General features: G+C 45.4%; 2 long non-coding RNA genes across 2 annotated transcripts; both read right to left on the bottom strand.

Annotated features, from left to right (window-relative positions):
* Positions 1 to 36597: 36597 nt before the first annotated feature.
* LOC122458554 lies at positions 36598 to 94117 on the bottom strand. Its single transcript, XR_006278599.1, has 3 exons — positions 94030 to 94117; positions 93496 to 93574; positions 36598 to 36673 (listed from the first exon to the last, which is right to left on the bottom strand). It is a non-coding gene; the product is annotated as an uncharacterized LOC122458554 (long non-coding RNA).
* A 21644-nt stretch (positions 94118 to 115761) lies between these two features.
* On the bottom strand, positions 115762 to 135680 carry LOC122458553. Its single transcript, XR_006278598.1, has 3 exons — positions 135551 to 135680; positions 128240 to 128243; positions 115762 to 115773 (listed from the first exon to the last, which is right to left on the bottom strand). It is a non-coding gene; the product is annotated as an uncharacterized LOC122458553 (long non-coding RNA).
* Between the last annotated feature and the right edge of the window lie 8499 nt (positions 135681 to 144179).

Genomic DNA, 144179 nt, shown 5'->3' with positions numbered 1-144179 from the left:
AGCTTTCTCAGCCCTTTATAGAACACAATCCCCTTCCCAGCTAGGACTGAAAGGAATAGGGTCGGCTGACTGGCTGGCATCAGGCCCTCTGCCCCGCAAAGGAGCGACACTCTGTTAGTGAAACAATGTGTGTGGTGCGTGTCTTGTTGTGTGTTTCAAAAGACAAGCTGGTTTCATGATGCTTTAGGGCAGGGGCTCTCAATCTTTTTCTTTCTGACATGCTGTAAAAACTCCATGGCCCACATGTGCCACAAGAACTGTTTTGTGCAGGGCAACTGCCCATGGCCCCATGCCACAGGGTGCCCCACAAAGCTAAGTTGCTCAGGCTTCTGCTTCAGCCCCAGATGGTGAGCTTAAGGCCCAGGTTTCAGCCCTGTGCAGCAGAGCTTAGGCTTTATGCCTTGGGCCCCAGCGAGTCTACCACTGGTCCTGCTTGGCAGACACCTTGAAACCTGCTTGTGTCCTAGTTCTCTGGTTGAGAACCACTGCCATAGGGCATTATGTTAGCTGCATTATGCACTGAAAGTGTTCTCAAAGGAAAGTAACACCCAGTGTACATATCCTCATGAAAGCTGGAGGCACGGTGGAAAAAAAAGAAGATCAAAGGACATCATCATACCCTGTTACCAATGAAGAGACAGTGTGTCAAAGGACTGGGTTGTAGGCAGTCAGGCCTAGTGGTCAGAGCAGGAATCAGGCCTAGTGGTCAGAGTCCGAATGCAAGAGCCCCAAAGTCAAAGCAGAGTCAGAGCTGGGGATTGGAGCCAAAGGTTAGAGTCCAAATGCCAGATCAAGGGTTTGAGACAGAATCAGAGCCAGGAATCAATTGAGGATCCAAACTGCATTATTTGGCTGGTTCCAAGGCAGGAGCAAGACTGGGATAGGACTCGAACAAGGCTGGGTACAGGGCACTGCTCCCTCCAAGCTTTGCGCATGCACACAGATCCTAAACCCCGTGCACACAGCGAAACACTGTGAGCACAACAATTTGCACAGAAGCACAACAATTTGCACAGAAGAAGTTTTTTGCACACACGGCCTGTCAAAAATTAGAAGGAATATTGGTGCAGGGCAGGGGCTAGGCTGTAGCGAGGCTGAGTGCAGGGCATGGGGCTAGGCTGGAGCAGTGGAGGAGCTAAACAGGAGCAGGACTTGGAGTGAAGTGAGCACAGGGAGGCAGACGTTCTGCAGGCCTATGCATTGACCAGTCAGCAAACTGCTGCTTCTACTAGGTTTAAGAACCAGTCTGCTCGCTTCCTCAGCCAACGAGGCAGGGTAGTCCGTCAGGTGGCCTAGATTGTTAGGCTGCCAGGAGACTGAGCAGGTGCAGGGCTTTACTTCTGACAATGCCTCCACTCAGGCCTGGTTTCTCAAGGTGGTCTCTGTGAAATACCCACACAGATTGCGGCATGGCTGTGATTCACCAGTTCCCAGGACCATTCATCCAGGCTGTAACCTTCCTAGTCCACTAAGTATTGCAATTATCCTCTAACTTGTCAGGAGTTGAGGATTTGACAAACCATATACTCATCATGCCCTTGGACCATTACAGGTGGAGGTAGAGGGCTGGAGTGGGGCAGGAAGGGGTTCCCTGTATTTAGTTTCAGAAGGGACACGTGAAATACAGGATGGATCTTCAGGGACTCAAGTAATCACAAGTTGAATGTTACTGGGTTGATGCATACCTCGATCTCAAAAAGGCCCCAATTCTGGGGGTCTCTTTTGGCCCAGGTGCCTCACAATGCTTTGCTGCTGTAGCTCCCAACCTGGACTACTCACAAACAGCGCAATGGCATGCAGGCCACACCCTGAGTGTCTGTATATAGCTGCAGTCCTGGTCTGGCAACTCTGATCCTAGCAGCCTGTCAGCAACACACCAGCCACACTCTGGATTCCAGAAGTCTTGGTTACTACCTGCAGGGTGACCCCAACATACCCCCAGGCCTAAATTTTCCTCAAAACATGTTTTCTGCACTGTCCAGCCCTCTCCTGGAGAGTTCAGATATTAGAGGTCCATTGCCGCTGTAAGGGTCAATATGCAACAGTTTGCTACTTTAACTGGAGTTACCCAAACAGTTCAGTTTAAACACAGCAGTGGATTAGTTTTGATTAAAGAATAAAACAAGTTTATTTAACTACGAAGAGATATACTTGTACTCACTCAAAATCTAAGGTATTAAAGTCAGGAATGGTTACAAGAGAAATAAAGATAAAACACTTTCTAGTGGTTAAACTACTTGTTTCAAGATAAAATCCTTACCACATGTTCCCAGCATCAGGGCTAACCAAATTCTCAGGCCAGGATGCCCCCTCGAAGTTAAAGGGCTGATTTCTTTGTCATCTTAGGTGAAAGAGAGCAAGAGAAAGCGCAAGAGACACTGGGGTGTTTTTGACCCTCATTTTTGTAGTCCAGTCACCCTTTGAAAGGCATTTTCCTGAGGTTACCCCTAGATAAAGTTCCTTCTTGTTGTGAGGATGGAGACATGGAGTCTCATGGTGAGAGGTTCCATGTGGTTACTTGCTAAAAGGCAGATCGAGATCTGTTCCTGCCCCACTTCCTTGCCAAAGAATGGCCACTTGACATTGCCCATCAGCTTTGATGACAGCTGGCTAGAGGCATCAGCTTATCCTTTGACTTTGAGGAACCGGATTACCATCCCCAAGCTGGTCTGATAAACACATTTCAGTCATAATTTCAGCTTATGTTCATAACTTTACACAGAATGTTGCTGGCCACATTTCACATGATATTATTGACCAGTGAGGTATTAGTTTTCAAATGATAACTCACAAGGCATATTTGTACAAAGATAATTACAATAATGTGTAGGATGTGAATACAGGGGTGCTTTTGGTCACAGCTTGGGGAAGATAGGTAGCTAAATCTGTGACAATGGGTACTGGGGAGTTTATAGGGACATCCAAATGAAAGCAGGGTGGAAACCACAGTTGGCAAAAAAATTTAAAAAAAATAAAAGGGCTTTGCTGGGTAGAGGTCTGTGTGGTATTATTGTCAGCAAACTCAGCATCTGGGAGTAGACAACAACCGATCATCCTAGTTGAACTTTTTGGGCTGCGCATATACATGTTGTTGGTGAAGTCCTAACACATCCCTGAAAATATTGTTTATGAAGTGCTGGACTGTCTCTAAGGCATTGCATAGGCTGAACAGCATGACCAGGTACTCAAAGTGTAGGTACTGTGGATGGAAGGCAATCTTCTATTCATTGCCCTTTCTAATCCAGACCAAGTTATAGGCCCCTCAAAGATCCAGTTTAGTAAACACCTTAGTGGAGCAAAGTCTTTCAAAAAGCTCATTCATGACAGGGAGTTATCGATTTTGAATTGGAACCCTGTTTAATGCCTGATAGTCAATACTAGGCCTTAGAAATCCATCTTTTTTTCTTTACAAAGAAAATTGGAGTCCAAGCCAGAGACATGGAAGGCTGGATAAACCCTTTTGTAGATTTGCTTGGAGGTAGTCATGGGGAGCTTGAAGTTCCAACTCCAAAAGAAAGTAGATACAGCCAAAAGGGACTTCTGCTCTGGGCTGGAGGTTGATGGGACAGTCGTAGCTGTGATAGAGTGGCAGAGTGTGTGTGTTCATTTTGCTGAACACATCAGCAAAATCCTTGTATTTAAGGGGTAACATGAGGCAGTGGGCTGGACTGCAGAGGGTAACATGATTCCCTGGGGATTAACCTGCTCAGACTCAAGATCTTGAGGAAGGCAAGCTGAACCATAAAGGGCTCTCAGCCTATGGTCCCAATAGTCAGGTTTCAAAAGATAAAATTGTCAGCCATGTGGGAAGCTGAGCTGTACAGTGCCCACCTGCCAATGAATGCATGGGTTGTGGGTGGTGAGCCAGGGCATGCTGAAGACTACTGGAGCATGTAGTGCTCAGATAAATCTAAACTGGAGGGTCTTTTGATGACCCTAGAGAGTAAAAACCTCCAAGGATATGGTCTGGTGGGTAACCAGGCCTGATGATAGAAGTGAGCTGTCAATAAACTCCACCAAGTCCAGAGAGTCCTTGCGTTGGGTGGGGATCTTATGTACTCATGCAAAGTCTATTAAGTGCCTGAGGCTCCTGAGTCTACCAACACCTCAAGGTGGACCTCGGCCACGGTGGGGTGTCGGACTTGCAGAGGGAGCTGGAGATACATCAGGACCCACTCCTCACCAAGGTACCAGCAGATAGGTACCAATGCTGGGTACCAGTAAGAGGAGGAGAGTGCCACTCCAACCTGGGCCCCCTATCAGTGGCTGGGGTTTGGTGTTCCCAAACAAGGGTGCAGATCGGACCTTGGAAGGGCAGCATGATGCGAAGTCTCCTGGTTCTCCACAGTACAGGCATATCCCCGATGTCCAATATTATTTAGGAAAACAAGGGGGCATCTGGAAACCCAAGGATGAAACCCATGGGGAAGAGAAAAGATCCACTAAATATAGAAGAGTTGGAAAATACTAGACAGGAGAACAGAAGCCAGACAGAAAGTAAAGAAAGAAGAGTACCCCAAGAGAGGGAGAGGGAAGGAAAAAAAAACAAGGACACATTCTCAAGGGATAAAGATAACATGTGCTTATTAACAGTGGTTGAGTGGTTATTGAAACTCCTACCCCCAGATAGCGAAGGGAGGGATCCCACAGGTAACCAGAAGCAGAAGGAATACCAGCAGACCCCTCCACAAAGCAAAGAGGGTGAGAACAAGGAGAGTGGCCCCCCAGACTCTCCCTGGTGTGAGGACCTGTGGGCCGAAGTGGAATTATGGGGGCAGACACTACCCACACATGTGACTTTTTGTGGGTGGAGAATGGACAGACCCTATCAATGGATCCTAGATGACCACCCTAGGCACAAAGAGAGGCTGAAGTTGAGCAGTGCCCCCGACAAGGTGGGAGAGCGTGGGGAAAGAAATGCCTTTCCAGCAGGCAAAGCACGTGATAGAGTGCTGGGAATCAGCAGCTGAACCAGCACTCTGGTTACTGTTTAATCAGTTCGGCCCCCAGAGAGTGCCTGATTAAGGAGAGGAGTTGCCGATGACCAGATCAGCTTGAAGAGGGATAGCTAATAAGCTAATTAACCCATTGACAAGGAGACAGGATAAAAGAGCATGGGAAGCAGAAGAAAGAGAAACCGCTAGCTGGGGCTGATAAAGGGAGGTCACACAGAGAGAGACCATCCTCACCCCAAACCCCCGGGAGAAGGGGCAGTGAAGCTGAATGACTCTGTAAATAGTATGGCAGCGTGAGTATGTAAAAGGTGGTGAGGTGAAGCACTGTAAATAAACTACACAGTGGTATCTACAAAAGGAAGGTCTCTGAGTGGGATGTGTGAGGGCAAAGAAGACGGGAGCAGAGGGTGCTCTGTCACACAGCCACACTGAAGTCAGTAGGACTATTCACATGCTTAGAGCTTTGCTGGATAAGGGCCATGATCAGTAAAGTGGGATTACATAATAGTATGATTACACCACAGAAAGAGATTTTAATTAATACTCACAGCGCCCTTCATCTTATTCCATCTTCACTATAAACAAACACTAGTAAAAATGCCCAAATACTTTTTGCAAAGAGTGCTGTATCTATTAGACATTTGGAAAGTCTCTTGTCAACACCAGAAGGGCCAGAAAGGGAGCTTGATGGAATCTATTTACTGAAGACACCACAGCCCATACCAGACATTTTAACTGATTTAAAGCTTAAGGGGAGATTTCACCTCGATTAAGAACAAGGAAGCTGGGAAACAGACGTTTATGGTTCTCACCAATCACAGCTAATGCTACTGTTCAGAGCAGCACACAGAGGATGAGTATTAAATGTCCCATATTAAACACTGAAGATCTCTGTGACTTGAAATCAAATAATGTAGAATGAATTTCACCAGCAAGACAACACTGGCATCTATTTCATTTCATAGCCCCAATACTTGTGACCCATTATAAATAATTAGATACTAAGCCATTTTAGTAATTTTCTATGAATGAATGGATAAGGGGGGGGGGGACAACACACCTCTGTTTCAGGTTTACAGCCCATGTAAGAATAGTATCACAGAGAATCAACCACAGTGTTGGTTAAGAACTGTGCATATTCATCAGAGTTGTTGTTGTCACATATTATTTTCATCTTTTTTATCTTTCAAAAGCAGGAAGCACAATCTCAAACTCACAGTTTATCAGCATCACTAAGCAAGGTAAGAAACCATCTCTTCTACTTTATTGCATGAAGAGGATGACGGTCTACCAAGAGATAAGTTTAAAGTTGTGAGTAAGGGCCAACATTTTCAGATCAGGGAGCTTAAAGCTGAGCTCCTAAATCCATATTTAGAAACGTAAATGAATTACAGTGTATAAGTTTCTTCATCGGGAGCAAATAGCAGATATTAAAGGGCTCTTTAATTTAGCAGAAAAAAGGGCTAACAAGAACCAATGGCTGGAAGTTAAAGCCAGACCAATTTAAATTAGAAATAAGGCATACATTTTTAACTGAGGGTAATTAACCATTGGAACAAACTACCAGGGGAAGTGGTGGATTCTCCATCTCTTGATGTCAAGACTGGATTACCTTTCTGGAAGACATGCTTTAGTTAAACAAGTTATTGGGCTCAATACAGGGGAAACTGGGTGAAATTCTATGGCCTGCATTATACAGGTCAGACTGGATCATCTAATGATCTCTTCTGGCCTTAACATCTATGAATCTGTGAAACTAGAGCTTGACTTCAATAGAAGCTGCAGGTGTACAGGAGCTCTGATAGAAAATCAGGCCACATGTAGCTTAGGTGGTTACATTTGGATTTAGGAGCCTAACCTTAAAAGCCCAAGTTTGAAAATGTTGGTAACTAGTCTAATACAATGTCACAGCATCTTCAGCTCAGGAATTTCCCCTTTGCTTTAAGCAATGTAGCCAGATTTAACAAACATTTCAGCTTGAGATGAAAACTCCCAGTGCAACATACACACACAGTTTTGTAGCCTGATAGGCTATACAACCCCTGCTGGAGATGACTGCACCACATGGGTGCTTACGTCTAGTCAATATCAAAGCAAGAGAAAAGACAGGAAAGAGAGTTTGGGAAACAAATTATTGTGCCTGGTCCTGCAGCCCTTACTCACATGACTAGTGCCACTGATGCCCCACGGACTCACTGCTTGCATGAGTGAGGCCTATAGAACCAGGTGCAATGAACAGATGTTGCCATCCATTGCTGATCTCCCCTTAGAGAGCATTTCTGCTCCTACATACAAGTCTAATTTAGGGCCCAGTCCTTCTTTAATTGAAATTAATGGGAAAACCCCTATTGCTTTCAAAAGGATCAGAGTCCACCCATTAGATTAGAAGCCCCTGAGGGCAGGGACCATGTCCTCCTATTAGGATAGGCCTGAGCTCGCTCCAGAATTTAAATCAAGATTGAAATCCAGGTATAAGTGGGTTATTTTGAACCTGGCTGTCAGGTTTGGCCAATGGTAGAGGTGTTAATATGGAGCTGTGTAGTTCTGATGCAGGTCCTGATCCAGGTCTGAGCCTACCTAAAACTCAAGGGATGCATGGATTTGGGACTTTGTCTTGATTTCATCTCAATTCCCTGTAAGTTGGTGGAGCATCAGACACAACTATAGCACCACATGAATAACAACAATATACACATAGTAAAAAATATAAATAAAATACTACCAATAAAGTACAGCAACTTCCACAATGTTTTTGCCATTTCCCCATGCTCTGCCTACCCCCATATATCATTGCTTGGTACCGCCTACCTCCATAAGTGAAGAACTGTCGGCAGAGTGGAAATCAGCATTCAGTGTACATCTTCTAACTGGAGCTGCCTAAACCATATCCAATCTGACCTTCTACTTAGGTCTGACCTACAAAGAACACAGCTAAATTATGTATAATGGTTTTGTGATGAAAAGCAATGCCAATTACAGGGAACATGATGAGGCCATAAAGATACGCACATAAAAATTAGAGAACAAACTTAAATCCCAGTCTCAGGACCAAAAGATTAGTGCTTTAACCACTGACTGTTGTCAGAGCTTCCTTCAGGAAATGAAGGTTAACGTTCTCCTTGTGTTCCCACTGTGTGGTTAAGAGAGTAATTTAAATGCTCTCAGTAATGCAGAGGATAGGCTTTTCATCCTTTTTCTTTGGGAGGTTTTCTCCTTTTAACACAGTATTTTTCTATCAGCATACAGGCAGTTTACTTGTAAAGCTAAAAATGGATAATGACTTTTCGGTCAATTGCTTTTGACTGTCAATATGAAGCCTGCGTTACCATTCCACAATATCATTAAACAATCGATAGCAATTAGTGTCTAGTCAAGCCTGTTGTTTTAATCATTTAAATCAAAATGCTCACAATTTATTGTATGTAAATATTTGAAGATGTTTATACTGGGGTGAATTTAATCCAACTAATCAAGGGATCTAGAGGAATTAGTGACTAAAAACAGAGATTTGGGGTCTGATTCTTAGTTAATCTGTCTCTATGCTTGAGGCAGAGCTGGAAGGGCAAAGGTGACTTTAAGCCATCTGTGTACTTCCTGGGTGAAATGCTGCCCCATTAAAGACAATGGGAGTTTTGTCATGGACTTCAATTGGGCGAGGATTTCACCCCCTGTATTCTACAGCTATGCTTTGACCTGCATAGCCCCTGGTGTAATTAGAGCAGCCTTTGCTTCACATGCCCACATTGGACCCTGAGAAACAGAGAATAGCCATAGCACAGTGTATTCTGACTATGCCCTCAGTTTGCCCTCTATGTTAGGGCCTGGGAGTAGGGCTCACACATAGCCTTGGTCTACACTAGGAGTGAGGTCGAATTTAGCAGTGTTAAATAACATTTACACCCCACCAGTTACATTAACCCTGCACAGTAACGACGAAGCCTTTTTTTTGACTTAAGGGCTCTTAAAATATTTCCTTACTCCACCCCCTACAAGGGGATTAGCGCTGAAATAGGCCTTGCCAGGTTGCATTTGGGGTACTGTGGACACAATTAGACAGTATTGGCCTCCGGGAGCTATCCCAGAGTGCTCCATTGTGACTGCTCTGGACAGCACTCTCAACTCAGATGCACTGGCCAGGTAGACAGGAAAAGGCCCGCGAACTTTTGAATTTCAATTTCTTGTTTGGCCAGTGTGGCAAGCTGCAGGTGACCATGCAGAGCTCATCAGCAGAGGTGACCATGCAGAGCTCATCAGCAGAGGTGACCATGATGGAGTCCCAGAATCGCAAAAGAGCTCCAGCATGGACCGAACAGGAGGTACGGGATCTGATCGCTGTATGGGGAGAGGAATCTGTGCTATCAGAACTATGTTCCAGTTTTCCAAATGCCAAGACATTTGTCAAAATCTCCCAGAGCATGAAGGACAGAGGCCATAACAGGGGCCCGAAGCAGTGCTGCGTGAAACTTAAGGAGCTGAGGCAAGCCTCCCAGAAAACCAGAGAGGCGAACGGCCACTCCGGGTCAGAGCCCCAAACATGCCGCTTCTATGATGAGCTGCATGCCATTTTAGGGGGTTCAGCCACCACTACCCCAGCCGTGTTGTTTGACTCCTTCAATGGAGATGGAGGCAACACAGAAGCAGGTTTTGGGGACGAGGAAGATGATGATGATGAGGTTGTAGATAGCTCACAGCAAGCAAGCAAAGAAACCGGTTTTCCTGACAGCCAGGAACTGTTTCTCACCCTGGACCTGGAGCCAGTACCCCCCGAACCCACCCAAGGCTGCCTCCCGGACCCGCCAGGTGGAGAAGGGACCTCTGGTGAGTGTACCTTTTAAAATACTATACATGGTTTAAAAGCAAGCATGTTTAATGAATTTGTCCTCGCATTCACGACTCTCCTGAATGTACTCCCAAAGCCTTTGCAAAAGGTTTCTGGGGAGGGCAGCCTTATTCCATCCACCATGGTAGGACACTTTCCCACTCCAGGCCAGTAGCACGTACCCGGGAATCATTGTAGAACAAAGCATTGCAGTGTATGTTTGCTGGCGTTCAAACAACATCCGTTCTTTATCTCTCTGTGTTATCCTCAGGAGAGTGATATCATTCATGGTCACCTGGTTGAAATAGGGTGCTTTTCTTAAGGGGACATTCAGAGGTGCCCGTTCCTGCTGGGCTGTTCGTCTGTAGCTGAACAGAAATGTTCCCGCTGTTAGCCACGGGGATGGGGGAGGGATGAGGGGCTAGCCACGCGCTGGGAGGAGGCAAATGCGACCTTGGAACAAAAGCACATGTGCTATGTATGTAATGTTAACAGCAAGGTTTACCGTGAAAGAGTGTACCCATTGTTCTATAAAATGTCTTTTTAAATACCACTGTCCCTTTTTGTTCCTCCACCAGCTGCATGTGTTTCAAGGATCACAGGATCTTCTCCTTCCCAGAGGCTAGTGAAGATTAGAAGGCGAAAAAAATGCACTCACGATGAAATGTTCTCTGAGCTCATGCTGTCCTCCCACACTGACACAGCACAAATGAATGCGTGGAGGCAGACAATGCCAGAGTGCAGAAAAGCACAAAATGACCGGGAGGAGAGGTGGCGGGCTGAAGAGAATAAGTGGCGGGCTGAAGAGAGGGCTGAAGCTGAAAGGTGGCAGCAGCATGATGAGAGGAGGCAGGATTCAATGCTGAGGCTGCTAGAGGATCAAACTAAAATGCTCCAGCGTATAGTTCAGCTGCAGGAAAGGCAGCAGGAGCACAGACCGCCGCTACAGCCCCTGTGTAACCAACCGCCCTCCTCCCCAAGTTCCATAGCCTCCTCACCCAGATGCCCAAGAACGCGGTAGGGGAGCCTCCGGCCACCCAGCCATTCCACCCCAGAGGATTGCCCAAGCAACAGAAGGCTGGCATTCAATAAGTTTTAAAGTTTTAAACTTTTAAAGTGCTGTGTGGCCTTGTCCTTCCCTCCTCCACCACCCCTCCTGGGCTACCTTGGTAGTTATCCCCTATTGTGTGATGAATTAATTAAGAATGCATGAATGTGAAGCAACAGTGACTTTATTGCCTCTGCAAGCGGTGATCGAAGAGAGGAGAGGAGGGTGGTTAGCTTACAGGGAAGTAGAGTGAACCAAGGGGCGGAGGGTTTCATCAAGGAGAAACAAACAGAACTTTCACACGGTAGCCTGGCCAGTCATGAAACTGGTTTTCAAAGCTTCTCTGATGCGCACCACACCCTCCTGTGCTCTTCTAACCACCCTGGTGTCTGGCTGTGCGTAACCAACAGCCAGGCGATTTGCCTCAACCTCCCACCCACCATAAATGTCTCCATCTTACTCTCACAGATATTGTGGAGCGCACAGCAAGCAGTCATAACAGTGGGAATATTGTTTTTGCTGAGGTCTAACTGAGTCAGTAAACTGCACCAGCATGCTTTTAAACATCCAAATGCACATTCAACCACCATTCTGCACTTGCTCAGCCTGTAGTTGAACAGCTCCTGACTACTGTCCAGGCTGCCTGTGTATGGCTTAATGAGCCATGTCATTAAGGGGTATGCTGGGTCCCCAAGGATAACTATAGGCATTTCAACATCCCCAACAATTATTTTCTGGTCTGGGAATAAAGTCTCTTCCTGCAGCTTTTGAAACAGACCAGAGTTCCTGAAGATGCGAGCGTCATGTACCTTTCCCGGCCATCCCACGTTGATGTTGGTGAAACATCCCTTGTGATCCACCAGTGCTTTCAGCACTATTGAAAAGTACCCCTTGCGGTTTATGTACTCACCAGCTTGGTGCTCCAGTGCCAAGATAGGGATATGGGTTCCGTCTATGGCCCCACCACAGTTAGGGAATCCCATTGCAGCAAAGCCATCCACTATGACCTGCACATTTCCCAGGGTCACTACTCTTGATATCAGCAGATCTTTGATTGAGTTGGCTACTTGCATCACAGCAGCCCCCACAGTAGATTTGCCCACTCCAAATTGATTCCCAACTGACTGGTAGCTGTCTAGCATTGCAAGCTTCCACAGGGCTATTGCCACTCACTTCTCAACTGTGAGGGCTGCTCTCATCTTGATATTCTTGCGCCTCAGGGCAGGGAAAAGCAAGTCACAAAGTTCCATGAAAGTGCCCTTACGCATGCGAAAGTTTCGCAGCCACTGGGAATTGTCCCAGACCTGCAACACTATGCGGTCCCACCAGTCTGAGCTTGTTTCCCGAGCCCAGAATTGGTGTTCCATCGCATGAACCTGCCCCATTAGCACCATGATGCCCACATTGCCAGGGCCCATGCTTTGAGAGAAGTCTGTGTCCATGTCCTCATCACTCTCGTCACCGCGCTGACGTCGCCTACTCGCCCGGTTTCGCTTTGCAGGTTCTAGTGCTGCATATACTGCTGGATAATGTGTGTGGTGTTTAATGTGCTCCTAATTGCCAAAGTGATCTGAGCAGGCTCCATGCTTGCCCTGGTATGGAGTCTGCACAGAAAAAAATGCATGGAACAATTGTCTGCCATTACCCTGACGGAGGGAGGGGTGACTGACGACATGGCTTACAGGATTGGCTTACAGGGAATTAAAATCAACAAAAGGGGTAACTTTGTGAGTAACAGAATGGCCCCCTCAAGGATAGAACTCAAAACCTCAAGGATAGAACTCAAAACTGGGTTTAGCAGGCCGTTGATTTCATGGAGGGAGGGAGGAGAAAATGAATACAAAACAAATCTGGTCTATTTCTTGTTTTGAGCCACTTCATCTATCTTTATACATCTTGCTGGCAGCAGACTGTGCAGTACAACTGCTAGCCATCGTCATCTCCTGGGTGCTCAGCAGAAGATGGTGCAGTATGACTGCACCATAAATGTATAGCAACAGTACCGTGTCTGCCAGCACACAGGAGACATACGGTGACGGTTAGCTGAGCAGGCTCCATGCTTGCTGTGGTATGGCGTCTGCACAGGTAACAAGAAAAAAGGCGCAAAACGATTGTCTGCCCTTGCTTTCACAGAAGGAAGAGGGGAAGGGGGGCCTGACGATATGTACCCAGAACCACCCGCGACAATGTTTTAGCCCCATCAGGCACTGGGATTTCTACCCAGAATTCAAATGGGTGGCGGAGACTGCGGGAATTGTGGGATAGCTACCCACAGTGCAACACTCCAGAAGTCGACAGTTGCCTCAGTACTGTGGACACATTCCACTGACTACATGCACTTAGACCATTTGTGTGGGGACACACACAATCGACTGTATAAAAACGCTTTCTACAAAACCGACTTCTATAAATTTGACCTAATTTCATAGTGTATAGTCCTTATAGCCCTGCAGTGGCCAAGAGGGTCCCCAGTGCAGAGAGTAATCACAGGGGGGCATTTCTGCCCAGTTTAAGGCTCCTTGAGGCCTTTGTGTACCTGGAAATCAGGTCTTCAGATTGTGGAACATTTAGCATCATAATTTACCCTAGGACATTTTCTGTATTCATGTGCCAGTACATACAATAGTATTTTTGCAAGACCAGGATTTATATCCAGGGACATTTTGCTGATCAGTGCTTTGTAACTTGCTTCTAGTTATGACAGTGATCACCATGTAAATGAAATGTGTCTTCTTACTGGCTTTCTGTTGAACCAGATTATTCAAGAGGTCCCTACTGGCTAACTGTTAGAGCCAAATTCAACCCTGGTATAAGACTACTGAAGTCAGTCCAGGGATGAATTTGTCCTGTTGTGAACATACCAAAAATCATACAAAGTTGCATAATTTGTGTTGCTTTTTAAAGATAACAGGGCAGTTCCTTCTACTCAGATGCAAGGAAGCAAATAATGTATTCAATAATTATCAATGTCACCAATACAAATATACCCTTTGGATCTGATCCAACACCCACTGAAGTCAATGGAAAGACTCCCAAGTGACTGCAGTGGACTTTGGATCAGGTCATTTTAAACTCCAGATTTGGGCAAGAGGTCTTCTCAATAGCTAGTTGTGGATATGTGCAAAGCTTCTGTGTCCCATTTCTAAAGCCATGTGGGAAACAGCAGCAGGAGAAGATGCCTGGAGTTGCCGCAGTTAATAGTCTCAGACAGGTTAAAAAGGCATTAGGAGGGTATTAGAGCACTAAATGGGATATTAGCTGTACAAAGAAGTTTGGAAGAGAGATAAAAGTGCCATAATACTTATGTTTAAGGTGGGTCACAGGAAAGACAACAGCGTATCGTTCAATTAACAGATTGAGCCAAAGGAGAAGACTTTTGGAAACGTGTAAAGATTACAGGGTCTTTTTGTGTGGTTAAAAAAACAAACAAACTACCATGTTAAAAGGGTGAGGCATTAGGCATAATTACAATGAAACCAATACAAAGCATTATAGTAAACATATACAACCAGCCAGCCCAGTATTACAGCTAACCCTAACCAAAGGATATGGTATAAGGGGAAACCCAGTAGCCTATAGGCAATGCTCCTCAGCAGATGAAAAAACAATTTCCAATTAATACAAGGGATGGGGACTAAAAGGGTGTAGAAATGTAAAAAAACCCATAGCATAGTGTTCAGTTATCAGCTTCAGAATGACGACAAGCTGAATCAATTTAATTGGGATTCAGTTCTAGGGAGTCTAAATATTTCAGGTCTGCTACTTAGATCACTAAGCCACCTGCTCCAGTTTATTGCCTGCATTGCTAATTTAGGTCTCAATCCTGCAAAGATTTAAGCACATGAGTAGTCTCAATTAAGTCAATGTGATTGCTTGCATGCCTATGTCTTTGCAGGATTGGAGCCTTAGATGCTTCCAACATTTTCTCTGAAACTAAAAATACATATATTTCAAACAGAATTTTTTCTTCATTGTCAACAAGAAGCAACATGAGTGTTAACATATGTGGTAACATAAATACCACATTTGATTATCTTCTTGCGCATACATCAGTCTTCAGTCTAAAACAAAAATGGTACCCAAGCTGCACACTGAATCCAATTCCCCTCAATATTGGGATTTTGACAGCAGTATCTACACTCACAGGTTGGGCCCATCTCCAACCCAAAATACTGAACATGCCAAAGAAGCCACAGCACAGTACAGCTCTGTCCAAAGCTCAGAAATGAGTAGGAAAAAGAAATGTTATTCTCCAGGCCCAAACCATTAACTCTTAGGTCCTAAAATATCTTGTGAAAACCTCAGTCTAACTACAAAGGGAAACTTCCTCCTTCTTTTCTCTTTCATTACTCCACCATATGCTTAGCAACAAAAGTAACTCTAGAACTTGTGAGGTTCATTTTCTTTCACACGGAAAGAGAGGTGATTAGCAACGTTCAAATAACCAAGTCCAGAATAGGGAGCCAATGGGTAGCTTTGAAAGTAGCTTGATTTAAATGAAACAATTAAACAGACAGTAGGATTAAGCTAGGTTCTTCCCTCAAGCAAATTCAAATAATAGAGCAGCACTCCACCATCTTGGTTTTGTCCTCTCTTCCCCGACTCCTCTACCTTCAGTGTGTATTGCATTTATCTACTGCTGCTTTATTCAGCAAGTGTTAGATACAACAGTTGAACCCACGAGACCTTGTTGAATTTCTCCCAACACCGATTCCTGAATAGAAATTTCAGTCAAAGATTTTCATCTGGTTCCCACTGGTTCCAGATGGCAACTAGGCCGTGAAAAAGAGAAACCAGTGTATTGGTCCACTGGTTCTTGGGACTACTGGTTTTTCAATAAAATGCTAACAGAGACCAGAGGAAGGACTCTAATGGAGCCTACTGAAATGTATACTAAGGGACTGTAATTTTTTTTTTTTTAGAGGCAGGTGTTACTGATCTGGTCAAGCTCCTCCTGCTGAACACATACCAGACTGCTGCAAGGGGAGCCAAATGTGGAATCTCTCATCATCTCCTTAGCTTGCTGGGGCTCGGTATAGTTCAGGCACTGTCCTTGTTTTTTGGGCCTCTATGCTTATTCTCCCAGTGCAGGCTTTGTGTCTGACACTCCCCTTGGGAGAGGGGACCCTGCAGTCCAATTGCCTCGGCCCTGAGACTAGCGCCTTCTCTCTCAAGCTTCCCCAGCAGCTCAGGCATGTTCCCCAGAATCTCACCAAAAGTGTGAGCCTTCTGGTTTCCAGTATCTCTCTTCAGGAGTGCGTGGTAGCAAAGCAACTGGCCACAGACTCAGCAAAAGGTTTTCAATCCAATTACTCTTTGCTTAAGAGATAAAGCACAACAGAGTACAGATCATTTAGAAACAAGCATCCTAACCACAGTGCCCCTCATTCTAGCTCACTCTCTCCTTGGAGTCCATTGGAGGGTCCATCTGTGTGCTCAGGTAGGCAGAGTTCTCCCTACCATCAGGCCCAGCAGCAGCTTTCCTCAGCCTGAGCTGGTGAAAATGATTAAAGAACCCAGAAGAGAGCAGCTCCTGCCCTTTTATAACCTTCCAGTCACCTCTGTGGTGGGGTGACCTCCTGATTAGCCTTAACAGGTGACCACAGAGCCCTCTGAGAGGACTTTGTTGCCAGGCAACCTCCCTCTTGATAAACCAGTTCCCCTGGGTTGGAGCCAGCCTATTTTCAAGGGTGGTTCTGTTTCCATGAGGGAGGGAAAAGGACAACAGTGAAGGCAGACAAAATGGAGGCTGCAGTCTGACACAGATACATATGAAGAACCCCCAATACCCAACAGAATTCATAGGCTATAAATACACAGATTACCGAAATCATCATAGCTGGTTTTCACTGCTGGTGAACCCAGGCAACAACCCATTTCCATTCACCTATTAGGCAACATAGCAGTTCAAGCAAACATAATGGCTGCATATATTTATTTTTGATTGACATCATTGCACAACTCAGATGCAGCCCATAGGGGCTCCTGGAAAATTGCCAATGTGGTTATCAGAGTCACCATGGTTGGGATGCTGCACCATAATGGGAAAGTGCAACATGATTATGGCGTGCAGCTACAGTGGACTTTTCTGATCACTTTTTTGGGCAGCTGTACCTGTTACTGCAAGTAAACTGCTCACATGCTGTGCAAGGCTAGGGCTCGTACAGGAGCTGGGCAGTGGGCAAAAGGGGTGGGGAGAAGAGAGGAACAAACGAAGATCCGCTACAGCCTTCTTGACAATTTTCTAACATAAAATGGCTCTGTGAAAATAAAGAGAAGTGGCTGTGGAAAGCAACTGAAAATCTGCTCCTTATCCAACCTCTGTGCTGCTAAATGGTGAGAAATGAGGTCCCAAGCGCTTGCTTATGTGTTAAGGCTAAAATCCTGCTTTTTAAAATTCTGTACTCAGCAATGTACATAGAAAGGAAAACATTGCTTTAGATGTGAAATTCAGCAATACAGTCTGTGGCATTCTGGCCCTTTACACCATCAAAATGAGGTTTTCTTCCAGGGCGAAATATACAATGTAACATTTTTTAATTGCTGGAAATGGCCCACCTTGATCATCACTACAAAAGGTCCCCCCCCCCCCCCGCTGGTAATAGCTCATCTTACCTGATCACTCTCGTTACACTGTGTATGGTAACCCCATTGTTTCATGTTCTCTGTGTATATAAAATCTCCCCACTGTATTTTCCACTGCATGCATCCGATGAAGCTTATGCTCAAATAAACTTGTTAGTCTCTAAGGTGCCACAAGTCCTCCTTTTCTTTTTACATTTCAATGTGTTCCCTCTCCCAGCCCTTCTCCTCTGCTTTGTGAGGAGGATTCTGGCCAGCAGCCGGAGAGGAAGCTTATTTTTCACTGGTGATCATAACTCTTGCTGGTTGTAGTAAATAAGGTAACTTGCAGCCTTAGGAGGTTTATACTGGAAACCCTGCTGTGTGGGATCACTCTTCCAGCCATGGAGGAAAAAGGTATTACGTTAAGATAAATGAACTGCTTATTGGCAACTACAGATGTCTCTCTGCATCACATTCACAGATAGGGAAACTGAATGCACCTTCTTCTTAGCCCCTCCTCCTACCATTATTCCAACTGCTAGACAGCATTTTTTTTAAAAAACTTTTTAGCCACCGTGGCAGATGAGCAGAAGCTGCTTTTTCAGCCTCAACTAAGATTACATGGATTTCTCTGTGCTAAACGCTGGATGCAGTCCTCGTGCTGAGTTCAGTTTTCCCTTGTTCTCAATACACTGCTGCCCAGCTAGAGTCAAACTCTTTTTCCTGGCTTTTCTCTGGGCTAGAAGCTATTTCAATCCCATGCACCACTGCCCTCTGGCTTTTCTATCACATTACTCTGGGGAGGCCTTTATAGCTTGGTTAAAGTCAACTGAAAACTCAAAACCAGATCCTATGAAAGGAAGGCAAGATTTTTTTCATATCAGTTGCTATAATGGCATTGCAAGGTATAAAAATGTTCCCAAAGTCAATCTATCAAGGGCCACATCTTGTCCCCGTGTACACTACATGCAAGTCCTTGGTATCAGTGGGACTGTGCAGAGTGCAAGGCCCAATCCTATATGATGTGCTGCAAGAACAGACCTTTGTGCCAGCATAGCTTGCAAGATCAGGACCTAAACCAGGGTATAGTCTGGCCCCAAATGTCTGTGTATAGAGCAAGCTTTCACAGGGATAAGAAGTTATCTAATAGGCCAGATTCTTCACTTCACTTTCACATTCTTCATTCTTCACTTATACCCATGCAATCCATTTAACATCAATGGGCTTGCATGGTGAAAGGAAATTTTGGCCCCATATGTTCATTGTGGATTATTATCCATGGGTTTGCTCTGGCTCCTACAAAAGTCACTTGGAGCAGATTCAGGATATATTTCTAATTGATGTCACATAGTTGGGTATTTTGAGGCAGTGTGGTCTAGTGGAAAGAGCATTGGACCAGAAGTCACAAGACCAGGGTTCTGTTCTCAGCTCTGCCACTCGCCTGCCATGTGAACTCTGTGCCAGAGTTTCCACATCTGTAAATTGAGGATTATGGTACTGACCTTCTTTGCAAAGCACTTTGAAATGTACTGACAAAAAGCATGACAAAGTCAAAGTACCCCTAAGCCAATGGCTCATTGGGCTGACACAGTTAAGGCATGTCAGTTTCCTAGCCAATTCTACACAAGGGAGTGAAGTGGCCAGCATCACGTCCAATCATTTTTGAGTGCCCCCTAGGTATTGTTATGCCATCTTCCTCATGCCCTGGAAATGGGTTAACTGGAGACAGGATTTTGGGCTCATCTCTCTAACGTGAGCCCACATAAGATCACTCTGAGGAAAACATTCACACAATCCCACGTGAAGCAAACCTTTTACATTTTGCACAGCTCCCACAACTGGTGTCCACACAGAATGGAAACAGCTTTACAAACCCAAAGAGGATTACCCAGCACCGTGTAGCTGAACTTGCTCTTCTCCTGAGGCTATGCAATAAGAAATAAGTTTTATTTATTTCTAGTTTCTAATTTGTTGGGTTCAGTTTGTTTCTTTTTTAATCCAACAAGCCCCATGTATGCTGCTCATAATGAAGGTCTCGCAAGTTTGCTTATTTAAACAATGCCTGCTGCACGGTTTTTAGCTGATGATACAGATCTCCTGTCAGTTAATTGAACCAGCAGCACAAAATTCATGTTCCAAATACGCACTGCAGGGCAATAGCTGAAATATCAAACCACCACCTGTATGTTAATACTATTCTTTGCTCCTGTAGGGCTGCAAATATAGGGAATCACCTGTAATTAAAAACTGCCCTTTGAAATTCTTCTTGTAACACAGATTGGTACATTCCCCCTTTACTTCACTGTTTACATCCTTATTTTGAGATTGGGTCCCACATTCTTGGAGATATTTAGGCACCTAACTCCCATTGAAATGTGTACATTTAAATCAGTGGGAGCTAGATGCCTAATACCCTTTAGGATCTAGGCTTTGGTCCTTTGGCTTTGGATGAATCCAGAATCTTAGAGAACAGCATGTTCCAGGGATGACTGTGATATTTAAAGCGTTGCTGTAATCAGAACACTGATTGTCCCAAAATTATCTGGTGAGAGTCCGCCTTTAATAGCTCCCACTGCTGCCAGATCTAATAAGCTCCATTTACAAATCAAAAGATGATGGGCCTGATTTTGATCTAAATTAGACTGGGTCGGATTAGGAGTCACTCCACTGAAGTCAGTGGGGTTACATGGATGTGAGAGTTGAACAAGGGGCAGGGTGGGGAGGAGCAGCCACATGGATCCCCAGATCCTCCCTTAGGTAGTAGGCCCTACACGGAGCCTTCCACCTGTGGCAAGTATAGAGAGCAACATGGAATGGCCAATGGACACTTCCATGTGGAAGGCTGGGCAGTGACTAGTCACGTGGGCACCCTCACCTAGCTCTTCCCTCTGGGAGACACAGCTCCTACAGAGGATACAGAGTTATCCTCAAACTTCCGTTGAAATCAATGGTAGTTAGGAGCTTATACTTTTGAGACTCTGGGCCCAGTGTCATACAACACCATGAGAATTAAATGGACTACAGTTGTAAATGGACTATGTTTCACTCCCCTCCCACCCCCTGCACAGTTCACTGTTTGCCGGCAGTCCATTACGCCGTTAGGTTGCTACAGAGCGGCATGCTTACAGGGAAGGCAATATAAAGTCCTTAATTTTTAACAAACTGGGAAGTCCTAGCAAAAAATTGTGTTTTTCTAGTAAAAAAAAAATCACTTTTATAGGTTTATTTCAATGTTTGTGCTTCCTGATCTCCATTTTGAATTCCACGTAGGGGTGGCGTTGGGATGGACACCAAGGTATTGGCATGCCATTAAGAGAAACTCGCTGCTACCCAGGGGTTGTAATAACTTTTCCATTGGCTCATAAAACAGAAGCCCTTCCCATAGCTATATTAATAAAACACAAAAACAGAGCCAGACATTTACCTGGCTCCGGAGCGACTTCTGCCTCTTCTGTTTCTGCTGCCAGTTCTGCAGCAGGCTGCTTCTCTGGTGGGGAGACATCAGCAAGCTCCTCCAAGTACGGTCCCACAATGTGCTGCAGTTGCGCCCAAGCCAAAGTCTCCTCAGGAATTGGTTTCATCACCAGAATCACATCAGTGGCCTCACCTGGCGCCTGCTGTTGGCTACCATCCATTCTCATGCTTGATTCTGGGTCAGTGGGGCATCATCCCCGCTGACCAGGTCATCATGCACTAATGTTGTCTCATCCTAGGCACAGTGCTCAGCATGTAGTCAAAGTCCTCATAAAATGGTCATGATGACAGCGAGTTCCTAGAGGTGCAGCTCTGGCCCCTGGCTTTGCAGTAGTTGGTCATGAGCCACTTAATCTGCTCCCTGTACTGGTCACCAGTCTGGTACATTTCCAATGCTGCCATCTTCTTCTCTATTTGTTGGTAGGCATCCTCATTCCTGGTAGTCTTACTAAAATCAAATGTTTTGGTTGCCTCATGCCAGAGATTCGTCAAAATCTGGCTGTGCTTCCGCGACTAGGAAGCAGCATGCTTGGCAAAGGACTTCTTCTGGTCAGTGGCCATTGCAAACACCGGAGAAGGTTCATTGTGTCAGCAGCTCAGCAGTCAGGATAAAATGAAAGAGTTAAACGCTGTATTTGAACAAAGGGGGTTGCCTCCATTTCCTAGTCATCAATTGGCAATTCGTAGGATAGAGGACCAAGAACAGCCTCTCATGGGTTGAGGGATAACGGTGGTCTCCCAGGGCTTGAGACCAGCATGACTGTGACCACAAAACGACTGCAAAATGATAAGGCTTCAACCCTGGGTCCCAGCTGGATTTGAACCCTCCAACCCATTGGGTCCTAGGACCCTATATCTGAGCTCAAGAGATTTGTGTGTAGATGGATGGGGGGTTAAGGATTAAGCCTGAGTCTGAGCCCAGGCTTACACTGCAGTGAAGACATACATTATGTGGTCTCCAGGGAGCAGAAATACTGAGTAAGAGGCTATCATTTTTCTTACTATAACCCCACTCTGAAATGTGCAGCTCCACTGGAAACTGCATTCATGAGCCCAATAAAATAAGAAGTGGAAATTTCCACTCTCCTCTAACCAGAGGAAAGTGTGAAAGAGGCGAGTGTGTGAGTGACTCATCTCCCACTGAATTTCACTTTAAAAATACCATAGTGACACTATTCTGTTAAGCAAGTTGCCTTTGGCATTTTTATCAAAACCCTTCCCACTCCTAGATCTTCAGTGTGATGTTTGCAAGAGACATGAGCTCACTTGCATCTCTCTGTAAACACAGCTATGGAGCATACCCCAGCCCCCTTGCTTTGCAAAGGTGTAGTTAGAAAATCTGTCACTAACTATGGAGCTACCAGAAAGTTGTTGCACAAAGTCAATAGGAATTTTGCCTGAGTAAGGGCTGCAGAACTGGGCCCTGGAGAAGCACTGTCCTAAGCCCAAATCCTGATCCCACTGAACTCAAGGGCAAAACTCCCATTGACTTCAGTAGCACCAAAATTTGGCCATTAATTAAAGACTTTTGTTGTTGGACCATGTTAGCTAACTCTGCTGGTCAGAGAGTCTATCCATTACCCAATGCCATATACAAAAACCCATTTATTCCCAGACTGGCTGTGATGATCATGTAGAAAATTAAATGTGACCTTATGACAGGCAGAACCTTTCTCCATAAGCACCAACTTTCTAATTTCCCCGGGGATTCCCTGCCCCCACTCCATCCCTTCTCCCAAAGCCCCACCCCCGTTCTGCCTATTCCCGCTCCACCCCACTTCTTCCCACCCCCTCCCCTGAGCACGCCCCACCCTTGCTCCTCCTTTATTTTTTTTCTGTGGGTGCTCCGGGGTTGAAGCACCCAAGGAGTTGGCATCTATACCTTTCTCTGGTGGTCATGCTCAGGCAGTTTCAGAGCCCTTTGCCCCTTTCAAAGGCTGTTCTGGGTTTCGTTAAATCCTTGTGGGTGGCAGAAGCTTGTCAGCTGTTTACCTCTCAGCTACTCTGTAGCAAGAATCACCTGCTTCTGAGAAGCAGCAGCAGCTTTTCCCCTGCTTGATCCCTCATCCTGTGACCAGCTCTAATTTTTAAGCTTGCTTCCTCCAGCTGGAGCAGGCTCTGCAGGTGTGTCTGTTTAGTAGGGAGTTAGCCTTCCCCTGATTGGGGTGGGGGCAGGCTGCATCCCATTCCCCACCCCTCAAGATGGTAAGGCGCTCCTGGTTCTGGGAATTTACGTCTCCCATTTCCCCTGGAAAAAAAATCAGCATTGGCATGATCTTTCTCTGTTGTACTTTGAATCTACATGCTTGGAATGCCTGGTACTGCCGCATGATATCGGGGGTTTGAGTCCTTCATGATATTCAACCGACATAAGAGCAAATGATTAATGAGAAGGGGTTGCCCACCGAAGTACCTGAGAGAGTCTATGGCACACGTAATTGCCAGTGCTTCTTTCTCAATATTTCAGTAGGCTCTCTCCCTGGGGAATAATTTTCTGCTTAAATACAGGACTAGGTGCAGCTTACTGCAAAGTCCTATGAAAGCACAGAGCGCAGTCCAACATCTGAAGCGTTCATATGTAATATAAATTCTTGGGAAAAGCTGGGATTTAGAAAGATGGGTGCCTGACAAAGGCGCCTCTTCACGGTGTTAAAAGCCTTCTCAGACTTTTTGTTCAATCAGATCTTCTTGGAGTTACTGCTTTTTATAAGGTCCATAGAAGAGCTGTAATTGAAGTGGTCAGGTGCTGGTTCTAGGTAGTCGGGCCTGGTGGTTGGAGCAGAGGTCAAAGCTGGAGGTAGGGTCAGGACCAGGCCAAGCGAAGTGCTGAAACCAGAGTCTGGGGACAGGGCGTAGATCAGAACCAAAGTCAGAGACCATAGGCAAGCCAAGTCAGGATCAGCCAGAGTCCAGAAGCCAGCCAAAGGTCAAAGCCGGGTGGGAGTCAGTCCGAGGGCCTGGGGGTCAGGAGGTGGATCCAGGGCTAGAGTGGGGCTGGAGTAAGGTCAGAGAAAGGCATATACAAGGCTGAGACAGGACTGGAACAGTGCTGGGGCAAGAACAGGAACTGGATCAAGAGCAAGCTGGGAGCCAGAGTGTGTTCCACTGAGAGGCAATAGGAAGGCTCCTTGCCCAGGTAATGCTGTTGCACAGACTAACTTGCAGCACTGGCAGTGTTGGTGAAATACTTGTTCCTAGGGGTCATCTGACCCAGGCTCTGCTCAGGGATAGTTGCTGCAGCATGACTGAGGACTAAGTCACTACAAGCTCTGTTGGAGGGATAAGTCAGTGCATCTGAATTGCTGCCACATAGCTGAGTGATGACTCACTGTGGAACCTATTGAGGACTGCCCGCATCCAAAGGCACTTCCCCTAGCCTAAGGGGAGGAGCTACTGAACCCAGATCCCAAGTAAGTTCAGGGAACAAATGAAAAAAACAGGGATAGGAGTGAGGGTCACAGGGTCAAAAGCAGAGACCCAGAAGGGGACAGGTGAGTCATGGCAGCTGACTGAGCAACCCTGGTCTGGCTGCAGGTTTGTCTCACAGAAGCAAAGTTAGGGATAAATTGCTGGCAATATCCAGGAAATGTCTTACTTGCCTTTCTTTCTGGGAGATGGTTCATGTGGTTAAAGCCAGCACTTTATCAAATACTGACTTCAAGATTCCACCTCCTACACTGTATCCTCCATGGTTGCTAACTTACATTTAATTCAGTTAGCTGCGAGACTGGCTTCTTGGAATGATCCCATATTGCCCTCACATACTGCAGACTACCCTCCCACATGGTTCTATAGATAATGACATCATCCAGGTAAGCAGCAGTGTATTGATAGTAGGCATGGACAACCTTATTCATGAGATGTTGAAAAGTTGCTACAGCCCCATGCTGTCCAAATGGCATGGTTTTGAAATGCAAGTGCCCAAAGTGACTTGAAAAGACGGTCCTCTCTCACGAGGAGGGGGATAACAGGGTTTGCCATTATCTCTTTATGAGACTGACGGTATTAAGGTATCTCACAGATCCTAACCACTCCAGTAGCTTGTCTACCTGCAGCATAGGATATGTATCAAATTTTGAAATAGAATTAACTTTACAGAAATCAATGCAAAAACTAATTGAACCATTGGGTTTGGGGACCAGAACTCTTGGGCTCCTCCATTCACTTTTGGTCTCTTTGATTACTCCCATTCTTATCATCCATACTTCTTTCCAGCCATCCCACATTTCTATGGTAGGGGTTGGGGTTCTCCCTAACTTGTTGTCTAGGTGTTGTTTCCAGGAGGTGTTGTATTAAGTGGGTTTTTCTGCGTGTTGAGTAGAACATGTGAGTAAAGTTCTTAGTAACTTGGGAGAGTTGTACTCTCTGTCCAAGAGAGCGTTCCACACTTACCGCCACAGCTATCAACACATGACAAGTATGAACTTGTAGTCCTAATTCAGGTCTTGCAGCAAAAGGAATTATCAGCAAAGCTTCCTGTGTTTTCAAGGGCTTGAGAAGATTCATGTGGTAGATTCTCTTTTCTTTGGCCTTGTACCACTATTTTGTAATCTACCACTCCTGCTTGTCTAGTTACATCAAAAGGACCCTGCCAATGGGCGATTAATTTAAATTCGGCCAACTGTAACAATAATAGGACTCACTCTCCTGGCTGGAAATTATGTAGGTGTGTCCCTCAGCTATAGCATTTTTCTTATATCTGCTGTGCCTTCCGTAGATTTTCTGTAGTGAATATACCCAGCCATTTAATTCACTCCTTTAGATGAACAATATATTGGGTTGAATTGATGTTACTCACGTCCTGTTCCTCCAAACCTTCATGCAGCAAATCTAAGATCCTGTGAAGCTGATGCCCATACAATAGTTCAAAGGGAGAGAATCCTGTAGAGGCCTGCAAGATCTCCCTTATGGCGAACAAGAGTGGTGAAAACAGTTGATCTCAGTTCTTAGGGTCAGATAAGATGAAGCACTTCAGCATTTCTTTTAGGGTTTTGTTAAATCTCTCTCCAAGACCATACGTCTGTAGATGGTATTCAGAAATTCTCAAAGATTTAATCTTCAAAAGGGAGCACAACTCTTGCATCACCTGCAAAATGAAGTCTGTCCCTTAGTCAGTTAATATCTCACAAGGGAGTTCCACACATGAAAAAAAAGTTTAATAAATTCTGGTGCAATCACAGTTGCCTTTGCCATGTGAAGGGGAACAGCCTCTGGATATCAGGTCGTGTAATTGATGACTATCAAGATATACTGGTAGCTGGAGGCACTGTTCTCCAAGGACCTGACCATATCCATCCCTATTCTTTCAAAAAGTGTTGTGATCAGTGGCAAAGGAACTAGTAGAGCCTTTGGGGCACCTTTGGCGGTAAACAGTTGGCATTCTGGGCAGGAGGAGCAATATTCCCTTACTTGCTGGTGGACCTCAGGCTTTTAGAAGCGTGACAATACTCAAAACAGCATCTTCTCCTGCCCCAGGTAGCTGGCACAAGAAACATCATGCATGAGCTGCATCACTGGTCAGCACTATTTGCGTGGCATGAGTAGTTGGGTCCTCATTTCCCCAGATGGTTGGTCTCACTCAACATGGTACAGGTGCTCCTTCTTGAGTACAAAATGGGCGTATTGCTCCAGCCATGGAGGTTCCATCACTTCTCTGTTTACAGAGGTTTGTTGCTCATAGACATGGCTTAATGTGGGGTCATCTCTTTGTTCCTGGACAGTTTCTTGCTTGCACTAGGGCCCCTACGACTGGGTAGATATCGTCTTCTTCTCCAACTCTGGCCTCGGTTGGGGTGGTCTCGAGGTCCCCTCCTCTAGGTCTTCTGGTTCCCTGAGTCCCACTAGCTCCATATCGTCCATGAGAAGGGATCATCCCAGTCCATAATTGTTGGGTTGGTTAGTTCATTCATGACTTGCCAAAAAAAAAAACCCTATTATCATCTTACTGTTATTGGGTATGTCAATTCTCCAGCCAGAAACACTGTGAGGATTTTCGTATGCACTCCCACAGTCTCTCTCTCTCTCCACCCTTGTAACCACTGGCAGGAATAAGCTTTTATATAAACATATGCATTGTATACAGATTGTCTCTTTTGGGTGCTGTCTTCCCCAGCCAGAGAGGCTTGAATTACTGTCTGGTTGCACCCAAAGTCTAGGAGTCCTTACACTTTCTTCCCTTGTAGACCAGTACTGTTATTTTGGGGTGGGGTAGTTTTTTTATGAGCATGCATCTCTGTGATCCAGCCCCAGGTGCAATCACATTCCATGAGGGGGCATTCTTTCCTTGGATGTCCTTGCATGTCCATGCTGCTCAGAGGAGTAAAAGGTTACTGGGTTAGCCTCAGTGACATCTTTCTTTGTGGGAGGTAATTTGTTCATGGGATGGCACCAGAATCTCCCTCTGTGGGCCCTGTTTCAGCCAAATGAGATACAGGATGGTCATTTGGGCAGGGCCTCTCCCTTATCGAGCAGGCAGTTTGGCCCTCCTGGAGGGAACTTCTAAATGTGGCCCCTCATGAGCAGGGGTTAAGGGCTTAGTGTCTATGTCTTACGCCTCCCTTTCATCAGTCCTGCAGACCATTGAGGGCTGGAGAAATTCTGTGTCTAGGGATCCCATGGCTGCTATGAAATTTTCCATCAGTCACACAGACACCAAGGGTAGTGTCATAACATCCACTCTCAATCTCTTGTTGGTAGTATCAGTATAAATTATTCAATTAGAATTAACTCAGCAACCTGTGCTCCAGACCATTCCACAGGGTGCAGCCACTACAAGCAATGTTCCTTCAAGCTCTGGCCTACTACATGAGGTCTGGTGTCTTTGGGGTATGTCAGCAATTTAGGTCAGAAGCAATGTCTCTTCATTAATATCTAAATAGTCTAAAATAGCAGCTTTTGCTTGCTTATAGTCCTTGGCCTGTTCTTGGTCCAGGTTGCGATAGCCTGTCCCATCAAATATGGTGCCAGTATCAAAGCCCAGTGCACAGGGCACCACTGAGATGCTAGTGCTGTCCTCTCAAAGGTGGTAAAAAATGCCTTTGGGTCTTCATTGGGTCCCATCTTGGTTAACTTCACTGGAACCTGCGGGAGAGTTACTCCTAGGGAAGCTGGTCCCATTGGGGTCCCCAGGGGAAGTAAGGCTCACATTACTTGTTGAATCACATCTGTAACTTTCTGTTGGGTTACCATCTCTCTCAACAGCTGTTGTTTCTGTGATGCTTGTACCTGCTGCTGCATAGTCCACTGCTGTAGCAGCTGCTTTTGGAACTGTCATTGTTGGTTAACCGGCTGTTGCTGCATTTTAGCCACCACTGACACCAACACTCTGGCTCCATCTCACTTAGTGTTCCAGGGTTTCTAGTCTCTCTCTCTCTCTCTCCCCACCCTTGTATCAGGCATGGGGGTTGATGCCCACCCATTATGTGATAGGCCTGACTGTGATCCCTTCCTCTGGGGTCACAGTCAGGCATTTTCAGAGCCCTTTGTCCCTTTCAGAGGCCTTTCTGGGCAGTGGAAACAAGAGTCAGCACCTTCCAAGGAACAGCAGCTTTCCTCCTGCTTGCTGCCTCTTCCTGTGACCAGCTCTCCTTTTTAAGTTTGCTTCCTCTAACTGGCGCAGGCTCTGCAGGTGTGTCTGTTGGACAGGGATTGAGCCCAGAGGAGATTGTTAGCCTTCTCCTGATTGGGAATGGGGCATATCCCATCACAGACCTATTCTTTGTGCATGGAAAAAAAGAAGTTTTCCTTCAGCTTTGACAACATATTGGGTGGGTGGATGTGTTTTTAAATCACACACAAATATATTTAGGTATATTCTCTATACTCAAGTGTATCTGAAATACAGTTGACACAACTTCCATTAAACCCTTATTTCCTTGAGGATCCCATGCAGAGGGCATCTTTATCTGAATCCACATGTACCTGGATGTTTTATATATGCTTTTGTTATTTTGAGACTTGACAGTAATTCAGCAGTAGCATAACCCTTGCAGAGCTACTGTAGTGGCCAAGGAACAATCTGTATTTTTGACTTCTTTGTTGAACTTCAGCTATATTGACACTTCAGGTGTATAAAGCCTGCATTTGTTTTCACTTTCCTACTGTTCAATAGTCATGGTTCTGCTAGTATTTATTTGGAGTGGTTTGAGCAGAGGAATGGAAGTCATGAGACCTGGGTTTTGTTTCCAGCTCTGCTATTGACTCACTCACTGCATGTATTTAGGCACTTCACTTACCCACTCTATACCTCTACCACCTGATCTTTAAACAGTTTGATGTCCATAGAAAGGAAAATGCTACATATGAGCTAAGTAATGTTATGCTAATGGATACCAACAGGGAAATCTTAGATTCAAAGACAATCACAGACTGCATTAAAATCAATGGATGGGACAAGAACTCTTTCAGGATCAGGGTAAAGAGCAATCAAGGTCTTTTATTATTTCAAGGCAATCCGAGTAACCATGCACATTTTAGAGCACTTAGAAGAGTTCATCTTTAAACAGAAAACTGTTGTAAATTTTATCTGTAGCTGAGATGGTGCTCCCCAAGACAATAGGCCACATGGCAGGTCACAGCTAAACCAGGTAGATTAAGGTTTTGTCTACACTGGCAACTGAATGACAAAACTTTTGTCGTTCAGAGGTGTTAAAAAAACACCCCGCCTAAAGACAAAAGTTTTGCCGAAGAAAAGCACCAGTGTGAATAGCGCTTTGTTGGCAGGAGAGTTCTCCTGCTGACAAAGCTACTGACGCTTGTTGAGGGTGAACGTTTTTTGTTGGTGGGAGAGCTCTCTCCTGCCGACAAACAGCGGCTTCACTGCGCGCCTTTTAGCGGCACGGCTCTTGCAGCACAGCCATGTTATTAAAAGCTGTGTAGTGTAGACAAAGCCTATCAAAGGATTTCCCTATCTATCAGGGTGGATGTGTTTGGTTGCAGGTTGTACATGCTGGAGGCAGAAAGCCAGAAAAGGAGTGGTGAGAATGATCCTGAGAGGAAACAGATGGTCAGGGCTTCTTGAGCACAAAGGTTGCTGAAGTGGCAGGCTTGTGAATTTCTGAGCAAGGAAACTGACTGCTGTTTGTTTCTACTGTGTGTAGGAAAATAGGACTTTGTGCATATACTTTATAAATAAACATGATACCACCATGGAAACACCTGACTCAGACAATGTTCCCTCTAATTTTTCCCATCCATGTGCGGAATAAATTTTGTTATGTGCAGTGAGGTATGTGCGGATATAATATATATTTTTAAAAAGTTACTATAGGGATAATTATTCTAGCCAGGACAGGTTAGGCATTTTAGAACTCACTACTTAAAGAATTAAATTGAAGTGTAAGAGAAATAAAAATTATAAAATGCACAGAGTAGTCAAAACACTAAAACAACACCCTTTGAAAGAATAAAATTACAGAGAATATATGTGCATTGCAGGAAGTACCAAGAAGTAGCAACAACAATAATACAAGTATGTGTTGGGAGATGAGTGTGAAAGAGACTCTGTGTGTGTGTGTGTGTGTGTGTGTGTGTGTGTGTGTGTGTGTGTGTGTGTGTGTGTGTGTGTGTGTGTGTGTGTGAGAGAGTGAGTGAGAGAGAGAGAAATCAGCTAAACTGTTGTTGGTCAAATTTTCCAAAATATTGTGTGTGCTGGCTGTTGGGGAAGTCTCAGAGACCGTGTGCACTCACTCACCGCCTGGAGGCTCCTTCAGAACTCAGACTGCAGTAGCTCTCTCCTGCTCTGTGTCATGAGCCAGACTGTCCCCTCTACCCTGCTTTGCACAATGGGAAGGGGGGACACCCTCTCCCCTGCTTTGCACAGGGAAGGGGGACACCCTGACATCAGTACCCCGCCCTTCCCCCCCCCACCTCTGCACAGCAGCCAGGTCCTGGGAGCAGCTGCAGGAGCAATGTGGCTACAAAGCAGTGGGGGAGGGGCACCTGAAGACACACTGCTAGATGTGCGCGGCTCTGCTAATCAAGTGCGTGGCCCTTGAATCTCTCCTGGTCAGCCGCCCAACCGCATAGCTTAGAGGGAACACAGGACTCAGATCATTTTCTCATCCTAACAGAAACAACCTTGCAAGGCCTGAATATTGACTAACCACCCAAGCCAAAGGGGTAATGGTTATTATTTCCTTTTCTTTACTGGTTCTTTGCATTTAGATGCCAGGGCAAAGACCGAGTTTGTTGATTGCAGAAGTTATCACGTATCCACAGTGGATTTTGGTGGGTTCTATCTTAGCCAAGCTTAGCTGCAAAGACACAGCATTCTTCCATGTGACTGTGATGGGGTTAAGGGCAGGGGTATTGTAAAATAGGGGCCTACCCCACCCTAAGTTATCTCAGTGGGATGAGAAGTGACTCATCTCTCACCATCCTGGCGTTACCCAGAGTAACTCCAGGCAACTTCCTTTCCCCAGATCTACCTAGAGAGGCTACACCAGTGGAACCTTCCTGCTGGTCCCGAGAACTCTGGGATGGGTTTTAGGCTGCAACCCAACTATCCTCCCTCTTGAGGGACATCACAGCTATTCATGAGACCATGGGACTGAGCCTGAACACTGGAGATTATGATGAGGAAGGGAGCTTGCAAATCACCTTGCCCTGTTGTCATGGTACCTTCTCCCCAGTTGCTCCTCTTACCCGCATCAGGTCTGTCTGAGAAATGGAGCATTCCCATCCTGTTACTAGGGAGATTTCCAATAAGTAACAGACCCCTAACTGTAACAGTGGCTTTATCTTAAACTATTAAGAAGGGCACACACACAAAACAGCCAATCAAGGAAAACAGACTTATCTTTCTCAGAAACAGCCTAAAAACGAGAGAAAACTTGTTAGCAGGTTTCAAAATATACCAAGCAGTTGAAAGGTTTTAAAATATACTAGAGTAATCCTTACACTGCTTCCTACACCTGGATGAAAAGACATCTTAAACTAATTACTCTCTCTATATATATACATACATAAACACAAAACCACCCCACCTCCCTCTTTGAACAGTTACCGACTCTTCTGAGGGGTGGTGAAACTCGGCTCTTTGGTTTGATAGCCCCAGAAGGGGTGTGTGATGAGCTTAATGCCCCACGCACCAGTTTATGACTTCGCTTGGCACTCCACACAAATCATCACAGCAGTGTCCAGACCCTCCTCTTTTTTTTTTTTTTTGTGGAAGCCCAAAATCATTCCTACAACAAAGATCCTGGTTTGAAAGGATGTTGTTCCAGACTAGGCTTGGGTGACTGAAATGACCCACCTCCCAAGTGGGAGAATGCACCGGCCGAGCACTCACCTGCAGGAGTGATCCACCCGTACACTACCCCCCGTAGTCATGGGTCAACTGAAAAAGAGGAAAGAAAAAAAACTGTCCTTCTCTGAACTCTGGACTCCCCTCCCTGCTGCGAGTGGGGCTGCCATTGCCCAGACTGCACAGCTCATGCAGGTTTCTGCCTCAGAACTGGACTGGACAAGACAAGCCTCTGCAGACCCAGCTGCAGTTTCCCTGCAGGATTGACCACCTTCTTCCAAGCCCAGGGGCTGCCAGCACCTCGCCGGCCAATGCTAGTCACGCTCCCTGCAAGGCTGGTCTCAGGGCTTATTGGGGGAGTTACTAGGTGTCCACAGCTCACCCCCCCACTGCCCCTCTTCCTCCCCTTCTCCAGGGTCTCTGTGACTGTCTCTTGCTTCCTTAAAGAGCATCTGGAATGCCACAGGCTGCTCCCTTCAGGCCCCTCCTTCCCTTGGGCTGTTGTTTTGCCCCCCACCCCCCATGGGCCCTGCCCGCTGGGTCTGTCACCCTGTTATTGGTGGGTTCCTGCTTCCGGCATGACCCTCCTGCCCCCATTTGCTGGCTCTCACACATACTACTGGGCCATCGGGCAGCCTCCTCCAGCCTCCCACACAGCTTTTTGCCTGCTGGCTGACAGTCACAGAGCCTCACCCACCTGGGGCTGCTCTTGCTGTCTCCTTCCCTCAGTATGCATGTATGCAGGCTGGGACTTGAACTGGGGCTCCCTGATTGGCTCAGCTGCCTGGTCAATGGGACTCACCTGGGGTGCTGGCTACTCCCCATGGGCCCTCGTCTGGAGCCCTCTGATTGTCTAGAGGCCCTGTCAGTCCCAGGATTCCAACTCTTCATTGGCCCCTCCCCTCTCACCTGGTATGGAGAGAAGGCATCAATCCCCCCACACTCCCTCCCCCCACAATGTTTTAGTAAGGGGCCAACAGTCCCCTTACGTGATCATCTGTCTTTCCTGGGACTCCTAAAGGCTGATACCTGCCCCCGCAGTTCACAAGATCCTCACAAAGCACACAAAGAGTCCTCAAATCATTTCAGGCTTCGTGGTGTTGTGGCATTGTGCAATGACGGGGTGACTGCGTGTCAACAAACCACATCACAACCTTCTCATGGATTGCCTTGACAACATATCATGATGGTGCAAATGTCAGGATGGTGCACTATGATGGGCACAGTATAAATACATCAGTAGAAAGATCAGATAGACTATGGAAAGTACCACAGTTCATATGAAACGAGCTAAGTATGAAAAAGGGTGCTATATCTGCTGGTACAAGGTCAGAGCTCTCCATTTCAGCTGAAAAAATACCCTAGCCTAGACACAATCTAAACAGATCCCTAGTAAACAGCACATTTATTACTAAGGATGATTGCAGAGAATAGATTGATTGTCGTGCATTTCCGTGACTTTATGCCATGGTTAAATAGCGCACCTGGGTTGTCCAAATGGCACACCTTGTTTTGTCTGCAGCCCAATCCACAGTAAATAACAGTTCTAAATTGGTGCCTTAGTATACATTTTCCCAGTGTGTAGCCCATTTTCTCCCCATTTCAAGTTAGTTCCCTTCTCAGAGCTGCTAAATGAGAACATTTAACACGAGATGCTTGTTTATTTAATTCTGTACTGTGTTTATTATTTGAGTAATTCACAGAATAAATGTGAACATCTCTTGACTCATGGCTCAGGACGATCATTTAACGAGCACGTTTGAGTTTTCACTGGGCCACTGGCCAATTAAAAGGATGCTAGTGGGTGTTTGTTAGCCTCTCCTCACAGTCAGTAAAGGAATTTCTCTTTTTAGTTCCTAATCAGTCTCAGAATCTCTTCAATGATGTCCAGAGCTGGGCAAACTGGTTGTGGTGAATAGTTTGATATCCAGACCCCTTTTCTGTTGGTGATTTTTGCCACGAATAGACTGATTTTTTACAAAACTGTTAGTCACAGTTATTTGACAAATGCTTTATACAAAACATATTTCAGCCTCTGAGTTGCTCCCAAACTGTTCACCAGTGCTATGGCTAGGAGTATTCGCTATTCTTTGTTTGCTGTTTCTGCTGTGTGTACCCTGTCTCATGCAATTGTTTCTACTCCCCAACTAGACGACCTCAGAGCCCACAGAAGGGCTTTCAACATGGCTTTTGAACATGCACCACCGTTCCTGCAAATATATGCTTACTCATGTATTCACACACAAAACCATGTCTACACTCCCCTTTCTTCCTGCACCCCAGCTTCTCCTTGCTGAAGCCCAGACCCGAGTTCTTTCTGTCCTTTCAGGACTTTTCAAAAAGCATTACACAGAGTAAAACTTCAGGGCTATTATATGTAAAACAATAAATGGATGTTAACGGTTCCCAGTCAATTTCAAAGAGAGAGCGCCATACACTCGCTTAGTAAAACAGAGATGTAACGCACACAAAATACCCTGTAAATAGTATAAAACATTGTTAACAGTAATTGGGATACTATGAATAACTTTTCTGTGCTCTCTTGTGCTTTATAGGATGGAGTATAAAAGAGCAATATTGTGCGAGACACAGGGAAAGCGTCTCTGAGTGTGTTAACTGTTTTACAATTACTGTGTGCCTTCAGAGAGTGTTAAACCAGAAGCTTCACACCTTTGGGGTGGAGTTTAGGAAGAGGGTGTGTTTAAGTACAAGGGAGTCTGAAGGGTCAGCCCTGTACCCAGAAGGATTAGGCAATTGGACAACAAGCACTAGCTCTCAGAAGGGAGTGTTAGTGTGCAGAGCTGCAGTCTGAGAGTGTGTCTAGGGATCCCAAGATGGGAGCAGTGGCCGGGATCTCTTCAGGCTGCAGACGCTTAAACCACCAAAGCTTGGATTCCCCTCACAGCAGTCCAGTGGGAGGCCATGAAGGGGGCCTGGCCAGATCTGTGACAAACCCTCATGTCCCCATATCTAATAGTCTAGTGGTTAAGGTACTCACCTGGGATATGCAAAAAGAAAAGGAGTACTTGTAGCACCTGAGAGATTAACAAATTTATTTGAGAATAAGCTTTTGTGAGCTACAGCTCACTTCATCAGATGCATGCAGTGGAAAATACAGTGGGGAGATTTTATATACACAGAGGACATGAAACAATGGGTGTTACTATACACACCTGGGATATGGGAAACTAGGTTCAGTTCCCCACTCTGAAGCAAGGACTTGAACCCAGGTTTTCCCCCTCCCTGGTGAGTGCTCTAACCACCAGTCTTTCAGCTACTCTGGAGTGGGTCTCTCTCCATCTCTCCTGTAGAAGCTGTTCCATTTTACATAAATATTTAAATAGTCATTGGAGCAGAGCTTGGAACCTGAGTGTCCCCCTCCCCTAGTGAGAACTCGAACCACCATGCTCTACAGTCATTCTCACTATTTTGCTCTGGCCCAATGACTATTCAAGTCCAAATTTATCTCCCTTTTCCCTCCACTGACATCACTAGAGTCATTCCAAACAGCCAGCATGTAACTGAATAGCAGAATTTCGCTCTTCAGACTGTGGATCTCTGTGTTGCTAGTGCAGCATTCCTTGAAGACTGGCATTACTCCAAGACATCAACATGAGACTTGCTTGTTTTATGGTAAGAGATTCTCCTTACTTTGCCAGTCTTCCCTCAATGCACTGAAACATGATAGACATGATGACAAAACATGGCTGATATAAAATGTTTACAATACAAGTACAAATCTGTGCCAATCTTCTCCAGCCAGATAATCTTCCACAGCAGTATAAAGAGCTACATATAGCACTTCTTATTTACAGATCTAGAAAGACTGAGCCTGATTCTGATCTCACACTGTTTTATACTGGTGTAACTCCATTGCCTACACTTACATAACTGAGAACAGGAGGAGAACCATAAAAAAACATAAAAAAATAAATAAAACCAACAGCTTATACACTTACTTTGAAGATTTACAAGCAAATTGAATAGCCTATAGAACCAGCAGAAGTCCTTTTGCATCTGTATTTCTGTCTAAAATATGTAGGAAGACAGGATATGTGGATACCTCTAAATCCTGCCTACTTGCACCTCCAACTGCCTTCAGTATATTGCAAGAATCTGTAAACACTTGAACACAAAAATGTGTTTTCCCTTCCTTCTGCGAGCCACCTGCTTTCTGTCAACATGGAGCACAACCTTTTTCATAACAAGTTCAATGAGCAAAAACATAAAACATCTGTCCTGCAACTGGATCCCAGCCCATGACAAAGAAAGAATCCAATCCACATTAAACAGCTGTGTAGAGCATTAGCTGTTTGCTCTGCACTTCATAGATCTTCAGTGGACAATTCCCTACTGAAGCCATCCAGAGAGTGCATTCAGTGCTGAAAGAAAGAAAAATAATCATTGGTAAAATAATATCGAAAGCAGGAAACTTAAATCCAGAAGAGAGGAAATTCAGACTGGAGTTTGCCACTGCATTGTTTACTCACCCCTTTGTGCCTAGGTGTTAAAGCTGATGATTTAAATGGAAAGAGGATTGGGCTCTTCAATTCCAAAATTCCTACTGCCTTAAAAAGGAGCAGAAATAAATAATTTTGGATCAAGTCATTCACAACATTTTGCTCCGATAATTTCAAAACATTTTGTTTCAATTTCAGCCTTTTAATTTTTTTTGACACTGTTTTGGCAAGAAATTAAATTACATGACTAAATGAAAAATCCTTTCAAACAGAAAAATGTAAATTTCAATTCTGAAAGGGTCAAAACAGCATTTCAAAACTTGTTTTTTCAAAAAAAAAATTCCTAAACAGGAAATTCCTACAAAAGTTTTGGCTTTGGTGAACCAGCATTTTCTGTCAAAAAAGAATTTTATCAAAAAAATCCTGACCACCTCTTGGATATGTCTACACTGCAGCTGTGAACATACTGCTCAGTGTAGGGAGACAGAGGTGTTAGCTCTGCACAAGCTAGCACCCTAAAAATTCCAGTGGGGCTATGACTGCACAAACAGCAGCTCAGGTTAGCCCCTCTTGTACATAAACACGGGGGTTAAGTGAGACTGTACTTGGTGGCTAGCCTGAGCCGCCTTCTGTGCCACACTGCTATTTTTAACATGGTAGCTTGAGCACACCTGGTGTGTGTCTGACTATCCGCGCTGGGAAGCATGCTCCCAGCTGCAATGTCGACCTATCCCTAGTGGCTATGTCAAAGCACAAGAAACTTTATCAAGAATCACATTCAATTGTCCTCAGAACAGGGGCATAGACTAGGTGCCCTAATAGCTCTTTTTCATCTCCAAACACCTCTAAGCTTTAGCTGTACTAAGCCTACTGAGATTCAGGGGAAAATTCATCCCGCATTTAAATACACACTATTCCCCTGACTTCAGTGGAGTTGTTTCCTCCTTATTACAAACTGAAATTTGGCTCTGAAAATCCATAAACATTCCTTGGCTGGCAAAATGAGTCCAGCTTATAGTCTCTTTTCCGCTGACCATCTGTTACAATACTCCTCTTTCTTAAGATGTGTCAGCCCACAAAAAGTATATTGGCTCAGTCATAACATTTCCAAAAGGGTTTTTCTGTTGTCTCTCCAGATATGGGGGGAAGCTCTTTGCCAATGTGTAATTTCTTTCCTAATCCCACTGAAATGACACATACTGGTGAGCTAAGGGCTCCCGCAGCAGTGTTAGTCAACAGCATGTGCGACTTTGTATAATGGGTGCTTCATCTGGCAGTCATCAGCGACAGAGAGCAAGAACATCCTTCTTTTTTCTATGACATTATTAGGCATTAAGAGCACTATACAGCAGTGCATTTCAACTTCTTTATTTTCTCTCTCTAAAAGCAGCCTGGCCACCTGGTATGCAGTGCACACAGTCAAATTCCAAATGTAATGTGTTTTGTAGTGAAAGAGATTAGAAGACTGCTGTAATGAATCTCATTACCAATGTCTTTATATCCTCGTCTAGTTGGAAGAGAGATCATCCAGACCTAGGGATAGCACTTTTTAGAAAAAAAGTATCTACCGCTCAACTCTGTTGCTACATGAAGAATTGTCCCGCTTGGCTTGATGCTCTATCCTGCTTCTCTTTTTAACCCGCTAGAGGCTGGGTTTTCAAAAGAGGTCAGGGCCAGATTTTCAAGGGTTCATCACCCACAACTGGGGTCAGCTTTTTAAGTAGTTTGTTCTCATTTAGACACACAAAATAAGAGCCAAATTTTCAGACATGCTCAAAATTGCCAACCACTTTTGAAAATCTGGACCTAGATTTTCCAGTTTTTGCCAAATTAGTGGAAACCAAAGTGGGGAGAGGATCATCAAATAATCAATTACAATATTCAAAACTAGTCTAATTGCTATATTTATTTCTGGGTCCAGTCCCCATTCAGAAGAGGCTTATTTACCAGTTCTATTCAGATGCAGCCAAAATCTCGCAGCAGTGACTCCTGTTACGGAAAAGCGGATTTTCATTCATACTCGCCTTGTTCTCAGAAGAGGGAGAGACAGAAATCAGCTAAACCATTGTTGGTGAAATTTTAAAGAATAATATACCTAAAGGCAGCACTAGAGCTTGGAAAATTTGAGACCCAAAATGAAAGTTTTTGAAAGATCTGAAAGCCCGTGGATAATTAGAATGAGACCATTATGCAACTTTGACTATAGTGATTGTTCCTGCTCCTGCTCTAGCATTTTGCCAGAAGCTGGGAATGGGTGACAGGGGATGGATCACTTGATGATTACCTGTTCTGTTCATTCCCTCTGGGGCACCTGGCATCGGCCACTGTCCGAAGACAGGATACTGGGCTAGATGGACCTTTGGTCTGATCCAGTATGGCCATTCTTATGTTCTTATGCACACACAGACTCCAATCTGACAAGCGACTTGGCACAGACAGACCCATGTCCAAACTGAGTCCCATTGCCTTCCACTCAGTGGGTCTACTCTCACACACTTAGCTTGACACATGCTAAAGTACCTTGTAGAATCAAGCCCCAAGTGATTCGTAACTCTGTGGCAGAATTGGAAATAAACTCCAGCTCTCCTGGCTCTTATGCCCATTCCTAAAAGAAGAGATCCCTGAATATGGGTGTTCTGGTAAAATCAAGATGGTAGAATGCTACTACGGCACAACCACTCCCAAAGTTCAGGCCCTGCACATGTAACCCATTGGTGATTTAGTGTTACCGCATTTACTGTGCCGGATTCATAGAGGCTATGACAAAGGGCCTTGGTTCTGTAGTTCAGGCTACAGTAGCTCATGCTTTTATCTCTGGAGGCCCCCAGTTTGATCCCCAGTGTTGATGGTTGACACACTCCTATGCAATACAAGTTTTTCTGATGTGCTGTCTCCAGCCTGTGCAATAGAACAGGAAACCTTTTGGGTCAAATTGAGCCTTTGTTTACTTGTGTGCCACTCCAACTGAAGCTAACAGGAGCCACAGATGTATGCATCCCAGGGGAGAATTTAGCTCTTCATGCTACTATAACTGAACCTGCTCAGAAATGCATTTGTAAGCATACTGTGTGGGTGCAATTGCTCTGGACAGAACAATTAGACTGTCAGAGAGAAAAGTAAAAACTGATTAACTCACCACTGTTATTCAAACAGTGTGAGACCTGATGGAATTAAGATGGCAGCTTTACCTCCATCTTTCAAGGTTTAAAGCCTGTGGATAAATTCAGGTCAGCTAACAAAGCAGAGTAAGAGCGTGCACAAATGGTGAGTCATAGTTATTTACTACAAGGAATGGTTCCCTTGTCTTGAGTAGGACAACTGGAAGGAAGAATGATTTACATCATGTTCTCTACACTTTCAGTGGGAGGGAACACGGTGGAGGTGGTGAGTGGTGAAATAACTTGGCTACTAAAAATCCAGGAAGGCTTCTATGTCAATTCCTCATGCACCTTCCACCATTGGATATCTGGTCACAAAGAGATCTAATTGCTGGACATTTCATTGTGCAAATCATCTCATGCTCATATCCCGTAGCAACAAATTACATAGAAAATCTATGAAGCCAATCAGGTGCCTGAATTTCTGAGTTGTTTCGTTGGAGGATCCAAATAAACAATACACCACCCCTTTTGAGGATGTGGAAATACACTTTACTCCTTGCTCAGGTGAATGCTCCCACGTGGGGATTTTATGAATGCTAAAAATGGGGCGACCACGATTGGGCTATACTGGAACTTGATGGTTTCAGTGGATAACCTAAGTTTATCTAATGTGGCTATTTTACGAGTCTGTATCACACCTTTATATCAATGGACTGTGCTAGCTATTTTCCAAACTATTTGGTACTACACTTTACAAATTAGAAAGAAAATCAAGATTGGTTTGGTGCAAAGGATTTTACTGGCCACGAAAGGGCTAACCACTCCATAGGGGAATATTATCCATCACAAAGTTTGACACAGCTCATAGTTCTTCTGGGTAATATTTTCATATTGTGAAATGCGTCAGATCACAGAGAAGAAGGGTGATTTTGGGTGATAAGGCACTGCAGAGGGACTAAGGAGACCTGGTTCCAATTCTTAGCTCTGCCCCAGACTGTCTGTGTGACCTTGGGCAAGTCATTTCGTCTCTCCGTGCCTCCATCCTCAGATGGGGATATCATCATCTCCTCTTTTCTGCCATCTTTGCATGCCCTGTCCTGAGGAGCAGGAAATATCTTTTATTATGTGTGTTACAGCACCCAGAGCATTGGGGCTCCATTCACAGTTGGGGGGATCTCTAGGCCCTTCTGTAATATAAACAACCATCAGACATATCCTACCAGCACTGAAGAGAAAAGGAGCCAACTAACTCTGTATACACCATAAACAAAGAGTCTTGCATGTGGGGTGAATCCTAGAATTTGTTTCATTGTTTTACTTTTGTATCACCGAGGCTTGAAAGGCACAAGTTACCTAATCCTGCTGCTATCCTTCATCTCTTGCTACAGTCTATCAGCATTGTAAATCAGCATATCTGGAAGTGAAGCACTCCCTATATGAATGGGCTATTCATCTTCTGACACTGCACAGGCAGAGCATGTGAAATGTCGAGAGATTAGACACTGCCAGAGTGAGAGATTTCTCAATGCAATTAAAGTGTGGAGAACACATAAATCATGGATTTAAATGATTCCATCCACAGAGCCATTTCCTCCTCCCCTTCCGTATACCCAGGCAGTATGAACTCCACATCGTTGCAAGCAATCTGGAATCCAATTGAAAAGCTGCTTTTTGGAACGTGTCATGAGCATACAGATTGAATTGTCCAGCATGCAGAGGCTTTCTTAATGGGTTATGATTGACGAGGCAGCAATAGACCATGATGACAGGAGAGGCAGCCCCAGCAAAACAGCCCAGTGAAGCAGAGTGAGGAATAGAGGCGAGATGAAACAGCAATATTTGAATAAAACTGTTATCAGAAAGACAACCATGCTGATAGAATATTAGCAGTAAGAGAGGGAATGTAAGAAAAAGTACAAGGTAAATTAAGCACTGAGGCTGTTAAAGGTCTGGTTATTTTCCAGTTAGTTGCCTCCTAATTGTTCATTAAACTATAATATCCAAAAAACCAGCCCTCAAAACCAGTCAGTGAGGTTTCACATATAGGCTGGAGATCGCTCAGCTGTAACCCGTATGCTGACACATTGGAGAGGATGCCTCATTGATGAGAATCCATATACAAGCAAGTGGAGCAGCTTTTGAGTGTAGAAAGTGCTAGGAAGGAACAGTGTTGCCAACACATGATTTTATCGCAAGTGCCATACGATATTTGGTGTTTATCTTAAAGCCCCAGCTATCAGAGTCAAGTGATTAGGAGAGAATCTCACTTTTCATTTGTTTTTACAAAGAGTAAGTTTCTAGCACTCACAGCTGAGGGGGAAAGCTTGAAAATATGACCTGCATGCACCCCGGAGGGCTCAGAAACCAACTAACAAATACCTTAACTCCAACATCTATTGGTTTGTTAAAATGTCATGACTTTAGGGGCCTGACTCAGGAGTTGGCGATACTGTACACTTCCCTCGGCTGATTTTCCAGAGAGAGACTTTGTACAACAAGGAAGAAAATGTATGAAAGCAATAATGTGAAACACTGCCTCTTCCAGAAGAGATCCTGGAAAGCTTTGGGGATGACACTGCAGAACGCTTGTAAAACCTGCTCCTTTCCCTTGGTTGTTGGCCCTGTTCTGGTGTATAATCCCCACTGATCCATCCTTTGGGGCGGCTTTTGATGTAGCTGATTTTCTAGAGGTGCTGAGCACCTGTAACACCTATTGTTTGCAGTGCAGTTGTAGCCATGTTGGTCCCAGGATATGAGAGAGACAAAGATATTATCCCATCCATGTTGTAACTTCTAATGATATTAAATGGAGTCAAGAGTGGAAATAATCCCTACATCTAAAAGGGCACCACTTCTTCAACTGGGAAATAATCAGTTGTGGACATAGATGCTAAAAATACAGATGGCTTTTCTCAGTGCAGGCATATTTATGAACAGCCCCTTGACTTTGACCAGACACCATGTGAGATGTCCTTGGGGTGGCTTGCCTCATTTCCACTGGGCACAATTAAAAATTAAAAAGCCCCCACTAGCTCTGCTCTTAAAGGGCCAGATCCTCAGCTGGGATAAGTCATTGTAGCTACACTGACTTTAAAGGAGCTACCTTGATTTACACCAGCTAAGCTCTGGCCCATAATGTTTAAAATAAGCTATGTGTATGTGCCAGGCTCAAGTGTGCCACATATTAGAGAGTCGGTGAATAGTAGCTTTCTAACTGAGCTGTAAAACAGTGGATTTAGTGGAAACAAACATTCAAAGACTAAAAAGGTGGCTGAAGACACTCTACCTTGACCCTCACACTGTACCTGAGGTGTGCTCCAATAGTATATTAATGTGCATCATTAATGTGTTCCTAGTTGTGACAATGAAGTGTAAGCTCTTTGGGGCAGGGGCCTTTTAACTGGTTGTTCTAAGCCATCTGCTATGCAGCATTTTGCTGCTATATTATTGGTTCTAAAATAATCACCTAAATCTCCTGCACGGGTTTTGTCAGTGTGCCGGGCAATAATGGAGCAACGCCTCACTATGTATGTAAACAAACAAGCAATATCTTTAATGCCATTTACCACCCAAACTGAATTCCCTCCCTCTTCCCAAAATAAAATTCCCCAACACACGGCAGCTGCTCAGACTGCACTCTCTCCCACCCTCTCTTCAAAATTGTTTGTAAGCTGGTGGCATTCTCGCCCTGCTCCCTGTACAGTGTATACACACAGAGGTCCAAAATTAACCTCTTCCTGGGATTTGCTTTTCTTACCAACTTAAACAACAAAACATTTCAACATAGGTTACTTCTATGCTCTGCTAATCCTAGGGCTTTTTCCTGCAGCTCCCGTCTCCCGCTTCTCCTGGTTCTTTCTGCTTCCACCAGATTCGAGCCCTTTTATATAAGTAGGTTTGAACTACCAGGAACACTGACCCAGCCACTAGGGTGAGTCAGTAGATTTACTCCACTTCTCTGCACAGATCCCTAGATCTTCACACTCTGTTACTATGTTCTAAGTCATTTCCCCCTGCTAATGTACATTGTTAACAATCTTACATGTACACAACACCCATTATCCCAAAGCTGTGTACTAGCACATCACTTCCTGCCACCACCAGGCGGCAGCAATTGTTTAACACAACAGTGCCCTATAGGTTGGGTCAGGAAGTGAAGTTTAGGCTGGCACCTTTTCCAACTGAAATTCAAGTGGGAATTTAGATAAAACACAATATTACACCGGCTGTCATTGAAGATACGAACAACTGCCAACAGGTGCCACCGTTATTTCCAATTGCAGATGTAGAGAAAGTGTGTGGTAACTGTGGGCTCCATTTTTAATGGGAACCACTATAATTATCCAAGCTGGAATTTGAGCAGCACAGTGGAATCAAACAGAGACTCTTACAAAGGCTTGGTCTATACTATGTATTTACTTCAGTAGAACTACATCACTTGGGGGGGTGTGAAAAATCCACCCCCCTGAGTTATACCGACCTTAACCCCTCCCTTATGGACAGCGCTATGTTGGTGGGAGAGCTTTTCCACCAACATAGCTACTGCCTTTCGCGGAAGTGGAGTTATTAAGCTGACAGGAGAGCTCTCTCCAGTTGGCTTAGAGAGTCCTTCACTGGACGTGCTACAGTAAATTTTTCAAATGTAAATTTGTAGTGTAGACCTGCCCACAGATTTTCTAGGACCATCAGTTGCTAACATTGTTGTTCTAGATCTCTGAGAGAGAGCTCTGTGCCCCCTAAAACCATGCAAGTGCATTGCCTCAGTACTGACTCATAGCAAAGAGTTACAGACTCACAGCCTGAAGATTCACTAACACTGCTTCCTATGGCACCTCCCTACAGATCTCTCATTCAAAATGCTGGCCCAGCCTGCCTCTGCTTAGCTTGTATGATCTGATAGGAACATAGTACTAAGTGGCTAAGCTACGGCTGCCCTTTTTGGCCCAAGTGATTAATTTTATTCATAGATTCATAAAATCCAAGGCCAGAAGGCCCTGCAATATTGGGCTTTAGCACTTAGCATGGTGTTGCCCCTTTTTGACTGGAGCAGCTAGTCAAAGTTTGGGACTCTTTGGGTATTTCAGTTGGAAGCAGAAATTGATGCAATCCTGTTTATTTACAATGAAAATGTACAAAGACTTGTGTCTCTGAACACAGAAGAAACCAAGAACAAAAGAAGCAGTTCATTAGCTTACAGTCCCCAAGCCTCTTTAGCCAATACCAGACCCAAAGGTGCAGTCTCAAGCTTTTTCCAGGGTCACAGTGGCTAACAGGCTCTCTTTGTTCTTATTTGTTCTCAGTTTGTGTATGATCTCTCTTCTTTCACTCACATCCCCACCCAAAACAATACTCAGGGCTTGGCTACACTTGTGAGTTACAGTGCAATAAAGGAGCCCCGGGCACACTAGCTCACTCCCCGTCCACACTGGCAAGGCACGTAGAGAGCTCTGACTCCGCAGCTACAGCGCTGCTGGTACTCCACCTCGGCAAGTGGAAGAACATTTGCTGCACCCCCGGTGGAGCGCCGTGGCGCCAGTGTGGACGAGGTGTTGCATTAGTGCGCTCTGATTGACCTCCGGAAACATCCCATAATCCCCTCAAGTCAAGTGGCCACTCTTGTCGTTGTGAAATCAGCTGCAGGAATGCAGAAATGCCCCTTGAAAGCTCCATTTTGGAGAAGCTGTTTACTGTTTGCTTTGAGTGAGTGAGAGAGAAGCAGGGGGGGAGGGGGACGGAGGGGGGTCTGAACTTACCACTCTCTCTCCTCCCACAGACACACAACACACTCCCTGTCACACTTCACCCCACCCCACCCCCCAATTTGAAAAGGATGTTGCAGTCACTTGCCTGCTGGGTAGCTGCCCATAATGCACCACTCCCAATGCCGCTGCAAGTGCTGCAAACATGGCCATGCCAGTGCACTGTCAGCTGTCAGTGTGGACAGACTGCAGCGCTTTCCCTACTGCGCTCTCCGAAGGCGGGTTTAACTCACAGCACTCTACATCTGCAAGTATAGCCATGCCCTCAGCAAAAAGCTCCTGGACACGTTCACACACACAACTTTGTCTTAGGGGAGGGCTTTTGCTTGCAGCTATGTTAACTGAAGGACAAGTTCACACCTATCAGTGTAAATGGGGATTTAACACAGCCCATAAGGAGGTTTCACCCACTGGATAACACCACCCAACAACCCACCCCAAACAGAAAGAAAAGAAATGTAACAAATTACAAATGATACAAGCTTAACTATTTACATACAGACAGTGCCCTTCTGGCAGTATAGTTTCACATCATCAACATAAAAGAATTTTATTCTCTCTTGGGTTTTTTGTCTTCCTGGATTTCCTCTCCACCACCAGGGAGGAATGCCTTTCAGTCAGCCCCTGCAGAATGCCAATGGTTATGGTGGAAGTTGCTGGCAGCGACAGACCCTGCCCTTTCTATACTAGTGGGGATTCACTTCTGTAACAACTTTTCCAGCCTCAACATCCCCAGCTACATTCTCAGATTTTGGGGGCAGCCATGCTGAAATCCTGTCCCACAAACTGTGAGAACATCGGTGTCCGGTATGAATGGGGTTTTGAAGCATGGATAGACCAAGACAGCCACAGTCCCAATAGCCTCTTCTGCTCTGAAAGTACTAAATCACACCCTGCTGACTGCAGAAATGGTTTCGCTTCTTTGATTATTTGTTGCCTGTCAGAAATATTCAGCAAAATGGCAGGAGAGCTGTTCCTGATTCAGATCCACAAGAGTTTTAGCAGCTAAGACTGCCAGGATCCTGGATCTCAAAACAGGTTTCAATTACATCCCATCTTTCCTTGGCTGAAAACCTCCCAGAACAAGTAGCTATTATAATAGGTTCTGCCTCGGGGCCAGGACAATTAGTTCATTGCAAACCAGTTGTCTTCAAACCAGTTGTCTTACCTGGGCCATATCTTTAAAGGGAATTTTCACAGACTGAATTTGAAAAACACCTTTCCTGGCATTGATTACACAGTTATTAGCCATAATGTAATCCAGGCCATTATTAGCGCATCTACTACTTCAGCCACCCAGACTTTTGGCTTGAATTTTAGAAGTCCAATCTTTATACCAAGTTTTTTCAGTTTTGGGATGGGTGCCCTTGCCCTAGTCAATGTCTCCATTTCAGACAAATTTGCGAGGTGGGGTCAGTTTTGGATCCCCCATTCCCTCACCTTTTTTTTTTTTTTTTAGCATGTTTGGTTTAATAACCATTATGTTTGAGCTTGTGTCAACTATCCCAATACACATCACAGATCCTATTTTGCACTCAATAGCCAAACTCCCATTATTGTTGTATAATTGCCCAGAACTAAAGGTTACTTCCACCAACTTTTGCCCCTTCAGGCTGGTGTTCCCCGATTCCTGAACTGGGAGAGAGGCTTTCACTAAACATCCCTTAAATGTATAAGAATCCTCCTGTTTGTAGCCAATTTTGTCACAGTACTATCATTGAACTGAACCGCTTCCTTTATTTTTTGCATTATTGTCACCTTCCTTTGTTTTACAACCCAAATTTATCATTGTTCTAATTATTCAATAGGGCCATCATGAACCAGATTAGAATCCCCTCTTTCATCATACATAGTAAACCCAATGCTGTACTTACAGGACTCATGGTGATCAGCTCCATCTACCTCGCTAGCAACTGCTTCCTCTTCTGGTGCACTTCTGGAAGAAAAGATTCAAGTTCTGTGGCAAATTCCACAGCCTCTTGGAGTGTCTTTCGTTTCCTTTCGCTAATCTTGATTTGCGAAACCAAGTCCAGATGAGCATCTATAAACTGGTCCATTGCCAGTCCATCCTGGAAAGGCCCATGGTATCTGAGTCTGACAGGAACACAAGTCTACAGATGTTCTCTGGCAGTTCAGATGGGGTTTCTTCTTTCCCTGTCCTTTTAGCTCTTAGCTGTGTCCCTACAGCAGCACAGCTGCACTGCTGCAGTGTAGATACTTACTACAGCGATGGAAGGGGCTCTGCAGCTCCACAGAGGACTTCACTCTGGCACATTCCTACAGTGCTAATTTCATTTTAAATATTCAAAGAAAAAAGAGCCCAAGTAAATGACATTTTGATATTACAATGACAGCTCCATAGAAATACCCTGCGATAGAACAAAACAAATAGGTTATATGGAGGCAGAGGTGTATGGTAATCAGAAAGAGGGGATAGAAATGTAGCCCACCCAAAACCACATGATTTTTCCTCTAGATGTCCTACCTACTTAAAACAGTTGGGGTCTAAGCCATCTTCTCCCTCCCTGCCTGCCCCAGCACGCACAGATTTCTGCTGCTAATGAGTTATGTTTGCATTATGCTCTAGCCAAATGTGATCAAGCCTCAGCTGGTTTTCCACACCCCCTGTGCTAGCACATGCACCTGAAAATTCCAAGTCAGTCCTTTGGCCACCAGGTTGGAAAAAAGTCTGCTTGGGAGCCTTTTGCTTGGAAAGTACTCCAGACATAGAATCTCTGTCGTGAAAGGATCCTTCTTTGGAAGGCACTTGGCCATGCCCAGTTTGGAGCAATATGACCTTTTTCTTTAAGATATACGCTTCCCTGTCAATGGCTCATAAATGGATGAACAGCTCAGCTCTTTTTAATAGAGTTAGGCACAGAGTAGTAATAGACTTGTGCACTTCTTTCTCTTGGCTTAATTCATCTTTCTACAAATCATTAACATTGTTGGAATAACTGCTACCACTACATAGGATTCCTTCGAACAGCAGCCTAATAGCATCGGTTTAATGTACAGTTCATGGGAAACGAGATCGGGTGAGACGCATTGCTCATATTGGAAATGTGTGGGTGGGCTGTTTTTTAAATTCTTTAAATGAAGAGATGAAAGATGCCAGATTAAACAGCTCCAGAGAATGCAAATAATTTCTTCATCCATAGGATGGGTACAGCATGGACATCAGCAAAGAGGATCAGTGCACCAACTGCAGAATAGGTGCCACCTGGACATCAGCAATGCAAGCTTCTTCCACATCCTCCATCAATGAGCCTCACACCTGTCAAAGGAACTGCTAGTAGTGCTGACAGGTGTACAGTCTTCTCATGCAAGCAAACTTAACCTCTCCGCTGAGGCTGCCAACAAAAGTGCCAGATCCAACCACATGGGTTTTTTTAGTGCTCTGAACTGCAGGTCTTGATATTTTCACAAAAGGGTGATAGTAGAATTGTTTTGCCAAACTTGTTTTCTAGATTTTTGAATCCTCTTAACAACCAAGACCCAAGAGCAGAGCTGCATGTAATGCCTCAAGATATAAAATAATCACAGCAGAGATCTCTCCTGTACAGAGACATTAGAACAATTGACCAGGTACATTAAGCTGGAAGAGGTTCAGGTTCCCCTCTGATCTCAAGGACAGGCCACTACTGAAAGCTGGATGGACCATTGATCCAATATAGTATGGCAAAGCCAGGGTTCCTACAGGCCAAATTCTGCCCTAGTGTGAGCAGGTGCTGCTCTTACTAATGTAAATTACTTTCAATAGCATTCATAGAGTCATGAATTCTAAGGCCAGAATGGACCATTGTGATTATCTAGTCTGACCTCCTGTATAACACAGGCCACAGTGTAATGGTCCTCAAAATAATTCCTTTTGAACTAGAGCAGATCTTTTAGAAAAACATCCAAGCTTGATTTAAAAATTCCCAGTAATGGCAAATCCACCACAAACATTGGTAAATTGTACCAATGGTTAATTACTCTCACTGTGAAAAATATATACCTTCTTTCCAGTCCGAATTTATCTACCTTCAACTTCCAGCCATGGGATGATGTTATATTTTTGTCTGCTAGACTGAAGAGCCCCATATCAAATATTTGTTCCCCATGTTGGTACTTATAGACTGTGATCAAGTCACCTCTTAACCTTTTCTTTGTTAAATTAAATAGATTGATCTCTTTGCATCTATCACTATAAGGCATATTTTCCAGTCCTTTAATCATTCTTGTGGCTCTTCTCTGAACCTTCCTGCAACCTTTGATTTTGTGCTATGAGTTAACCCTGCTGCACCTGGAGCATTCAAACAAGCACCTAAAGCAGTGGTTTTCAATCTTTTTTCATTTGCCAACCCCTAAACAATTTCAAATGGAGATGCGGACTCTTTTGGAAACCTTAGACGTAGTCTGTGGACCCCCCCAGAGGTCTGCAGGCCACAGGCTAAAAACCACTGACCTAAGGCAAAGAAAGGAATTCAGCTTCCTGCCATGTTTAGGTGTTAGTAACATCAAAGGGAAGAAATGGTGATCTCTGAATTTATTCCTTGGCAAATAAGACATCCTTTCAGTTTACTGACAGATTATATTTGGGCTGGATTCTATGAGTGCTCAGCAACCCCAACTGTTACTGACTCGATGACAGCTGACGGTGCTCAGCAGCCTGCAGGATTAGGCCCACTCCTGTAATTCACATCTAAATATGAATTCTATTAATGTTGGGGGAATCTGACTTTAACTGCATACATTGCATTTGATTTAAGTAGCATATTGGTTTGGACTTGCTGACAGCAGCACACAGGATGGTGTCCATCATTATTTACACATGCTAGGCCACATTTTGTGCTGCAATTCACGTGTACAACCCTAATGAAATCACTGAGACTGCACGTGTGTGCTTGAGAGCAGAATTTGATCTGTATAGTCCTGTTCCTATAGTGTTGTGTGACTATTCCAGTCATGAAATGATCATTTCCTAGCAGTGTAGTTGTCTGTGTATTAAGAGAAATAGCCCATTTAAGTACAGTAAAATTTACAAGTATTGTGCACCAATTTTAACAGGGGACAAGGAAATCAGAAGAGCATCAGAATGAACAGCTATAGTTTAAAGGCAGAGGGAGGCCAAGTTTTCTCCACACAAAACTGGGAGGGGGGGGAAGGTTTGATGTACCAAAAAACTCACAACATTGTTGTCTCATGCCATTAATGAAAGATTGTGTGCGACTCCAACATTCAGACACACTGTGATCACTCAGCTATAGTGTAAGTGCACAGACACCAGGGAGACCTGTAAAGCACGTTGTAAGACAACTGCATCCCCACCGTGAAAAGTGTGGGAAATGCCAGTTTGCTAACAGAAAGTGATTTTTTCCAGTGAATGTCTGAGTCAGATTACATGCACATCAAATCGGAGTCAGGAATGCTTAGATAGCTCCAAGTCAGAGATATCAGAGCCAGAGTTGTGAAAATTTGGTTCTTCCTTAAAAGATCTCTACAGCATGTCTTGGCTTCCTAGCATTCATCATATCACCATGAAGTAAATGTTCCAGCCTAGTGATGCTAGATTGGCAGGGTTACAGAAATAAGAGCATGTTGCTGAGCAAGGGGAATGTATGGACCTGAAGCAAGGTTTTTCCTAGGCAACGCTGACTCTGTTGCTAGAAAACTCTGCCCCACTTACTGATCTACGTGGAACCAACTAGAGAGCTCTGTTGTGACTCTTAAGCCATAGCCTTTGGTACGGAAAGCCCTAGACTGGTGGCAGCTCCCGGAGGCAGTTACAGTGAGTCAGTTTGGACCCCAGCTCTGATCCTATGGCGCAGAAGGTGGCTTCAAGCTCCCAGTTGAGGGTTCCCGAGGTGTTGGGAAGTCCCCAGCAGATGTAGGATTGCCATTGCTAAATGACAACCCCCAGCTCCTGCCATGAGGGACAGGATACAGGAAGGGATGGGAAGCCGAAGTGGCTAGAGTGTGTTCCAGCAATCCTCCGCTGCTGGATGGGGAAGGCAGGCTCCAGCCCAGTGAACCCCAGCGCATCCAACAGAAAAACCTGGACTTTGCACACTGCTCTCTGTGCCCTCCCTCCTACCTCGGCAGCCCGGTGATTTGACCCTGCTTTACTGCTCACTTCCACTGAGCGCAGCCCACAGGCCAAGCTTCTCACACTGCCTTGCCAATGTGCCACAGCCTGGACCCCTCCAGAGGTAAGAGGTTAGATTGGTCACCAGGCCCATCCAGCCCTGGGCCTAGGGCTGAAATCTAGGCTTTCCTAGACACGTTACTGTGGCAGGCTCACTGTGTGAGGTAGAGTGTTCCCCACCCCCATAGTCCCTGCACTCACCCGTCTGTCCAGTTTAGGGCTACCCACAATGCCACCCACCTGTTTCTGTTTGCCTCTCACCTAGGAGATCACCCAGGGAGATTTTACGAACAGCATTTTAACCACAAAGCATTTTCCTCTGTGGAGGAGAAGAAACAGCTGCCTGATGCCTTGGCTCAGTTAGTGTTCCTGTAACTGGCTGTAGAAAAACCTGCAGCCCCTCAGGTTGAACTTTCCAGCATCAGACAAAAAGGGTCCTCTTTGGTGAAACCCCGTCTTAGACCCAGCACTGTTTTGTGTCTTGTTCAAAGCACTCCTCAGAAGGACACTTCACTTGATTCCCAGCACACAAGCAGAACTCAGTAAGAGCCCTCACAGGAAGTTCTTCTGGAGGGAGTAAGAGCCAATATGTAAAGTGGCTCATGAGCTTGATCCAGATACCAGCACAGTAGGTTACAGCCACCAGAAGTGCCTAGAACTAGATGACTAGCAAAAACTCCCAGCCACTCCAAGAGGCAAGTAGACGTGCATCTCCCATCACCACCCCACCCCAGGGCTTCCCTAAATCTCAGGGCCAGGAGACAGCAAAGATCATGATACCAGCCAGCTGCAAGGCCACCAGGGGCAGCACATTTCATTGGGCCACCTTTCTACTCAGAGTCAGGAGGCAGCAGAGACCATTCATCAGCTCCCTTTAAGACTAGTGGCAGCAGGATTAGAACTATCCCTAATCCTCAATTCCCATCCAAATCAGATTTCAGACAGTACTTTGTGAAGACTCCATTCTGCTATTGCCCTGTATAGTCAGTCAATTTCCCCTGTTGTTTGTGTGGTCTTTCACACAGCAAGGTGGAAGAGAAAAAAAACACGCTTAAAAACAGGACAAATGAGATTGTGCAGCCACAAAAACTGTCACTTGGGACTACAGGGCAGGTGTAGATCCAGGAACTGCTTTCAGCTCATTTTTTTGGAATAGTCTGAATTTCAAGTTGACAATGTCTCTTTAAAATGAACAAGATGGCAAAGATACACACAATTTCTAATAGGCAGCACAGATTCATAGATTCCAAGATTAGAAGGGACCACTATGATCATCTAGTCTGACCTCCTGTATAACACAGGCCAGAGAACTTCCCCAGAACAATTTCTGTTTCAACAAGAGCATATCTTTTTTTTTTTTTTAAGAACAATGTTCACTCTTTTTTTAAAAATTGACAGTGATGGAGAATCCACCATGACCCTTGGTGCTTTGTTCCAATGTTTAATTACCCTCACTATTAAAAATGTATACCTTATTTCCTGTCTGGCTACATCTAGTTTCAACTTCCAGCCATTGAATCATGTTAAACCGTAAACTGCTAGATCCAAGAGCCCATTATCAAATATTTGTTCCCCGTATAGGTACTTTTATAGACTATGATCAAGTCACCCCTTAACCGTCTGTTTGTTAAGCTAAATAGATTGAGCGCTTTGAGTCTATCACTATGTCATGCTTTCTAATCCTTTAACCATTCTCATGGCTCTCCTCTGAACCCTCTCCAATTTATCAACATCCTTCTCAAACTGTGGACACCTGAATTGGACAGAGTATTCCAGTGGTCACATCAGTGCCAAATACAGACTGAAAATAACTTCTCTACTCCTGCTTGAGATTCCAGTGATTGCATTAGCCCTTTTGGCCAGAGCATGGCAATTAGAGCTGATGCTCAGCTGATTATCCACTATGACCTGCAAGTCTTTTTCAGAGTCAGTGCTTCCCAGGATAGCATCCCCATCCTTTATGTATGGCCTGCATTCTATGCTGATAGATGAATGACTATACTTGATGACAAATCCAAAACTGTTAAAAGAAAATCCTATTTTGCCGAACATGGTATTAGATTGCAGAACTCATTGCCACAGGAAATCGTGATACCCAGGCCAAGAATTTCACAAGATTCTAAAAGGGAGTGGCCATTTATATGGATGTCGAGAATATCCAGAGTATTATCATAATGAATGATGACAAACATTTTGGAAGTGATATTAAGCCTCATACTTCAGGGAATAAGGCAATCTTCAACAATGGGAGACTAGGATGAGCACTAATGTAGGGGGGCAGATCACCATAGGTAGATGTGGGGTAGAGTTCACTGAAGGGTACTAGTCATTGCCTCAGATATCAGAGTAGCAGCCGTGTTAGTCTGTATTCGCAAAAAGAAAAGGAGTACTTGTGGCACCTTAGAGACTAACAAATTTATTAGAGCATAAGCTTTCGTGAGCTACAGCTCACTTCATCGGATGCATTGAGCTGTAGCTCATGAAAGCTTATGCTCTAATAAATTTGTTAGTCTCTAAGGTGCCACAAGTACTCCTTTTCTTTTTGCCTCAGATAGAATACTGGACTGGAACCTCCAGTTGGACCCAGTGTGGCAATTCCTATGTTTAGTATCTTTTCCAAATTTTTTTGTTTTCTACCCCTAGGCTAGAACATTTTAAAAATTAGAACTTTAACACCACACCAAGTCATGCCATATTGGGAAGTGGGGGCCCTAAGCATCACTTTCAGGAAGAGACTTGGAAGGCAACATTGACTTACACCAGCTGATGGTCTGGCCCATACAGTAACATTCCCCGCTGCAAAAGTGTTACATTCCTTCTAGAACTGGTCGCTCCAAGTCAGGGATGAGACACACAGGTGGATCAGCCTGGGGAAGAGTGCACTAACATGGCCAAAAACCTGAAATGTTGGGCTCCTGCTCAGTTCCCATTTATCAGGACTAAATTCACATTTATGAAAGCAAAAATGCTAGTGACAAAGCAGGGCTGCAGTCAGCTCTAAAAAACAAAAGGAATGCAATTTAAATGTTTTTGAGAGGCTCAGGCTACTTTGACTGAGCCATGAAACAACAGAACTCATAGTTTTCCTCCTCATTTCAGAGCAAAAGAGCCATCTCTAATCTTGCAGCCACGGCCTAGATGCAGCCCGCTCCTCTGTCTCAGTCCATTGAACATTTATCGTTTTCCTGGAGGTTCTAATGAGGAGCTAAAACCATTCCCAAGAGCAGTGGAATTATTTTTTCTCATAAATAACTTCATTTTGTTTTGAAACCTCTCTGATCCTTGCCTCCAGCTGAGCTATTGTTAGCATGAGGTCATTAGCTGTGTGTGTGTGTACCATGTACTACAATATCTCACTACTCCTGATCTATTACTTTACACAGGGAAAATATAACTCTGGCAAAAAGCGAGCCACTACGAAAAGGGTAGCAAGGGTGGTGCCTGACAGAATGAATGCTGTTAATGTGACATGAACCTAAGCCAATAATCGCATCCCACAACCACGTCCATCTCAACATATTCTTCCTCTTAGGCCTTCAGCCTTGTCCCCAAATGGAAACCATGACTTATGTGAACATGTAAGAAGAGATGGACCTCAGGCAAAGGAGAGAGGCAGGAAAAATAATGCTAATTTAATTTACTTGTTAATTACATTTCATATCTGATTCATTTGAGATACAGTGGAGTGGAATTAACATGGATACAGAGCCAAAAATAAAGTCGCAGGTGCTTTTGTCTGTGAGTTCCATAGAACTGAAAATAAGAGTGAGGAAAAAGGATGCTTAGGAGCACTTTGGTATGGAGATGAGAAAGATGCAGTTTGCTCCCAATCTATAATCTCTGGCCTCATCTTCCACACTGCCTCTGACCAATCCCTTCACCACACCTTTCCCACTCTCAGCTTTTTCCATCACAATCCTTCCTGTTTCTGCAGTAGATTTCCTGGGCCAGACTCTCAGGTCTCATTGAGATGTTCTCAGTACTGAACCTGAGGAACCCACAGATGACTTTAAATCAACTTTGTGCTCTTCCAAAGCACCAGATTTAGGGTTGTTCTAATTTATGCCCAGGACCCCACACACTCAGAGCCTGCCGCACTTCCTTTCCACAGAGAAGCCCTGCACCAGGGGACAAGGGAGGATTACATAGAACCAATATGCCAGTTCCGTGCCAACTGGAGATTTGCTTTTACACAAGTGGGATCTTGGCTCTCCTGACTTTATGGCTGCAAGAGCAGCTGAAAGCAGCTGTAGCAGGGCTGAGGATCCGGGCCTCTATCTTCACCCATCGAAATCCCTCCCTAAAACTCATTTCTTCAAGCATACTCGCCTCCTTTCTTTCCATCATTAACAATCCTCAGCTGCTCCCTATCCTGAACCATTGTACAGTTCTGCTTCTGCTCTTATTTAGATTATAGTCACTTTGGGGCAGGGAACGTTTCTTATCCACAATCATGGAAGCTAAGTGTAAGTCAACAACGCCATGTTATATGTATCAATGCTATCTTTAACAGTAGTTAGTAATAAACATGAACAATAAAAACAAAACAACCCCCTCCTCCCCCCAGCAAATACAGCAATGTTTCTTCCAGTGGTCAAACTGTGAAGCTTCTCAAATGTCAATCAGCATGTTGGTTCAGCATGTTGATTCAGCAATCATACTACTAATGAATTCATTAGCTGGTGAGGAATGGTGGAATATTCTCCTGAAGGCAATTGGAATCCTCATTGCTCAGAGCTTCCTTTAAAAGGAAGCTGGATAAAACACTAGGAAATGCACTGAGAGGAATAATCCTGCATTACAAAAATAAAAAGTGCCTAGTACTTTCTAGGGCCATAGGCTTTCCCTGTGTCTACAATGACCTTGCCCTGACCATCTAATTGATAGCCTCCTCCATATCATATACCGTTCACTCGAACCATTACCTACACCTTTGCCTAGGGTGACCAGATAGCAAGGTGAAAAATTGGGATGGGGTGGGGGGTAATTGGCACCTATATAAGTCAAAGCCCCAAATATCGGGACTGTCCCTATAAAATCGGGACATCTGGTCACCCTACCTTTGCCAAGATTAGAAATTCTGTTTCTTCCCCACACCAAAGGATCTGTAAGCATTGACAGCTGACCCAACTACAGTAAACAGATTTTAAGGCCAGAAGGGACCATTAGATCATCTAGTGCAGTGATACTCAGACCTCAATGGTTCAGGAGCCAAATTAGTGACCAACATTACCCAAAAGAGCCACAGTAGTGTGAATTCATTGTTTCATTTACTATCGTACTATATATTCATATTTAAACAGTATGAGAGGGGAAATTTTGTGTGTGTGTGTGTGTGTGTGTGTATATTTTTTTTTTCTCACAGCAAAATGATTGACCAAGTGTTATTATTTAATCAACAACAATTGGTTAACATCCTGATAGGTTAATAAATAAATCACACAGTGTTTTAATATCATGTGCTGCAAAGAGCCACAGGAGACACGTTAAAGAGCCTCGCGAGCCTCAGTCTGAGTATCACTCATCTAGTCTGACCTCCTGCATAACACAGGCCAGAGAATTTCATCTGGTTACCCCTGTATTGAGTTCTCTTAGAGCCAATGATCACAAATCAGCAAGGCACTGAAGCATGAGTAGTGCCATTGAATTCACCAAGGCTACTCACATGTTTAAAGTGCCTTATTGAATCAGGCCTTAGTTAGGCTGCACAAATACATCTCTTATGCTTCTTAACAGTACAAACACTAAGTATTACGATCACTGTTCTTTATAGAGGAGGTAGAACCCATAAACAGGGATGGACTAAATTACATAAAAGGTCTTGTTCATATTCAATTTTTGTGATTTGTAGAAAAAATGGTTTCTGAGAAAGAACCCTCACCCTGTGCTAAAGGAGCCTTCACAGAAGTTTTACACGTAAGAGACACACAAATGAAAAGTTATTTAAAATGCTGCATTTATCCGGCAGCTTAGATAGTATTATGACCATGTAGATCACTGTTGCTACCACTGTTATATACTGTAATTGCAGCTAATCTTGAACAAAGTACGTCATGTAAGATGTCTATGGAAAAGTTATGATTTGCTGAATATGATTATGATATTTGTATGCATGTATTGTTTTTGTATCTGAAGTTATAAATATTGACTATGCACCTGTATTTCGGATGTGTCTGCTCCTGTGGTAACACACACAGGGTAATTTGCATCCAGTCTGGCCAAGACCTTGTGAATGGAGTATTCAAGTTGATGGCTTACCAATGAACACAAGGGACCTGGAAAAAGCTTATCTACAGTTGAAGGACTTCCTGAGGACATTCTAACTAGAGTGTGAGTAATGGCCTCTGCTATGACTAAGTGAAGCATGCATGGGCATGTGACCCTAAACCATGTGACTCTAAACTCCATCTTGTTACCTGCATTTTTCCAGAAACTAGGCTTCGGGTTTGTTTGAAACAATGGGTTTCCCTCTACAAGGAAGAAGCTATAAAAGGCCACGGTAACATCTCCATTTTGCCTCTTTCCAGCTCAGACCTCTGGACTCTGAATTTATCCTAATGGGAGCATCTTAACCTAGGGACTGAAGACCTCCCAATGATTTGGGAGCAACCAGAGACGTAACATGCCTGCAGTTTATTCTATCACTGCTACAAGCAATTGTTGTATGTATTTGATTCCTTTAACCAATTTTAACTCTCACCTCTTTCTTTCTTTTTATAAATAAACCTTTAGATATTAGATACTAAAGGATTGGCATATATGTGCTACATCTTATTCTTTTATATATATTTAAAACTCACAGGCCCAGATCCTGAGCTGCAGCCAATGAGCACTTGGTACAAAGATTGCTTTGAGTCATCTTTATGTTTCCTTAATCCTGGGGCCATCTTAATAGAGGGGTAGATCTCGGCACAAATTAGAACAGCATGGAGGAAAAGACTCAGTGCAATATTATGTGGGCAATGAGAACTGCCAATATTTATACCTGTATGGATCCAGGAAGAAGTGGAAAAAGGGGCATGAGAGATATATACAGTGATCGGAGAAGATTATGTTTATGCTGACACTGGCCTATTGATGTAATAATTTTCCCTTTATGTATTTTTTCCCCATGCAAGCCAACTTTAGGGTGTCCCATAGGAATTGGTTTGATTGGTCTTCCTAGGTCAGGAGAGTGGTTCTAACCTTGCTGTCACACACAGCATGTTTCCAATAGGCTATCCAAATGGAAAGCGTTAGTTTCTGTATTAATGCATTAATACAGACTATGTCTGGACTTCACCACTAGATTAAGAGTTAAACTTTACGTTATTGGATCCCTTGTGGGATATAAACTATCATTATCAGATACATTTTCTTTCCATTATGCTGTAATAAAATCCTCTTTGAAATATAAATATATACATTTCCTTTGAGGCATCCTATTTGCTAAAGAACATGGTGGAAATCTAATCTCCTTTTAATCAATAAAACACCAAATGATGTTTCTATTTAATGCAAACTTCACTCCTTACCATGTAATGAGCCCGTTTCTATTAGGAACACAGCCATTAATGGAATAAGTAATGAGTTACTACTATACTGCTGCTACATTCAGGTTCCTCTTAGTATTTCCATTACAAACTCTGCTATTTAAGGGCCTGTAATTCACTGCGAGTTGAAGTTTTGTCTATAAAATCTCAATCCCTAGCCTGTGATTTTTGGTTGTTTTGGTAATTTTGGATTCTAATTCCTGCTCAGTCACAGTCTCACTGCATGATACTGGCCAAGTCACTTAACCTTCTTGAACCCTCAGTCAACCCATCTGGAAATTTGTGTCTAAAAGAGAAAGACATTACAGAAAATTAAGTGTTGAACTGATCTGAACTTAGTATAAAGTTTAAAAAGGGGGCAATGGATGGCTCAGGGGGCTGATAATGTATTTCAGAGCCCTTTGCTTTTAGGACATCAGTTTGAATCCAGTCTAAATCAGTAATGAAAAGAAAATGGAACTAATTCTTATTTTTGGAAATGTCTTAAGAGGTATAGTTAGTGCTGGTCAAATCATTCATAAGAACAGCCATACTGGATCCGATCAATGGTTCATTTGCCCAGTATCCCATCTTCTGATAGTGGCTAGTGCCAGGTGCTTCATAAGGAATGAATAAAACAGGGCAATTTAGAGTGATCCATCCTGTTAGCTAGGCCCAGCCTATTAGGGACACTCGGCACATGGGGTTGTGTACTTCACCAGCTTGGTTAACAGCCATTGATAGACCTAGCCTCCATGAACATATCTAATTCTTTTTTGAATCCAGTTATACTTTTGGCCTTCACAACAGCCCAAGATAACGAGTTCTGCAGGTTGACTGTGTGTTGCATGAAGAAGTATTTCCTTTTGTTTGTTTTAAACCTTCAGCCCATTAATTTCATCAGGTGACACCTAGTTCTTGTGTTATGTGAAGAGGCATATAACACTTCTCTATTTACTTTCTACCTATCAGTCATGTTTTTATAGACTTCTATATCATCTCCCCTTAGTCATCTTTTTTTATAAAATGAACAATCCCAATCTTTTTAATTTCTCCTCATATGGAATCTCTTCCATATCTCTAATCATTTTTGTTGCTCCTCTCTCTACCCTTTCCAATTTTAATACATCTTTTTTGAGATGGGGGAGACCAAAACTGCACTCAGTATTCAAGATGTGGGCATGCCAGAGATTTATAGAGTGGCATTATATTTTCTGTCCCTTTCCTAATGGTTCTAAGGCCTGGTCTGGACTAGACGTGATAAATTAACCCCCACTGGATTGATCGCTGCCCATCGATCCAGTGGGTAGTATACATACCCTAAGGTTCAGAGTCTGCTGCTCTTTGAGGGGATGTTTTCAGAGAACTATTCATGATGACTCCAAAATCTCTTTCATGAGTGGTAACAGCTGATTTAAACCCCATCATTTTGTATGTAGCGTTGGGATTATTTTTTCCAGGGTGCATTACTTTGCACTTATCAACTTTGAATTTCAGCAGCCACTTTGTTGCCCAGCCTCCCAGTTTTGTGAGAGCCCTTTGACCCTTCACAGTTAGCTTTGAACTTAAATATTTTGCTTAATTTTGTATTGTCTTCAAATTTTGCCACTTCCGTGTTCACCCCCTTTTCCAGATCATTTATGAAAATGTTCAGGTGCCCTGGTCCAAGTACAGATCAGGGGAATTCCTCTATTTACCTCTTTTTATTGTGAAAGCTGACCTTTTATTCTTACCCTTTGTTTCCTGTCTTTTAAATAGCTATTGATCCACGAGAGGACCTTATTACTTAAACCATGACTGCTTACTTTGCTTAATGAGGGACCTTATTAAAGGCTTTCTCAATATCCAAGTAAACTACATCACTGGATCACCCTTGTCCGCATGCTTGTTGACTCTGTCAAATAATTCTAATAGATTGGTGATGCACAATTTCCCTATACAAAAGCTTGTTGACCCTTCCCTAACAAATTGGTTCATCTATGCGTCTGATAATTCTGTCCTTACTATAGTTTCAGCCCCTAGTACTGAAGTTAGGCTTATTGGCCTGTAATTGCCAAGATCACTTCTGGAGTCTTTAAAAAACAAAACAAACAATCAGTGCTACATTAGCACCGCTCCAGTCATAGGGTACAGAGGTCAATTTAAGCAATAGCTTACATACCTCATTTAGTAGTTCTGTAATTTCATATTTGAGATCCATCAGAACTCTTAGGTGAATACTATCTGGTCCTGGTGACTTGTTACTGTTTAATTTATCAATTTTTCCAAAAACACCTTGACTGACACCTCAATCTGGAACAATTCCTCAGATCTGTCACCCAAAAAGAATGGCTCAGTTGGGGAAATCTCTCTCACATCCTCTGCAGTGAAGATCAATGCAAAGAAGCCATTTAGTGTCTTCTCAACAGGCTTGTCCTCCCTGAGTGCTCCTTTAGCACCTTGATTGTCCAGTGGCCCCACTGACAGTTTAGCAAGTTTCCTGGCTCTAACGTGCTTACAAAAAAAAATTGCTGTTAGTTTTAGTGTCTTTTGCTAGTTGCTCTTCAAATTCTTTTTTGGCATACCTAATCATACTTTTATACTTGAGTTGCCAGAGCTTATGTTCCTTTCTATTTTCCTCATTAGGGAGTTGACTTTTTTTTCAAGGTGCCTTTTTGCCTCTAATCACCTCTTTTACTCTGATGATCAGCCATGGTAGCCTTATTATTAATTATTATTATTATTATTGGTCCTCTAACCTTTTTCTTTTTTTTTAATTTGGGGTATACATTTAGTTTGAGCCTGTATATGGCGTTTTTAAAAGCTTCCATGCAGCTTTCAGGCATTTCTCCCTTGAGACAGTTCTTTTTTAATTTCTGTTTAACTAGCTTCCTCATTTGCATGTAGTTTCCCTTTTTGAAGTTAAATGCTACTGTGGTGGGTTTATTTGGCATTTTCTCCCGACAAGTAGGGGGGAAATTCAGGCGTGAAATCAGGAAGGCCAAATCACACTTGGAGTTGCAGCTAACAAGAGATGTTAAGAGTAACAAGAAGGGTTTCTTCAGGTATGTTAGCAACAAGAGGAAAGTCAAGGAAAGTGTGGAGCCCCTTACTGAACAAGGGAGGCAACCTAGTGGTAGAGGATGTGGAAAAAGCTAATGTACTCAATGCTTTTTTTGCCTCTGTCTTCACGAACAAGGTCAGCTCCCAGACTACTGCATTGGGCAGCGCAGCATGGGGAGGAGGTGACCAGCCCTCTGTGGAGAAAGAAGTGGTTTGGGACTATTTAGAAAATCTAGATGAGCACAAGTCCATGTGGCTGGATGCAGTGCATCCAAGAGTGCTAAAGGAGTTGGTGGATGTGATTGCAAAACCATTGGCCATTATCTTTGAAAACTCATGGCGATCAGGGGAGGTCCCGGAATACTGGAAAAAGGCTAATGTAGTGCCCATCTTTAAAAAAAGGGAAGGAGGAGGATCCGGGGAACTACAGGCCAGTCAGCCTCACCTCAGTCCCTGGAAAAAATCACAGAGCAGGTCCTCAAGGAATCAATTCTGAAGCACTTAGAGGAGAGGAAAGTGATCAGGAACAGTCAGCATGGATTCACCAAGGGCAAGTCATGCCTGACTAATCTAATTGCCTTCTATGATGAGATAACTGACTCTGTGGATGAGGGGAAAGCAGTGGACATGTTATTCCTTGACTTTAGCAAAGCTTTTGATACGGTCTCCCACAGTATTTTTGCCAGCAAGTTAAAGAAGTATGGGCTGGGTGAATGGACTATAAGATGGATAGAAAGCTGGCTAGATCATCGGGCTCAACGGGTAGTGATAAATGGCTCCATGTCTAGTTGGCAGCCGGTATAAAGCGGAGTGCCCCAAGGATTGGTCCTGGGGCCAGTTTTGTTCAATATCTTCATAAATGATCTGGAGGATGGCGTGGACTGCACCCTCAGCAAGTTTGCAGATGACACTAAACTGGGAGGAGTGGTAGATATACTGGAGGGTAGGGATAGGATACAGAGGGACCTAGACAAATTAGACGATTGGGCCAAAAGAAATCTGATGAGGTTCAAAAAGGACAAGTGCAGAGTCCTGCACTTAGGATGGAAGAATCCCATGCACTGCTACAGACTAGGGACCAAATGGCTAGGCAGCAGTTCTGCAGAAAAGGACCTAGGGGTTACAGTGGATGAGAAGCTGGATATGAGTCAACAGTGTGCCCTTCTTGCCAAGAGGGCTAACGGCATTTTAGGCTGAGTAACTGGGCGCAGACTCACCAGCGCAGACTCACTGGCGGCGCCCCCTGCTGGTCATTTCTGGGAATTAGCTCACCAGCCTCCGGAGCACCCTCTTCAGGCCAGTGTCTCGCCTTGCTGCTGGCTTCCGAGTCCCTCCCAGGATCCCGGTGCCCCTTTCACTGGGTGCTCCCCCTTCCAGGGGAATCCCCCATCCACTATCTCTACTTTGCTTCAGTCGTAGGCTCCTGCCAGTCACCAGCTAGCCCCTACGCCCTGGGGCAGACTGCGGTATGAGCCACTCATCACAGGCAAGGTTGTGTTTGGACCTGCTGCCTCTGTCTAACCTGGGGCTGTCCCTGCAACCCCCGTACCTAATAGACCATACCAGGCCTGCAGCCTGGGGCTTTCCTAGGCTGGAGCTCTCAGGCTCCCTTGGCCTTTCCCCAGCCCTGCTCCAAACTAGGTCCTCTATTCAGGTCTCTGCAGCCAGGTCCCTCCCTCTCAGAGCTAGAGAGAGTGTTCTTCTGCTCCTGGCTTCCCTGGCTTTTATAAGGCCCACTGGGTCTGTTTGTGGGGTGGCCCCCAGCTGCAGCTGCTCTGCCAATCAGCCAGCTTTTCCCCTGCCCCAGCCCTCTCCCAGGGCTATCTTAACCACCCCCCTCCCCCGGGCCTGAGCAGGTGTCCACCCCGCTACAGGCTGTATAAGTAGGGGTATTGCCAGCAGATCGAGGGACGTGATCGTTCCCCTCTATTCGACATTGGTGAGGCCTCATCTGGAGTACTGTGTCTGGTTTTGGGTCCCACACTACAAGAAGGGTGTGGAAAAATTGGAAAGCTTCCAGTGGAGGGCAACAAAAATGATTAGGGAACTGGAACACATGATTTATGAGGAGTGGCTGAGGGAACTTGGATTGTTTAGTCAGCAGAAGAGAAGAATGAGGGGGGATTTGATAGCTGCTTTCAACTACCTGAAAGGGGGTTCCAAAGGGGATGGATCTAGACTGTTCTCAGTGGTAGCAGATGACAGAACAAGGAGTAATGGTCTCAAGTTGCAGTGGGGGAGGTTTAGCTTGGATATTAGGAAAAACTTTTTCACTAGGAGGGTGGTGAAGCACTGGAGTGGGTTACCTAGGGAGGTGGTGGAATCTCCTTGCTTAGAGGTTTTTAAGGTCAGGCTTGACAAAGCCTTGGCTGGGATGATTTAGTTGGGGAGTGGTCCTGCTTTGAGCAGGGGGTTGAATTAGATGACCTCCTGAGGTCCCTTCCAACCCTGATATTCTATGATTCTAAGTATGTTAAATTCAATTACATTATGCTTACTATTGCTAAGTGGTTCAGCTATATTCACCTCGAACCAGATTCTATGCACCACTTAGGACTAAATCAAGAATTCTCTTTCCCCTTGTGCTTTCCAGGACAAGCTGCTCCAAGAAGCACTCATGATTAATCATATATATAACATATAGACATCCCTATTTTGGCTAGAAAATGCTTATGACCCAATCCAGACTTCCCTGAACATACATATGAACTGAGAGTATTTGTGACGTCAATGAATGATTTTCAAACTACAGGTTTTGTTCATGGATTGTTCACTTAGAATATATGATATTCTTGTTGGGTCACTGTTCATCTATTCCACATAGTATTGTTTCTGCTCCTTGATTTGATGACAATATTTTTAAACAGGAGAACTATATGTTTTTTTTAGGAACATTCAGATGCATAATCGTTTGTGCTACAGTCCAAGAAACTTCGGGATTTACAAACATTTTCATGAATAGCCAGCAAAACAAATAAGAGGAACCCTGGAACCAGAGCAAACTGAACTCACTGTTATTATTTCCAAATTCTATTTTTGGCACACCTAATTATACTTCATACGCTCAGGAATTACTTTACATACAGTTCAACCAGATCAAAGTAATCAGCCTTGAAGCTCTCTCATACAGTATACTGAAGTTTCCCCCAGCTTGGCAGGAATCCATGGCTATTGTACAGCTGACATAGCCATCTTCACAGCACCTACTTCTTCCTTCCTCCTCACCCCCCGAACCCCAACCTAGGACATCAGGGCCGGATTCGAGCAATCTGGAGTCCTAGGCACACTGTAACAATGGGGAACCCCATGGCTTCACCCCCTTCTTCACAGATTCGTAGTTTAAGGCCAGAAAGGATGATTAAGATCATCTAGTCTGACCTCCTGTATAGCAGAGGCCATTAAATTTCCCCCAGTCACCTCTGTATTAAACCCAGTAAGGTGTGTTTAACTAAAGCACTATTTTCAGAGAGGCATCCAGTCTTGGTCTGAAGACATCAAGAGATGGAGAATCCATCACTTCCCTTAGTAGTTTGTTCCAGTGGTTAATTATCCTCACTGTTAAAAATGTGTGGCCCTATTTCCAGTTGGAATTGGTCTGGCTTCAGCTTCCAGCCACTGGTCCTTGTCATGACTTTCTTTGCTAGATGGAAGAGCCCTTTCATACCTGACATTTTCACTCTATGAAGATGCACCTCTATCTTTTTTTTTTTTCTTCATATGGTAAACAGATGGAGTTCTATAAGTCCCTTCCTGGGAGGCATTTGCTCCAGCTCGTCAATCATTTTGAATTTTCTCTCAAATCACTAGTGGAGTGGCAGGGGCTACGTCCCCTACCAGATAGGCAGGGCAGAAGAATGGAGCTCCTCTGCCCACGCCCAGTGGCAACACTGATCCCTGCTCAGAGAAGTAAATATGGCAGCAAAGGAGCCAGAGTGTATTTGGTTGGGTGAGAGAGCAGGGCCTGCTGCCCTCTGCCTCCTACCACATATAATGTCCTTTGCTACGGTGGCGATGGCAAGGTCCCCCAAGCGCTGGGTTTGCAAGCAAAACAATTGAGATGCACAAGACCATTCACACTTCTCAGAGCTATTATATCAGGCTATCTGCAGACTCAGGCAGTGTCTGCAATGGTTACACCACATTTTTAAGCTTTTTTTCCACAACCATGAGGGCTGGAAACTTGCTTTTATTGAAAAGGAAAGGTCCAAATCTGATGTGATCATGTGACTCCAGGAGCTGAGGCATGAGCCTATGGACTCCATGTTTTAATCCAGTCCTGTTGGGCACAGGGAGCATGTTGAGATGGAGCACACAGAGCTTTATCCAATCCTTGGACAGCACAGTGGTCCACAACACAACTCCACCTTTCCATTCCTTCTCCCTCCATGACCAAAGCCACCTTTCCCTTCCTCTGATCCTGCGACCACTGGGAGCTAAAATGAAGCAGCCTACATGGTATATCTCTGGTCCTGACTTTTTTCCCTAAAAGAACATTTTAGCATGCTCAGGATTATGTTTCTTTGCCTTAATTTCTCCTATTGTTCCTAGGAGGTTGAAGCTTTACCTATAGCACCTTCTTACATATATTACTAGCAGCTCCAGTCCTTGTGTTAGGCTCTGTACAAACAGATCATAAGGGACAGCCCCTGTCCCGAGCAGCTTAATTCCTAGGTATAAGAGATAGACAAAAGAAAGTGTTACTTTGTACAGATGGAGAAGAAAGGCACAGAGATTTTAAATGAGCTGCCCAAGGTCACACAGAGAGTCTGGGGGCAGCGGCAAGAACTGAACCCAGATCTCCTGAATCCCACTCTAGTGCCTTAACCACAAGGCCAGTCATGTAAGTGATCCTTACAAGGAATGATCTGTGCCACCTGACATGTAACAATCCCAGTTAAAATAGCTGTAGGAGTCTGAAATTTGCAAAAAAGAATGCATCCGATGAAGTGAGCTGTAGCTCATGAAAGCTTATACTCAAATACATTTGTTAGTCTCTAAGGTGCCACTAGTCCTCCTTTTCTTTTTGCGGATACAGACTAACACGGCTGCTACTCTGAAACCTGAAATTTGCAAGACACTCTAGCCGACCATTCCATTAGCTTCTCCTTCCAGAGACTCAATTAATAAAGAGTTAAAGAAGGCTAACAATTAATGTCAATCCACATGGGTTTATGGAGAATAGATCCTATCAAACTAACAATATCTTTTTTTTATGAGATTAGAGTTTTCATGGATAAAGGTGATAGTGTTGATGTAATGTACTTAGACTTCTGTGAGGCATTTAACTTGCTACCACATGACATTTTGATTAAAAAACTAAAAAGATATAAAATTGACATGGCACACACTACATTGATTTAAAACTAGCTATGTTTCTAGTAGGGTCCCACTGAGATCAGTAATTGGCCCAGTGCTATTTAATATTTTTATCAATAAGCTGGACGAAAACATAAAATCATCACTGATCAAATCTGCAAATGACAGAAAAATTGGGGGAGTGGTAAAAAAATGAAGAGGCAGGTCACTGATACTGAGTGATCTGGATCACTTGGTAAGCTGGGTGCGAATAATCTATATTTTAATACGGCTAAATATAAAGACATACAACTTGGAAGAAAAAACGTAGGCCATACTCACAGGACGGGGGACTCTATTCTAGGAAGCAATGACTCTGAAAACAATTTGAGGGTCTTGGTGGATAATCAGATGAACATGAGCTCCAATGTGACATTGTGGCCAAAAGGGCTAAAATTATCCTTGGATGCACAAACAGGGGAATCTCAAGTAGGTGTAGAGAGAGAGAGCACTGGTGCGACCACTGTTGGAATACAGTGTCCAGTTTTGGTGCCCATTATTCAAGAAGGACATTGATAAATCTGAGGGTTTACAGAAGAGCCATGAGAATGATTAAAGGATTAGAAAAAATGTGCCTTATATTGATAGACTCAAAGAGCTCAATCTATTTAGCTGAACAAAGAGAATCATAGAAATGTAGGGCTGGACAGGACCTCAAGAAATAGACTTAAGGCCAGAAGGGACCATCATGATCATCTAGTCTGACCTCCTGCACATTGCTGGCCACAGAACCTCACCCACTCCTGAAATAGATCCCTAACCTCTGGTTGAGTTACTGAAGTCCTCAAATCATGGTTTAAAGACTTCAAGTTACAGAGAATTCACCATTGCACTAGTTTAAACCTGCAAATGTCCTGTGCCTCATGTTGCAGAGGAAGGCAACCCTCCAACCCACCCGTGTCTTGGCCAATCTGACTTGAGGGAAAATTCCTTCCTGATCCCAAATATGGCAATCAGTTAGACGCTGAGCATGTGGGCAACACCCACCAGGCAAATACCTGGGAAAGAATTCTCTGTAGTAACTTGGAGCCCTTCCCATCTAGTGTCCCATCACTGGCCACTGGGGATATTTGCTATTAGCAGTTGCAGATCGGCTACATGGCTTCATAGGCAGTCCCATCCTACCATCCCCTCCATACATTTTTCAAGCTCAGTCTTGAAGCCAGTTAGGGTTGGGTTTTTTTGCCCCTCCCCTCCACGTCCTTGGAAGGTTGTTCCAGAACGTCACACCTCTGCGCTATGGCAGGACCAAGTAAACTTAGCACATCCCTTGGAAGCCTATTCATAGTTTAACTACCCTTACAGTTAGAAAGTTTTTCCTAAAATCTAACCTAAATCTCCATATCTCCAGATCAAGCCCATTACTTCTTGCCCTACCTTCAGTGGACACAGAGAACCATTGATCACTATCCTCTTTATAATAGCCCTTAAGATATTGGGAGACTGTTATCAGGTTGCCCCTCAGTCTTCTTTTCTCAAGACTAAACATCCCCAGTTCTTTCAACCTTTCCTCATAGGTCAGGTTTTCAAAATCTGTTTTCAGGGACCTCACCAATGCCAAGTACAGCAGGACAATTACCTCCTGTGCCTTACATACAACCCTCCTCCTAGTACACCCCTGAATCATATTAGCCTTTTTTGCAGCTGCATCACATTGACAACTCATTTTCAGTTCCTTGTGGTCCACTATAACCCCAGATCCTTTTCAGCAATACTACCATCTAGACAGTTATTTCCAATTTTGTAGTTGTGCATTTGATTTTTCATTCCTAAGTGAAGTACTTTGCACTTGACGTTAAGAAGTGACTTGATTACAGTACATAAGTACCCACATGGAGAACAAATATTTAATAATGGGCTCTTCTGTCTTAGCAGAGAAAGGCATTACACTATCCAATGGCTGGAAGATGAAGCTAGAGACATTCAAATTAGAAATAAGGTGTAAATTTTTAACCGTGAGAGTAATTAACCATTGGAACAATTTATCAAAGGTCGTGTTGGAATCTCCATCACAGACAATTTTTAAATCAAGACTGGATGTTGTAGGGGAAGTTCTCTGTCCTGCATTACACAGCAAGTCAGATGAGATGATCATAATGATACCTTCTGGCCTAGAAATCTGTAAATCCATTAATCAAATCTTTGACCAGAAGCTCCAAGTAGTTCACATCATCCAACACCCAAAAATCAACTTTTCCCCCCCAGAATTCAATTGGCTTTGTTCTGTCAACTACTGACAGCAGCAAGAGCAATTAATTTCTTTATGTAGCTCTTGTGATGCACATTCCTTACTTCACATGTTTATTTCATCTTCATGCGAGGAAGGGGAAAATATACATGCTTATTTCTCCTGCTCACTTCCCAGCACCATCTGATACGTAAACAGACTCACAAAATATCACATTACTGTGAGGGAGGGGAAGATGTTACATTTTTCTCCAATGGCTATGGGAGTAAAATAACGATTTTAAAAGTGTGTGGGCTGAACAGATTGTATTTGTTACGGGAAACTATCAGGAAACTCAGACCAGGCCTACACTGCAGACTTATACTGGTATATCTACGTCACTCAAGGGCGTGGAAAAATCCACACCCCTGAGTGATGTAGTTATATTGACCTAACCCCAGGTGTCAACAGCGCTATGTCAATGGGAGAGCTTCTCCTGTCGACATAGCTACCATCTTTCACAGAGGCAGATTAACTACACTGGTGAGAGAAGCTCTCCCGTCAGAATAGGAGTGTCTTCGTTTAAGTGCTACCAAGACGCAGCTGCGCGGATGCACCATTTTAAGTGTAGACCTGCCCTCAGTTTAGACTCAAAATGTTTGCTGCTAAATAATCAGTGATGACAGAATTTGACAGTCCTAGTTATAAGTGTCAGGTCCAATTCTGATTTTGCATGAGTGTAAAACAGGAGCAACCCCACTGGAGTCAATGGAGTCACACAGCTGCAAAACTCAAGAGATTGTGCCACTTCTACTCGTACTACTCAGCATCATATTAGACACATTACCCCACTGATGACAACTACTTACCGTCAGGGTGGCAGAATTTGCCCCTAAGTGAGATCATAATCAGACTCGTCTAACTTGTTTCTAAATATATGCTGGGGAAATTCCTCTGCCTATAGCATTACCAGCCTTTTAAAGTGGTGTCATTAAGAGACACATTAATTTAGGGCTCTCATAGCAAACTGCTTAGTAGGCAGATTTGGGGAGGGGTGGAGGGAAGAGTTCCTTCCCAGGACACGATATAGTTCACTGGGTCAAGAAACACTGAGAAATTATAGATGACCCCAAGCCAAAGACTGCACACACCACTTGCATCACTGATTACGCTCAGGAAAGGAAACAGGCCAGGATAAAAGGCAAAGCCAGCAAGACAGATAGCGTGCATTATGTTCTGAAGTGACTGCATGACCTGACTGATTTTGCCCTCCCCCATCCCTAGCCTCCCTGTGTTGTCATTCTAGGCCACTGGTTCTCAACCTGTGGCCCAATCAGCACACAGCTGCAGCCCATGTGTCATCCTCAGGACCATACAGGTAGTATTGGATGTGGCAAACAACATACTGTGGGCTGCATATGTGGACCACAATAGTAACTAGGTTTAAAATCACTGTAATCCAGCCTATGAATTGGTGGGACCTCCATTTATACCCCTGGCTCTGTATAAGCCAAAAATAAACAACATTTAAACTTTAAAGCAAAGGAGAAATGAGGAAAAATGCCACACTCAGTCTATTCAAGAAACACTGCTCCCAAAAGCCTCCATTAAACAAGCAAAAACAAATACATTTTGCAACTTGCCCTGAAGATCAGCAAGGTTAGGGGCTTTTTGGACCAAAGTCAGATTTCTTGAAAATGATGTAAATTAGCCAAGAAACTTGGAAAATTGTATGGATTTTTTAAATATAGGACTGAATTTGAGCCATTTTCACTCACAGGTAGTCTTCCTTTTTCAGAATGCAAATAACATTTTTGAAAAAAATGAATTTTGTGAACTGGGTAGTTCTGCAGGTGTGAAGATACCAAATTAATCTTCTGTGAGATCATTTTTGCCCACATTTCATACAGCCTTAATCATGAACAACATAGAGTTTAGCTCACAAGACTCTATTCAAAAGGAAATGGTTGGTGTCTGGTAAAGATGAAGAACAACCACCACAAAAAAAATATGATTTTTTTTAAAATCTTTTTCTTTGTTTTTCCCCCACGATTTTTTTTTAAATTTCCCCTAATCCCCCCACCCCCAAAAAATCTCAGTTTCACTGAAATTTTGGAATTTGAAAACTGTTGTCAAAACTGTAATTGCAATTAGAGCTAGTCACCAAATGGAAACTGATTTGGTAAAATATTCATAAACAAAAGCGTGTAAATTCAATTCCTTGCACTTCATGGGAGCATGCTCATCATTATTTGCCAATCTCATGTGAACACTCGTGAAAGATCCACAAGCCCAAAACTTTCAAAAATGTGTACAAAGATGAGCATTATTTGATGTTTGTTATTTGCTGAATGAATAAGTAAAACCTCTTAACAGGAAAATAACAATCAATCACACACCAGGAATAATGGATAGCCAAGCACTTCAAAAAATCACTGTCTGAAAATTATTTTTCTGAAATATTCACTTTATCCTTTGAGCCCAAATTCATATAGAACTAATGGAACTGTGGCTCACAAAACAAAACAAAAACATCAAGTCATTGAATTATTGTTTCAATGAGTACTCTAATCATCTCTCGTTATAATGTTAGTGCTCAGATACCAAATTGATGGATGCTTTAGAAACGTACAGACAGATCTCCCCTGCCCCTCAAAAATATTTTATGGAAATAGAGATGATTCATGTACCCTATTAAGTCCTGCTCATTGCAGAATCAGGTCAATGGGATCCCACACAAGTACACAGGCCCTCGCTACATTGCAAGCCAAGATCTTAAGTATCAACAATCCAGCAGTTTATTAATATTTCCTGGGAGGTACTTTTCCTAACAAAACAGTAACTTAATTTAGTAGGAATTAGACAAAGGTTTGCCCCCACCCACAATTGCCCCAGTTCAATAACATAGGTCACAGATAAGACCTAGAGAAATTTTTGAATTTTGGAAACCCGGTGCAGAAGTAGTGAAGTAAAGAAGGGAACTGCCATATCCAACTGGGAATAAAAGATGTTTATTGTAAGCTTAATGCAATTTTATTGTAATTAAATTCAATCTCTTCATCTTTGATGCAGTAATAGATCAGCAAATAGAACTCAAGAGCGTAGCCCCAGCCAAGTAATGTTTCTGTGGTCGGATGTGCCACCAGCAGTACACTTTATAAACAAGGGTCAGTGCAAATTGATTTAGAATATTTAAAAGAACAGAGCTTTTCCCAGTTGTGTGTGTGCAGTGCACATATATCGCCCCCCATTCCCCTTTCCCCACCCAGCATCTATTTCCAAGCCATCACCGCAAGCAGAAGCCTCAACAGGTATGTCTACATGGCAATTAAAAACCCATGCCTGGCAGGCACAAGGTGATTTGGGCTCACAAGGTTCAGGCTGTGAGGCTATTTAATTGCAGTGTAGACTTCCGGGCTCAGGCTGGAGTCCAGGCTTTAAGACTCTGCAAAACGGGAGGGACCCAGAGCTTGGGCTGCAGCTCCAATCTGGAAGTCTACACTGCAATGAAACAGCCCCACAGCCTGAGCCTGCAGAGCTCGAGTCAGCTGGCATGGACCACCACAGGTGTCTAACTGCAGTGTAGACAGACTCTAAAACAGCAAATCCTCCCCATAAGATAATGAAGACCTTTTCTTTAATGGTATTTGTTCTCCAAACCCACACTCCTTGGTGGTACAGCCCATTTACTTGGGTTCATTAAATGTGCGTGCTGGGAGGGGCGTTATGGGCAATACACACGAGGTCAGATCCTCAGATAATATGAATTGGTGTAGTTCCATCTACTTCAGTGGAGTCACAACAGTTTACACTAACTAAGGATCTGGCCCTATAGGCGCTTTTCAAGAGCTGATGGGGAACCTCTGACCAGACAGTTTGCCCGATAAAAGGCACTTTTGTAGGGATGATTCTTCCCAGTCTTGACAATGAGCTTGCCTCTTTCTGCATTTGCAGAGCTTCTACACTGTGATACTTATGATATTTGAAAGAAATAGCTTGCTTCTGAAATGCTCAGCAGCCCAATTTACATGTTTTATTGCACAACAAGCCCATTTATTAATAGAGAGAACACTACCTATACATTTTAAAGAGGGGATTAAAAGGAGAAAGATTGTGAAAGCACAAAACAAAAGGACATTTTCCATCTGTTTTGATACTTTTTCCACTTCTCTTTGCCATTAGGAAGAAACACAGGAAAGTAACACTCCAAATAGTGGTGACCATTTATAACATGTTCTCCTTTTCCTTCCCTCCCTGTTTCTACAATCATAGGCATCATGTCCTTAATTATGGCGCAGTGGTATTCTCAGAGGTCAAAGGATGTTTCAAAAGTGCTCGCCCTTCCTCGTGTTCTTGATCTATTAGTATTTTGGAAGAAATGTTCACGAAAAAATGAATGTTGAAGACTATTCACAAATAGGTCTTTGCAAATGGAGCCAGTGCTCAGGGCCGGCTCTACCGTTTTTGCCTCCCCAAGCAGTGAAAAAAACTGTCGCCGCCAACTTGCCTCCGCGGATGGCAAGAGAGAGAGAAGCTGCCGCCGAATTGCCACCATCACGGAAACTCTGCCGCCCCTTTCTTACTGCCGCCCCAAGCACCTGCTTGGAACGCTGGTGCCTGGAGCTGGCCCTGCCAGTGTAATTGCCATGTGGTTCCTTGTCTCCACCTAGTAGATGGAACACAGATAGCGGTTACTGAGTCTGCTAGTGTCCATGAGTCAGTGGATCTGGTCCTTTGACTCAGAGGTTAGAGACTCCTGCTTTTTGACCAGTACTGAAGTCCTAAAAAAGGAGGGCCAGAATGCAGGGCTGTGGAAGGCCTCAAAGGGAACAGGTGAAGCTGGGGGTACAGGGTGAGCTAGGAGGAACCGGGAGAGTAGAGGTCAGCCTGGGGAGGCAGGGGGTGACTCCTCACAAAAATCCATCCCCACATCTACCTATGCCTAGCTCCTGCTCCCTGCAGGAGGCTCTGCTGTCCAGGCAGTCCCACTACCCAGCTCTGCCTATAGTTCTTCCCTAGGCTCCCAATGGTTCCAGTCCCCACACTTCCTTGCCCAATGCCAACTGCAGCATCCCCAACTCTACCTGTGCTGATCCACCACCACGTGGTCCCCATCTGGGCCCAGACCCAGCATCTGCCGGCTCAGAGGGTGCTCTGCAGCTGGGGAAGGAAAGGAACTGACTGGCCTGGGACCAGAAAATGTACCGGACCACAGTTCTAGCTACTAAAAAAAGTTCCGGAAAGGCATTCCGGAGTGTTCCATCAGGACTTGAGTGCTATTTTAGAGACACACATCCGGGATTTGATCACTGCAGATGACCTGCCCAGGGCCATTGGCACAAAAACATGAGTATTTGCACCAGGAAACTGATTTTAAAAGTTACATTTATACCAGACCAGAAGCAAAGTGGCAGATGTGTAGCTGTATTGACTCAGGAGAAGCCCAGAGAACTGAATACCTTCCCCTTGTATTCCCCTTTGCTGCAGGGGGCAGTGGTTTGGTACTGGCCCTAACCACTAGCAATTACTATCCCGTCTTTGCTGCCTAGGAGGGCCAAAGCTCATGCATTCACTACACACATGCATGGAAGGACCAGCCACACCCACAACCCCTGCTGTCGGTCCTATGAACGCACAGCAGCAATCTGAGTAACCTACACAGGGGAGTAAGAAGGGAAAGGATATTCCCCAACACTCCTGAGGACAACACTGTAGCTTGCCCTCAAATCAGGGAACTGAATCATACCATGTGACCTGCGTGTCCAATAACAGCTAACCAATGGAGTTCAAAATTTCTAACAGCTCCAAAATTCAAGAACACCACACAGACCAACAGAAGTTGGTCCAATAAAAGATATTTCCTCAGCCACCTTGTCTTTCTAATACAGACCAAAAGTTATTTGTAGGAACCTGTTCTGATTACAGTCACAAGGTGCTTTACAATAAGGAGTAGCTAATATGTTTGGGTTAGATACTAGAGGGTTTTTTAAAATGAGCTTTTTCCTCATCATGGAAAATTTTAATCTTTTGGTGGAAATTCAAAAACTGAAATATTTCCATTTGGAAATGCTGCCACTGTGCCTCATGCTCCCATTCTTCTCTACAGGCCATGCGTCCTGATCAGACACCTCCTATGATGCATCACGGCCTCCTCTCTTTTGAGATGGGAGGCAGCACATCATGGCAGTCCCTGGCCAAGAGGCATCATCGGAGATGTAGTCCAGCCCCGAGCCCAGCCCATAAAGGAGAATGGTGACACAAGGCAACTGAACTACCACTCCCCTGAGGAAACATGGCAGCACTTTCAAAGTTTTGGGGCATTTGATTTAAAAAACAATTAAAATTTCTCAACACTTTTCATGAAAAATGTCATTTAGTCAGACAACCAGTTTTCCATCAAGAACAGTTTTAATGGAAATTTTTTCACCTGCTTTATTAGATACACTGACATTACAATCTTATAATGGGTCTCAATACATGCACACTATGAAATTCTCAGTGCTGCAAAAGGATTTCTATGCAAGCCCTCAGGAAGTGCTCTTGCCCAGTGCCAGTCTCTTAACTTTGCCCATTAATTCTTCTTGTACCGGGGGATAATATACTGTTCTAATAGGCTGAGTCATAGCAGGCATCCAAAATAGGACTCTCTGATAACTCAGTAACAACACGCTGTGTGTCTGCAGAACTCTAGCTCTGAACGTACAGCTACACAGCACACTCAGAAATCCATAAGTTCAAGAAGGATATTGAATACTCTTCTGAAAATAGAAAAGGAGGACTTATGGCACCTTAGAGACGAACAAATTTATTTGGGCATAAGCTTTTGTGAGCTACAGCTCACTTCATCGGATGCAGCTCACGAAAGCTTATGATCAAATAAATGTTAGTCTCTAATGTGCCACAAGTTCTCCTTTTCTTTTTGTGGATACAAACTAACACAGCTGCTACTCTGAAACCTGTCTTCTGAAAATGTCTCTGCATGCTCCTCTAATGCACTGAATGTGGTACCTGCAAGGGAAAGGGGCCATTTTCCTATAAGAAAGAAAGAAGGGAAATAAAGCTATTACTTTTCACGATATTTTTAAGTAGCCATAGGGCATTCCATTATAATTTGGCCACCTTAATTATTTTCAGCACGGGAATTGTCAAGCAGAATTTTCCTATACTAGCTATTTTTACTGATATCTATACCTTAGATAGCACTTTGTTCTAGGGTGACCCTATGGCACTTTCAATTTCCAGAATATTAAAGATCTAAGGCTGGCAGTGAAGTCATCTTCAGTATCTTTTTCAGGGTCTTCCAGTGAACTGTTATGATCTGTTTCTATTTGAATGGAATACCTTTCTTTGGTTTACTTTAACGCTGTCTCCTGCCTCAGTTAAACTAAATCTGATGGAAGGAAAGTCCAGCTCAGTAGAGTTCATCACACTAGCAGCTGGCTTTTGATAAAAGCCCTACACAAATGCACTAATATTATTGTACAATATATGACAAAGTACATTCAGACTACTGGACAGTACAAAGTCAGCTCCCCCATGCACAGTATTTTCTTAAGTCTGAGGCTCTGCTACTTCATTTGATCACCAGGAGACTTTGGGAAACGGGAGGGGAATATAGATCTACAGCAACAAAGCTCCCTCAGAATTTTATAAAAATGTTTGGGTGGGTGAGGAGGAGGAGGAGGAAGGAGCTAAGTTGCACATTTAGTGGTTGAAATATGGCTCTGTATTTTGACTAGAATATGAATAAAATCCAATATTACTATTTTGGATATTCCAAGAGTGGATGGAATAAGAGGGGAAGTTCACTTTCAGGAGTATTCAGGTTTAGATCTGAATTCAAAGCCATCTCAGCTATCCCAACTGAAGCTACACAAATCCAGAGTGGAAATAAGGCGTAAATTTTTAACTGCCAGCGTAATTAACTATGGGAACAATTTACTAAGGGTCATAGTGGATTCTCCATCACTGACAACTTTTAAATTACGATTGGATATTTTTCTAAGAGACCTGCTCTAGGAAAAGAGGGAAGGTCTCTGGACTGTGTTATACAGGAGGTCAGACTAGATGATAACAATGGTCCCTTCTGACCTTGGAATCTACTGCTGAATAGGGCTAGAAGTGAAGGAATGTCCAGGGCTTAGAGGGCTAGCCCGGACCGTGAGAGATATGAATTCAAATCCCTGCTCCATCAGAGTCTTCCTGTATAACCTTGGAGAAGTCACTTAGTCTCTCTTTGCCTCAGTTTCCCCAGTTGTAAAGTAAGTATAATAGCACTTTCCTATCTCACAGGGGTGTCATGAGGATAAATACATTAACGATTATGAGGTGCTCAAATAGTACAATAGGGGCAGGCCTACAAGTCCCAAAGATAGACATATCTTCTATTCATGAATTCCAAAGGTATGCATTATTATTCACCAGTGACAGATGGGGAAAGTGAGTTACAGATGATAGAAATGACTTGGCCAAGGTCACATAGTAGGTGACTAGCAGAACTGGATATACAGCCCAGGTCTTCGGTGTCCTATCCATTAGGACATGTTGCCTATAATGAAGCAGAAAACCTCCGTGAAAGCAAAAAGATGCTGAAGCCAAACTTTCACTGGGGAAATGCAGTCTAAACAATGAACGTGAACTATTTCCAGAGAGATAAGCCTTTGTATGAAGGATGCCATCAATGTGTGTGACAGTTTTCCTGCAGCAAGGAAATGTAGCCAGACGTGGGAAAAAGTTGGTTAATATACCACCTTTTAATCATAGTTGATCTGATTAACTTGGTATATGCAAATATAAATGAGGCCACATTTTCAATAACATGCTCCATATAACATATGGTGGAGCTGACTGACTGCTGCAGAGATCAAGAGAAGAGACCAACATTCAAAAAAGCATTTTAATTATTGAGCATTTTTGTTTATCAGGGGAACGAGGTGGGAAGATGAGTGATCAAAGTTTATATCTAAGGTTGTGTCTGAATCTCTGCATTTCAAGAACAATATAAATCAGGGCTTTTTATTTTGTCAGTTGTACGAGATGCAAATTAACTTCACACTCATTATTAATAAGGCATGAATGATAAGAAGAAGAAGAAAGGAAAGAGATAATCTACACCTTACAAGTCCCTGTTTCCATTGTTGTACATAAAATAGGATTTCTAATATCCCAGTTCTCAGCTTTACCCACCTCTCCTCCAGCTAAACCAGGGGTGGGCAAACTTTTTGGCCTGAGGGCCACATCGGAGAATAGAAATTGTATGGCAGGCCATGAATGCTCATAAAATTGGGGTTGGGGTGTGGGAGGGGGTGAGGGCTCTGGGGTGGGACTGAGGGGTTTGGAGTGCAGGAGGGTGCTCTGGGCTGGGACCAAGGGGTTCAGAGAGCAGGAGGGTGCTCTGGGCTGGGACCGAGGGGTTCAGAGAGCAGGAGGTGGATCAGGGCTGGGGCGAGGAAGGGTTGCAGGTTCCAGCTGGGGGTGCAGGCTCTAGGATGGGGCTGGGGATGAAAGGTTTGGGGTGCAGAAGGATGCTCTGGGCTGGGATCGAGGGGTTTGGAGGAGGGGAGGGGGATCAGGGGTGCAGGCTCCGAGCGGCGCTTACCTCAAGCAGCTCCCGGAAGCAGTGGTGTGTCCCTTCTCCAGCTCCTACATGGAGGCGGAGCCAAGCGGCTCTGCATGCTGCTTCATCCACAGGCATTGACCATGCAGCTCTAATTGGTGTGCCAGAGGGGGCCATTGTAGGAGCCGGAGCGGGGCTATGCCACGGATTTCGGGAGCCACATGGTGCAGCCCTGACCCAGCTGGAGCGCCTGATTGGGGCCGAGCTGCATGGTGCAGCTCCCAACCCAGCACCCCATCTGAAGCACCAGAGCGGGGCTGAGACAGACCTTTATCTGTTAGGACAAACTCTAATAAAGAATTCCCTCACCTTGGCTGTACCACTTTTTGAGTTAGAAAATTGTCATCTATAATGTTTAGAAATTCTAAGGTTGTTTTAGTACTGGCAGCATGAGACTGCCAGTATATATCACTCATCTTGAAGTCCCTCATGATAACACATTCCCTCCCCCTCCCCCCCAAATTGTAGATAGGTGTATAAGGCGGCAATCATACTGTTCCCTAGTGTGATGTGGTGAATTGTAGCAGACACCAACTAGTACCCCATCGTGTGCTTTATCTGCTGGACATTGATCCATATGCATTCAAGATCATTTTCTTTGAGTTATCAGTGACTCATCCTCCTTTCCTCTATTTACTCCTGTTGCACTTGTTTTTCCTAAAGGTGCCCACCACCCTGATGTCCAATATCACCTAAAACAGAATTTGCTGCAGAAACATTAAGGATTGCAACCAGTAAGTCAGTAACGGTGACAGGCCCTGGGGCCAGCAGAAAAAATTGCTATTGTGCGTGTGGCATTCTTAAATGATGCAGAGAAGAACATATGGATGGCTGGAGCTAGTTCCCATCACCCCGGGATCAGGGGAATTCAGTATGCTTTGCTGTCAGTGGAACAATCCTATAAGAAAGAGTGTTAAAGCGTCAGGGAAGATCTTTTAGCAGATTGGAAGAGGAGATGGTGGTTATGACTGAGTTTTTGTTATTATATGCAGCTTACCCACCCACGCTCCAGCCTGCATTTGAAACACATATTTTAGGGATACTGGTGACACTGGAACAGTAGAAGGACCCTGCCTAGCTCAGCTAGTGTCAGACATCTCAGATTACACCTTTGACCCTCTAATTTACAGCCCATTTGCCTAGGCTGAGCAGAGAGACAGGAGTCTCTGGGAGAACCCCAATCAGTTTTTATGGGGGTGGGGGAAGTGCGCTCTCTTTCTCTGTGGAACATCTGTGGGGGAACACACACAACAATCTGCTTCTGGTTAGCTAGCAGGGAAATGCAAATTCAGACAGCAGTGAGCTGGATAGGCATAAAGTTACCATATGTGTCTACCACTGCCTATCCGTGGAACATGGCACATGACATTAGTTGGGCTGAAAAGGGAATCGTAGAGGTCAAGAGTGCACAGCATGTACAAATACACCATTCTGCCTCCAGGAGGCATTCTTTTTCATATCTCCAGAGTGGGTCTGCCTTTGTGCTTCAGCACCCAGCAGCAGGGGTAAAGGCATCACCACTCGATGGTCTATCAAAGAACTTTTGCTGCACAGCACAAACGTAGGGGATCTGGTTTTGACAGCGGAATCCATAAAAATTGACATGCATGATCGTCAACTGAGACTGGAATCCAAATTGTGCCAAATGTATCCTGGGGTGGCAGACTGGAGAACTAAATCTTGTTAGTAGATTTCTATCAGGGATATGTTTGGCCCATTGTGTTGAAGTCTCCCTTTTCTGGTGTAGTGGCTTTTTAAAAAACAAAACATCAAAGCCTTAGTAAAAATCCTGGTGTGAGTAAACAAGGTGAGGTGGACACTGTTTTGAAGGGGAGTGAGCTTATATATCAAGTCATTTGACAGCAGGATTTTTGATGTTTTTCAAAATGCCTGCTTTATAAATCAGGCAAAAATAAAAATGATCACGCCTTTCCCAAAACAACCCCACCAGCCACTGGAAAGGACCAGTTCTACTATTCAGGTATTTAGGAGGCAATATACCACCATAGGAGCTAGGCAGCTCACAAGCAGCGTGTTTAGCCTCTCAAATCAGTGGTGGATTTAGACTTAGTGGGGCCCTGTGCTCAGCTTCACTTTTGGGGCCCCTCCTTAGGACCCAGCCAAGAAAAAGAACATTCTCTCTTATTTCCCTGAACCCCCGTTTTTCATTTTTAATTCTTCTTCATCCTCCTCCTATAAGTAATAGGAAGTAAATGAAAATAAAGTGAGGTACTTTGTTTTTGTAGTCCAACTTATTTTTCCACAGACCACTTGAAAATTGCTGAGGGTCTCGGCAGACCACTTAATGATCTTTCCAAATATTGTTTGTGCCGTTAGCTAACTATTGTAAAAGCGCTTTGGATAAGAGTGCTTTATAAAGTAAAAAATAAATGTTGGATGCGGGTCTGGCCAGGACTTAGGGTGCGGGAGGGGGCTCAGGACTGGGGGTGCAGGGTCTGGGAGGAAGTTAGGGTGCTGGAGCAGGCTGGGGTGCAGGGTCTGTCCAGGACTTAGGGTGTGGGAGGGGGATCAGGCAGGGGGTTGGGGTGTGCAGCACTTACCTGGGGCAGCTCGTTTGATGCGAGGGGTGCAGGTAGGAATGTGGGGGGGTGCAGGAGTCAGAGAGGGCAGATGGCTGAGGTTGTATGAGGGGGTGCAGGGTCTGGGAGAGAGTTAGGGTACAGGAGCAGGCTGGGGGTTGGGGTGCAGGGTCTGGCCAGGAGTTAGGATGCAGGAGGGGGCTCAGAGCTGGGGCAGAAGGTTGGGGTGCGGAGCACTTACCTGGGGCAACTCCCATTTGGTGCAAGAGGTGCAGGTGGGAATGTGGGGTGTGTGTGCAGGAGCTCCCATTTGTTGCTCAGGGTGGGGGTGTGCAAGAGTCAGGGAGGACAGGGGATACGTGAGGGGGGTGCTCCCAGCCCCCTGCCCTGAGCGGCTCATGGCAGGGGGCTGGGGAGACCTGCCTCTGCTCCACCCTGCCCTGATTCCACCCCCTTCCCCAAGCTCCTCCCTTCCCCCCCCCCCGCCTCCTTCTCAGAGCATGCTGTGGCCCTGCTCCTTCCCGGAGTACCAGCAAACAGTTGTTAGGCAGCGGGGGCAGTGCTGAGATGGAGGGGGAGGGGGAGCTTGGCTGCTGGTGGGGGTGGATCCTGAAGCAGGAGCCCCAGGGGCTGGCAGGACCAAGCTTCTGCCCCTGCAGCTGTATTTTACTTTAAATCTGCCTCTGCTCTCAATAGAGCTGTGATACAAGGATGTATTATCCTATATTTCACGTGAGACAAAAAGAGCTTAAAAAAAGTCTCAGGTTTCAGAGTAGCAGCCGTGTTAGTCTGTATTCGCAAAAAGAAAAGGAGTACTTGTGGCACCTTAGAGACTAACAAATTTATTAGAGCATAAGCTTTCGTGAGCTACAGCTCACTTCATCGGATGCATTTAAATGCATCCGATGAAGTGAGCTGTAGCTCACGAAAGCTTATGCTCTAATAAATTTGTTAGTCTCTAAGGTGCCACAAGTACTCCTTACTCCTTTTCTTTTTTTAAAAAAAGTCTGTGGCACAGCTGGGAACAGAACCCAGGACTCCTGAAGCCCTATTGAGAGCCTTAACCACAAGATTGCCTTTCTGCTCTGTGTGGGACAATACTTGGTTTGTTTCCAGCTAGCCACCATTATTTTCACCAATAGCCAACTGGCACAGGGAAATTTTTTCCTAAAAGTTTTATAATATTTCTTCTCCTGCCTTCCGTACTACTAATCACCATTAGTAAGACACTTAGCGGCATCTCATGGCACTTCACACCTTTGAAGTGCTACGCAAACATTCATTAATTAAATCTTAGCTTCAGGGATCCTGTAGACTTTGTGCTTGCAAAGGGACACCAAAAAGGAAGATCAGAGCTGGTGAGCAGCTCCGCTCCCTGCTTACACATTGCGAGGAGAGTGCCCGAGGAATGAGTCCGTGGGAAAGATAGCTCATTCTCCCTGAGGCGCCTGCTGCTGCAGTGTGGTCAGGAAATGGTAACCCTTTCCTTAAGAGGATATTTGGGTCTCAATTGTCCATTTCTTTCACAGAGACCTCAATCCCAAAACAGAATTCAGAGCTACCTTTCTGTCCCAAAATAAACAAAACCAGCAGTAGTTGGTAGTTGTGGGTGAGGAAAGGGAATATGTGCAGGTGGAACAGGGACAAATTAGAAGTATTTGGGAAAAAAAAATCCATTAGCAGTAAAAGGAAGAGGACGTTTTAGTAGCCAGCAAGGAAATAATAGCTAATTTTGTTATCATTCATTTCTCTCAGCCGAGCACGGGAGCAATGATGTCAATACCTATTAAACCTCCAAGAATGCCACCTGGTTTGAACAGGACTTTCCCAGAGGCCTGAAATGCTCAAACTGTTAATAAAGTTCAGTGCCTCCTTTCCAGTCAGCCTAACTCCAGAGGGCTTATTGGGATAGTTCCCACCGCTAACGGCAAGCACATACTGAGGGCAAAGGGGTGTGTGTGCTGGGATAACACTAGGGAGAGACACAATAGAGCAGCAGAGACAGTAAAACTGTTGAGTAGCACACTGCATTGTTGACATAAGGGAGGGAGCGCACCTTTTAGCGGTGACTACTGCGTGAATACAGGGACCACTGTACAAACCCAGAAGCAACTTGCTTCAAAAGATTGAATTCACTCAGGTTATATTTTAGAGGCAAATGGCAAACGTTTTATGCTCGGTCCAGCCCTTTTAGTGCTGGCATTTTTGTCTAAATTGTGTTTGGATTAAATGAATCCATCTCATCTGTTTGCTCTATGGCTCTGAAATCTCCATTGCATCACTCTACAGAGCTCAGCAACACCTTGCCTGATCTTCCTGCTCTGTCTTGTCAGCATTCTGCTTTGGCCCCTTAAATCAAGGGAAATGGCTTTTATCTAGGAGACATATGCTTCAGGTGTCTAGCATAAGGTACCATCCATACAAAGTAAGTGCAATTGGGCCTGCCAGTAACACACGGTCAATCTAGATATGGATAAACAGCTTCAAATGTATTTGCTGCCTACTCCCCCATTCAAAGCTAATAAGCAGTGGGAATATGCTCCTGCTAGGCATATATAATGTTGCTGGATACGGGATTTTGCCCTTGCATTGCATCTAGGAGACCTCAGATCAGATCCCCAGCTTCTTTATAAGACACCACTAGGATTAATAAACCAAGAAGCTTGGTCACTTGGGCCTAGGGTCATTGGAGGTTGCAGACACGAGCTGGAGAATTTGGGGAGCGGAGGCTTTTATTCAACACATTCTCAGTTGTGTTCTCTTGTGCAATTTGGATGGCAACAGGGGGAACTGCGATATCTCCATTAAGCAAAGATAAATGATTAGTGTTGAGTTGTCTGCAGAGAAGCAACCAAACATGGGTAGTTTTGCTTGTGACCTCAGTAAGACCAATATCCAGATCTCATATGCTGGAGCGAAAAAGTATTACTGTGAAGTCTTAACAGAGCTGACACACTTGCCATCATGAATGAAGCTGTCATTGCTCTGAAGAATTCAAGTGGCAGGGCACTGGATATGCTAATGCAAAATAAACTGATCTGAGCTGGTTGACGTTTCACTGAAACACTTTTTTCTACAAAAGGACTTTTCCACGGTCAGTGTAGTGGAAGAGATGGGGGTGGAATTTTCTGTTCTTTCAATGAAAAATTATTTTTAAAAACAAAAACAATTTTTTCTAAGTTTTCAGTGAAAACCAATATTTTTCTTCAGAAATTTTGAAAAAAAAAAAAAAAAAAAAGCTTTTAGAAAAAATTTCCAGTGAAAAAGAGATTGGCAGAACCATCCCTAAAACATCCTTTGGCAACAGGCCAAGTCCACAGAATTACAGATGGAGAGCAACTGAAGACAGGGAAGATCTATTAGGCCATCTAGACCATCCCCCTTATCGCTAATCCATTCACTACAGTACAATTGCTAGTGCTTTATGGAGTGTCATTTTAAGGGTTCCAAGTGACAGCATCTTCCCTAGGGAAATTATCCCACAGTCTAGGGAGAAGGTCTTTCCTGCGTGATTGCCCCTGGAGTGCTGAGCTAGAAGCTAAAATGGCTGAAGCCTCTGGTCGGCAGAAAGATGTGCAGGTATATGGCACTGATGATTTTACTCTCCAGTGCTGGGGCCGAGTCACCAAGACAGACAAGTGTGGATAAGAGGATGGGTCTGCAGTATTGGTGGCACCTCTGCTGCTTGATAGATAATTGGTGAACTCTCACCCCAGGGTGGTGTGCGTCTGGGGATTCTTTTCTTCTAATCCCTAGGCAGAAAAGCACAAACAGAGTGCAGGACAGTGAAGGAGATGACATGCCCAAGGTCACACAGGAAGTCTGTGGTATAGCTAGAACTCTAACCCAGATCTCAAGTCCCGGATGAGTGCCTTAATGAAAGCTGGAAAGAGCACAGTAATCCCACATTGCTTATTTGAGAGGATTCAAGACATCGGCTTTTGCAGGCACCCCAGTTTCTGTGTGTCTTGGTGCAGCCTCATTTAGAAAAAACTTTGGCCCAAGACAGAGCAATGAAATAAAATGAGGTATAGACTGGGAAATCTCTTCATCTCGTTATTCCCCAATACCTGTTAGGCTGTACATTGTAATATTATCTAGAATTGTAATATCATAAAGGGAGGAGAGAAAGTCAACCTCTCTGCTATTACAAACTCCTTTTTTGTTAGTGTTCACACAGGACTCAATGCAATCAGATGATCCACAAGGGTTTTTTTGAGATGCACCCTGATTGTAGCTCAGTTCCAGGCCTCCTTAACAGAACACAGCAGAGTGGCAAAAAAGGGCAAGGCCAGATATTCAGATACTACCCTGGCAACAGGGAGAGCAAGAATGCTAAAGAGGTCAAGGGTCAGAAGAGGAGAACTAGAAGAAAGGCCATCTAGCAACAGGCATAGCTTTCAGACAACAGCTCCAAGGCTAAAAAACTGCATGGAAGTGAAATAACGAAGTCAAGGGCCTTGCATGACTCCTGCTGTAGCTGGAAAGTGCTTAAGCCTGAAACAATCATATTTAGACCAGGCACAATAGCATTATATATTTCAGAGTGATTGATTCATAACTCCCAGGAGTTCTTTGCTGTATTCTCTCCCCCCCTCCCATAGCAGTTTGTAAGATCCAGTCCTCAAGACAGATGAAAGAGATCACTTCCCTACATTCTCCTTAACACCAGTAGGTCCCCACAGCATTTAGAAAGGAGCATTTTAATGCTTAATGCTCTAATGAGGAAATCCAACTGCCATCAGTAGAGCCTGTTTTGATGGGTAAACAGGATATTTTGGTGACAGGTCATTTTAATACTGAACCGATTAATTCCAGAACACTGGAACAATGGGTTTCCTTTGGCTGCTGAATAATGCATGCCTGGTGTTGCAACTGGCATCAGTAGGGTTCCTGGTTAGTGAGAGAAATTCACACCAATGCTATTTTAATAAGCCATCACTGCTAAAGAAAGCTATTTACATTATTCATCTCCAACATTTGCACAGACATGTCAACTAGGGAGGTGGGGGAAAATGAGGTCAGAATAAAATACCGTTTCCTAAGTATTTAATTTCATGATCAATATAAATGGAATAAGGCAATGCTTATTTTAAGCATGTGATGTTAAAGGTACTGTCTCTGGTCTACAACTGGGACAGTTGTAAGCACATAAGAAAGTGACAGAGCTTGACAGACTAGGGAAAAGCCAGGCAAAGACTGGCCAGTCAGCCAGACCAAAGCTGTACCAGAGCTCTGCTTGATGCATGTGTGTGTCAGCCGGGTAGCATTAGGATTGTCCTAGGCACAGTGGGCTGTAACAACCCTTTTGGGCCATTATGGCAATCAGGGATCATCGGACAGAAGCCATTCTCTAGCCATGGCTCCTTATGTCTGGGGCTGCCATTATACTGACTGCACACCACTCAGGAACTGCCTAAGTGACTGGATTTGGCAAATTCCCAGCTTCTTCATTGGTGCAATCCAGCCAGGGGTAGGGACAAGGATCCAGCCTGGACTTATGGAAGTGAGAGATAAAATAACTAGTTTGGTCAGATATAGTCTATCTTCTTGCCAATGCAGGATTGTTCCACTTTAGTTTCGAGTGACTCAGACAGAGAGAGAAAGGGATGTTTTTGTAGTTAACGTTGGATTGCAAATCAGGGGCTTTAGGTTCAATTACTGACTGTCAGACTCCTCATGACATCTTGGGCAAGTCACTTAGGATCAGATTTTCAAGCAAGATCAGTTTCCATTTAGGCACCAGTTCTGTGGCTAAATTCTGAAAAGCGATCATATTAAAGGCCAAGCTTTTTACTCAAATTTGACCTAAATTATGGGTGCTGAGCACTTGAAAAATCTGGCCTGCACTCTCTCTAGGCCTCAATTTCCCATTAGTAAAGTGGAGGTAATACTTCCTGTCTCTAATGTCTATTTAACCTGTAAGCTCCTTGGGGCAGGCATGATCTCTTACTGTGTTTGTACAGTGCCTATCACAACAGGGGCCTGATCTTCATAGGTGCCTCTAGGCTCTATCAAAACATTAATAGTTTTAAGTGACTCAAGTAACAGTGCTTCTAACAGTTGCGGCTCCTTGGAGCCCACTCAAGAATTCCATCTCACTCCTTGGAGCGTACACCCTTCAGAGACCTGTAGATCTGTCCTCCTCCACTTCTGGAGCAGTGGGAATGTTTTCTATGAGCTTGTGTCTCCAATGTGAGACTTGCCTTCATTGTGATACTTTATTGTATTATTATTTGTATTCTTAATTCTTTCTTGGGAGCAGAGAGCCCAGAACAGATGCGTTTACAATCTATTAAGTCCAAAAAAAAGCTAATGGAAGCAGCATGACCATTTCTTCTTGTTTTGCAAAAAATCTAAACAATAAAACCCCCAATACCTTGAGAACATGACACCATGGCGCATAGTAATACAATGTCAGGATCAAAGGCAGCTGCAGAGCTAAGTGGAAGAGGCTGCACCCAGCTTTACAATGTGTAATGTGTTATTTCTATCTCTCTGGAGACCTATAATTGAGGCATATTGAAAAAAAAATTAGTTTCCTTATGGGGCCATTACACTGTATATTAAGGAGTCCAATTGACATGAAGTACTGAAATGAATTTTCTAACCTTTTTAAAAAAAGCCTTCACTTTGAAATTTATCATGCATGTTCCAGATTAAATCTTCCTAACATAACTGGCTTCCTATTCTCTCTCCCCCATCACATGTAAGCTTCTTGTCCTTGCCTTCATAATTAATTGTTGCGCAGAGGACTATAGAAACATATAGCAAGAGACAGCCCTTAATCTGAAGGATTTATATTTAAAGAGATGAGTCAAAGTATCATCAACCCCATGTTTGACAAGTTCTAAGAGGTAGCTGGGATTTTTAAAAACATTTATTCCCTCCCCTTCCTAGAAAGTGGGCAAAAGCAAAAATCATTTTTTTCCTAGAAAAAAGTCTCCACAATGTTATTTTTTCAATAAAATTTCAAAATGAGGGCCAATGTTTTTCGAAGTGGTTTTTGGTGCCTCTGTTTTTGGGGCTGCATCTTTTGGGTGCCTGGTTTTCAGTAATTCAGCTTCTCATAACAAGCACCCAAAAGGGCCTGAACTTAAAAAGTAACTGGTGACTTTAAGGCCCCTTAAGACTATAAAGGCTGCCACACTCTACAATGGGATTTTCCCCAATAGCTCCTTGAAGATCACAACTTCATAGTAGGTTGGATGGAAAAAAACCCAAGAAGCTATATTTGAGCATAGAGCCTCTAGGCAAAAATAGCTCATGGAACCATCCCATTTAGTTCTAGTTTAGTGGTGCAGATCAATACTAATTATTTAATGCTAACACCTCAGGATCCTCGCAGGGCTCTAATGGTGATCTTTTACTGCTTGTTCTCTAGCTTTGCAATATCAAGCTTCATTATGGTGCACAGAGCAGGAAAGCATCTTTAGACAAATGAACACTGCACTAGTTTTATGGCTGGTTAATATCGCACCAAGCTCAAATGACCCTGTACGGCCAATGAGTATCATAGCTGGGTGGACTCTGGCAGACAGTGGTCCCCAAAATGTGTGGCCCTTGTGGGGGGGGGGGGGGAGAAGTAGAAAGGTCAAGGATCTTGGTTAGCCACCCACAAAACCCCTCCCCATCCTCAAAATAGCACCTGCAGCATTTGTGTTCTAGAATTGAAGGTTTCATTCTAGGACACCATGTATGGCTCTAGTCCTCACAGCTGTGAAGCTAACCTTGTAAATGAGATCTTAATGTACACCCATGCTGCAGGGAAGGGGGGAAAAAGGACACAAGAAGCATCTCTGTATGTCCTCTGTGCAGCCTTTGCAATCCCTGTGCCCCTCAAATGCAAGCGCAGATCCCATTGATGCCCCTGTGGCTGCTGGCCACACCCCAAAGAAGGCAGGGAGAAAAGCATATTTCTCAGCCTGGCTGGCTGCAGAGGGGAGTGCACAGTGCACCTTCCTAAGTTATAGCAGCAGGTACACTCCCACTATGCAGCTTTGCACCACTCTCATTGCGGGACCACACTTAGGCTAGAGGAGGAGAGTCTTGTGGTTAAGGATGAGGAGATCAGGGTTCAATTTCCTGCTCTGACTCAGGCTGCCTGTGTGACCTGGGGCAAGTCACGGTAGCTCAATTCCCCCATTGCACCAAAGGGATTATGGTGCGTCCTTTATTATCCTTCTCTATTTAGATGGCAAGTTATTTGCATCAGATTATCTTCCTATATGCACAGTGCCTCCAGGTGCTATGGTAGACTCAATAGCTTGTAGAGCTCTTGGAAGATTAAAATTGTTAGCGCAGTGCTAAGTATGCTATATGATCAGAAGAATTTGTCATCAGCCTACAAAATTACCTTGAAAAGGAGCCTACACTCAAGGCACCGACACGTGGCTGCAACCTTGACTCAGAGGCGTGGGTGGGACTTACTGCAGCACATACAACTTTCTCCTAGATTTCCAACTGCATGAAACACACTTCAGGTGAAACAGGCTCTCTTACAGTACCAATTGCTCTCAACACAAACTGCCTTGAAGGATTCTATGCCCATATACTGTTGCTGATCTTAGCAGACCCTGCCCGGAGAAGCAAAGCTATCCCAAAGCATTCTAAATTCAAAGAGCTGTGACCTCAGGATGTCTTGCCAGTTCAGAACCAGATGGCACAGGTAAACTTTTATTAACTGACATTTTCAGATGGACACATTGCTCACTATCGATTCAGAAAGCATTTAATCAGTCCAGTTTTGTTTTGTGTTGCTACTGCAAGCTGGCTTGCTTCTATAAGCAGCTATTTCAGAAATGGACACAAACTGCATGAACCCTGAAAGCTACCCAGAACCTTTAGAAAGAAAGTAATGTAAGCCTTCCCCCTGCCTCCCCATATCACTAAAGACTTGTCTTCATCAGAGTTTTGTCAACAAAAGTTATGCTGACATACAGTCACCACTTTAACTAAACTGCTCTTGCATGTCCACACTATGCTCTTTGGGTTAGCAGAGCACATCCACACTAGCAGTTCTGGCATCAACATAGAGAGCAGTGCACCATGGGTAGCTATCCCACTGTGCAACTGGCTGCAGAGTGCTTTGGAAAATATTTGCAGTGCCTCATGGGGCAGCTAGTATCACATGATGGTTATGGCGACATAACAAATGGCAGCATCTACATGGATGCTTTATCGCTTTAACTTTGCTGCAAAAAGCTCTATGTCTCTCCTCAAGGTGGTATTATTTTGTTGGCAGAACAGGAGAGTTTTGCTGCCAAAAGTATCATTGCAGTGTGTACACGTCTACAGTTGCATTGGCAAAAGCTGCCTTTTGCCAACAAAACCATGTAATATAGAGAAGGCCTACAACAAATTAGAGGACTGGGCCAAAAGAAATCTGATGAAGTTCAACAAGGAGTCAAAGGACAAGTGCAGAGTCCTGCACTTAGGAAGGAAGAATCCCATGTACTGCTACAGACTAGGGACCGAGTGACTAGGCAGCAGTTCTGCAGAAAAGGACCTTAGGGTTACAGTGGACGAGAAACTGGATATGAGTCAACAGTGTGCCCTTGTTGCCAAGAAGCTAACGGCATTTTGGGCTGTAGAAGTAGGAGCATTGCCAGCAGATCGAGGGACGTGATCATTCTCCTCTATTCAGCATTGGTGAGGCCTCATCTGGAGTACTGTGTCCAATTTTGGGCCCCACACTACAAGAAGGATGTGAAAAAATCGGAGAGTCCAGCGGAGGGCAACAAAAATGATTAGGGGGCTGGAGCACATGATTTATGAGGCGAAGCTGAGGGAACTGGAATTATTTAGTCTGCAGAAGAGAAGAACGAGGGGGGATTTGAGAGCTGCTTTCAACTACCTGAAAGGGGGTTACAAAAAGGATAGATCTAGACTGGTCTCAGTGGTAGCAGATGACAGAACAAGGAGTAATGGTCTCAAGTTGCAGTGGGGGAGGTTTAGCTTGGATATTAAGAAACACTATTTCACTAGGAGGGTGGTGAAGCACTGGAATAGGTTACCTAGGGAGGTGGTGGAATCTCCTTGCTTAGAGGTTTTTAAGGTCAGGCTTGACAAAGCCCTGGCTGGGATGATTTAGTTGGGGATTGGTCCTGCTTTGAGCAGGGGGTTGGACTAGATGACCTCCTGAGGTCCCTTCCAACCCTGATATTCTATGATTCTGCCATCTGGGGAATTCCCAGAGTGACTGGGAATTTCTTCCTCATGGCTAAACAGAACAAAATTGGGGTTCCTTTAGTCTGCCGAATACAACAAGTCAAGGACTGTGAGCAAAGAACCACAAATGTTTTCTCAAATTTTTAAATGAATTTTCTCCATCCACTTTTTATATGAATCCTTCCCATGAACAATCCTGCTGACCAGTTTTACTGGCACAAATGTTTGCGCAAAGACAGCAAAGATCAAAGCAGCATCTGCTAGCTTTCATGGTAACTAACCTTTTAATATTACATATTAATGCTGAAAGAGCTTGCAAACTCATCCAATTAGAAAAACAAATCATATCATGTGACTTAGCTGGCCAATCAGAACTCACAGCTTGGATTTCACATATGAATTATTCAAACAAAATTACTTGAGGCATTAAGTTTGAACAAATAAATTTGAACAAATGAATTCAAGCAATCACAATCTACTTAATACTCTCCTTCCTCACCATGTAGTGAGCATTTGTTATTAGTGCTGGAAAAGCACATGCATACAATTAAGCACATCAAAAGACTACACACCGAAGGGGCTTTGGGCACTGGTGCACCTCAATCCTTCCTTTGGCACATAATAGTTTAGTCTCCTGGAGGCTGGAATACTTTGGTCCAGTTTAGGTTATTGGGTTTAGCTAGCCTGTTTCAGAGAAATAGGAGCTTCTTCCAACAAACCCCAAAGCCCTTTACTCCCGCCCTTTACTTCAGCTCTGAACCTGAATCGCGCCCACACTATCAAACCAGGCTTTGCCATTCCTGTCTATTCTGGGCTACTATTTGCATGTCTTCTATGTTAAGTCAAGTCTCATACATTTTCCCTCTGAGCACTGTTCAATGGAGGTCAAACACACATAAAATTCGCAAAAAAGAAAAAGGAGTACTTGTGGCACCTTAGAGACTAACAAATTTATTTGAGCATAAGCTTTCGTGAGCTATTTGAGCATAAGCTTTCGTGAGCACATAGCTCACGAAAGCTTATGCTCAAATAAATTTGTTAGTCTCCAAGGTGCCACAAGTACTCCTTTTTCTTTTTTGCGAATACAGACTAACACGGCTTCTACTCTAAAACATATAAAATTAACACCGAGTTGGCCAAAGGACATTTTCACAACAGCAATGGAAAGAAAGAGTGACCCCCAATCTGACAGAGTCAGGCTAGGCCAGGGCCATATTTATCAAACACATTTGTAACATCTAGAGTAAGCCTAGGACAGCATTGGGGATTTGTGCTGATCGCCAATTACAGCTGAGACACAAAGCGGGTGAGGTAATATCTTTTACTGGACCAACTTCTGTTGGTGAGAAGTTGGTCCAATAAGAGATTTTACCTCACCCACCTTCTCTCTCTTCAATATCCTGGCACCAATACAGCTACAACAATACTGCACGTTACAGCTGAGAACAGAGTACTACCTTAAAAATAGAGCAGGTAACTAAGCATTACCTCTTAATTCCCCCGCCCCCTCACCTTATTCATATCAAATGCATCACTCACCAGTTGTCATGCATTTTCTGTCTTACACTGCAATTGGGTATCCATCTTGTGGCTGCTGAATAGACATAAGGCACTGGGTCTGTAAAGTAAGAGTTTATTCCAGGGAACTGTTAGGCAGAATTTGCTCTGGTTTGATACCTTCAAGAACACTGCACAGCCCTCCCACCAAGCAAGGAGAAGGTGGATAGCCTTTCAGATTGTGACAGCCTGTGTGGCCTCTCATCTAATTAGGTCAGATAAGAGCTTGCATGAAGAAGCAGGTGAAGTGCTGTAGATTCAAAGAAGATGGTAAATTAGCTCAGTTAAAATGAGAGAAGCTACCTCCACTCACAAGCCCTTGTCGAGAAATCAAGCCAAACTTAAAAAAAGTTCAAAATAAGCATGCTTAAAGGCAGAGCCTCTCCCTTGGAGCAAAGGCAGGAGCAGGGTGTGAGCTAGTGAAGTAATTTGCCCTACCCTCACCTTCTAGTGAGAATTGTATTTTCTGATGACAGGAAAAATATCAAAATACTTAACTTGCTCAGCATTTCTTACCCAGTACTTTCCAGGCAAGGATCTGCCTCTTCCTTTCTGTTCCTGGAACACCTGCCTTTAAGGCCCCTCTCTTGAGCACCTGTTTGAGCCTGAGTTGCTATTAACTCATTTACCATGGCCAGAGCTATCACAGTCGTTGTCTGATGGCATGGAGGTTTCAGAGCCCTCCCAATCTACTGAAGATGGCTGAGCTGGTCTCATCTTGATTTTGCTAAGTCTGTTTTTATTATTAATACCACCTAGTTCTGATTAGAGCTTCTCATCTGTAGATCTCTAGGCACTTTAGAAGGGAGTTCAGTATCATTATCCCCAACAAACCAAGGAACAGAGAGATGAAGGTCACACATCAGGTGAGTGATAGAACTCAGGTCTCCTGAATCCTAATCCAGTGCACTATCCATCAGGCCACATGTAGCCCTCAGGCCTGATGTCCACTCATATAAGATTACTATATGTCCATGTTTCTCCTATGATTTGTTGGTATTTCAGGTGCTGCTTTGCAGATGCCTGAAATGTTCCACTTCTCCATGTTAGTGGTGAAAACGTTAGGGCTTGTTCAAGATGTATTGCTGCACCATGGAGAATTTGCTCATTGTTTTACAGGAACAAACAGTCTGTGGAATGAGTGTTCAGTGTGATGAACAGTGTTTCGAATCTAATGAGCGTTGACACTCATAGCAGAGCTTTTCTCCTTTGCTCCAAATGAACATCAATGGCCTGTGTTCAGGGGTCCTGCTAAATTCTTTTAGATTCTACTTGAGTGGAAGACGTTCTCTATTCCAAGAAGCTGCACATGCCTTGTTGAGACAGAAGCTGGCAATGGTGACATCTGCACTTATTTTAAAAAGTGCATTTTGGTCTTTTGTGTGACTGCTTCACAATCCTAAAAATAGGTTTCAGAGTAGCAGCCGTGTTAGTCTGTATTCACAAAAAGAAAAGGAGTACTTGTGGCACCTTAGAGACTCTAATTTGTTAGTCTCTAAGGTGCCACAAGTACTCCTTTTCTTTTTAATCCTAAAAATGTCACTGCAAAACTGTCCTGGGTTTTCATGTTGAAAATATGGTCCCTCAGCTACCATACCTCTAGCTTGCTGACTCCATTCTCATCCCTTCCACCCACCCTCATGGTCTCACAAACACAAAAAGTTACATTAATCACAAACAACAACTTTCTTTTCTAACCAAGGAACAAAACATTTGGAATAGACACAAGCAGCAGCCGAGGGATCCTTGAAGATACATGGGTAATAACTAAAGCCACCAAGTGCTCTTATCATTCTGCCTTTGCCTTCCCTCACCCCTCTGCTGTTTGCTGTTATCATTTCTATATTATGTTAAACGTAGGGGCTGATCCTGCAAACACAACTGCAAGTAGCGAGTGGTCTTCCTCGTGTGGGCTAGTTCTGGGTAGAAAGTTCTATGCTGGTGGTAAGAGTTTGCAGAACTGGATCTTATGACTGTAAATTCTTTGGGTAAGTCTACACTGCAGCTGGGAGATGCGAGTCTGTCTGGGCTGGGAAACACATCAGCTCAGCTTGAGCCAGCATGCTAAAGTTAGCAGTGTGGACATTGTGACATAGGGAGAGGCTTAGGCTAGCCACCTGAGTCCAAGCCCATCACCCCTTTAGGTCCAAGTTCAGGCAGCCATCCCAGGGTGCAATGGCCACACTGCTATTTTTAGCATGCTAGCTCACGACTATGTACCCATGCTGAGAATCACACCTCCCAGCTGCAGTGCAGACATATCCTTTGGGGCAGAGACCACATGCCAGCACTGGGACTGAAGGGAGGCAGCTGGCCCCTCTCCAGTTCTCCTGGGGCTAATTGGGTACCCACTCCAGGGTCTGGCAGCCATAACTGGCACCCTGTTAAAGTAGCCTCCATGGGCTGTAGTGAGCATGAAGAAGCACTGGGGTTCAGGACCATCTCTCCTGGTTAAAATAGATTGGAACAGGAGGGACCGCTCTCAAGGAAGAGGGGGAGCTGTGGAAGGTGAACTACTTATCCAAGCTGGGGGAACGCCATTCTGCCTTTAATTGTACTCCCGCATCCTTTAAACCCCCCAACTCCTGCCTCAGAGCCTTCTGTAGGAGGCTCTTGCCTTGGCTTGCTGCCAAGGGTCCAATCTGCTGACGGATTTCACTGTTAGGGAAGAGGGGGTTGAGTTTCCATAACCAGTGCCCAAAAGTCCTAGGGAACACTGACTAGGGCACCATGTATTTACTTGGTAAAAGCACCAGGCACATCCATTATAAATCATATCAAATCCCCAAGTTTATTTAGTATAATTGTGCAACATGTCTATTGCGGTACCACCAACCAGGTTGGAACCCTATTGTGCTAGGTGCTGTACAAACATAGTAAATGGCAGTCCCTGACCCAATGAGTTTACGGTTTATAAAACTTCATTCCTGCTGACCATACCCCTGTCTCTATTGGTGGGAGCGGCTGTTCTCAGATTATAGTTCTTAATATGGAGAGTTTTATCTGACATTTTGACTATTGAAGCACAACGTTTGTCTGTGTTGTAGAAGCAGATTGTGCTCAGAAAGGATGAAATTCAGCTGCTTTTTTCCTCAGGCCTCTAATCACATCAATGCTCTGTTTTCTCTCTTTTAAACTCCTTTAAAGCCACCTGTGAAAAATGTTGCTGATTTTGAGGAGAAACATGGATCTGACCAAGGCTAACGCTAGCTCTTTAAAAGAGTTGAAGGGGAGACAATTAGGTGAAGTGGCTCAGCTAATGCATAAACAGTTTGTAATTATAGGGCCAGGACAGGCACACATGTGCTACCTGGGGAATATTCTTATTAAATAAAAGCAGAATTCTGTCATCTTCTTAATCATGAAATATGGATGAAGCTGGAAGCAGCCCATCTGAGGTTTTAGCCTTTGCCCTCTGTGTGGACGTGTGTGCCCATCCTGCCATTCAAGAAAAGAAGGGGGGCAGAAACAAAACCCAGCAATGCATTCACAGTATACAAAACTATGCTCTCTGGTGTTGATGGATTTTTTTTGAGTTTGCATGGGCATACGGATTACAGAAATAAGAATTCTACATTATCTACAGCCAGGAGCTTCTTTTCAACTGATCATTAGCAGAGAGATGGTTATATACTGTGTGTATATATTATTTTTATATATATATATATATATATATATATATATATATATATATATATATATATATATACACACACACACACACACACACATATATAGGTAGGTCTTGACCACATTAAAGGGAGCGTTGTCTTAGAATTTTGGAGATATGTGGCCACATTCTGATCCCTTCACTCACGTTGAGTAGTCCCACTGACATCAGTAGGATTTCTGATGGAATATGGTGCTACTTAGCATCAGAAGCTGGTCCTCGGAGCACCCCCAATGAAGAGCCAGCTTTAGCCCCCATGCCCTTTCCTCCAGTGATTATAGCCCAGTGCCTCAAAGGTATTTAGGTGCCTGATTTTAATTGAGTTATTGAGATCTAGGTACCTAAATACCTTTGAGCATATGGGGTTTTTTATTGCAGTCCAGACATACCCTTAGAGACCCAATGTGCTGCAGTGGAGCGATACTTTGTGTCCCTAATTAGCCAGAAAGAAAGCCCCTCCTGCAATATTGCTGGGCACTGTTTTGAAGGCTGCTCTGTGTCACCCCTTAAGTGGCTGCATTTTAGTGCTGTATGATGTAGCGCTCCCTGTACGCACCCTGAAATCCTTCAGGATGACAGCTGCGGTATAAAGGCTTTACTGTGACATATGGAGTTATTGTTATGTTTGCAGGGGGAGACCCACAGCACCAGCACTACTGGCTGGAGATATTCTGCCTACAGATGAGAGAGGCAATCCCCTCTGTCAGTGCAAGGGGAAGAACACACAGGGGCAAAGGAATGTGCTCTCTTCTTCAGTGCTGGCCCCAGACTGCTGGCTGGTGCAGAAGCCAATAGCAGTGGCCCAACTACACCCAATTTGTGACATCTGGAGCAGCAGGGACTGTCTTTTTGTTCTTTGTTTGGACAGTGCCTAGCACAGTGGAGTCCGGGCTCATAGGTGCTACTGGAATACTAATTAATAATATGCGGGGGGGGGAGCATACATTTCAAGACTTTCCCCACCTGGCTGTGCAGAGGGGTCCCTGTGTCCTTTCCATTCTAACCATCTATACAGAAGCAACCCTTAATCTAGCCCTTAAGCACCCTCCTCCTTGTAAGTACACTACAGCGATAGATAGATAGATAAACCGAACTGACCTAAACCCGTTAATTATTCTCTGCTTTAATCCCCCTCATTCACTAGTACTGCTATCTTTCAGCTAGCCACTCAGTTTTAAGAAAATCAGCCAGCTCGAAAAATCGGGTGTTCTCATGTAAACATTACTCAAGTTGCTGCGGTGAATTATGCTGCCTTCTGATCAGCAGCTTCACTCGCTAAAGCCCACCTGATGAAATGAGCTGTAGCTCACGAAAGCTTATGCTCAGATAAATTTGTTAGTCTCTAAGGTGCCACAAGTCCTCCTTTTCTTTTTTTGCGAAAACAGACTAACACGGCTGCTACTCTGACACCTGATACAATGTGACACAGCATAACATGGTATAATGATGTGATTGCAGTGAAAGATGCAGTAGTCTACTACACAACAAACCTGCTTCCAGAAGTTATGCACAAGCCAAAACTCCTTCATAGCATGGCTACCGTACCCATCTGCAGCACAGCTACCATCCCAGGCAGATCTGAAAACTCAAAAGGGGGTGTGGTCTGAAGATGTGAAGGAACCCAGGAAAACCACAAATAAGTTACCACAGCAAACTAGAGAACACGTTAGTGCTGCCGTAAACAGTAGAAACTAGCTAAGAGCCAGATTCTGCCACCTTTCCATTGAGTAGAGCCTTACTCCTCTATTAGTTCCATTGCTTTCAATTCGAACTTGAGGAGTTAGGTACTACTCTATGCAAGTAAGAGTGGTCAAATATGGCCCTAATACCCTTATCTGATGCCCACTAAATAAATAGAAAACATTTTATTCATTTCAATGTGTGTTAAATCGGACCCTAAATTATCCAAAATCCACATCAGTGTAGCCAGATAGTGTTTCCATGGCTGTCCAAGCATATAGATGGTCCAGCTGCAAATGCTGGGAGTGCCTGGACTTAATCTCAGGTCACAAGGGATTTGTGAAATTTTGCTGCATCTTTCCACAAGCCATACCCTGTTTCTGCAGGTTGTAGTAGTGCAGTACTATACATCTTTCCCACAGGGCTTTCATCTCTCCAGTGGGTGTTTCTAGTCATTCCCAGTATACCACGAATATCTATTTCTCATGGCTGGATAGCAGAACACATTAATGTACACTGCTCAGGTTTGTAACATTTTCAATAATCTTTACACTTACCACTCCACTTTACTATAAATGGAGCATGCAGCCCAACATGAGAACAGATTAGAATTGGAAGAAGGAAACATTTGGGGTCAGATTGTACCATCAGGTTTTAAAAACAGACATTTCTTTTGAAATCAGCAGGGAGCTATCATGCCAAAACATCATCATAGTGCAATATGTCTCCTTGGTTTGGATAGCAGCTTTCATTTGTGACGAGTACAACAGTGTCCAAGAGATGCCTTAAATCCCAACCAGTGAAATCCATGGTTTGCCAAACCACCCAAGTTCTTAAAAGATCAGTTGGTGGCTAGTCATGCTTTCATTTTGATCTGATCTTCTGCAATGGTTTCCATTAGATATGGACCTCAGGATCTGAGCAGTTCCTAGACTACTGGGAATTTCTAATCCAGATCTGAATCAGAACTTTGCATCTCCAGGCTTGTCTCTTGTTTGAAATAAACTCCCATGTCTTTTATAATCTAGGTGGTTATCATCAGGTAACAAGCCATATGTATTACCCCAAAAGAATGATGGTGATGCAGAGATAAATTAAAGAAATCCAGATTTAGGGTGGGCAAGGGACAGTGCTTCATTTCTGGAAAACAGAATGCCCACGTAGGCCAAGTTGTCAGCCAGTGACTACTCAGGTCCTGATTCAGGAAAGCCTTTTCAGGAACTTAAAACACATGCTAAGTGCTTTCGTGAAATGGGTCCTCAAGGAACAATTAAGTGGCATTCTAGGAAGTAGCAAAAAGAAAGCCTTCTCTGCTTGAACCACCTTATTGACCTGAAATCTTATGCTCTTTCTTTGCCAGTTTTGTTCAGCTGGAGTTGATTTAGAACTGTAGCATGCATCTTATTAAACATTCAGCTGGAATAATCACATGCAGGCCCAGATCCTCAGCTGGCCTAATCAGACAATGCCAATTAAACTTTCATGTATGTCACAACGTGCTAAATACTGTGAAGGTTAAATAACCCTGCCTGGGGAAAATAAATATTCTTAAAAAGGCAGTTACATTTTGTTTGAAGCATCCATGCATTAGGTTGCCAATGACAATGTGATGACTTTACTTTAAATTCACCTCCAGGTGAATGAGTTCATAGATGTAATAATTTGTCACCTTGTTCATACTTTCTCTCATTTTGGCAAACATTTCAAAACAACCAAATTGTTCAGTTTCTAATAGAAAAGAGAGGCTTTGTTTTGGTTTGGTTTTTTGCATCAAGTAACCAGTGTAGAGAGCTTCTCTCAGCAACCTGCATTAAAATGCAACCCCTGTCCTGTACCTACCCTGTAACTTTCTGTTCCTCTCCATACTCTGATTTCTCTCTCTTTTTGTACTATCACATTATCCCATATTGCAATTGTAAAACCACATTATAAAAGCAGCCAATATTGAACTAATTTTATCACAGGGCTAGTAATAAAGTTTAACACCAACTATAATATTGTTGTACACCAGAAATATTGCAACAGAGCAGTAATATCCTGTTAAATTCATTTTCCACCCAGCACCATAAGATCTGTTGAAAGATGTTAAGGGTGAAGCATTTTTTGGTTTTTAAGCTTTATTTCTGTGGAGCTCTATAAATGTTTAAATTTCAAAAAACTAGATCAGCTGGTTTTAGAAGTTGGACAGTAATTGTACTGGTGATACGTCCAACACATTTATAGTCTGAACAGTGTAATTGATGGTCAGTAACCACCCTGCATAACAATGTACATCATTAGAGCATGCCCGCAGAAAGGAATGACTAGAGAGATTTGGTACTTGTGTGGCTCCAATATGACTGTAGCATCTGAGTGCCTCAATCTTTAACACATTTATCCTGTAAAATGGGGATAATAGCACTTCCCTGTTTTACAGACAAGCTAAGTAACTTGCTCACAGCTATACAGGGAGTCTGTAGCAGAGCAAGAAATTAAACCTGGGGCTCCCAACTCCCAGTCTGGCACCCTAGCCACTGGACTATCCTTCCTCTATTATAGGAGGAAAACAGTGATGGATTAATGTTTTCTGTTACATAGGGTCATGGCTAAAAATATTAACTATCCTTCTAAGGGCAGGAAGTAAATTACCCCTGCCCCTGAAGGCTGCATAGGGTATTATAATTAATAATTCATTTACAGTAGCAGCCAAAATGTGCTAGTATTTTCCAAACATCTGTGAAAAAGCTATTCTTGCTTGTAGAAGCTCAGAATCGGGGGCCCTGTCCACCTAGAGGTATGCACTGGATTAATGAAAGGTGTGTGTTGAAACAAATTTACTTAAGCTGGTACCAAGGCCTGTGTTGACACTCATTTCACTGAAATCTGGTTTTTAAAACAATTTAGCTTACATCAAAAATATGCCAATACAATAGTGTCCACTCAGATTTGTGCCTGTTTAGCTAAATTGTTTTTTAAACTAATTTTAGTTAAATGGGTGCAGAGTCTGTGCATAGACAAATCCTAAAAGTGGATTTGTCTGGAAGGACAAATACACAAAGATTATGGGAAGAAGAGCAGACGTCAATTCAACTAACTGTCAGAACTAAGCAAAATGTATTGCCATTTCTTATTTGTACAATGGTAGCTTCTATAAGCCCCAACAAAGACCAGAGTCCCATTGTGCAGGGTGGAGTACAAATAGATAGTAAGAGACTAGGCCTGCCCTGAAGAACTTAGAGCTCAATGGACATTACAGACAAGGGGAAGGAGAAAAGAAATATTTCAATTTTACAAATGGGGAATTGAGGCACAGAGAATTTAAGCAATATGCCCAAGTCACACAGGAAATCAGTGGTTAAGTTAGACTTGACCCTACGTCTCCTGCCTCTCAGTCCAATGGATTAACTACAAAGCCATCCTTTCTCTCAAAGTAGGATCTAGATGTGGGTCTTTAAGATGGTCTTAAATGAGGACTGGGTAGAGACCTTGGGGATGAGCTCTGGGAGGCCATATCATACATAAGGGGCCAAGCGCAAGATAGCATATGTCAGAGCGTCACATCTCACAGCACCCCCTCCTGGTATGGCCCTGCATACACCCCGCCCTTTGCTTCCCCAACCCTCTCTTTGGTAATAACACCCATTTCATAAGGTAATTTAGTAACATGGACACCTCAGATGACAAAAGAAAGTCCAAAACTGTAACTCAGAAGGTTTGGACTCCACCACCTTCTGTGACTCCAGGCTCTTCATCTATCTCACTTGGTCTTCAGGCTCCAAAGCTACCCCTCCCCAAGGGCCCTACTAGAGTTCAAAAGCTCAGAGCAATAATGCTCCTGCCCTAGGCATAATAAAAGTCTCCCTTTCCTCCAGGGTCTTTCCCAACACCCTACCCAGTGTACACGACAGGGGCCACAGGGCCAGTCCTCTGGGCCTTCCTCTTGATTTAGTCTCCCTCTCCCTTTAATCCAGGCCTCCCTGTCTCCCTATTCCCAGGGAGCACCTATAGAGTTTACTACTCTCTGCAGATTCCCTCAGGCCCATGGCAAAAACCCCACCTCTGTTCTCTCTGCCTGTTTTTCCTGACTGACTCTCAGGCATGGCTTGCCCAGCTGCCTTCCCTTAAACCCAGCTGGGGAGGGACCTCTGGACCTGGGAATACATCTGCTGCCAGCCTTGCAGGAGGGACCTCTGGACCTGGAAACCAACTGAATATGGGGGACAACTAATGAATAACAGAGTCAGGAGTGAATGTCACAGACCTCACAGGCACCCCCATAAGCCTTCCTAATCAAGAGTTTCATCTGAAGACTCCCAGTCCCACCTGTGGGGAACCACAGTATCCTGATTACCCACTTTTAAAGGACAAAGCGCCATAACAGATGTGCTGACACCAGTGTCGTCTTATACCCACCCTTCCCTTCCTGGCCAAGAGTTTCTGGTGAACATCTATGCAGAATTTGGCCTCTCATACTTAAGCCTCCAGAGCAGCAGTAGTCAGCCCACAGGCCCCATGCAGCCCAATTAGCACATAGCTACGGTCCAGCTGCGTGCTAAAAAAATTCAAAATTTGCTGCTCTGATCCGATAGGGGGCAGGGCTGGCTGAGGGAGAGAAAGCATCTGGCAGCCTGCAGGAGGGCTCCTGTCAGCAGGGGGCTGGCGAGTGGGTCTATGGCAGAAGTGGGCAAACTATGGCCCGAGGGCCACATCCAGCCAGTGGGACCATCCTGCCCAGCCCCTGAGCTCCTGGCCAGGAAGGCTCGCCCCCGGCCCTTCCCCCACTGTCCTCCCTCCCCCAGTCACGCCACCGCACGGGTAGCGCTCTGGGCGGCGGGGCTGTGCACTCCCGTAGGGCAGCATGGCAGTGTCTGGCTCCGGCCAGGCAGCACGGCTGCCAGACATGCTGCTCTGAGCGGCATGATAAGGAGGCCTGGGGGGTTGGATAAGGGGCAGGGGGTCCTGGGGGGCAGACAGGGGTCGGGGAACGGCAGGGGGTTGGATAGGCGTGGGAGTCCCAGGGGGCCTGTCAAGGGGTGTGTGTGGATAGGGGTCGGGTCAGTCAGGGAGTGGGCGGGGGGGTTGGGAGTCCTGAGGAGCCTATCAGGGGGTGGTCAGGGGAAAAGGAGTAGGGGGGTTGGAGGTTCTGAGGGGGGCAGTCAGGGGGCAGGGAGTGGGGGGCCAGGCTGTTTGGGGAGGCACAGCCTTCCCTACCCAGCCCTCCATACACTTTTGCAACCCCGATGTGGCTCTCGGACCAAAAAGTTTGCCCACCCCTGGTCTATGGGCAGGTTGTGGGGGGAGGGGCTCTGGGCTGTGAGGGAATGGGGGATGCTGGGAACCAGGGTTTTGCAGAGTGCCAAGTTTTATGTGGGGCTCCATGCCTAGGGTCTTGCCTGCCAGCCCACGCCTGGTGCTCAACTCCTGGCCTAGTGCAGGGGTCCAAGCTGCCCAGCGCTGCATGGCAGCATCTGGTTCTGGCTGCCAGCTGCCCCACACCGCAGGGTCCCGGTCCAGCTAGATGGATCAGCGTGGCTGGGTCCAGCTGCCTGTCCCCTCATGGCAGGGTCCACGTCTGGCTGCCTGGCCCTGCACCACAGAATCCCGGGTTCTGGCTGCCCAGCCCCACACAGCAGAGTCTCAGTTCATCTGCCTGCCCCCCCGCCACGGACTCCCCTCCTGGCCCCCTCTGTGAGGGGTCTCTGGGCGGGGTGCTGGGCATAGGGGACTGTAGGGAGTTGGAGGGGGCGCTGTATTTCTCAACCTGCCACCCACGTAACACATCGAGAACCACTGCTCTAGAGACTGTTAACAATTATGACCACGACTGCTACTATGGCTTGGGGTCCTGAATTTCAGGGGCAATGAGCATCTGCAGCTCCAAAAATGGGCCCTTTAGCCAGGATTCCCTAGCTACTCTTCATCTGGAACTTAGATTGCATTTGAATTCTTGTTCTTTAGAAATAAAAGACACAGTGTTCCACCACTGATCTCCCACCTCCCAGCCCCCCATCCTTTCCTTGCAATAAGTTGCTTTATGTAAGAATGCATCAGAGATGGCATCTTCCAGTCTTCCTTTAGCTCTCTACATTGTCACCAGGAAGAGAGCAGCTCATAGATTTAGCAGGCTTCTTTCTGTGCTGCTGTTGTTCCTCCCCTTTCAGTGGATTACATCCCTGTCAGGTCCTCATGTTTCTTGTATATAATTAAAGGACAATATAAATATTTTCTTTGACCATTACATCCATTGACAACAGCAGGAGTTGAAATGTCCAGATCCAAGGCATGTCCACATGGTGCATTAATGACCAGCAGCACCAGAAAATCCATGCTGTTCTCCTCAAGGGGAACATATAAGGCATAAAAAAGAAATCCCTAGTGTGGCATCTGCGGGTTAATAACAAAATACAAGCTGTAGTGGAGGTAGGCAGGGAATTAGTGTGACTGGACAGTTTGAGGAGGGGACGGAGTTCAGAGACTGGAGTTCTAGTCCCAACTCGGCCTCTTCAGGTAACTTTGCAGTGTGACTTGGGCAAGCTGCTTAACTCCTCGGTAATTGTTTCCCATCTGTAAAATGGGGATACTACTTGCCAGCTTTTACAGAGTCCTTTGAACCCTGCTATGAAGAGTGATGTACTCATCCAAATATTTCTATTACTAAGCCTCCAACAGTCCCCACTCTCAACACAAACAGGGTATGAAAATAGAGGGTCAGAGGGCTTTCAGCTCACTGGTGCATGCAAGCATTGGACCAAAGGTTGACCGTGACGTTGATGTCACCAGCCAAGATGGCAGCATGCTGATAGTGGATAATGATTGCTGAGACTGCATCCTGGTGGCTCTTTGGATCAGAAGCATAGGAAACTCCCAGCTGGGGACCAGCATGCTGAGCAGACAGATATGAACTGGCCCATGACTGCTGGGCAGGGGCACTCTCTGCAAGTGCAGAGTGGAAAGATGGCAAGACTGGCCACCTGGGGGAGTTTGCTGGGAGATTTTGGGAAGGCACTGGAGGACAAGCTTGTTTCAGTGATTGTATCATGGCACTGAACTACAGCCATACGGGAACTCTTTTGAGTGAGCGACAATCAATTCAGCATGGTTCAAGATCTACCTCAACTTCTATTATGCTCAACATATACTGAAGAGAAATTTGTGTTTCTACCACCTCCTGGGTGTCCCAGACCAAGACAGAGACTTCAGTTCAAAAAGCAAAGGACACAGTACAGGTTAAATCAAAATTCAATTAACCAAACCGAATGGAGTTTGCAGATAGATACCTGGTATATTATACCTCAGTCAATTATTATAGTTCTTCATTATGAAGCATTATGCCGCATACACTATTTACCATTGATGCTACAACATGCTGGAAAGTGGACATGATTTTTCTGCTATTTTGAGATTATTCTTGTCTTTGCACCATTTGTTCTTGTGCAGTATTTGACACCACCCAAACCAACCTTTTTGCTGCACTTTACCTTCTTTTTGGTGTTCACGTGGTATATCCTGCACTTTCAATTTCACTCGCAAATAATGCAATTGGAGTCTAATCATCCCTCTCTTGAATTTTATTCTTATTCATTTTAGCCTGTCTGGCATAGTGGAAGAGGACAGCTTCCAATTGACACCACAGAGGGAGTGAAGGAAGATGGTGTATATATGCGAGTACAAGAGAGTGAAGCCAGGTCATAGATTTTTCCCTAGAAGTGGGTAAACTCTTTTGAATAGCTGACCACAGGGTATGCCTACCCTGCAATCAGAAGGTGTGACTGCAGCTTGGGTAGACATACCTGAGCTAGCCTTGTACTAGCTAGATCAAGGCTAGCTCCAGCAACAATAGTTGTGCTGCCACAGCAGCAGGAGCCTGCTGCTCGACTATGTACCCTGGGTCTGTAATGCAGGAGGCTAGCCCATGCTGCCATGGCTACACTACTGTGGCTACTCAACCTACCTCCTGTAAACACACACTGGCTAGCTTTGAGCGCAGGTATGTCTAAAGGAGCTTTAACTGCACCTCCCATTTGCAATACAGACATATGTTAAGTGACTTTCCCCAGGTCACACAGAAAGTCTGTGGCAGAGCTGGAATTTGAACCTTCATTCTGTATAGCCTAGTCCAGTGATTTAACCCCAAGGCCATAGGTCAATTCAAAATGTAATGCTGGGGTTCTCTTTTATCTTGCCTCATGTGTTTTATTGTGGGATCATTTTCTTTTTCCATTTTTCACATTGATCTCATTTATCAGTGTCACTACTACTGACTGTCCTAGTGCAGAAAAATTATAAGGGGTTGAAGAGATCAGAGAGAGAACCTAAGTGCTTGAGCTGTCTCTGCTTGTGAAGAGCAGTCAGATTCTCCCACCTTAGCATACAAATAACTCCCCTTGACTTCAGTGACTTCAAAGGGAGTTGGAACATGTTCTCTGTGCATAGAAGCTGAGTGTATTTTTCCCTAAAAAAACAGTCATCAATCATTGCCAATGACACAGACTTATATCTTCCCCTATATTGAATCTAGGGGAGAGTCATCAGACGTTTGAGATTCCAAATTGAACCAGTTCATGGCTTCTGTTTGTCAGATAAGATACCACAAGGTTAGCTTAAATTAATTTGCCTTACCATGGTACCTTAGGCAAAACCAATGAATTGCAATGGAAGATATAGTCCTCTTGGCTGCCACAGGTAGCCACTAGCATGGGGAAACAATTGTTTTAAGCAGTCTCCCCCTCCTCTTCATCTTGTCTCTCAGATCTGTGCACTGTCTCTTCCACACCTTTTCTAAGAATTCAGTCTTGCCTTCTTGTAAGAATATAATTGAGTAGATGGTGTCTTTTTGAGCAAGTTCAGTGGTTCAGGAAAGGACAGTTATGTTTTAAAGAGTTTGGCTGGCTGGCCAGTACCCTTTTTTAATGCATTGCACGCACAAGAGAAGCAGTAATATGAAAGCACCAAGAAAAAAAATGAGCAATTTAAAAAATAAAAAATGATTCTTCCCCTCCTGCAGGGAAAGCAGAATTCCAGAACTGCACTCTGAACAACAACCTACAGTCCATCAATTTTGACAGGTTTCTCAAGTAACTTTTGCAAAAAATGTACTTAGACCCTGTACAGATATTGCATTGAATTTTCTAAGCTAAAGTCCTGTCAGGAGAACCTAGAACTTAATTTATTGTATATGTTTACCAGCTGTTTTTGGGAGTATCCATAATGATTCTCTTTTTATCTGGCAACAATAGAGGACAAAGGTGCAGTGATGCAAAGAAAGATACATTAGTTGTCAGAACACAGGTAACATATCTTGCTAACATACTCCATTCTATTTTTCCCACATTGGCTTGGAGCAGTGTTTTCCTTTAAAATCCTATCACCTCTGACAGAAGCATTAAACATGAATGGCATCAATACCTTGGGAAAGTGCTACCTGCTAGGGAGCTAGATAAAACTTTGTCATTCAAACAGTTTTATTTTTCCTATAAGGTCCTTTTTCTTGGAAAGCATCAACCATTTACTTTAAACTTTATCTATGGTTTTTTTCAGTGAACACATCTATCCTGACAGTGCTGAAAGGCATGGGCCATGCAATTGCCATGGGTCTTGCTGAAAGCAGGCTATTGGAGGGGTCTGGATCTATAGGTAGTTCTTCTAGACACCTTTGCCAGCGCCGGTAGAGGACGATCAACCTGGTTTAGATGAAATAAGGACCAACATGAACCTTCATCGCAAAACACTAACGGAATCCAAATCTTTTCTGGGATTTGGGAAAGAGCATGGCTAATTTATTATTATTTTAAACGGTTCTCTGCACAACTTGGTTTTGGTCAGAACCAGAACTACAAATTCTTATGAGAGAGGCTATTTTTGAGTTTTTCTCCAACACCGGACAATCTTATGAGAGAGCCTGTTTTCCAAACCAACCTCAAGGTTCGGAAAACAACAACACAGCGTCCATCAATCCACGTTGCTTAAAACATTAGCTGTCAGAACACTAATATTGCTTAATTCCCAAGAAGGCTAAGAGGAGTATTATAACAAGCCAGCACTAGAATCAGAACTACAGCCAAGCTTGTGGTACCTACCTAGGGTCTGAACTTGCAAGAGTGCTAAGTGCTCTCGACTTCCACCGAAGTCAGTGGGAGTCGAAGGTACACAGCACCTGGAAGAATCAAGCATTTAGTGAATCAGATCTACAACAAGGCAGGTAAGCAAAGTAGTAGCTAATCGACTTGTAGCTGTACCTATATGTTGATAGAAGGAAAGTTAGAACAATTTCAGTCCTTTCTACACAGGACCCACTTGAGGGGTGAAATAAAGAGAAGAGAGGCAGAACAAAGATGAGAAAAGTAAAGACATGAGAAAAGTTGAGATTTCTAAGGGAAGGCCATGAAATCTACTGTACTATTGTTGCCTTAGGGCTCTGGTTAGCTCAACTGCATAGCGTCTACTCTATGCAGGCTCCAAAGCTAATTAGCTGCTGCTAATTTGGATCCAACCTCTAAGCACAAGGACAGATTTGGATCCAGGTCCAGATTTGGATCCAGGGATTTGATTATAAAAACACTCCAAAACAGAACAAGATATTCTGGATTGGGTTTAACTCCAATATCCACCTTTCCTTCAGTTTTGCTTTAAATGTGGGGGTTTAAAACAGATCAACACAAAAGAAACTCAGGTGATTCTGGCAAGTTTCATGGTGAAGACATGAAAAAAATAAAATCAAGTTTCAATGCAAAGCTATAAATGATCCCAGGCCTGGTTGAAAGCTTTACAGTCAGTCAACAATGAACCTTTCAACTCACCTGAGCTACAAATTTCAAGTATGCAACAAGATTAGAAATCAGCCACGTTTCTCCTGGTTTCAAGTTCTACTGCAAACATTTCCACAGCTCTAATTTCTGTTTAGGATTCAAGGGGATGATAGAGAGATGGCCTTTTTAAATGACTCCATCTCATTTAGAAGCTACATCAACTTCTCCATTCTATTATCTAGATGATTGTAATGATTCCTAGGAGCATCTCTGAAATTGTAACTGGAAGGAAATTACTTGTGTGGGAAATAATAAAGGACCTAGGAAGAAGAGGAGCAATGTACAAGGGGAACCAGGGAAAATGGAAAGAAGAATCTCAGACCCAAGCATGATCATCATAATAAATTTATGGATGGATACAAATAAGAAACCCAAGGATATCTTATATTAATCATTGCCGGGTGGGGGGAGAAATTATGAACCTCTGACTTCCACTGATGAGCAGTCACTCATACAAGTAGTCCCAGTGAAGTCAACGAGTCCACAGAAAGCAAAGCAATTTGCCTAAGGTCTCACAGCAGAGCCAGGTCTCTTAGTCCACTAACTAGCTCATAGGACATTTGCTAAACACTCACACATACCCATTACCACTGTTCTCATGAGCAGGTGTAGAAAGACAGTTAAACTATTTCCTGGGTTAGGGAATTCCGTAGACAGAAGCATGAGCATTACAGAGGCAGCATGCCAACCACACCTTATTTTGACCTAGCAATATTGTTCATGATTGTAAAGAGTTTCATACCCTGTATGACATAGTTAGGTTAACCCCCACTGTAGACATAGCTATGTCGATGGAAGAATTCTTCCAACGACCCAACTACTGCCTCTTGAGGGGTTGGATTTATTACAGCGACAAAAAAAACCCTTCCACCACTCTAGCAAGCTTCATCCACTTAGCTGCAGCACTGTAGTTGTGCCACTGTAGCACTAGTCGCATAGACATTCCTTTATAGGATATACAGGTCAAGCTGCCATGAACATAGAGTGATTCTAACTGAGAGAGCACTTGAAAATGCCAGTGGCAGCTGGCAGCCCATCTATGCTTGGGCTTCTAGTGCTGCTAAGCATGATGGAGCTCAGCTGGTGTCAGTGAAGTTAGAATGTCCTAATGTTGGTAGGGCCTGTAGCTCAGATTTTTAATACTAAAAAGGGATCATTATGTTCATCCAGTTTGACTTGCTGCATTACACAGCTCATATAATTTCACACATTGAAATCAAATTCTTCATCAAACTCAACTTCTGATTGATCTAGAGTACATCTTTTAGAAAGACATCCAATTCTTAATGTAAACATGGCAGTGGTAAATTATCAGCACCACCAAAAGTAATGCAGCTCTGACTGATTTCACCTTGCATGTTATCAAGGTTCCTTCCCCACTCTGAACTCTAGGGTACAGATGTGGGGACCTGCATGAAAACCTCCTAAGCTTACTTTTACCAGCTTAGGTTAAAGCTTCCCCAAGGTACAAACTATTTTACCCTTTGCCCTTGGACTTCCACTGCCACCACCAAACGTTTGATTGGGTTTACTGGGAAAGCGTTGTTTGGAAATGTCTTTCTCCCCAAAATCCTCACCAAAACCTTGCACCCCCCTGCTTGGGGAAGGCTTGATAAAAATCCTCACCAGTTTGCATAGGTGACCACAGACCCAAACCCCTTGGATCTTAAGAACAATGAAAAAAGCATTCCATTTCTTACAGGAAGAATTTTAATATAAGAAAAGGTAAAAAGAATCACCTCTGTAAAATCAGGATGGTAATTACCTTACAGGGTAATTAGATTCAAAACATAGAGAATCCCTCTAGGCAAAACTTTAAGTTCAAAAAAGACACAGACAGGAATATCCATTCTATTCAGCACAACTTAATTTTCTCAGCCATTTAAAGAAATCATAATCTAACACATACCTAGCTAGATTACTTACTAAATTCTAAGACTCCATTTCCTGTTCTGTCCCCGGCAAAAGCATCACACAGACAGGCAGACAGACCCTTTGTTTCTCCCTCCCTCCAGCTGTGAAAGTATCTTGTCTCCTCATTGGTCATTATGGTCAGGTGCCAGCGAGGTTATCCTAGCTTCTTAACCCTTTACAGGTGAAAGGATTTTTCCTCTGGCCAGGAGAGATTTTAAAGGTGTTTACCCTTCCCTTTATATTTATGACATATGTATTAGTAAGAAGCTAGGAAGAGTTCTAGTGTGTCCACTTTCACAAACAGGGGCTTCCCAAATAAGGTGCCTGTTTTTTTCCTTCATAACTAAGATGCATAATTTTATCAGTGAAGTTATTTTCTCCCTATCAACAGGAAAAAATGATATGCCAGCTAAACTAATATCACTAACTGAAATGACAGCTTATGTATAAGTATGTATGACTGCAGAATGCAGGATGGTAAAGCATATATCAACCCCCTTCAAATGTGACTGTTTAATATTACTGTCATTCTTTTGGAAAAAAGTCTCTCTCACAATGAAAACGACAAGCTAGTAATACTCACTTTGGGGGCTAAATTCCACTCTCAGTTACACTGCTTTAAAGTGACTTTAATGGAGTTACTACAGATTTATTCTGGTGTAACTGAGAGCTGAATTTAGAGCTTTATGTATTGCAATATACTGCTACTTCACTGTTTTATATTCCTGAAATTTTTCACAATCATGTGAGTGCCCTGCATCTTCAAATCAGTGTGAATGTCTCCCTCCTAATCCTGTGCAAAGAACGAAGGTTAATTAAACCCATGTTTGATTTATAAATGTTATCTCTTCTGGGGAGCAGAGCACAACTCGAGCTACAAGGCAGTACTATGTTTATTTTTACTCCCCCATGAGACACTCTTTGCATGCAATAATTTTATGGTATAAACAATATTTTAGGGAAGGGACTGTTATGGCTTGTTGAGCAACTCTGGTGAAAACTGTTCTCAAACAAGACCAGCTTTTAAAGAGAGTGCATAGAAGAGCAAGCCAAATGAAGCAAGCATCCTTGAAGGGAGCTGTAGTAATTGGTCCTTTAGTGGGTAAGCAATAAATCAAAGACATATCACAATTACATCAGATGTAAAAAACATGGGATTAAAGCGGGCAGAATGTCTTACTCAGAAATCCAAATTCTGACCATAGTTACATGGGTGTAAATCTGGAGCAATTCCATTTGAATCATTGCAATGCCTCTGGATTTACAGTAGGGTAAATGAGAACAAAATCTGACCCTTAAGATTGTATTGAACTCCTTTCCCTTCCCTCTAGAGAAGTCATCATGGGCCAGTTCCTAAGTTATTGGTACCTATGTGAATATAAACAGTTACGGCATCTTCTGTATTCCATTTTCTTCAAGGGCTTCTTTGAGATTTTGGCCATCTTCCAGCTCTGCTTCCATCACACCGCCAGCAGTAAGTGTTGCTACATGGAGTGAGGTGTGGGTAAGCGCAGGCAGGGACAATGTGGAACAGTTGAAATCTCTCTCTCAAACACACACCTCCCTGTGAAAAATTTAAATTTACTAAATGCCACAAAAATGGCAGTTGGACTGCAAAAACCATACCAAAATTCACCCATTTTCTCAATGAAAACAATTCCACTCAAAATGGGTCTGTTTCAGCACAAAAAATTCACAAAATCAGGCCCAACTTTGAATTCACAAAGAAATGGTGTGACAGGGTGGAGTAGGCCCTGAGACCCCCCTGCTGGTGGCCTTGTGGCCCTGTCACACCTTGCCCCAGAAAAGGGCAGTAGAGAGCGTGATAGGTTCCTCCCAGGGTGCTACCTGGAACTGGGGTATCACTGAGGCCCCCGACCCACCAGTCTGGGCTCCCTCTCATACTGTGCTGCTGTGACAAGCTCCATAGTCCTCCAAGTTTGCACTTTCGCCAGCATTCACACAAGTAGGGACACACCCAGCTGCAGTTAATGCAGGTTCTCTAGCCACCAGCCTCCCTCCTAGGACCCCAGAGCAGTACTGTCCTGCCCTGGTCAAATCTGGCCAGTATATGGGTTTAATATCCGGTTCGCCTCCCCCTCAGTGTGAAGAGGACCATACACACTTGTGGTAACCAAACTGAGATTTGCCCGAGGCACTTTAGTCAAAGACGCACTGGTTTGGATTAAAACATCAAATAAGTTTACTAATATCAACCCTTGATATTAGGGTTGATATTAAGTGATTATAAGTGATAGCAAACAGATCAAAGCAGATTACCTAGTAAATAAACAAAACCTCAAACTGAACTTAACACACTAGATAGATAGGATATGAATTAGCAAATTCTCACCCTGAGTGATAAATGGGCTGGCAGATTCTTAAGGCACACTGCCTTTGCTTTGCAGCTTGGATTTCCCCAGTTTTCATACACAGGCTAGAAACACCTTTGGCCTGGGACCATCACTTCTCCCAGTTCAGTCTTTGTTCCTCAGGTGTTTCTAGGTGTGTTATTGTGAGGAGAGTAAGGTACCATCAGGAAGTCATTTCCCCCTTTTATATCTTCTTCCCACTTGCTGGAGAGCTCTTTAGCTGTGACCTGGAACAAACAGTTCCTATTGTGCTATCTCTGAGAGGTTTCTATTGTACACAGTTCCTGGGGTAATCCTTGTGCATTTCCTCAATAAACGATTAACAGTGTTTGGCCTTTTTACTGCTGTACCTGAAAGGCTGCTTGTGGGTGTTTTCACCCTCACAACATGTTTCAGAAACACCTACACAGCCAAACTTCATAACTTCAATAGGATGACAGAACATACAATCCAACAAGATATTAATGTCTACCAGATCAAGACTTTTAGAATAATGCCTCACAAGGCATACTTTGTGCAAAACATATCCTAATTATAGGATCACAGAAACCTTGTGAGCAGCACAGAGTGGGCTCAGGAGGTTTGCTTTGTACCAGATCCTGTCAAAAGTTCTGAAACCTCAGCAAAGGATCTGGGTTGGAGTCTGTGTTTATAAGCAACTCTCAGTGGGCTGTTCTTGTGTTGGATCTATGCTATGGTTTAAGCTTGTTTCCCATCTCCAGTTTTCATCTTTCACCCTCTCACAAATGCAAACATTGGCCTTGGGGAAAAAAACAGGGCTGTGATGTGTATTGTGAGAAAGTTCCTGCTCTACCTTGGTGGGTCTTGCACTTATTAGCAGATTTACTCACCTTGGAGCTTCACAGCAGCCCTTGGCTTGGCCGTTTTTCTGAACCCCCAGTCCAGGTCAACTCCTCCTGTGTCTGACCAGGAGTTGGGAGGATTTGGGGGGAGGGGGAACCTGGGCCCACCCTCTACTCCGGGTTCCAGCCCAGAGCCCTGTGGAATGCAGCTGTCTAGAGTGCCTCCTGGAACAGCTGTGCAACTCCCTGGGCTACTTCCCCATAGCCTTCTCCCAACACCTTCTTTATCCTCCCCATAGGACCTTCCTCCTGGTGTCTGATAATGCTTATACACCTCAGTCCTCCAACAGTCTACATTCTCACCCTTGCCTTGCCTCACACTGAAATGAGCTCCTTTTTAAAACCCAAGTACCCTGATTAACCTTCCTTAATTGATTCTAGCAGTTTCTTGATTGGCTGCAGGTGTTCTAATCAGCCTGTCTTAATAGTCTCCAGAAAGTTCCTGATTGTTCTGGAGCTTTCTCTGTTCCCTTACCCTGGGAAAAGGGACCTGCTTACCTTGGGACCAACATCTCTCCCTTCTATTTCACTCCTGCATCCCTCTGGTCTAGAGGGCTCGGGCTCCCCCTCCCCCTCCCCCTGCTTCAACAGCTGCTCTTCTGGCTGGGACAGACACCATCCCTCCCCCCATTCTCTGCTACCTGGTTGCTGGCCGGCTGCTGGACCCCCTGACCCTTGGGTGCTGCTACTGCTCCAACTGCAGCCATTTAGGGGGGCTGCTGGCCCATTCCCCAGAAGGTGAGAGTGAGGGACCCCAGCCTTTGCTGCTGTGAACACCACTGCTACCTGAGAGGGGTCCTTTCTGCCTGCCTGGACCATCACCTGGAGTTCCTGGAACTGCTGCTGCTGTGGAGTCTGCTGCCTGGAGCTGCTGATACCCCAAGGAGGAGAAGGAGAGGGCCATTTGCCAGTAGGGGAGCACTTAGAGACTTTGCAGACCACCATGGAGGGGGCCTTAAGATTGAGTAACTTTCAAACTGTACTCTTGTGGTGGGGGGTCTTGGGTGTGTTTCCAGGGACATGGGGGGTGTGGTGTGGAGCTGCCCCCTGATCCATCCATGTGTCCCTCCCAACCCCCACCAGTATCACCACCGCTGCCCCCTCCACCACCCCCACTGGCTGCATACCATCTGCCTCAGCTCCTGCCTCTGGGACTCCGCTGCTTGCTTGGCCTGCCATGCCCTTTCACCACTTTTTGGGTCTGAAGCAGTAGCCAGCCCAAACTGACTCTTTGAAAGCGCACAAGGGTGCATGCACACCCCCCCCCCATCCTCCTGGACTGGACCCCTTTAGCGAGCCCAAGCTTTGTCCCCCACCACCTGCCCCATATTGCCCCTTGCAGCCTTTTTGCCCTCTCCTTTACCCAGCACCTCGCTGGCTTCAGTTTTGTTTTGCCTGCCCCACTCTTTTAATCTCTGTGGCTTTTGTTTGTTTGCCCTGCCCTGGCCTCTGAAGCTAGCTCCTGGATTACCTGTCCTGCATCCGGCCTGCTTCTCCCCCCTCCCCACATGGTACCCCTTCCCTGATTGGCCCCCTTATCCAGTGCGCCCATGCCCCCCACCCATGTGCTTGTGCTCTTCCCGTTTGAGTTTGCCCCTATTTCACTGCACCCCCCTAACGTTCTTGTGACCTCCCTCCCCTAGTGCAGCTAGAGGAGCCGGATTCCTGTCCTGAGTTGGTGACTGTCCCCTATGAGCCCTTGAGACTCCCCCTATCTGGCCCCCCCTTTTTTGGTGCCCTCCTCCCCTGCATGCAGCCTAGCGGGGAGGAGTGGTCGATCTGTCTCCCCTCTCCCCTCCACTCTCTGGTGTCTTCCCCTCCCTCCCTGCTTCTTATGGTGGGGTGCACGATGGGTGGGGACCCTCCAGCAGCCCCAGACACCCTTCCCCTGCCTGCCCCTCCATCACCACCCCAAGCCTCTACCTCACCTGCCACTGCCACACCACCTGCCTCTGCTGGGGCGGTGGGCACCGGGGTGACCTCCGCTGCTGTCATGCCTCTCGCCCCCTCGGATTCTAGGGGAGCCCCCGCAGCCGGTGGGAAGGGCCAGGGGAAGAAGAAGGGGAAGGGCCCCACCAAAAGACCACCCCCTCCATGGCAGGGACTGCCCCCACTGCCGCGGCCCTGCCACCGGCCGCAGCGTCCCTACCGGCTGCTCCCTCCACCAGCTCTGTGGGTGTCCCTCCCTCGGCCCCCAGGGCGTACGCCCAGGTGGCGGTTGCTCCCCCACCTGCCGCTACATCATCTCTCCTGCCCACCACCTCCGCTACCATCTATAATGGCCAGGGCCCCTTTCCCACCATGACCAGGAAGCACGGCGTCCGTTGCCTCCTGGTGCCCACCTCACCCCATGCAGAGACCTACCTGCGGGCATTGGCAAGGGTGGTGGGGCTTACTGCCATTGTGGCGGCCTCCAAAATGTACAGGAAGGTCGTCTTCTTTTTAGCATTGGAGGCCGCCGCCCAGGAGGCGGTGGAGAAGGGCCTGGCAGTGGGGGGCGTGTTCATCCCCCTGGAGCCGCTGGATGACCTGGGCGTCTGCCTCGTCCTGACCTCAGTCCCTTCCTTCCTTCCCAATGCCACCCTATTACCTGCCCTCTTGACCCTGGGGAAGCCCCTTTCCGTTCTGAGCCCTCTTTCACTGGGCTGCAAGGACCCCGCCCTCCGTCATGTCCTCTCGTTCCACCGGCAAGTGCAGCTTCAACTGCCGCCAGCGGCACATGACAGAGAGGCGCTTGAGGGGTCTTTTTTGGTCCCCTACCAAGGGGCCCATTACCAGCTGCACTATTCCACGGGGGAGGCCCGGTGCTACCTCTGCTGGGTGATGTGGCACGTCCAGAGGGACTGCCCCTTGGCCCGGAAAGGAGGGGCATCCGGGACCCCTGAACCCTGGCGGGGTGCCGGCCCCATCATCTCTGGCGCCCCAGGTTGCCCAGCACCTGGCGCCACCCTCCTCCCACTCAGTCCACCACTGCTCCCGCTTAGGCACAAGGGGCGCTCCCCCCAGCACGCCTCTGCTGCCTGCAGTTCGGCGGGGCATCTAGAGGGTGCGGAAGGGATACCACGAGCGTGGGAGAGGGCCTGCCCCAGGGGGATTTTTTCCCTCCCTCATGTCGCACCACCGCTGCCTCCCACAGTCCCTGAGCCATCGCCCCTGCCTCCCGACCCGACCCCTGTTAGCCAGCCCCCTGATGATACCATGGAGGGCTGGGCCCTAGTCCAGGGGAAGTGGGGCAAGCGGAAGACTCGAGCTCCGCTCCTCCCATCTGATGCGGAAGCCCCCCGGAAGACCAAAAAAGGGGGCACCGATGCAGAGACCTCTGCTTTGCCCACGGGTGCATTCCATCCCCCAGTGCCAGCTGGGGAGGGCATGGCAGCACGGGAGGGCTGTACCGTCCCTCCATTGGAGCCCCTTCCCTTCAAGGCCCCCAATGGAGCCCCTCCTGCCCCGTTACCATCTGGAGCCCCTGTGAGCCCTGAGGTGAGCGTCACTTTGGGCATTGGCGGGGAGACCTCCGGGGTGGTGGAAGGGGAGCTCCCCTCCATCTACGAGGAGATCGAGGCCCTGGGTCTGACCCCGGTCACCCAGGGGGAGGATGACCCTCTGCAGCGGGCCTCTATCTGAGCGACCTCACCCCGGCCCCACCTTCTCCATGCTCCTCCTCCCTAACTGCTGCTTCTGCTCCCGCCCCCGAGGGTTGCCTGGGCTCCTCCAGCTGCAGGTGGCGCCCTGCTGTCAGCCGCCGAGCCCACTGAGGCAATGGCCAGTGCCGTGCGGCTGGGACCCAGGCCCCATGGGCTGTTCCTTGTGGGAGTGGGGCAACCGACCTCCTTCCCGGGGGGGGACCCCACTGGAAATGCTGTGGCTACTCTGCCGGCCATGGTGCTAGAGCCCAGCATCATGGAGGGCCCCCTTCCCACCCCCCAGTCCCTTGAGCTCCACCAAGGGGGGGCCAATCTCCAGCTGTGGATCCATGCACTGCCCTTGTTGTCAACCCCGTCCCTGTCCTCTCCACCTCCTGTGATATCATTGCTGCCCCTGAGGCCATCACCTCCTTGCCCCCAAGAGGATAGTCCCCAGGAAGCAGCCTCTGTATTTCCCAGCCCCGACTCACCGGGGCTGCTATCTTCCCTCCGCTGCCCCCAACTGAGCCGGGGTTTGAGGGGGGCCATGTATGGCCAGTCCATCGGGAGCCATGTCGGGGGTCCACCCCTTGCCTGCCCATCTCAGTGGACGACGGGGCTGTGTCGGTGGTCTCTCCGGAGCAAAGTCGGGGGCTAGTGACCTCCGGCCCCCCCATATGCTGAGAGGAGCTGCGGGAGTTCCTCAAGGACGTTCGTGGCTCCCGTAACAAGGTGCAGCTCGCTCTCCAGCAATGGGGGGACTTCCATCTTATCCTCCGGGCTGCAAAAGGCCCGGGAAACAGTGCCACGGTCTACCAGCGGGTCCACCTCTTCCGTGACTCCTTACTCACCTACGGGGTAAGTCACGGACTGCTGCGCGGCCCGGCGGGAGCCGCGAGTGTCCCTGCCGGTGAGGATCCCCCCAGCCCTCCTCATGGCACCTCTTACCATAGCAACGTTGAACACCTGCGGCTGTAGGATGGGTCTCCGCAGGTCCCAGGTGCTCTCCTTCCTTCAGGAGGGGGGTACTCTGTGGTTTTCCTGCAGGAGACCCATAAGGTTCCGGCCGCAGAAGACAGCTGGCAGCTGGATTGGGAGGACAGGGTCTACTTTAGCCATCTCACAGCTCGTATGGCTGGAGTGGCGACCCTGTTCTCCCCTGACCTATGGCCCAAGGTGCTGGGAGTCATTAAGGCAGTGTCGGGCCACCTGCTGCATCTCTGGGTCCGTATCGAAAGGCTCGTGATTAATCTTGTCAACATCTATGCCCCGACACCGGGCCCGGAGTGGCTGCGTTTCCTTCAGCAGGCGTCCGCCTTCCTCGGCACATTGGATCCTCACGAGTGCCTGGTCCTGGGCGGGGACTTTAATACAACCCTTGAGAAGTGGGACTGCTCGGGAACCGAGCAGTGCCTGGCCACCGCGGATGTCCTCTGGGGGATAGTCGACAATCACTCCCTGGTGGACGTCTGGCGCGACCATCACCCAGACGACGTCTCGACATTCACCTTTGTCCAGGTGGAGGTCCATCGGTCACGCCACTCCTGGTTGGACCGCATCTATTTATCACGATTCCACCTTTCACTGGCCCACTCCTCCAGCATTCAGCCAGCCCCGTTCTCTGATCACCACCTAGCCACCGTGACGGTCTCTCTCTGTGCAGAGAGGTCGGGGCCGGCCTATTGGCACTTTAACCACAGCTTGTTGGAGAGTGTGGGCTTCTTGGCATCCTTCCGGGAGTTCTGGCTGGCCTGGTGAGGGCAGCGGCGTGCCCTTCCCTCGGCACGGCAGTGGTGGGATCTGGGGAAGGTGCGCGCCCGGCTCTTCTGTCGCGACTACACCCGGGGCGCCAGCCGACAGAGGGATGCGGCGATAGAGCAGTTGGAATGCGAGGTCTTAGAGCTGGAGAGGTGTCTGGCCGGTAGCCCCGAGGATCCGCCCTTCTGCAGAGCGTGCCGGAAGAAACGGGAGGAGCTCCGGGCCCTCGAGGACCACCGGGCATGGGGTGCCTTCGTTTGATCCCGCATCCGCCTCCTTCGGGAGATGGATTGCAGCTCCCACTTCTTCTACGCCCTGGAGAAAAAAAGGGGGGCTAGGAAGCATGTCACCTGCCTCCTCGTGGAGGATGGCACCCCCCTCACGGATCCGTTGGAGATGTGCAGGAGGGCCAGGGCCTTCTACGCATGCCTTTTCTCCCCATATCCGACCGATCCTCATACTTGCAGAGTGCTTTGGGACTGACTCCCGATGGTCAGTGCGGGCAACCGAGACTGGCTAGAGCTGCCTCTCACTCTGGTCGAGTTCTCGGAAGCTCTCCGTCGCATGCCCACCAATAAATCTCTGAGCCTGGACGGGCTGACCGTGGAGTTCTACCATGTGTTCTGGGACGTCCTCAGCCCAGACCTAGTCACCGTCTGGGCTGAGTCTTTGCAGAGCGGGGTCCTCCCTCTTTCATGCAGGTGAGCCATACTTGCCTTATTGCCGAAGAAGGGGGACCGCCGCGACTTACGGAATTGGCGTCCCGTCTCACTCTTCAGCATGGACTACAAGGTCGTAGCGAAAGACATCTCGCTCCGGCTAGGCCCAGCTAGAGGAGCAGCTGGAGCAGCAGTCGCCATATTGGGGTCCACTGCTAAAAGATCCCCTCAGCCTAAGAGGGGGGGTCCACAGGACCTGGAAAGCCAAATAGTTACCGGGGACAACCATCTGAAACCTCAGTGTGCCCTGAGGCAATCGTCACATCAGGTGCCGCGGGGAGAATCCCGAGGTGCCGGAAAATGATTTCCTGTCCATATATGAGGAGATCGAGGCCCTGGGTCTGACCCCGGTCACCCAGGGGGAGGATGACCCTATGCCAGTGGGCCTCAATCTGAGCGACTTCACTCCAGCCCCCCTTTCCCCATACTCCCTCCCCCTAACCGTTGCTTCCGCTCCCAGTTCCGAGGAGCCCCTGGACTCCTCCGTCAACCCGGCTGCAGATGGCACCCCACTGAGGGCCACCGAGCCTGTTGAGGCAACAGCCAGTGCCACGCGGTCAGGAACTGAGCCACCAGGGGCACCCCTCGTTGGCGAGGAGCATTCGACCTCCTTCCCGGGAGGGGCCCTACAGAAGAGAGTCCACTTCCTGATGCTGTGGCTGCCAAATCCACCATAGAGCCTGTGCCTGGCATCACTGAGAGCCCTCTCCCTGCCCAGAATCTTGCCTCTATCCCTATCCCATTCACCTTCCGAGATGTTATTGCTGCCCCTGGGGCTGTCTCCTACCCTTTTCCAATAAATGACCCCCAGGGAGCGGCCTTTGTGTTTACCTGTCCCGACCCACCACGGGCTGCTATCCTCCCTCCACCGCCCCCTATCGCCCCAGGGTTCGAGGCAGGCCTAGTGGCGCCAGCCCATCAGGAGCCCCGTCGGGGGATCTGCACCCTGTGTTCCCGTCTCGGTGGGCCATGGGGCTGTACCAAGGGCCCCGTCGGGGAGTAACCAGGAGACCGTAACCCCACCCCCCCATGCGCTGCAAGAGGAGTTGTGGGAGTTTTTAGAAGACGTCCGTGGTTCCCGCAACAAAGTACAGCTTGCTCTCCAGCGATGGGGGGACTTTCATCAAATCCTCCGGTCCTCAAGGGCCCTTGTGGGGGAGGGTAAAAAGAATGGGAGGGAGGGCGCTGCGGCCTACCAGCGGGTCCGCCTCTTCCGTGACTCCTTACTCACCTATGGGGTAGGTCACGGACTGCTGCGCGGCCCGTCGGGAGCCGTGAGCATCCCTGCAAGCGAGGATCCCCCCCAGCCCTCCTCTTACCATCGTAACATTGAACACCTGCAGCTGTAGGATGGGTCTCCGCAGGTCCCAGGTGCTCTCCTTCCTTCAGGAGGGGGGTACTCTGTGGTTTTTCCTGCAGGAGACCCATATGGATCCGACTGCCGAAGACAGCTGGCGGCTGGATTGAGGGGACAGCGTCTACTTTAGCCATCTCACAGTTCGTACGGCTGGAGTGGCGACCCTGTTCTCCCCTGACCTACCGCCCGAGGTGCTGGGGTCACCGAGGCTGTGCCGGGGCACCTGCTGCACCTCCGGCTCCGCATGGAGGGGCTCGTAGTCAACCTTGTTAACATCTATACCGCAGCAGCGAGCCCAGAGAGGCTGCATTTCTATCAGCAGGCGTCCGCCTTCCTCGGCACCTTGGATCTTCATGAGTGCCTGGTCCTGGGAGGGGACTTTAACATCACCCTCGAGGAGCAGGACCGCTCAGGGACCGAGTGGAGCCCGGCCACTGCTGCCATCCTCCAGGAGATAGTCGAACACCACTCCCTGGTGGACATCTGGCGTGACCACCACCCGGATGACACTTCCACGTTCACCTTAGTCCGGGTGGAGACCCATCGGTCAAGCCACTCCCAGTTGGACCGCATTTATTTATCACGCTTCCATCTTTCACGAGCCCACTCCTCCAGCATCCAGCTGGCCCCATTTTCTGACCATCATTTAGCCATTTTGACGGCCGCCCTCTGCGCGGAGAGGCTGGGGCCGGCCTATCGGCATTTTAACAACAGCTTGCTGGAGGATGCGGGCTTTGTGGCGTCCTTCCGGGAGTTCTGGCTGGCCTGGCGAGGACAGCGGTGTGCCTTTCACTTGGTGCGGTGGTTGTGGGACCTAGGGAAGGTGCGCGCCCGCTCTTCTGCTGTGACTACACCCGGGGCGCCAGCCAACGGAGGGATGCGGTGATAGAGCAGTTGGAATGGGAGGTCTTAGAGCTGGAGAGGCGTCTGGCTGCTAGCCCCGAGGATCCACCCCTCTGCGGAGCGTGCCGGGAGGAGCTCCGGGCCCTCGAGGACCATCGGGCCCGGGGTACCTTTGTTTGATTCCCGCATCCATCTCCTTCGGGAGATGGATTGCGGCTCCCGCTTCTTCTACGCCCTGGAGAAAGAGGGGGGCCAAAAAACATGTCATCTGCCTTCTGGCAGAAGATGGCATCCCCCTCACGGATCCGGTGGAGATGTGCGGGAGGGCGAGAGCCTTCTACGCAAGCCTTTTCTCCCCAGAGCCGATGGATCCTAACACTTGCAGAGTGCTCTTGGAGGAGCTCCCTATGACCAGCGCGAGTGACCGAGACCGGCTAGAGCTGCCTCTCACTCTGGCCGAGTTCTCGGAAGCCCTCCGTCGCATGCTCACCAATAAATCTCCGGGCATGGACGGGCTGACCGTGGAGTTATATTGCGTGTTCTGGGACGTCCTCTGCCAAGACCTAGTCACCGTCTGGGCCGAGTCTTTGCAGAGCGGGGTCCTCCCTCTTTCGTGTAGGTGAGCCATGCTTGCCTTATTGCCGAAAAAGGGGGACCTCAGTGATTTACGAAATTGGCATCCCCTCTCGCTCCTCAGCATGGACTACAAAATCGTGGCAAAAGCAATCTTGCTGTGGCTAGGGTCCATGCCAGTGGACATGGTCCACCCAGACCAGACCTACACCATCCCGGGCCACACCATCTTCGACAACCTATATCTGGTCCAGGACCTTTTGGAACTCGGGTGTAGAGATGGTCTGTCGTTCACCCTCCTGTCCTTAGATCAGGAGAAGGCGTTCAACAGGTTGGATCACGGTTATCTCTTGAGCACTCTGCAAGCGTTTGGCTTTGGACCCCAGTTTGTGGGTTTTCTCCGGGCGCTGTACACCTCCGCAGAGTGTCTGGTCAGGCTCAACTGGACCCTGACCAAACCGGTCAGCTTCGGACGAGGAGTACGGCAGGGGTGCCCCCTCTTGGGCCAGCTGCATGCTCTGGCGATTAAGCCCTTCCTCTGTCTCCTCCAAAGGAGGTTGAAGGGGTTGGTGCTGTGGGAGCCAGAGCTGCAGCTGGTCCTCTTGACGTACGCTGATGACGTGCTCCTCTTGGTCCAGGACCTGGGTGACTTGGCGCGGGTGGAGGCTTGCCAGGCCATCTATTCAGCAGCCTCCTCCGCGCGGGTCAACTGGGTCAAGAGCTCTGGCTTGGTGGTAGGGGACTGGCGGCAGGCCATCTGGTGGAGCACGGGTGCGCTGCTCTATCTCGGCATTTACCTTTCTGCCATGCATCCCTCTCTGCTGGAGAACTGGCAGAATTTAGAGGGCGGAGTCACAGAGCGGCTCCAGAAATGGACAAGACTACTCCAGTGCCTTTCCCTTTGAGGGAGAGCGCTGATGCTTAATCAACTAGTCCTGTCCATGCTCTGGTACTGGCTCAACACCCTGGTCCTGGCCCCGGGTTTCCTGGCCAACCTCCGGACATCGATTCTGGAGTTCTTTTGGTCAGGACTGCACTGGATCCCTGTAGGGGTTCTCCATCTACCCTTGGAGGAGGGAGGGCAAGGCCTGAAATGTCCGCTTACTCAGGTCCATATCTTCCGCCTCCAGGCCCTGCAGAGGCTCCTTTATGGTGCAGGTAGTCTGTCATGGAGCATACTGGCGCACGACTTCCTGCGCTGCTTCCGAGGGCTCCGATACGACCGCAGCTCCTCTATCTCCATCCGAGGTCTTCCGCGAGACCTCTCCGGGCTGCCGGTCTTCTACCAGGACCTCCTCCGGACCTGGAAACTCTTTTCAATGACCAGGTCCGTGTCGGCCGTTGAGGAGGCAGATCTCCTCACGGAGCCCCTGCTACACAACTCCCAGCTCCGTGTGCAGGTGGCGGAGTCCCACTCAGTGTGCCAGAGGTTGGTCCTGGCAGAGGTCACAAGAGTCGGAGACCTCCTGGACTATGACCGGGGAGACTGGCTGGATCCCCTGACGCTCACTCAGCACATGGGGCTCTCCAGACCTTGTACTCCCCGGTGCATACTTCAGGAGGTGAAGGCCACTTTGCTGCCCGCTGCTCGGGTTTATCTTGACCGAGTCCTGCACGAGGTCATGCCCCGCCCACCCTCTACCCCAGGCCTGCCAGACCTTTTAATTGGACCCCTGCCCCGTGGACACAACCGACCCCCTCATCCCTTTACTGTAAGCCGGCTGTACGAGATGCAGCTAGTCTGCTTTCAAACCGCACCAAGGAAACATCTATACACGCTCGTGATCCACACCCTTCATGCCCTCACCCTCGTGTCCCGCCCCGATACAAAATGGCGGGACCTCCTGCCATCTTTGGAGGGTGAGGAGCCCCGCTGGGCCAGCCTATATTCCACCTTTATCCCCAGCAGGCCTCGGGACTGTCAGTTGGCGGTTCCTTCACGGAGCCGTGAGCATGGGCGTGTTCTTGGCACAGTTCACCTCAATCCCAGACACCTGCCCCTTTTGCGGCGTGAAGGAAACCCTGGCACACATCTACCTGGAGTGTGCCAGGCTGCAGCCCCTATTCCGGCTCCTCACCAATATCTTATTTCGCTTTTGGTTGCACTTTTCCCCTCACCTTCTTATCTATGCACTCCTTATCCGTGGCCCCACAAAGTCATGGGATCTCCTGGTCAACCTCCTCCTGGCCCTAGCTAAAATGGCCATCTACAAAACCAGAGTGAGGAGGTTGGCCGATGGAGTCTCCTGTGACTGTGGGGCCTATTTCTGATCCTTGGTCCGTTCACGTATCCGGGCAGAGTTCCTCTGGGCAGCATCCCTTGACACCTTTAGGAGCAGTGGGCGCTGTCCAGGGTTCTCTGCTCAATGTCCCCGTCCGGTTCCCTTCGTTTGACCCTTTGACCACACTCCTGTCCCTGTTGTTTCATTAGTTGTCCCCCAGAATTTTTTGGCATCTAGGTCCTGTGGATCCCCCTTTTAGGCTGTGGGGGATCCTTTAGCAGTAGACGGGCTTTGCCCGGATCCCAATAGGATTACTCTCCTATAGCCAGCTGGCCCTACCCTGTCACAGTATGAATATGTAACCTTGTAAAATGTCACTGCATCGCCATCTATGGCTGGTCCACAGAAGACAGCTGTCTGCTACTGCTCCCAGCAAATCTACTTAGTCCTTCAGCTCAAATGGTAGAGGTCTGTTGTTTGGCACTGCCAGGCCCAGGATCAAGTCCTGCTAACAGACAATGAAATCACTACTGATTATTCTTGCAAGCCTATGGGAAGAATTCTTCTCTGAGGTCTCAGGTGTTTCATGTACCACATACTGGATAGTAACAGGAGAGGACTGCAACCTTGAAAAACTCAACTGGCTCTTAATAAAGAGTACTATTTACAGACAAGCTGCAACTATAGCTAGGATTCAAGCCCTGTGCACACAGACTGGCTTCCTGGTGCCTTCTCCTAACTCTTCCCTCTTGCAAACTCTGCTTCTCCCTCAAAGTCCTGTACAGGTTGTTACATCAGGCACACAAAAGAAGAGTCAGCTGTAGACCTTGGAGATCCATTATTGTTTACTGGGTAAAATGATAAATATTCTGTTTGCTTTTAAAAAGTAATAGTTTTTTCTTTTCTTTTCCCCTTTTTTTTCTGATAAACTTCTCCCTTAATATATCTCACTAGGGGTGTGTACTGTGCATTCCCTGACTGGTCTATTGACTCCGCAGGGTAATGCATATGTCAAATATTGGTGTTGTTCTTAAAGCCAGGATAACATCCATTGTACACATTTCCTGTTTCTTGCTTCCCAGGGTTGGGGCTACCGCACTTTGACACCACCAATTGATTACGCCAGATCCAGTTGCTATTAAACAGATGTAAGCAGGGAATAAATTCTTCCCTGACATCTAGCAGGGAGGGGGAGAGACTTTGGGTGTGTTTATGTAAATATAGTTTGCTCCTGCTCTTAGATATCCAGTAAATAGAGCAGTGTTTTGCTCAAAGTAATCAACTTTGGCTGATGTTGGGTTACAAATCACTTTAGTACTGAATGCAGGGGTAGTGAAATGCTGTTACCAAAATGTTGTAATTATTGTAGGAATATGGGGAAGCAGGACTGTGCTTAACCTGTCCGAAATGAGGGGGGGGTCACCTTCAGCTCAAAGGACCTTGTTAAGCCAGGGGCTTGAATGTCAGTGCCTTGTGAAAGTAAGAGGTTGGGACAGATCTCCTAGCCAGGAGATATGGATTCTCCCTAGAAGTCCCCAGACTGGTTTGACCTATTCGTTCCCACTGTTCAAAGAAAGAGTTAAATAGACTTTATTAGGAGCCTCTTTTTTGTTATTTTAAATGCACAATCGAGCTTAAATTAGTTGTTGTGGGACTGTTTCTCCCCAGACTAATAAGAACTAAATGTCACTGAGAGCTGAAATCACTTGAGATGGGGCAGTGTTTCTGCCCAGCCTGCAAAGAGCTGAAAATCACTAAGAGACTGATGTGCAGAGGTCACAGCAGAGAGGCAGCTGGCAGCAGAAGGTGACTGACAGTTGGCCAGCAAACGAGCAGCCACCAGGGCAGCTGGCAGAGAGGGGTGGCAGATGAGTGCCTGAGCAGCAGAGCAAGTAAGGTGCCTCCTTACCTTAGGGTGACCAGATGAAACAGACAAAATACTGGGACATGGGGGAAGCAAACAAACAAAAAAAACAACCCCGCCAGAGTGGCCAAAGCCGCAATATTGGGACATCGTGCATTGGCTGGGATAGGGGACAAAGAACTAAAAATTGGGACAGTCCCAATTTTATCGGGACATCTGGTCACCCTATCTTACCTCCATCCAGGGTGGGAGGTGAACTCTGCAGATGCACCTCTGAACTCTGGGTTTGCACTGACCAAGCACAGCAACTGTAAGTGGGGTGCACAGAAGGGACTGGCACGCTAAAGGGACTTTTGGGTTGCTGGACTTAAGAATCTGAGGGGAAAAGGACACTGTGCAAATTACTGGGGGGGTGGGTCTTTTGCTTGTGGTTTATGTTTATGAATCCTGTTTGTGGTGGTTTCCCAAATTAATGCTGAGTTACTTAACTCCTTTTATTAAAAGTTTCTTTTCTACACTCAGACTCTGTGCTTGCGAGTTGGGAAGTATTGCCTCTCAGAGGCGCCTGGAGTAGTATGTAATTTTCCCAGGTTACTGAGTAGGAACTCAAGCCCGTTCTGTGTTGTATCAATGGAAAGGAACCTCTAGATATTGAGCCCATCCCTGGTTGCTGCTGACTTCGCCTGGCAGAAGGGTTAAACAAACGGTGCCAAAAACCTTAGCCAGGATTATGCAGACCTACAAACCAAGCCCCTAATGCAAACCAGCTGTTTGCACCTGGAAGAACAGGAGTTACAGAATGGAAGAAGCCCTAGGACCACTGCATGAGGAGCAATAACTAAACATACCTTTTGACTTGTGAACCTCATACAGCTACTTGCTGGCTGGCTGATTCAAAGTGGGAAAATAAAGCTCCCACTAAGGCAGTGCAAGTGAGACCAGAACTCTCAGGCAGCTCGGGCTGAGATTGTCAAATCAGCTCCATGTACTGCAGGCCTAACTCCCATTGACTTTAATGGGCACCTAACTCCCTTAGATCTCTTTGAAAATCCTAACCAAACAGTTCATACGGCTACAGAGCCGCTGTAGGTTTGGGGATGGGGAAGTCATTAAAATATAAGATTTGACTCACTTGCTATGGAACCCCCCTGCCCCATAGCCATGAATAATCCATTCTCCACAGTTTCCATGGCCTAACACAGTGTGAAAAGCTGGACAAGTCTTTGCAAATTAATTGAGCCCCAGAGTAATTACACATTCCTGCAAATTAGTTGGTACTATAATTGCACTTAGTATTTACCATGTGACCTAAGCCAAAAATAATCATGTATTTACTTTTTATTTATATTGTAACTTGCCATATACTATAATTATACTGCCACTCCACGGCACTTAACACATCATTGAATGTTCCACAATTATCACGTTAGTAAATAGTGCTTAGTGGGGAGATTTGTGGCCTGTAATTTTAGAGCCCTACCTGTTAAAGGTTTAGTGTAGCTCTGTCAAAAATATTGCATCTCTTGACAAATACATTTTGCATAAAGAGCACCAGATACCAGGAGAGCAAAAAATGAACATTTATAAATTTCAAAATGCATCCAAAATATAGCTGGATTCTTAAGGCTCTTATGTTGAAGTCAAGCCAGTAATCATGTTCACAAAATTCTCTAAAGTCTTCAAGAAAAAGACCACCAAATAAATGGAGGTTACTTACCTGTAACTGGAGGTTCTTTGAGATTTGAGGTCCTTATCTCTATTCCACATGTGGGTACACAGCTGCACCATGTGCATGAATCAGGAGATTTTTAGTAAGCGGTGTCCATTGGTCTGCAGCTGCACGGTGGTTCTCCTCGTGCTCTGAACCAAGGTTATAAGGGGATCTGCAGTAGAGGGGCTGAAGGACCAGTAGTGGAATACAAATAGGGACCCCATAGCTCAAAGAGCCTCATGTTATAGGTAAGTAAAAAATGGTCATCTATCTTTCCATAACTATTGTTCTTTGGGGTGTGTTGCACATGAATATTCCACTGGAAGTGTAATGCACACACCTTGTGCACAGCTGACAGAGAAATTTTTCTCTCAGAGGTACCTGTCAGGGTAGCTCAAGCATCCTCTTTTGCCACACATTCCTCTCAGTTCCTTCATACTGGAAGATTCCAATAGAGAGGGGAAGGACATGTGCAACACATCTCGAAGAACAACCGTTACAGAAAGGTAGAAAACCATTTTTTCTTCTTCAAGTGCCTGCACATGGCCAATCCACTGTGGGTGATTCACAAGCAAACAAACATGGAGGTGGGCTCAGTGTCTACCTGAACATTATGAATATAGGATAAATCATCCAAAACATCCATAGTCCTGGACTGATGGGGAAACAGCATAATGAGAATCAAAAATGTGGACTGATGATCAAGTTGCTGCTTTACAATTGTCTATGATAGGTACCTGCACCAAGAAAACTGCTCTAGTAGAATGTGCCAATACTCTAGCTGGTGGGGTTATATTAGCCAGTTGGTAACATAAATGAATGAACAAAGAGATCCAAGATGAGATTCTCTGAGTGGAAACTGGTCAGTTCTTAGCTCTGTCCACAATCACAATAAACTGTGAGGAGGACCTAAAGGACTTAGTATACTCCAGCTAGAAAGCTAAATCCCTTATCACATCCAATGAAGGAAGTCTCACCTTATCTCTATGTGCATGAGGTTTTGTGAATAGGTTGGCAAATAGATTGCCTGGTTAACATGAAGATTAGAGACTACCTTGGTGAGAAACTTTGGGTGAGGGCAGAGATAAACTTTATCCTTATGGAAAACTGTAGAGGGAGGCTCAGACACTAGGGGTCTCAACTCGTTCACCCTTCTGGCTGAGGTAAAGGCAACTAAAAATGCTACCTTCACAGAGGGGTGAAGCAGAGAGCAAGTTGTAAGGAGTTCAAATGGTGGGCCCATCAACTTTGCTAGGACCAAATTCAGATCCCCAGGAGGGGTAGTATCTTGCACATGTGGATACAATATGACCCAGCCCTTCAGGAATCTGGTGATGACAGGGTTGGAGAAAAGGAATCTACAATCCACCAAGGCATAGAAGGCCAAGACAGCTTCCAGATGTACTCTTATAAAACTAATAGCCAAATCTGATGTTTTCGGCATAGAAGATTGTGCAGTTTGAGGTGCAGGGGTGCATGCTCCAGAGATCCTTTTCTGCCGGGATCAAATGGAGAAATGCTTCCATTTAGCCGGGTAAGTGCCCCTAGTTAAGGGTTTTCTACTATTCAGAAGCACTTTCTGAACATCCTTACAACAGGATCTTTTCAAATGCATTAACCATTAAGAGGCATGCTGTCATCTGAAGGGTCACCCGTTGGGATACAGCAGGTGGCTGTAGTCCAGAGAAATCACATCTGGATCCAGAAGAAACAAAGGAAGTTTGATTGACAAGGTCAGTAGGGTCACATACCAGTGTTGTCAAGGCCATCCTGATGCTATAAGGATGAGACAAGCATGGCCTTGTTCGACTCTGAACAAGACGCTGGGTAGCAAGGGAATCTGAGGGAAGGTGTACAGTGTGGGGGTCCTTACAGGGCAGCAGAAAAGCATCCATCAGTGAACCCGGGCTGAGACCTTCCTTGGAGCAAAACTGATGGCATTTTCTGTTGGGGTTTGTTGCAAACAGGTCCACTTGAGGAGTTGGAAGATTTATCTAGCTGAATCTGGGTGTAATGACCACATATGGTGATCAGAGATGGTACTGCTTTATCGATCCTCCAACATGTGCTGTTTCCCTGAAAGATAAGCAGCCTTAAAATGTATTGAATTGGTTATACACAAGTCCTAGAAGTTAATTGCCTCTTGGCATAGCTGAGTAGACGGCAGTCCCTCCCTTTCTGTTTATGTAAAACATAGTCACAGTGTTGTCTGTTAGAATTAACAAATTCTTTCCTACTATATGCAGGAGGAAAGTTGTACAAGCTAGTCAAACAGTTCTTAACTTCCTGACATTTCTATGAGTCATTAGATTCTGAGACAACCAGAGACCTTGAGTCAGCAGGTACCCCATATGAGGTCCCCAACCCAGGGATGGTGAATCTGTGACTACAGTGAGGGCTGGTAGTGGAGGGACCCACACAGGACCCACACACAGACTTTCAGAGGGTCTATCCACTATTCCAGAGATGACAAAACTGGCATTGGCACTCGAACCACCTTGTTCAAACAATGAGAACTTGGGGCATATGCGGCTGCTAGCCATCCCCACAGCTTTCTGTGATGCAGCCTGTCATGTTGAACTACATAGATACACATTACCATGTAACCCAGGGGACTAACGCAGCAGCATGCTGTGAAGAGAGGATATGCTTTCAGTCAGGGAAACCAAGCCCAGTTGTGTTTTGAACCTGGATGGTAGGACAGGGCCTTGGCCTCAGACTGCTCCAACAAACACTATTCTCTGTACCAGTTTTAGAATTGATTTGTCCCAATTTACTAGAAGCCTCAGTACATCCAATGTGGACAGGACAGTGAATACATTGGATAACACTGGAGCCTCAGACTTACCTCTGACCAACCAGTCATTCAGACATGGAAACATGGACTCCTAATTTTTGTAAATGTGCTGCCACCACTGCCATATACTTTGTGAACATGCAAGGAGCAGCTGAGAGACTAAATGGAAGTAATGTTAACTGATCCTGGGACCCATTTGCCACAAATGTGAAAAAATTCTGATGGTTGTGGTGTATCACAACATGGAAGTAAGCATCCTTTAAGTTGAGAGCAGCATACCAGTCCCCCCTGTTTCAGGGAGGGAATGATTGAAGCTATGGTAACCATGTAGAATTTTATTTTCTTTAGGAATTTGTTCAACTCTCTTAGATCTAAAATAGGTCTGAGACCTCCTTTTGCTTTGGGAATAAGGATGTAGTGAGAATAGAAGCCTTTCCCCTGAGATGCAATGGGACTTCCTTTATGGCCCCAGCCTGAAGAAGTGACTGGACCACCCAGTAAAGGACAATCCTGTGAGAGTGATCCCTGAAGAGGGATGGGGCAAGAGGGTGAAAAGGAGGGGTAGAAATGAACTGGAGGCCATATCCCAAGTCCACCATGCTTAAGACCCATCAATCTGATGTTACTTGGGCCCAAGCACTTAGGAAGCAGGATAAGTGATTTGTAAACAAAAGGTGGGAAACAGGTGGAACTACAGTAGTTGGTACATTGCCCTTGACCAGCTCATCAAAATGCCTGTTTGGATGAGGTGGCTGGACAGGATGAGTCCACTGATGCTGAAGAAAAGGTTGGCGGAGGATATAACCTATAACCCCTACCCTTTCTCCTCAGCAGATCTTGGAATGGGGAGCAAATCCTTGGTATCTGTATGGCTGTTGTGGATGGAACTGTTTCCTCTTTGTGGCTGAAATATAGATTCCAAGTAAGTTCAGTGTTGTCCAGGAGTCTTTGAGACTATGGAGCCTATCATCCATCTTATCCAAAAACAAAGAGGGACCTTTGAAAGGGAGGCCCTCGATGGTCTGCTGGATCTCTGTGGGGACCCCAGATGACTGTAACCATCTTCTTATAAAGAAAAGGAGTACTTGTGGCACCTTAGAGACTAACAAATTTATTAGAGCATAAGCTTTCGTGAGCTACAGCTCACTTCATCGGATGCATTGGCATAAAAACCCTGGCAGGTGATGCCAATACCAGGATGTCCACCAACTTGTGAGAGCTTTCATGCACCTCCTCTGCCTGAATATCAAAAACAGAGGCCCCCATTTTCAACAGATCTTGATGAGATTTGTGGTCCTCCGGCAGCAGTGAGTTAGTTGCTGGTGATGAGGAAGAGGATGCAGCAGGCTTCTTAGGTGGTGGCTGCTTCATGACTTGTGGTGGGGAACCCACTTGAGTGACTTCTGGCTGTTCATTACCAATCTCGGTATCGAGTGTGACCTCAGGTGCCTAGGGTAGCCCACACTGAAAATGCCAAGGTCAGGGCAGGCTGCAGATAGGAAAGCAGATTCTCCCAAAGCTGATGGTTAACACTGTAGTTAGATTCACCAACCAGTCACAAACTGTGCTCCTGATCCCCCACACTGGTACCTGTCATTATGCAAGGCACTGAATTTAGCCGTATAGAGTGGAACTCTGAAACCTGTCATCTTCTTATAGAAACAGCTGATGCCATGGCTCAAGCCATTAAGTCTATGCCATCTAAACTGTTCTGGAGAGCAATTCTGGCAACCATCTTGCCCTCTTTCACTGTTACTGCAAACTCCGGCCTACAGTCCTCTGGTAACTTGTCTTTACATTTTATAATGTTTTCCCAGAGGATGAAGTCATGGCGACTCAGGAGTGCCTGTTGGTTTGCAATTCTGAGTTGCAGACTTCTAAGGAATAAAGTTTGTGCCCAAACAAGTCCAGTGCCTTTGGGAATAGATACTTGATGTCCATGTCTCTCCCATTCATTAGCAGCTGCCAACACCAAGGAACCGGGGAAAGGTGAGAGTATGAATACTCATATCCTTTAGAAGGGAGGTAGAACCTCCCTTCAGATCACTGATGTGGGAGGCAAAGAGGATTGTGTCTGCCAAAGTGCCTTAACCGGTTCCATAATGACTTTGTTAATTGGCATAAAAACCCTGGCAGGTGATGCCAATACCAGGATGTCCACCAACTTGTGAGAGCTTTCATGCACCTCCTCTGCCTGAATATCAAAAACAGAGGCCCCCATTTTCAACAGATCTTGATGAGATTTGTGGTCCTCCGGCAGCAGTGAGTTAGTTGCTGGTGATGAGGAAGAGGATGCAGCAGGCTTCTTAGGTGGTGGCTGCTTCATGACTTGTGGTGGGGAACCCACTTGAGTGACTTCTGGCTGTTCATTACCAATCTCGGTATCGAGTGTGACCTCAGGTGCCTAGGGTAGCCCACACTGAAAATGCCAAGGTCAGGGCAGGCTGCAGATAGGAAAGCAGATTCTCCCAAAGCTGATGGTTAACACTGTAGTTAGATTCACCAACCAGTCACAAACTGTGCTCCTGATCCCCCACACTGGTTATCAAGAAGTTTTAAAAAAAGAAATCAGACAGCCCCCCGTATTGCATCGCAGTCTCTGGCTCCCAATCAGCCAATAGAAGTCCAATAAAGTGAGAAGTTATTTAAAACTCTATTTACTATACAAAATGTTCTTCTGATCCCCAAAGGGCTAGCCACATTACCAGGTCAATATTAGTTTGGATCTTTACCCGAAATACCACACTGCCAGCCAATTCTTTAGTATCTAAAATTAAAAGGTTTTATTATAAACGAAAAGCAATCAGATACATACATATGACTTCAGAGTCCATAGATCAGAGTCCAGCACTGGTGAATTTGCTGGCTTTTAAAGTCCCTCCGGAATACATCCAAAGCTTGGATGGGTCTATCAGTCATTCGGTCAAAGCTTCAGTTAGTAGGGAAGTTACTCCAGAGATGAGATGGATTGAAGACAAAATGGAGAAGATGCAGCTGTCTTTTTATATCCTTTGTCCCAAACACAAGATCACAGCACATGGGCATGGAAAAGCACTTGGAGTCCCCTGTCCACAGGCATGTCCCTACATGTCCTGCTGATTCATAGGTGAAGCCCCTGGCTTCTTTCAGTAGGTTAATTGTATAGCTGATTGTCCTTGATGGGCCGATAAGCAGGCTGGATAGTGCTCATGCCAGTCTGTCTGGGGGTGTCACCAAGAAACATAACACAAGTTTGAGATGCAGATATCACACATTTATAACTCATGATACAAAGATGATACATACACATAAACAAGATCATACTTAGCAAATCATAACTTTTTCACTGATACATTACATGGCACATCTTCTAAGATTCATTGCAATTTTGTAATACTGGTATCAATAATATTATAAATAGTCACCCATATACCTTACAGTGTCACACCAGGATCTGGAAAATGATGCCTTTGGTGCCAACTTCCTTTTGAGTGGTCTCAATGACCGTGAATGAGATGTTTAAGGGGAGATCTGAGCAGAAAAAGGGGCTCCCCAAAGTGTCCAGAACAACCACTGATATGGGCCTTGGACCCATCCTTGACTGGGCTATTGCCCCCTAAAAGGAGGCCAGTGCTGTGACCGGTCATCTCCAGTACTCTGATGGAAGCTATGCTCTCTGTCTTGGATGTGACACAGACAAATGCATTTCTGACAAAAGGGTGGGGGTAGGGGTGAGCAGAACAGTTTGGGACTGGGGATAGGTAGACCAAGCCCAGAGAAGGTGATACCAGGGATATCATCATAGGTTTGCCTTTCAGCTGCATTGATCTTTGTGGAAGCTTGAGAGTTAATGGTACCTTAGTTTCCTGATGCGGTAAAAGTAGATGCCGCAGGCATCTAAACCAATTGTAAGCCCTCCTGGACCGTCAGGGAAGCAGGTCCATTGTGGCTACGTATGCTTCCAGGGTGGTTGGGAAAGGCAACGACTGATGGCTCTTGTCAAGGTTCTTTCCCCACTCTGAACTCTAGGGTAAAGATGTGGGGACCTGCATGAAAACCTCCTAAACTTACTTTTACCAGCTTAGGTTAAAACTTCCCCAAGGTACAAACTATTTTACCCTTTGCTCTTGGACTTCCACTGCCATCACCAAATGTTTGACTGGGTTTACTGGGAAAGCGTTGTTTGGAAACATCTTTCCCCCCAAAATCCTCACCAAAACTTGCACCCCCCCCTACCTGGGGAAGGTTTGATAAAAATCCTCACCAGTTTGCATAGGTGACCACAGACCCAAACCCCTTGGATCTTAAGAACAATGAAAAAAGCATTCCATTTCTTACAAGAAGAATTTTAATATAAGAAAAAGTAAAAAGAATCACCTCTGTAAAATCAGAATGGTAAATACCTTACAGGGTAATTAGATTCAAAACATAGAGAATCCCTCTAGGCAAAACCTTAAGTTACAAAAAAGACACAAAGACAGGAATATCCATTCTATTCAGCACAACTTAATTTTCTCAGCCATTTAAAGAAATCATAATCTTACGCATATCTAGCTAGATTACTTACTAAGTTCTAAGACTCCATTCCTGTTCTGTCCCCGGCAAAAGCATCACACAGATAGACAGAGACCCTTTGTTTTTCCCTCCCTCCAGGGAGGGAAAGTATCTTGAAAGTATCTTGAAGTATTTGAAAATTACTCAAAAAGTATTTGAAAGTATCTTGTCTCCTCATTGGTCATTGTGGTCAGGTGCCAGCGAGGTTATCCTAGCTTGTTAACCCTTTACATGTGAAAGGGTTTTTCCTCTGGCCAGGAGGGATTTTAAAGGTGTTTACCCTTCCCTTTATATTTATGACAGCTGTGCTGCAGAGATCTTTCAGGGGATGCCCTTGATGAACCTGGCACAGGCTCCAGAGGTGGTGATCCCTTCTTCTTAGCTGAAGAGTGCTCCAGGGAGAGAGACTTCCCAGAATGTCTCAGACTCTCTGCCTCTACTTGGCTTCAGTAATGACACACACAAGTGAGGTACTGAACCTAGAATCATAGACTTTAAGGTCAGAAGGGACCATTATGATAGTCTAGTCTGACCTCCTGCACAACGCAGGCCACAGAATCTCACCCACCCACTCCTGTCACAAACTCCTAATCTATGTCTGAGCTATTGAAGTCCTCAAATCGTGGTGTAAAGGCTTCAAGGAACTCCACTAGTAACCTCCTTCCAGCCTGACAGTTCACCTTTCAGTGTGACCCGTTGTTCCTTATCCACCTTTCAATTTTCATATTGATCCCCATCTTCTCCAATTTAACTAATAATTCCCCATGTGGAACTGTATTAAATGCCTTAATGAAATCGAGGTAAATTAGATCCACTGCATTTCCTTTGTCTAAAAAAATCTGCTACCTTCTCAAAGAAGGACATCAGGTTAGTTTGACATGATCTACCTTTTGTAAAACCATGTTGTATTTTGTCCCAATTACCATTGACCTCCATGTCCTTAACTACTTTCTCCTTCAAAATTTTTTCCAAGACCTTGCATACTATAGATGTCAAACAGGCCTGTAGCCACCTGGATCACATTTTTTCCCTCTCTCAAAAATAGGAACTATGTTAGCAACTCTCCAGTCATACAGTACAACCCCTGAGTTTACAGATTCATTAAAAATTTTTGCTAATGGGCTTGCAATTTCATGTGCCAGTTCCTTTAATATTCTTGGATGAAGATGATCTGGGCCCCCCAATTTAGTCCCATTAAGATGTTCAAGTTTGGCTTCTACCTCGGATGTGGTAATATTTACCTCCATATCCTCATACCCATTTGTCGTCCTACCATTATCTCTAAGATCCTCATTAGCCTCCATCCTCAGTGTTTAGCGGTCCCATTTCTTCTTTCTTTGTTTTCTTCTTATTTATATGGCTATAGAACCTTTTACTATTGGTTTTAATTCCCTTTGCAAGGTCCAACTCTACTCGACTTTTAGCCTTTCTCACTTTATCCCTACATGTTCTGACCTCAATAAGGTAGCTTTCCTTGCTAATCACTCCCATCTTCCACTCCTTGTGGGCTTTCTGCTTTTTCTTAATCACCTCTCTAAGGTGCTTGCTCATTCAGCTTGGTCTACAACTCCTGCCTATGAATTTTTTCCCCTTTCTTGGGATACAGGCTTCTGATAGTTTCTGCAACTTTGACTTGAAGTAATTCCAGGCCTCCTCCGCCTTTAGATCCACAAGTTCTTCAGTCCAATCCACTTCCCTAACCAATTTTCTTAATTTTTTAAAGTTAGCTCTTTTGAAATCAAAAACCCTAGTCACAGATCTATTTTTGTATATCCTTCCATTTAGTTTGAACTGAATTAGCTCATGATCGCTCGAACCAAGGTTGTCCCCTACAACCATTTCTTCTATAAGGTCCTCACTACTCACCAAAATCAAATTTAAAATGGCATTCCCTCTTGTTCGTTCAGCAACTACTTGGTGAAGGAATCCATCAGCTATCATATCCAGGAAAATCTGAGCCCTATTATTATTACTAGCACTTGTCCTCCAGTCTATATCTGGGAAGTTAAAGTCTCTCATGACCATGATCACACAATTCCCATTAGTATTTACTTCATTAAAAACATTAAAGAGGTTTCTATCCACATCCAGATCGGATCCCGGCGGTCTATAGCACACCCCAAGCACTATCCCAGGGGAGGCTCTAGTAGCTTTCTTCCCCAATGTGATTTTTTGCCAGACAGACTCTATCTTATCCATTCCATCACTTCTTATTTCTTTACAGTCTACCTCATCATTGATATACAATGCTACTCCACCACCTTTGCCTTTATTTCTGTCTTTCCTAAACAGCACATATCCTGTGGAGGGCCTAAGCCTTTTCTTTGGTACCAGCGAATGGGACCACATAGCTGCAGACATCCCCGATGGTGCACTACATACTGAAGCTGATGTACTTGGGTCGCTCTCTCCACAAGATGAGTCCGATGGAGGGTGAAGTGCTGCCTCCATGAATATACACTTGAGCGTCATCGCTCTACCTTTCTTGAGTGGGGCTTAAATCCCTTACAAATGTGACAGAATTGTTACTTTACTGGTTGATGATAGTGTGACGTTACACCCCATAATGTTTTTTGGAAATATGCTTATGAATGTAAATATGACATAATTGGAATATGTTTTATGCTGTGTATGCCATGTAACATATCTCTGCAAAGGTTATGATCTACTGAATATATTCATCCTATTTGTATGCATGTATCATTTTTATATTTGAAGTTATGAATATTGGCTGTGTACTTGTTTGATTTTAAGTAGCCTTAGTAAGGCATTCGGACAGCTTCTTTAGAAAAGAATTTGCAAGTTAAGTGCCCAATCAAGAAACACTTAACGGACAATGGATCTTGGAAGGCTCCAATCCACATAAGAAGTCTACCTGAGGACGTTCAAGGTAGAATGTGAACAATGGCTGCTACCTATAAGTTCTGAGTCATGCATGGACATGTGACTTGCCCATGTTACTCCAAAATGCCATCTTGTAGCTGAGATTCTACACAGGGGGAGGGAGGGGCGTCCACACACAAGAGAAAGTCTATTTAAACCCCTGGGAGACTCCTCCATTTTGTCTTCAGCTGGCTCAAGAAATAGCCGCTCCACCCCAAAAGGATACCTAAAAGAAACTGGAACAAAGGACAGTAACCGTGGGTGTGTGAGTGATTGCTGGACCCAGACTAGAAGGAGGCTAGTCTGCAAAAGAGGATTATTGGAACATCTCTGAGTGTGAGATTTTATCTGTATTCAGCTTTTTACTCTGTTAGGTTTAGACTTCCGTGTTTTATTATATTTTGCTTGGTAATTCACTTTGCTCTGTCAATTATCACTTGGAACCACTTAATCCTAGTTTTTGTATTTAGTAAAATCACTTTTTACTTATTAATTAACCCAGAGTATGTATTAATACCTGAGGGGTGGGGGGTGCGGGGGGAGGACAAACAGCTGTGCATCTATCTCTATCAGTATTATAGAGGGCAAACAATTTATGAGTTTATCCTGTATAAACTTTATACAGGGAAAAAAGGATTTATTTGGGGTTTGGACCCCATTGGGAGTTGGCATCTGAGTGTTGGAGACAGGAACGCTTCTTAAGCTGTTTCAGTTAAGCCTGCAGCTGTTGGGGGAACGTGGTTAAGACTTGGGTCTGGGTTTGCAGCAGACTAGCGGGTCTGGCTCAAATCAGGCAGGGCATTGAAGTCCCAAGCTGCCAGGGGAAGCGGGCTCAGGGATAGTCTCAGCACGTTAGTTGGCAGCCCCAAGGGGGTTTCTGTGATCCAACCCCTCACAGATAGATTGAACCACTCAGGAACGTGAACACTCTTCATCTGATGTCCATCTAAATACCAGGCCTTAAGTTGCAATGGTCCCCAGTTATGCTGGATTAGCAGGTCTGGAAATGGTTGGATGTTGATGAGTTTATGGATTGAAAATCTCAGTAAGTCTGTGAACAAGAACTGTCTCACCCAGTTGGTCACAATAAGGATGACTCGAGCCTTGTCATGATGCATTTTCCACAGGACATGTGGTATTAATGGGATGGGAGAGAAGGCATATCTGAGGTGATCCCTTCATGGTTGCAGAAGGGCTGACTCCCTTGGAGCCCCTGCCTAGAGCTCCTTTGGAGCAGTACAGGGGAAGTTTTTTGCTCCTGTTAAGCAAGGAAGTCCCAAGATGGCATTCTTCACTGGTGAAAGACTATGTTCAGGACCAAATCATGAATCTCCCATTTGTGGTCTGTGAAAAAATGCCTGCTGAGACTGTCTGAAGGGGAGTTCTACACACTTGATTAGTATGCTTTTGAAAGGGTTATGTGATGTTTGATGCATCAGTTCCAGAGGTTGACTATCTCTGCACACTGAGATAGAGATCTTGTTCCTCCCTGCTTGTTTATATATAAGATGATTGTCATATTGTGTGACATTATTTGTATATGCTGGGACCAGCTGAGTGGAAGGAAAGTGTTGCAGGTCCAATGGACCTCTCTTAGTTCCAGAGAATTGGTATGCATCCTGGACACTCAAGGGGTCCAGATGCCTTGGTCAGTATGATTATCCATATGAGCTCCCCAACCTAAGAAGGAGGCAATGATTGTTGCCTTAAGTGTAGGCATGAGGAAAGGAGTCCCCACTCAAACTTTCTCCAGCTTCATCCACCAGATCAGAAAGGCCAAAATCTTGGACAGAATTGTTACTTTAGAATTGATGTTGACTTTTTCTGGTGAGTAGATGGACTGAAGCCAGATTTGCAGGCAAAGCAGATGAAGCCTGGCAAATGATATCATGAATACGAGACCATGTGGCCAAGGAGGGAAAGGCAAGTTCTGACTGAAGTCCAAACTCTGAAGTGATCTGTTTTATGGGATCACCAATGGCATGGGATCTCTCAATAAGTAGGTAGGCTCTTGCTGTAGTTGAATCCAAGATCACTCCTATGAAGTTTATAGACTTGTTGGGGGGTCAAAGTGGACTTTTCATGGTTGACATAAATTCCTCGAGAAGGTAGTAGAAGGAGCAGGCATCAGGTTACCAAATGGACATCCTTGTACAATCCACCCATCTGAAGCCAGTCATCGACACATGGGAAGTTGCTATACCTATTTCTCTCATCCAAGCTGCCACCACTGAAAAGACTTTTGTAAAGACCCCGGGTGCCATAGCTAGCCCAATGGAAGGACCCTGAATTGCCAATAGTCTTGACCAAGGAGGAACTTGAGGAACCTTCTTTGGGCAAATGTCTATGTGAAAGTTTGTGTCTTTCATGTCAAAAGCCACAAACCAGAAAAAGAATTATTGGTGCCAATGTGACCAGGTCTGAATTTTCATTTTTGGATGAATATATTTAGTTAGTATAGGTTGAGAATTGGTCTCCATCCCCCATTTTTTGTGGACTAAGACTATGTGGAGTAGAATATTTTCTCTGGATATTGAGATGGAATTCTTTCTATGGCTCCTGGCTGGAGAAAGGAGTTCAAATCTTGGTGCAGAATTTCCTAATGAGATTGGTCCCTGAAAAGGAACCAGTAAGGGAGTTTGTGGGTAGGCGTTGACAGAAAGTTAATCAGATAGCCATAGTGAATAATTTCCAGCATCCATTTGTTGTTAAAGCCTACCAGCTGTGGGCAAATAGGGTAAGGCTCCCTCCAAAAAAACTGAGAGGAAGAATGGTGTGGTATCAATAAAGGGACACAGGTCTCAATGGTCCCATCAAAAGAAATTATTTGGCTCTGGGATAGAATGAGCTGTGGCAGTGAATTTTGTGAACCTGGGCCTTTGCACCAACTGATGTTTGTATGGTAGTTTGTGGAAGAGTTGATGGTAAAATGGTTGTGAAGGTGGTCTTGCTCTGTACCCCTAGTGGTGATGCCTTCTTTAAGGGGCAGGGGCATTAATACCCAAAGAACAAAGTGTTGTTTTGAGTCCTTGAGAGAATGGAGAGATTCATCTGTCTTTTCACGGCACAGGCTAATTGTATCAAATGGCAGATCTTGATTGGTACTCTGCCCCTCTCTAGAGAGACATGAAAATTGTAACCAGGAATCTCTCCTCATGACAGTGACTGTAGCCATCCCTCTGGACACAGTGTCTGCAGCATCCACTTCAGCCTGGAGAGAGGTTTTTACCACTAATTTGCCTTCATCAATTAAGGACTAAAACTGAGCTCTATCTTCCTAAGGGAGCTTGTCCTTAAAATCCAACAACTTTGCATAATTAGTGAAGTCTCATTTAGCTAGACGGACCTGATAATTTGAAATTCTAAATCGAAGAGAGGCAGAGAAGACCTTTCTCCCTAGAAAGTCAAGTTGTTTGGTACCCTTGTCCAAAGGTGTAGTTTTGGGGTGTTGCAGCCTGGATCTTTCAGTGCCTGCTCATACCATGAGAGAGTTGGGAGGTGGGTGAGAGAATAGAAACTCTGCCTCCTTAGATGGAACGAAGTAGTGCTTCTCAGGCCTCTTTGGGATGGCAGCGCAAGATGCAGGAGTGAGCCATCCTGTTCTAGCTCATGCTCGGAGGGGTGCTGCCTGTTGAGGCCGATGTACAAGGAGGTCTTCCTCGCCTGGATCTGATTGTGATCTCATGGCCTTCTCCGTCAGATATTTTCTAAGTCTTAGGTCTTGACCCTCACAATTCTGGGAGAGAAGGAGCAGCAAATGCTGCACTTAGCCGAGATGTGAGCCTTGCCGAGGCACTAAAGGCAGTGTTGGTGTTCATTGCTCACTGACAAGGAATGCAGGCAGGAAAATGCAATTCTTTGAACCCCAGGACTCTAACTAACTAACTGACTACACTAGTGTGATGTTATCTAATTAAAATATGACCATATAGATTATTGTTGCAACAACTGTTCTATATTTGCAACAAATCTTGTCCAAGATCTCGACTCACACCTACGCCACCAGCACTCCCAGCTATCTCCGTGACACCACTGATTTCCTGAGAAAACTACAATGCATTGGTGATCTTCCAGAAAACACCATCCTAGCCACCACGGATGTAGAGGCTCTCTACACAAACATCCCACACACAGATGGAATACAAGCTGTCAGGAACAGCATCCGTGATGATGCCACAGCACAACTGGTTGCTGAGCTCTGTGACTTTATCCTCACACCACAATTATTTCAAGTTTGGTGACAATATATACCTCCAGACCAATGGCACAGCTATAGGCACCCGCATGGCCCCACAATATGCCAACATTTTCATGGCTGACCTGGAACAATGCTTCTTCAGCTCTCATCGACTCACACCCCTTCTCTACCTACGCTACATTGATAACATCATCATCTGGACCCCTGGGAAGAACCCTGGAAGAATTCCACCACGATTTCAATAGCTTGCACCCCACCATCAACCTCAGCCTGGACCAATCTACATGGGAGGTCCACTTCCT

This window comes from Dermochelys coriacea, chromosome 2 (assembly GCF_009764565.3).
Source record: "Dermochelys coriacea isolate rDerCor1 chromosome 2, rDerCor1.pri.v4, whole genome shotgun sequence".
Taxonomy (NCBI): domain Eukaryota; kingdom Metazoa; phylum Chordata; order Testudines; family Dermochelyidae; genus Dermochelys; species Dermochelys coriacea.
This window is presented reverse-complemented; position numbering and strand designations above follow the sequence as displayed.